The sequence below is a fragment of the Chelmon rostratus genome, chromosome 7, assembly GCF_017976325.1.
Source record: "Chelmon rostratus isolate fCheRos1 chromosome 7, fCheRos1.pri, whole genome shotgun sequence".
NCBI lineage: Eukaryota > Metazoa > Chordata > Actinopteri > Chaetodontiformes > Chaetodontidae > Chelmon > Chelmon rostratus.
In genome coordinates this window covers 22242241-22360256 of record NC_055664.1, presented here as the reverse complement: position 1 = coordinate 22360256, position 118016 = coordinate 22242241, and the positions used below count along the sequence as shown (strand labels likewise).

At 40.6% G+C, this 118016-nt stretch overlaps 13 protein-coding genes and 1 pseudogene across 18 annotated transcripts; 5 read left to right on the top strand and 9 right to left on the bottom strand.

Annotated features, from left to right (window-relative positions):
- Nucleotides 1-9231: 9231 nt before the first annotated feature.
- LOC121609310 lies at nucleotides 9232-12321 on the bottom strand (annotated as a pseudogene).
- A 2391-nt stretch (nucleotides 12322-14712) lies between these two features.
- Nucleotides 14713-15681, bottom strand: LOC121609561 (olfactory receptor 52E8-like). Its single transcript, XM_041941226.1, has one exon. It carries the CDS (start codon nucleotides 15679-15681, stop codon nucleotides 14713-14715), a length of 969 nt encoding a protein of 322 aa, XP_041797160.1.
- A 2912-nt stretch (nucleotides 15682-18593) lies between these two features.
- Nucleotides 18594-19565, bottom strand: LOC121609336 (olfactory receptor 52E8-like). Its single transcript, XM_041940932.1, has one exon. The coding sequence runs from the start codon at nucleotides 19563-19565 to the stop codon at nucleotides 18594-18596; it is 972 nt and encodes a 323-aa protein (XP_041796866.1).
- A 4572-nt stretch (nucleotides 19566-24137) lies between these two features.
- On the bottom strand, nucleotides 24138-25103 carry LOC121609309 (olfactory receptor 52K1-like). The gene has a single exon (XM_041940899.1). It carries the CDS (start codon nucleotides 25101-25103, stop codon nucleotides 24138-24140), a length of 966 nt encoding a protein of 321 aa, XP_041796833.1.
- Nucleotides 25104-29286: 4183 nt separating this feature from the next.
- LOC121609308 (olfactory receptor 52K1-like) lies at nucleotides 29287-30252 on the bottom strand. Its single transcript, XM_041940898.1, has one exon. It carries the CDS (start codon nucleotides 30250-30252, stop codon nucleotides 29287-29289), a length of 966 nt encoding a protein of 321 aa, XP_041796832.1.
- A 4832-nt stretch (nucleotides 30253-35084) lies between these two features.
- LOC121609305 (olfactory receptor 10G4-like) lies at nucleotides 35085-36023 on the top strand. The gene has a single exon (XM_041940894.1). The coding sequence runs from the start codon at nucleotides 35085-35087 to the stop codon at nucleotides 36021-36023; it is 939 nt and encodes a 312-aa protein (XP_041796828.1).
- A 7341-nt stretch (nucleotides 36024-43364) lies between these two features.
- On the bottom strand, nucleotides 43365-44303 carry LOC121609304 (olfactory receptor 52B2-like). The gene has a single exon (XM_041940892.1). The coding sequence runs from the start codon at nucleotides 44301-44303 to the stop codon at nucleotides 43365-43367; it is 939 nt and encodes a 312-aa protein (XP_041796826.1).
- Nucleotides 44304-47219: 2916 nt separating this feature from the next.
- LOC121609303 (putative gustatory receptor clone PTE03) lies at nucleotides 47220-48161 on the bottom strand. The gene has a single exon (XM_041940891.1). It carries the CDS (start codon nucleotides 48159-48161, stop codon nucleotides 47220-47222), a length of 942 nt encoding a protein of 313 aa, XP_041796825.1.
- A 1902-nt stretch (nucleotides 48162-50063) lies between these two features.
- On the bottom strand, nucleotides 50064-51002 carry LOC121609302 (olfactory receptor 52B2-like). The gene has a single exon (XM_041940890.1). It carries the CDS (start codon nucleotides 51000-51002, stop codon nucleotides 50064-50066), a length of 939 nt encoding a protein of 312 aa, XP_041796824.1.
- Nucleotides 51003-54185: 3183 nt separating this feature from the next.
- On the top strand, nucleotides 54186-55121 carry LOC121609106 (olfactory receptor 52N4-like). Its single transcript, XM_041940654.1, has one exon. The coding sequence runs from the start codon at nucleotides 54186-54188 to the stop codon at nucleotides 55119-55121; it is 936 nt and encodes a 311-aa protein (XP_041796588.1).
- A 2528-nt stretch (nucleotides 55122-57649) lies between these two features.
- Nucleotides 57650-60987, bottom strand: chrna10a (cholinergic receptor, nicotinic, alpha 10a). The gene is made up of 5 exons (XM_041941232.1): nucleotides 60927-60987; nucleotides 59799-59944; nucleotides 59495-59649; nucleotides 58520-59052; nucleotides 57650-58426 (listed from the first exon to the last, which is right to left on the bottom strand). The coding sequence occupies exons 1-5, from the start codon at nucleotides 60985-60987 to the stop codon at nucleotides 57738-57740; spliced, it is 1584 nt and encodes a 527-aa protein (XP_041797166.1). The 3' UTR covers nucleotides 57650-57737.
- A 972-nt stretch (nucleotides 60988-61959) lies between these two features.
- LOC121608791 (post-GPI attachment to proteins factor 2-like) lies at nucleotides 61960-63395 on the top strand. The gene is made up of 5 exons (XM_041940159.1): nucleotides 61960-62127; nucleotides 62210-62459; nucleotides 62741-62847; nucleotides 62937-63045; nucleotides 63148-63395. The coding sequence occupies exons 1-5, from the start codon at nucleotides 61960-61962 to the stop codon at nucleotides 63276-63278; spliced, it is 765 nt and encodes a 254-aa protein (XP_041796093.1). The 3' UTR covers nucleotides 63279-63395.
- Nucleotides 63396-65053: 1658 nt separating this feature from the next.
- stim1a (stromal interaction molecule 1a) lies at nucleotides 65054-91408 on the top strand. 3 transcript variants are annotated; one of them, XM_041940156.1, is made up of 14 exons: nucleotides 65054-65199; nucleotides 65988-66120; nucleotides 69777-69907; nucleotides 72457-72571; nucleotides 73947-74058; nucleotides 74530-74645; nucleotides 77820-77997; nucleotides 83920-84097; nucleotides 84262-84297; nucleotides 84846-85013; nucleotides 85280-85380; nucleotides 85821-86050; nucleotides 87697-87760; nucleotides 88570-91408. In XM_041940156.1, the coding sequence occupies exons 2-14, from the start codon at nucleotides 66000-66002 to the stop codon at nucleotides 89081-89083; spliced, it is 2064 nt and encodes a 687-aa protein (XP_041796090.1). In that variant the 5' UTR covers nucleotides 65054-65199; nucleotides 65988-65999; the 3' UTR covers nucleotides 89084-91408. The 3 variants fall into 3 exon arrangements, with proteins under 3 accessions (XP_041796090.1, XP_041796092.1, XP_041796091.1); XM_041940157.1 differs by lacking the exon at nucleotides 65054-65199 and adding an exon at nucleotides 65467-65612; XM_041940158.1 differs by lacking the exon at nucleotides 84262-84297.
- Nucleotides 91409-91671: 263 nt separating this feature from the next.
- LOC121609368 (protein sel-1 homolog 3) lies at nucleotides 91672-100372 on the top strand. Of its 4 annotated transcripts, none has more exons than XR_006006984.1 (24): nucleotides 91672-91813; nucleotides 91904-92378; nucleotides 92648-92774; nucleotides 92865-92986; nucleotides 93083-93198; nucleotides 93291-93352; nucleotides 93443-93575; nucleotides 93657-93795; nucleotides 93882-94019; nucleotides 94474-94679; nucleotides 94772-94951; nucleotides 95540-95659; nucleotides 95851-95991; nucleotides 96070-96132; nucleotides 96230-96403; nucleotides 96495-96622; nucleotides 96711-96794; nucleotides 96887-96977; nucleotides 97078-97165; nucleotides 97250-97359; nucleotides 97452-97579; nucleotides 97677-97779; nucleotides 98246-98477; nucleotides 99811-100372. XR_006006984.1 is itself a non-coding variant. In XM_041940975.1 (24 exons), the coding sequence occupies exons 1-23, from the start codon at nucleotides 91730-91732 to the stop codon at nucleotides 98333-98335; spliced, it is 3102 nt and encodes a 1033-aa protein (XP_041796909.1). In that variant the 5' UTR covers nucleotides 91672-91729; the 3' UTR covers nucleotides 98336-98342; nucleotides 99811-100372. The 4 variants fall into 4 exon arrangements, 3 of the variants coding, with proteins under 3 accessions (XP_041796909.1, XP_041796910.1, XP_041796908.1); XM_041940975.1 differs by having other exon boundaries at nucleotides 98246-98342; XM_041940976.1 differs by lacking the exon at nucleotides 99811-100372 and having other exon boundaries at nucleotides 93657-93792; nucleotides 98246-99137.
- The last annotated feature ends 17644 nt before the right edge of the window (nucleotides 100373-118016 follow it).

The following is a 118016-nucleotide window of genomic DNA, read 5'->3' as shown; positions in this document are numbered from 1 at the left end:
CGTGGATAAAATGAACTTGATTAGATTGAGGATTTTATTTTGTTTCTGTTTTTTTTCCCAACAGGCTCAGTTGTTTGTGCAGTAAGAGCAACAGATGGAGACACTGAGATGAATGCAGAACTACAGTATTCATTATATGGACAAAGCTCAGACCTGTTTTCCATCTATCCACATAGCGGCACTGTGTTCACTTCAAGTGCTCTCCGGAGAACAGAAGATATTATTGTCAATGTACATGTGGAAGATGCTGGAGAAAATCCTAAATTTGACATCACTACCATTAGCATCAGGTTTCAGAACATCTCCGAGTTTCCAGAGATGAATGTGGATGTTCTGAGATATTCCCTCTCTGAGGACGAGCCAGTGGGAACGTTGGTGGCGGTTGCCTCTGCAGCGAGCATCAGAGCTGAACCCGTCTCTTTTTATCTAGCTTCTGGCAACTTTGAAGACATGTTTCATGTGGAGCAATTAAGTGGAGCATTGACAGTGGAGAACCCTCTGGATTATGAGAACAAAAAGGAGTTTACTCTGTTGATGGAAGCCAGAGATTCCGGCTCGCCTCCTTTCTCATCATTTGCAGAAATTCACATAAATATAAGTGATGCAAATGACAATTTGCCTCAGTTCACCCAAGCTGAGTACAGGTGTGAGGTTTTCGAGAACTCCCTGCCATCCTGGGTTTGCGATGTTCTTGCGATTGATGCTGATACAGGCAGTTATGGCACAGTGCAGTACAACATAACAGACGGAAATACTGATGGTTTTTTCACAATTGACCCCAAAAATGGTTTATTGAGCACCACTGCAAGTTTAGACAGAGAAACTGTGCCTGAATTCAATTTAACAGCCGAAGCTTCAGAACTAAACAACCCTCTTCATAAAGACAGAACGACTGTTATAGTTGTTGTTTTAGACAAAAATGATAACGCGCCTCGTTTTTCACATATTTTTCTCACAGAGGTACCTGAGGATTCTCCTGTTGGACACACAATCATACAAGTCACCTCAACTGATGATGATACAGGTGCCAATGCGATAATTAATTACTCCATAATTGACCAAAGTGATGATATGCCATTTAATATTGACTTTGCCACTGGCTACATCACCATCAAAAGGCTTCTGGACAGGGAGATGCAGGATCATTATGTCTTGAGAGTCAATGCAAATGATTCAGCATGGAGCATCAGCACCGATGTCTCTATAGTTATTTCAGATGTGAATGATAATAGACCAGTATTTTCTGATGACTTTTACACTGTTGTCCTCCCTGAAACAAAGATTAAAGAGGTTTTTGTTATGCAGGTTCTTGCTACAGATGCAGACATTGGGCAAAACTGTGAGATTCTGTATGTTATTGAACCTGCAAATGAGGAGTTTTGGGTGAACGCTTCATCTGGTGAAATCTACACGAAGCAGCCGCTTTTGTTACATAGCTCTGCTTTCGAAATCTTCCAATTTACAGTCACTGCATTTGATTGTGGCAGTGCGCCCCTGTACAGTAACGTCACTGTCACTGTGAGACTAGAACCATATAACTACTACCCACCAGTGTTTTTACCTTTTCAGCCTCTGGTTGCGATTCCATATCACATGGCTGTTGGTACTGAGGTGGCCCAGTTTACAGCAATAGATCAGGATGTGAATAACAGTAGTGCTGGTGTTGAATATGTTTTGAATGGAGGTAATGCATCTGATTTCTTCTGGATCCAAGTGGACAATGGGAAAGTGATGTTAAATCAAAGTGTGGTCGAGAGCGTGAATTTGTCTCTCACATTATTAGTTGCAGCAAAAGATCAGGGCTCCCCCCCTTTATCATCACAGGCTGAAATCACTTTCGAAATTACTGGCAAGAATCAATTTTCTCCGAGCTTTGGAGAGCCAGATGTCACTTTCTCTGTCCCTGAGGACTTGTCAGTAGGATCTGTAATTGGGAAAATTCAAGCAGAAGATAGGGATTATGGTCCCAATGGTGCCATCATTTACTGCATTAGCCCAGAAAATGAATATTTACCATTCTCTGTAGGAGAAGTCTCTGGGCTGCTAACACTGATCAGAGAGCTTGACTTTGAAACAGAGGGTATTTATCATCTCCGAATCAAAGCTATGGATGGCGGCTGGGTCGCGAAAACTGGAATGTTAAATGTCACAGTGGTAGTTACGGACGTGAATGACAATCGTCCGGTATTTTCATCCTCAGAGTATACCACCTCAGTGCCTGAAAACTCAGCGATAGGAACAAACGTCCTCGATGTAAAGGCTACTGATGCTGATTCAGGTGCAAATGCACATATGTCCTACTCTCTTATTGCTGGCCATGTGGATAAATTTGCAATTGATTCAAGAAATGGCACAGTCACCACCTTGAATGTCTTTGATTACGAGCGAGAGCAGATCTTTGATGTTACAATCAAAGCTTCAAACATCGGCGGGCACACTTTGTTTAGTCTGGCACATGTTGTCATCCAAATCTCAGATGTCAACGAGTTCAAACCTACATTCAGGAAAAGAGAATTTAACTTTTCGGTGTCTAAAAATGCGCCTGTTGGAACGAGGATTGGAAAAGTAGCAGCTACGGACGATGACCACGGCTCTGAAGGTCAGGTGTTTTACCTGTTGTTTGGTCGAAACAAACATATGGGCTTTGAAATCAACAAAATCTCTGGCGAAATATACACAACTGCCAGCCTGAGGAGACGAGGCAACAGTCAGGTAGTTTTAAAAGCTCTGGCGAAGAACTCGGGCGTTATCACTGGCACGGATGTAGACGAGGCTTCGGTCCACATCAGCGTGATCGACACGAACGACGCGCCCACATTCACCTCTGCTCTTTATTTGGTGAACGTCACAGAAGACACCCCAGTTGGGACATCTGTGGTAACTGTGAGTGCTCTGGATCAGGACTCCATCTTGGACTGGAATCGTTTCTTCTTCAGTATTGAAAGTGGGAACACAAACGTCTCTTTTGCCATTGATCCGTCCAGCGGTGTTATTTCAGTAAGCTCTCCACTTGACAGGGAACTGTTGCCAGTCTATAATCTGACTGTTACGGCCACTGATTACGGATCTCCACCAGCCACTGGGACTACTAATGTTATTGTGACCATTGATGATGTCAACGACAATGCTCCCAAACTCACATTTACTGAGACTGAAGTGAAGGAAAATCAGCCTCAGGGCACCATAGTTGCCAAATTATCTGCAACTGATTCTGATTTGCCGCCAAACCAGGGACCTTTTACTTACTGGTTGATCAATCCTTCAACAGACACTGCTTTTTCTCTGACTCCTGATGGAGTGTTATTCACCACATCGACTATTGATCGGGAACGAATCTCTGCATATAAAGTCCTGGTGGCCGTTCGGGATGCAGGGATCCCTCTGCTGTCATCAACCACTATGATCCACATCAAGATTGTGGACGAAAACGACAGCCCTTCACTGCCTAGAAATATCTTCATCGAGGTGAAATATTTCGGGAGCTCTTTCCAAGGAGGCATGATCGGTAACGTCCATCCCGAGGATCAGGATGAGTCAGACACGTTCAGCTGCACCATCAGAAGTGGATCGCTTAATATGTTTACAATCGCTAACGGCACATGTGAGCTGTGGTCGTCTCCTTTCCAAGGCGAGGCCACATTTAATGTCACCATCGAAGCTTCAGACCATCTTCACTTCCCCGTCAACAACAGCATCTATGTGAACTACAAGGGTTTCACAAATGCTTCTATAGACAGCTGCATATTCTTCTATGTGTCGTCACCCTCAATGGAAGAGTTTTTGTCTAATAAGTATTTGCGATTTGTCAAAGCTCTGGACAGTCTGTTTAACCTTCAGGCCTCTAAGACTCATGTGTTTGGAATCAAACACATTGGCAGTGAAATCCTTTTATTGGCTGCGGTGAAAAATTACAACGGTCAATATCTTAGCAGGGAGGTAGCCAGTGGCATCTCTGCAGGCCATAAGAAACTACTGGAGGCTCAGAGCAATGTGACGATTTCTCACATCACCAGTGATCCGTGCCTCACCGGCCCTTGTCGAAATGGGGCAACGTGCAACAAAAACATTTACATCAGCCAGGACGTCGTTGTTCTGGAAAGCACGGGGGTCATTTTTGTGTCGCCGCAGAAAGAGGTTTTTAATTGCACCTGCCCGGCCGGCTTCACCGGGACGCTGTGTGGAGATGACGTTGACGAATGTGAGGTGAATCCCTGCGAGAATAAAGGCACGTGTGTGAACACTCCAGGAGGTTTCTACTGTCACTGTCAGAGTGGCTTCTCGGGCTCCGTCTGCTCTCCTGATGTAGATGAATGCCTGAAGCTGAAGTGCCAAAACGGAGGAACTTGTCTTCCCACTCAGGATGGATATCACTGTCAGTGTGTGCCTGGATTTGAAGGTAGACTTTGGTATATTAGAAAACAGTCTCTTTAAAAGCTGGGCATTATTTTTATTTTTATTTTTTTTCTAGGAGAAGCGTGTGAGCAGTTCATCGACCACTGTAGATCAACCCCCTGTGTTCAGGGCAGCTGCATCAATTCACAGACAGGGTTTTCTTGTAGCTGCCCCTTTGGTGAGAAAAAAACATAAAAAGGATCAACATTTTTTGGAAATACAGTATGTTTATTTGTTTTCTTGCCTTAAGTTAGATGAGAACATTGATACCACTTTCATATCTTAAAATGATGCTACAGCCAGCTTATCTTAGCACAAAGACTGGAAACAGGGGGAAACAACTAGCCTAATTAACAAAATCAAACAAAGTCATTAAGTTCACCAATTAACCTGCAATGTTTAGTTTGTTTAATTGGCCAGACTATTTTTTGAACTGGAGCCATTTTTTTAAAAGGCAACCGGCAGAGACAGCAGCCACAGGTACGCTCCATTGTTTCCTTGGACAGAGCCAGGCTAGCTGTTTCACCCCGTTTCCAGTCTTTGTGCTAAGCTAAGCTAACCGGCAACTACCTGTAGCTTTATAATTAATTGACAGATAACGAGAGTGGTATCGATCTCATCTTCCAAGCATCTTCTCTATGAAAATGTGTTATTTTAGGAGTCACTGGAGTCCACTGCGAGGAGCACAGCTACGGCTTTGAGGAGCTGTCCTTCATGGAGTTTCCCCTGTTGGACCGCAGGACTAATTTAATCTCTCTAGAGTTCGCAACCGTGCAGAGGAACTCCCTGCTCCTGTTCAACCCTGGAGGATCGTCCAGCCGGGAGTTCTTTGCACTGGAGATACTGGAGGGGGCCATACAGCTCTCTTATGACCTGGGCTCAGGACCTACGAGGGTGCAGACAATCAAACAGGTGGCGGATGGACATTTTCACAGTGTCACTGCAAGGAGGATTGGAAATGTGAGTTTGCAACTTGACAGCACATACACGAGGTTAATTAAACATATGGAACTTATAAGTTGGAAATGAGAGAAGTGATTATGAATAAGCTGATGTGGTGCTGTTTTCATTTCCCAGATGGGTTCTTTGCACGTGGACAACTGCACAGACGTTGAGAGCAATGGATTTTGTTTTTCACACAGTGATGGCAGAGGTTTAGAGAGGTAACCAAGAAGTAATAACTATCCCGAAGTTAATCATTTCTGGTTTTATCCCTTTGTTTAATCAATACTGATTACCTTTCTCTGTCTTTATCTACACCCAGGACACTAGATGTTAGCAGTAATATGACATTTGGAGGACTGAGGACTTTTGAATCTGTTCTGCTGCATCCTGCACAGGTAAAAACCCACGACTTTGTTGGATGTATTCGCAACATTCGTGTGAATGGCATCCTGCTGAGACCTTCAATGGCCCTTGCATCATATAACATCCTTGATAGGTAAGGATTTTACAGTCTTTCACGATATACAGACAATTCATGTTTCCAGTACAATAATAAATAGTGAGGTTCTCTGATTTGAACCGTTTTCAGGGCATGTTGGTGTTGTAGGGAAACAGCATCCCTGAGTTAAGCACCCTCCCTCTCTCCCAACTTATTTGCTGTCATCTCTCTCTTCTCTCATCTGATAAAGACATGGAAAATTCTACTAAAAACGATATTATGAACTTATCTGCTTTTTTATATGTCTGCATTTCAGTAATTTGTCTTTGCAACTCATATGTCTCTTATAAAGGTGTCCTCGAGCAACACCAACACCATGTCACAGCAACCCATGTAAGAATGGTGGCATGTGCCGTGACCGCTGGTCTCACTATTTTTGCGAGTGCAAAAGCTCTTTTGCTGGAATCAACTGTGCCAAAGGTAAAGATACCTTTTAATGTACAGGACTCATTTTTGGTTAATATGCATCTTAACTTTAATTCTCTTTATCCTATGTTCTCTCTTTTTGAACAGAAATGTCAGAGGAGCTTGTATTGCGATTCAGTGGGAATGACTACATTGAGTATGTCATCAAGGAGCGATACAAAAGAGACTACATGCTAAAAGACTGGCTGGATGAGGAAAAAGAGGGAAACACCAGAGACCAAACAGTGATTAACATCAAGTTTAAGACCAAAGACAATGGAGTGTTAATGCTCGTTATCGGACAGACGGGACACGTTATGCTGAAGGTGGGTATGAAATGCTGTTACCCAGAAATGTTCTCTTCTTTACTTTACTCATCTAGTTTTCATGTTTGAAGTGTAAAATTGTTGTTTTTTTCTGTGTAATTTAGATAACAGGCAGAAAGCTTGTGTATGTTTCTAAAGACACACAGTCAGGACGCCTATCAGAGTTCGCTGTGGACTCTCCCGTGGCTGACGGGGTCTGGCATGTCCTCCTCTTGCTCAGCGATGGACAGAACACTTTTCTGCTTCTGGATGGTAAACCAGCCTTGAACATCACTGACCGAAGTATGGATCTCACTCCTGTTAGTGTGGAGAAGATTATTTTTGGTGCGGCTCTGACAGATGATGCAAAGCTCCAACAGTCAGGTAAATTGACAGTAATTTGACAGATTAAATATTTTTTGGAGCGATAATTTGTGAACCATAACTACTGTGTGTAAGACAATTCAAACCAAGAACAGACAACATGTGTGTAATGCTGATTTAGTATATCACTCTAAATACAACCTGGGTGTGTAAACTTACTAAGATATCAGTTTAATTAACGCTGATAAAACTTCTTCTTTTGTGACAGGCCTCACTGGATGTGTGCAGTATTTCAATGTGACCGGTTACACTCTGCCTGTGAGCGGACACGGTGCGATGGTGGACGTCTGGCCGAGCTCGACTCTCGTCCAGTCGAGCTGCAGCTCTGCAGGGGTCTGCCTCTCATCCCCCTGTTCTGAGGAGGACACAGCCAGAAGGGGTTGCCTCTCTGCACACTGTCAAAACCGGTGGAGGTGTGGACCTGCTGTGCAGAGCAGGTCCTGCATCTGTTTAAATAATGTCTCTAACCACGCCTGTGATGTCTGCATCTCTGAAACAGAGAGCCGTGATCGATGCTCTGAGGCAAAGGGCAGCTTGCCTCTGTGGCTCATAGCTGTGATTCTTCCTCTAATATCCATCCTGGTGATTATAGGAATGCTTGTTGCCCTTTGCAGAGTGAGACAGAGGAATGCAAGGTGTCGAAGTAATAGCGCGCCACAGAAAACAGAGCAAGGCACGGACAATGTAGTGTTTTGCTTCGACGACGGCACAACGCTCACAGGTGCTGCATCTGCAGATAAAGAGAAACATGATTCAGTGACTGCTGATCAGCAAAGGTTGAGTGTGGAGTTGTACTGCGATGCCAGTCTGTCAAGCATTCAGCCAATGCCAAAGAGTGAGCTGGAGTATTATGAAATCGGCAGCACCTCCAGTGCATTTCATTCAGATTCGACCTCTCTGCAGCTCAGCTGGCGCAAGCATTTGTACACCACAAAGTGTGTGAAAGCTGAACCTAAACGGTGGGGGGATTTGAGGATGCTGTTCGCTGGATTTAAGACAGAACGCTCCAGTGACGAGAGGGCAAAAAGTCCTACAGACCCTCAAAATGTGCCTTCTCCAAACAAGAAGTTGTTGATAAAGACTGATGCAGAGCAATCCCAACAAACACCGCCTTGCTACAAGAAGAGGTTCCTTCAACCGGAGTTCCTGGAGCCTGTGCAATACCTTACTTTTGAGGAAATTAGCAAACTAAACACTCCTCTGGAGCAGACAATGTCACGTCAAGCATCCCTGAGGTCCGGACCCGCCACCTCGATGATCGATGTCTCATCTGACAGCGAAACAGACAGCACATTCACTGGTGCGGAGTCTGAGCGCGGGCGGTTTTCTATCATCGGTGCCAGGAAATATATACATGAGCAGTCATACCTGTCAGGGGGCAGCTTCAGACAACACGGCATCTTGCCTGTCAGCTCATTCTTCAAACACACCTCTGCATCTACTGAAGGTCAGCGTAAAGCTGAGAGCGCTCCCTCCAGTATGTTTGAGCAATGGGAAAAAAACTTAAATATGCACCTACCTTTTAGCAGCTATGCTCCTGTATTTGAGGATATTGCCTGTCTACCCTCTGAACCCAGTCATAGCTATGATATGCAAAGTGACATAGAGGAAATTATCTAATGGTTGTTATATAGGTTTAGCTTATGGGCCAGGTGAAAAAATATTGCGTTATCTCATGAACAAAGGTTCTGAGCACTAAAATTTCTGATCTTTTCATGTTAAATTAGTAATTTTTTGCTGGTTTTCTCTGAAGAGTTACATGATTTAAGTCTATTTTTACATCTTAAGAGCAACAGGAGAGGATGTATCTGGTAATGATGCTTAAATGTGTAGAAACCATGCATGGACAACGACGCTTAATGTAAACGTCACACCAATGAAGTCTCTCTTCAGTTCCATGTGCATTATTTGGTCCACGAATGTTCAGGATGCTGTTTGCAGATCAGTTTTTTGTACATTAGAAGATGGCACACATGGATCTTAGATGGCACTTTCCCAAAGACACCAACAGAGTGTGTCAGTTCAGATTTGCAGGCATGCAGAACTGTGAAAATTCAAGTTGTGTTTAAGGGTAATGTGTCCTTGTGGAGTGTGACTGGAGAATTGCATGTGTCCTCAAATTAAACCCTGTGTGGCCCTTCAACACATGCTGGCTGTGGACAAAATCGAGTTTACTGTGATGAAACACTATGCTGTAGCCATTGTAAAAAGAAGCTAATATGTCCCTGAGATACACTGTCAAATTCTAAAAAATGGAGATATTAAATATTAAAATCAATAAAAATATAATAGTTATTGGAATCATGGCTACAAGAGAGGTGAACAAAGGACTCAGTAACATTCAAAAACATTTTCCAAGCTCCTGCTGTGACCATCCACATCAGATGTCTTCATCATCTGACGTTAAGTGTAAGATGTGAGTCGACTTGCATCCACGCACTTTATTTTAACATACCCTGATGGTTTGGCTCTATCTAGTGGACAAATTCAAGGCTACATTCTCAGGCGCTCTGTTAAACTGTAAGGCACTCTGGGGATATAGAGTGCACAAAACCTTCGCAAACAGATACGCTGCACAGTGTTTTGCAGATATAAATCTCCCACATGCATATTTTCAAAACAAGGAGAAATTTTGTAATAACGTGTCGACAGTTAGTCTTATTTTGCAGGGTTTTTATTTTGCGTTGAAGTGTGCCAAGCATCATGGTTTTACATTTCAAGAGCTAAAGACAGATACAGGGTGGATTTCTACAAAAATAAAAACAAAAAAAAAAACAGTGAGTTGAGCTTCTGTCATCTATATATTTGTGTGTATTAATAAAATGATCTATTGATCTTGCATTTCACAGATCTGAGGGAATATCAGTTTGAAAATGTCATCAAGTTGCTGGTATAGATACACTGTATGTCTGTGTTTGCTCATTGCCTTCCATGGCACCTTCACCTGAAGCAAAATATTACTGAATACTTTATTATCAACTTTAATTGCAACGCTTGCTTTTCTATTTTTGTATCTCTGTATTAAAGCCTCTTTAATGTCTTTAGTCTTTAAACAGTATATCACTGGATTAACTGCGGCAGGTATGAGGCTGTACATCATGGTAGTAGGGACTTGTAGGAAATTGTTTGCGAGATAAACAAAACACCTCGGCACATAATAAAGGAGTAAAGGCTTTGTGGCGCCTCTTGGTGTGAGACATTTTCAGAACGGCCATGATGACAGAAAAGTAAGAAAAAAATCTGAATGTTAAAGGAACCAAGAGACTGACCAAGCGAAACACTTTTAACAGATCTAACCCTTTCACCACACCCCAGCTTAGTTATTGATATATGATCACAGTAGCACTGTGTGATGACGTTCTGGTCGCAGTAGGGCAAAGTTAAGGCGTGGAGCACAATCCCCAACATGCGTATGAATGTTGCAACCCAGCACAAGGTACAAGCAATGGAAACAGTTTTGTTTGTGATCACAACAGGATATCGAAAGGGAAACCATGTGGCAATAAAGCGATCCAAAGCCATAATCAGCAGAAGTAAAGAATGAATAGCTCCCAGGGCGTGGACAAAATACATTTGTGCAAAGCAGGCTCCAAATGAAGACACCACGTCATTCCACCAGTACACGGCAATGATTTTTGGAAGAGTCACAATGCCGAATGCGATGTCTGTCATTCCAAGGTGAAAAAAGATCAAGTATGTTGGTTTGTGGAGAGCCCTCTCATACATAATAACAGCTAAAATGAAAGCATTCCCAACCACAATAGTGAGGAAAATGAGGAGAAGGAGGACAGACACTGGTCCGTAATACTCAGGCGGAAGTCCACGGAATCCAGTGATAGTGAAGTACTTTACAGTTGTAATATTAGTGTATTTCGTATTGTACATAGAAACAAAAATGACACTGAAATGGAACAAACAGGTCCAGGAGTGAAATTAGAAAAGAGTGACTGAATTAATAACACTGATGTAGTAATGTCAGAGAAAGAAGACAAACTTGGATGCATGTCAGAAGCATGTCTCACCTTGTAAAACCGAACCTGTCAACCTTGGAACAATCTTGATGTCTGTGCTGCTTTATACTATGAAGACCTCTGGTTTAATGATGTACGTGGAGATTAAGACTCAGAGCAGTCTGCACCCATGAGGTCTCAACTCTGTGCTGTGGTTGACCAGACGGTTGAATGTGGCTTTCCTAATACTAGACTCTCCTCATAGAAAACTAAAGTGACACATTATTGACAGTTTAATGAATGTCTGCTCCAATTTCTCCATCAGTTTTATCAGAAGATGTTGCGAGTGGACTGCTTGTGACTTTTAATGTCAGTGTAAATTCATATTCATCTTCCATAATAGAAAATTATCACTAGGTTGCCTCCTGACATTTTCAACTAAGATGATTCACTTGAATAACTTTTACTTATTCTAGCAAACATTTTCTGCAGTCAAGAGGCAGAAACATTGGATGTCTCTGTACTATGGGCCTGCGAGAAGAAAATTGTCCTTGACATTTTGGGAAATACCCTTGAAGTCTTTTGCAGCCTCACGGTGTTCAATGAAACTCCTGCACCACACCACCAAACCACTGCACCAAGCCAAGAAAACAACAACAACAACAACGGATTAAACATATAACGGGATAATTTGTCACCTCTTGTGGTGCTGCTAGGCCTGACAGGTTTGCTGTTTCCCTGTTTCCACAAGTTTTTGGACACAAGATGCTAGAAGAAAATGTGTTTATACTAATAACTTTTTAAAATACATTTTATTTATGCAGTTTTCAAACAATGCTACAAAAGACTTAACAATTAAAAAGCAACATAGAGAGAACCAACATGTAAAAAATGTAAGTAAGTAAACAATAAGATGAAACATTTGCGACAATAGGATGGTAAAGCTGGCCTTCCATGTGAATTTGAAAATGTGGTAAAAGTGAATTCTGATGTGGCTCCTGACTCAGGCCAGGAGATCCAGAGCTAAGAGACCCAGAAAGAAGAGGCTCAGTCAGCCTTACTAACATGGCGTGCAGTCAAAGCAATCAGGCAATTAAGTTTTTCCGCTGATATTAATCTTCCTAATTAACAATTTCTTCTTCAAGTTTTCTTTGATATCCTTGGTTTTGAAGCAGTATATTATTGGGTTGATGGCAGCAGGTAAAAGGCTGTACAGCATCACGACAACGATGCGAACTGGAACGCTGAAGGTGAAGCCCACGTTATTTGCCAGGTACACGAAGCACCTCGGCATGTAATACAGAAATGTGATGAGAAGCTGTGGGGTGCACGTGGACAGAGTCCTGATGCGGCCCTCGGAGCTGGACATCCGCAAAACAGCAACGATGATGAGAAAGTAGGAGAAGACAATAAAACCCAGAGGCACCAGCAAACTGAACATGGCGAGACCAAATGCGATGATCTGGACTCCTCTTACGTTCTCACATCCAAGAGCTGTTATTGCTATATGGTCACAGTAGCACTGTACAATAATGTTTGAATGACAGAAAGGCAACGTAAGAGCATCTAAAACTATACCCACCATCCATGATATCGGCATAAGCCACGATATTCCACAAAGCACAGAAACCGTGGAGTTTGTGAAAAGAGCCGTGTAACGCAGCGGAGTGCAAACTGCAATAAAACGATCAAGAGCCATCACCATCAGAATGAAAGAGTGAGTCGCCCCTATAAAATGAACAAAATACATTTGTGCAAAGCATCCATAGAATGAAATAATGCTGTCGTCAAACCAGTACTTTGATATAATCTTTGGCAGAGTGACAGTACCAAATGTTAAGTCAGTTAATGCCAAGTGGCAAAAGATCAGATATGTAGGCTTTTGAAGAGACCGTTCACATTTAACAAACACTAAAATGAAAATATTCCCCACAGCTATAGCCAAGAAGAGCACAAGAAGCAGGACGGACACAGGTCCATAATATTCCGGCGAAAGTCCAGGAAATCCGAGGATGAAGAAATGTTTAATCCTTGTTACATTTGTGTAGAACATACTCACCTGAACTCACAATAACAACCTATCAAGGAGAAAACACAAAGATTGGAGAGGGTATTTAATGTGCACTTAAATGGAGAAAAATAGCAAACAACATGGATTATTCACAATAGAATAACAAACAGGAGAGAAAGCACAAGCCATGACAGTGTGACTGATGTTTTCTGTGGAGGATCCTATGTGTGAATCTTACCTTGTAAAGCTTACAGCAGATCTGCTTGCATGAGCCAACTGCAATATCTCCACCTAATATGTGCTGAACATCTGACATTATATTTGATGTGAACGGGTAACTTCCAGAGGCTCATGATCCCAAATGAGTTCCACCTGTTCCCAGCCTCCTTCTCTATGCCCACCCACCTTAACCATGAGCCAATCTGTGTCGTCTGTGAACGTTGTTGATGAACATACATTCAGTATCAACATTTTTGCAGCTTGGCGGGTACGTTAATTATGCTAACAAAGTAATTTGCTCAACATTATATTTCCTTCAAAATGTTTTTGCAATCAGTATATAAATGTATTTTCTGTGAGACCGTGCTCCCAGTCGAGATTTTCTTTACAGAGCTGTTGTTTATAATGATGTTGAATAAGAAACTGACAATTCATCTCATGAATTAAATGAAAAAATCTAGTTGAATCATTAATGTCTCTTAACAGTTGGTCTCCCTTCATTCTCAATCACGTTGTTCCAGTGAAAAGTAGAAAGCTAAAATCAAGCAGTAAATGACAAGATCAGGCCAATTATCTGCCATTACACCCACATAATAATCAGAACTCCAAAATCTTATTGAAGATCATCAGTTCGGTTCTCATTGGACCAACCAGCGCAGATCTTGAACCTGGACAGGAAAATTTTCTGCCCATTGAAGTGAGAAGATAGAGAGTATTCTGTCTCAAATTTTACCACAATAATCTGCCCATCAACAATCATCTTGTTTCCCTCAAGCAGTTTCAAACCGTGAATATCTCGGCTTTAGGTAAATTCTCAGATGAAATCATTCACCTGTGTTTTAAATATTCCCATTAAGGCGTTAAAAGTTAATTTCCTCAACATTGGTCCTTCTGTTTTATTGAATTGTTTCTTTAGCTGGTAAACCAGTGAGTAAAAAAAAACAAGTGTGTGTGTGTGTGTGTGTGTGTGTGTGTGTTTAAATCATATTACTGAATAGGTCCAACTGATTCAAGTGTTGAAAGTGAAGTTTGCAAATGGTCCAGTCTGTGTGAAAGTTTTCTGAGAGGTAATATTTAGCTGCTGAGCACAGGGTGGAGCCCCACTGACCCCCACATCTGTGAACAGTAAACCCACACCTGGTGCTGATCAATCCATTACTCATAGATAGGAGAATGGATGATTGCCACCACTCCACGAATGCAGTGTGCTCGGTACTTTTGCTGTTGCACATTTATATGTGGGGTCAGGATGTAATTTGGAGTGAAACAAGTATTATTATTATAAATCTTGATTGCGAACACGCTGCTTTGGCTTTGGACTACAGCTGCAGTGGCTCGTTTAGTGCCCAGAAGATATGAATGAATGAAAATTAATAAAAAAAACAAACGCCCTTTTGAGTGAGTTAAAATAAACTTTAATTGTGAAGTCCTATCATAGTTTAAACACAGTCTTATCTCTTCCTATTAGCTCATCATTTCCATTGTATGACACACAGTCAGTATTTGTTAAGCAATAACACATGGAGTTACCACAGAGTACCACTGACATACCAGCATCATCTGAATTGCTGTAAAATGCATGCTTTTATCATCAGGTCATTATTAGAATGAAAATTTTACCTCTATTCCAATCCTAGATGTCTTCAGCTTCTTTATCAAAGTCTGCTTGATGTCTTGAGTCTTGAAACAATATATGATCGGATTAACAGCAGGAGGGAAAAGACTGTACAGCAATATCAATAAAATGCGAATATCTAAGCTGAATGAAAATCCTACAGTATTTGCTACATAAACAAAACACCTGGGCAGGTAAAAAAGACATGTGATGAATATCTGTGGGCTGCAAGTTGATAAGGTTTTCTTGCGCCCTGCGGCGTTGGACATTTTCAGAATAGACACAATAATGGAAACGTAGGAAAACAAGATGAATGCAAGAGGAAGCAAGAGACAAAACATGGCCATACAGAGAGTAGTGACCTGTACAATCTGAACATCCTCACCACACGCCTGACTTGTTATAGAAATGTGGTCACAGTAGCACTGAGCAATGACATTTGACTTACAGAAAGGTAAAGTGAGGGCTTGGAGAACAATGGTCACCATCAAAGGCAGCGGTATGAACCAGGCAAAGCCACAGAGCACAGATATGATGTTGTTTGTGATCAGTGCTGGATAACGCAGGGGGATACATATGGCAACAAATCGATCAAGAGCCATGACCAACAAGATGAAAGAAGTCACTGATCCCAAATAATGAACAAAGAACATCTGTGCAAAACAGCCATAAAATGAAATAATGCCATCATCCAGCCAGTATTTTGATATGATCTTTGGGAGAGTCACGGTGCCAAATGTTAAGTCATTCAGCGCCAAGTGGCAAAAGACCAGATATGTCGGTTTTTGCAGGGACTTCTCACAGGCAACAAATGCTAAAATGAAAACATTTCCGACTGCGATAGAAAGGTAGATGAAGAAGAACAGAGCTGACACAAGCCCATAATACTGAGGTGAAAGTCCAGGAAATCCAAGGATGGAGAAGCTTTTCATCTTTGTGACATTGGAGTAGATCATTATCACCTGTTTCACAATCAGCACCGAGACAACGACAGCCCTGAAAAATGGCAGTCAGAATTCATTAGATGCAGCATATCAAAAGTAACACTGAACATAATAACAATGTACCTCTGTACCTTATCAGAATGCATGAGAACCAAAATTTCCCAATGATAATAACACTTGTCGTGCAAAACTTACCTCACCTGCACAAAAGCATGCACACTTTGTCTTTTAATAATCTAACAAAAGGGTTTCTGACAAATATATAACAAACAAAAACATACTGTCATGTTTTCCATTCATACTCCAAGGAAGAGTCTTACCTTTCAGACACAGGCCATCAACTAAAAGCTGAGTCGATGTCTGGGTAACAGTTAATATCTGCTCCAGTGAGGTGTTTGACCATGCATATCCTCAAAGGGTCATATTCTCAAATGAATTAAATGAGGGTGCCCAAGCAACATAACGGTATGTTCTTCCTGAATCAACAATTCATTGAAAATGTGCATAAAGGTGAAAACAATTAACAATTTGGAGCAATATATGACTCAAAAAGGCTACCCTTAATCTACATTCAGTCTGGTGAATTGGTGGCTGATTCTTCCAAACAAAATTCATAAAGATATTACTGAGGTTCTCATTAACCATGAACATATACACACTTAACTGCCTTGACATCAGATGCTACGCTGAAATCCATAGGTGCTCCTGAACATAACACTACCATCACTGTACTGTACGATCCTCCACCCATACAATTTCATTTCACACTGGAACTTCATGCATTTACATGTAGAACTGACAATTACCCATATTAATATGTTCACTAACAAAATTGTGGATCAATGCAATAAATTTTTTTGTGCTTGAGTTTGCTGTAAACCAGTGTGAGCAGGCAGAAACACAAGTGCAATTTCATGCCGACATACTGTATTCACCAACACTGCACTGTGCTACCTGTGTGAAACACAACCACAGCTGTGCCACTGCGCAAGTGCCACAAAATGCACCACAACATTTTTGTCATCTACAGTCTGGTTTCTGTGGGTATGAGTGTGTTTAAGAACTAATTTTAAAATTGTTATCTTTGCTTAAATGGACTTGTATGGATGTTAACAGTTTTAACCAATATGTTATGTATTTGCTCAGTGGAAGAAAAACAAGAGGTTTGATTTCAGTACAATTTACGAAAAAAACACTGGGAAATGGTTAATGAGTATTGACGTGATAGCTTCTCATTAAAAAAATACACTACAAGACAGTATATTACCATTAGTGATTACCAAAATATCCCTAAATTAACGTATTGGTGTGTCATTTGACATGCATTAATCGGCGCTCATAGAACAGAGCAGACACACAGCACAGGCAGAGGAAGCAGTCGAGGTTCAGTTCTGATGTACTTCCATGTGCTGATCTGGGAGCAAATGTGGAAAAAAACCTACTTTTCTGGAGAGTTGATGAGCATCGTAGAGGTGGAAATGAGGAATCATGTTGCTGATTTGAACGGTTTGCTTCAGTTTAGCTCACACATTTGTAATCTGTGACTGCATTGATTTGTTTTTTTTCCTCAGATAAGTGATCGTTTGTGTCGGTGATCGTCCTTCATAACTCTGTAACTTCAGTTCAGCCATTACGAGCACCTTTAACCAGGTTAATCACTTCAGCCAAGTAAGGGATAATGTATAGTGAGCAGGTTCCTATGGAGAAATAAACCCCCACAGGGTGACATAAAGCCCAATGTGTCGGGGATGTCTGTTAGTGCTCATGGCATGCGTAACTTGCACATCTGTGAAGGAGTCACCAATGCTGACAGCTACTTTTAGGTTTTGGAACAACATATGCTGCCATCGAGGCGTCTTTTTCAGCAACATCCCTGCTTTCTCCAGCAAGACAAGTCACCTTCTGCACGTGTTACAGCAGCGAGGCTTCGTAGTGAGTGCAGGCACTAGACTCTCGCTGGGCCATGGCAGCGCCCCTGCTCACATTGAGATTAAATAAGTGAAAAAGGAAAGCTTTGTACTTTATTACTGTGAAATATCCAAACCGAGAACAGAGGGGTTGTGTGTATTATGAGTATCACTGGTTTCTTTGTATTCCTACATCAACACATACACAATAATAATGTGTCTCTTTGTTTCACCCCCCCTCACACAAATACCCAAACACATGAAGACACCGTGTTCATCTGTTCAGTGTCAGCACTGTTGTTAGTTCACATCAGTGAGATCATCTGGCATTTTGAAGGGACAGAATAGCTGCACATATTTAAACTGGCAATAATGAACGAAGGTTGCAAGTTACATTAGTTTATATGATATTATTGTCTTCAGGGAAGGAAGAAACCAGAAGTTAGGATGTATTTTAACATTAAATGACAGGGATGATAACGTCCTAATCAAATTTTAATAAGCTTGTTCAATAAGACAAAAATACAACAACATTTTTGTCAAAAGTTTACATTTAATCATTGGCTCAAACATTGTTCACAATTCTCTGGACATTAATTACTAAAGTTGCGTTCATTAAGAACAGGCTAGGCCATGCATACGTTTTTAAATGGAAACAGTGTTTTAATTGATCAGTTAAATTGATTGATTCCACATATAGACTTAAAGGTAGTGTACCAATAACTTCACTAAATGGATAGAGATCATATTTGTAATGACATATTTTGCCCATGAAGTCTTGAGGTGACCATTACACTATGTGGAAGTTGATATCAGATAGCAGTTTTCCGTGAGGAGGTGCAGCAAAGAAATTGGGAGAAACAGCTGATTGAAATTACCAGCAATTAAAGTTGGAGATGAAATATGAAGGCCAAGCTGTGAAGGTGGGGCTCGCCTTTAATGTCACAAACTGTCTGGGACAGAAAAATCCTGCTGTTGGTTGATGGTGTGCATTCTGCCTCATGTGCCAGTTTTCCATCAATATGAAAGTTTTATCTGTATTCCAATTTTAGTTTTCTTCAGCCGCTTCATCAACATCTGCTTGATGTCCTGAGTCTTGAAACAATATATGATCGGATTAACAGCAGGAGGGAAAAGACTGTACAGCAATATCAATAAAATGCGAATATCTAAGCTGAATGAAAATCCTACAGTATTTGCTACATAAACAAAACACCTGGGCAGGTAAAAAAGACATGTGATGAATATCTGTGGGCTGCAAGTTGATAAGGTTTTCTTGCGCCCTGCGGCGTTGGACATTTTCAGAATAGACACAATAATGGAAACGTAGGAAAACAAGATGAATGCAAGAGGAAGCAAGAGACAAAACATGGCCATACAGAGAGAAGTGACTGCAACTATTTTAACATCCTCACCACACGCCTGACTTGTTATAGAAATGTGGTCACAGTAGCACTGAGCAATGACATTTGACTTACAGAAAGGTAAAGTGAGGACATGGAGTACAACAGCTACCATCAAAGGCAGCGGTATGAACCAGGCAAAGCCACAGAGCACAGATATGATGTTGTTTGTGATCAGTGCTGGATAACGCAGGGGGATACATATGGCAACAAATCGATCAAGAGCCATGACCAACAAGATGAAAGAAGTCACTGATCCCAAATAATGAACAAAGAACATCTGTGCAAAACAGCCATAAAATGAAATAATGCCATCATCCAGCCAGTATTTTGATATGATCTTTGGGAGAGTCACGGTGCCAAATGTTAAGTCATTCAGCGCCAAGTGACAAAAGACCAGATATGTCGGTTTTTGCAGGGACTTCTCACAGGCAACAAATGCTAAAATGAAAACATTTCCGACTGCGATAGAAAGGTAGATGAAGAAGAACAGAGCTGACACAAGCCCATAATACTGAGGTGAAAGTCCAGGAAATCCAAGGATGGAGAAGCTTTTCATCTTTGTGACATTGGAGTAGATCATCATTTTGAGATTACAATAACAATATTTCAGAACTAAGACATGAAATAAAGATCTAAAAGGTAAAAAAGACTGATTAGACCTGGAAGATATTAATAGCAGAATGTACTCCCAACATACCAGATAATTTAACAGAGATACCCAAAACTCAACTATTCAAAGTGATGCCCTACAGTACATCTGAAAATCACAATATATCCTATGACTCTGATGCTCACCCATACTCAGTTTGAATATGGCTCTTACTTTCCAGACTGGAGTTCAGTAAACCCAATAAAATGCATGTGTGCAAGGCAATAATCAGCCTTTTATCAGGTCTGACGTGACATATCCTCAAAGGACCATAATGTGAATCAAGGAGTTGTGTGTTTTCTTTATTTTTCCAGTGATGAGTTCAGCTTGTGGAGCAGATCACAAAATCTAAAAATACAGGCACTCACTTCAACTGATTTGCATTACCATATACATTTTATAGCACATGCAAATATGTCTGCATAACATTTTTATATCAACATAATGAGGAAACAATTGTATTCAGCGAATGTTAAAATAACTAAACCGTGGTGAATATTTTCATGATTATGATCATGCATCTGGAGGCGCCTTGTAAAGGTTAGACTGTGACCTTGGTTAAATGTTGGAAAAGCTTACCGGAAGGACAACACAGCATGCAAAGACTTTTTCCATTATTTAATCAGAGCCACTATCTTCCCCTAACTAAGTGGCCTAACAACACCCTGCATGGAGGATGCAAACACTGGCGTCTGGAATCACATTGTTTAACAAAAAGGCCCTGAATTAGTCTGTCTAAAAAGCTGCAGCATTATAACTGGGTGCTCTGTCCTTGTTCTAAATTACAGTAAATTGGCATCACTTTATTGGGTTTAATAGCTGAGGCTCCTATTAAGTTTTAATAGTCTGTGCAGAGTCTCCTGTTTATAGAATATGGTGAAAACTAACTGTATGCAGATCAGGGTGATAGATGGGTGTGTATGTATGGGTTTGTGTCTCCTCCTGTACTTAGAATTATTGGTGTTTTAAAGCATTTGATGACCTTTCCACAAAAATCAAGATAAGCAATAGCTTTGTTTTAATTGCCTGGAAATGGCTGCTTTATTGTGGAGTGCAAAGGAAGGACCGAGGAGCCTCACAGTCTGAGGAAAGAAGCTGCTCTGGTGGTACGAGATGAAACCTCCACACCTGTTCCCCCTTTGCCCCTGAAATAAGATGGAGAATAAAACCTACCAGATAGTAATAGTAAAGATATCATCAAATAAAGATGAAAACAGAATAAAGAGAATGCACAACGTAAAACCACTCAAAATGTAGAAGATGGAGCACATAAAAAGCATGAACTCATGTAAAATACGGTGTTTTAAGAGAAGTGCAGCAGTGCATAAGTGCAAAGTGCAGAGGTTTCAGGCCTGTTTTACAAGTTTTTAGATTTCTTTTAAAAATATTTAGCAACCCGGCTTCCCTGACATCCATCAGCAGTGTGCTTGGAGGTCAAAAGGTGATGTGAGTAATTCTGTTCAGAAGGAGAAAACAAGGATTTCGCATTGTGTAACTACCAGCGTGCTGCTACGCCCAGGCAGCTAAATGTGCAACTAATAGGCTTGAAATATCCATTCATCCTGTGTAATCCAGTTCGAGCCCCCTTTGCCTTCTGACAGTAAAACACATGACACACTCCAGCTCACATGGCAGCTTGACTCTTCACTCTGTACTGTAATTTTTGGGGTCAGACCTATTTTAGGCTGTTGTACCCTGCAAAAATCACTGCACATGGTTGCAGTAATGACATCCATGACGTAATTTGTTTTACATAAACATATTTCAAATACTGTCTATATATACCGTTTCTGCATCGTATAAGAAGCCTTTAACCTTCCTTGCAGAATGGACACACATGAGCACTAAATGTAATGCAAACATTACTGGCTAACATACAAAACATCTGGGTTAATAATAGAGCAGGATTCTAATCAGATGAGTCCTGCAAGCTGACACAGACTTGTGGCAGCCTTGTCGAATTTGCTATCTTGTTGTACTGTTGTTAAAGATTACCAGACCTGCTTTGGCATTACTCTATGCGTATATACTGAGAACGTGGATGGTGGAGTTTTTAAGAAGAAGAGGATGAGGGAGAGGATGGCAGACAGCCAGATGTCTATCTGAAGCCTGAGAATACAAGAATTCACTGTTTTGTAATTAATACTAAGAGGAATTTGTGTCTCTATTCTGGAACATAATATATACTGTGATGTGTGTGTGTGTGTGTGTGTGTGTGTGTGTGTGTGTGTGTGTGTGTGTGTGTGTGTCTAAAACAGTAATTAAAATTGAAATGGTCAGTTGGGAAATAGTGTATATGCTATGCAAGGAACACCTAATGATGGCTAATTGGAAGAACCATTAATTCAATAGCGTCAATGTTTAAAAATCCTGCAGGAGTAAAAGCCCCAGTGAGCGCTGAGACTGCTGGTGGGGCAGGAGTGCTAATATCCCAGGTGTTTAATGGTGGTCTCCCTTCGTTGTCGTTCCTCTACGGTGGCCCTGAGAGCTCAATACACTGCAACTTAACAACACACATTGTGTTGTGTTTCTGTGTTTTGGTTGTATTTTCTAGATTTGCTCGATTGTTTCTGTGTGCTACATGTGTTGTTGGTGATGGTGTTTTCTTAATGTGCTTGTGTTTTGTCTGTTTTCATGTGTTTTCTGAAGTTGCAGCGTGTTGACCAAAGACTTGGTAACTCTCTCTCACTGGATCTGTGGACACCTTTAAAAAGCAGAACAAGACTCACTGTTTAGACCTGCTTTTGTTTAGCTTTTAGCATCTATTTAACATTTACACCTTTCTTGTTTGTGGTGTATTTCTTTATGACTGCATTTCTTGTCTTTTATTGTGAATTTTTATGTATATATATGTAGATTTTTAGATAGTATATTTCAGCTTACACTCGTATACGCATACACTGAATAAATGGGACAACTATTTTGCTAATCAGAGTGCATTTTTAATGTTGAAGACTCAGGCAGGTCAGAACCAAACAGCGCTCGCCTCCATGAACAAATATATGTGGTGGCCAGCGAGGCTTCAGGCCTCATGTAACGCTGCCTGACAGTCTACTGACAGCATTCATATTTTGCCTCTCCAGAATCTGTGGAGCTCAATTAAAACATCAATTCATGTGTAAATAGCAAATTAAAAAGTTAATGTTTCCAAAAATACTTGGAAACAATTGGATCAAATGAAGATATATAGTGTTTGCAAATATGTAAGAAAAATATGCAGTTCTGGGGTAAACAGCATTGCGTAAGAGTGTTTTGAGATGAGAGTACACTAAGGGACAAAGACACACACAGAAAGCCTGTACTCACAGAGGCACACCAATCACTCACTTGAGATCGTTATTGGCATGAGACACTAATTAGCTCGTTTGTGTTGTTGCTCGCTGTAAAACAAACACGTCACTCTCCAAGACAGAACTTTCTGAAGGTAACATCAATAGCCAAGCAGACAATAGACAATCAGTATCCACAGCAGTCAGTACTTTCTTCCTGCGTCCCCAAAAACCCAAAAACCTTCAGTTCCCATTGATGTCGATGTGGCTGTCTGTGTTATCAACTGTGACCTGTCGAGGGTGCGCCCCACCACCAGCAGCAAAGTATTCTGGGAAAGGCTCTAAACAGGGTCAGAAGAAGAGTTAGAGAAGGTAGTTAACTTAGAGAAAGGCATTGTCCTCCTGAACTAAGTGGCCTAACAACACCCTGCATGGAGGATGCAAGCACTGGCGCCTGGAATCACATTGTTTAACAAAGAGGCCCTGAATTAGTCTGTCTAAAAAGCTGCAGCATTATAACCGGGCATTCTGTCCTTGTTCTAAATTACAGTAAATTGGCATCCATGTAATGGATAGTGACGTTTTAGCACTTTTAATAAAGCTCAAAATATTGCTTTATTGGGTTTAGCAGCTGAGGCTCCTGTTAAGTTTTAATAGTCTGTGCAGAGTCTCCTGTTCATAGAATATGGTGAAAACTAACTGTATGCAGATCAGGGTGATAGATGGGTGTGTATGTATGGATTTGTGTCTCCTCCTGTACTTAGAATTATTGGTGTTTTAAAGCATTTGATGACCTTTCCACAAAAATCAAGATGACAAATAAGCGATAGCTTTGTTTTAATTGCCTGGAAATGGCTGCTTTATTGTGGAGTGCAGAGGAAGGACTGAGGAGCCTCACAGTCTGAGGAAAGAAGCTGCTCTGGTGGTACGAGATGAAACCTCCACACCTGTTCCCACTTTCCACATCAGTCTGCAGCACTTAATACCAGATTGTTAAGCGTCTTTGTTTGACATTTGCTTCTCAGGCAGCTGTCAACCATTTTTCTTTAATTTGAATGAACAAGTCAATTTCTGACACTCATTTAGAGAGCAGAAGTCTTTGACAGCCAATGCAAACAGCTGCATTTAGCACAAAATGTGTACATTAAGCAGAAGCTTTCAATCTCAGTTCCTCTAGAATCAATGCGGTTTTTCATTTGATCTACAGAGATAATGAAAACAACTGACACCGTATGCATTACTTTGAAGCTTGCATCATTCCAACTTTAGCATTTTTCAGTCTCTTCATCAAAATATCTTTGATGTCCTTGGTTTTGAAGCAATATATGATCGGATTGACAGCACAAGGAAGAAGACTATACAATAATATCAATAAAATGCGGATGTCCAGGCTGAAAGAAAATCCTATAGCATGAGCTAGATAAACAAAACATCTCGGCAGGTAGTACAGGCAAGAAATGACTAATTGCGGTGTGCAAGTTGATAAGGTTTTGTATCGTCCCTCCGTGCTTCGCATTCTCATAACTACTGCAAAGATGAAAATGTAGGAAAAAATGACAAATGAAAGTGGAAGCAAGAGGCTGAACATTGCGAAACCAACGGCGACAGCCTGAACATACTTCACGTCTTCACCACATGCCAGGTTTGTGATTGAAATGTGGTCACAGTAACACTGTGCAATGATGTTAGAATCACAATAAGGCAAGGTAAGAGCATGATATGCAATCGCCATCATCCTGAGAAATGTCCCAATCCATGACAACCCACAAGCAATAGACATATTGTTGTTTGTAATCAGAACAGGATATTTAAAGGGAAGAAAAACTGCAATAAAACGATCAAGGGCCATAATCAGCAGGAGGAGAGAATGAATTGCTCCTAAGGAATGAACAAAATACATCTGAGTGAAGCAGGCACCAAAAGATATTAACTTGCTATCCCACCAATATCTGGATATCATTTTCGGTAAGGTCACTGTCCCAAATAACAAATCATTCATTGCCAAGTGACAGAAGATCAGATACGTTGGCTTGTAAAGACGCCTCTCAAGCCCAACAAAAACTAAAATAAAAATGTTCCCAACAAGGATGAATAAGTAGGTGAAGAGAAGAAGTGCAGACGCAGGTCCATAATATGCTGGGTCAAGTCCTGGAAATCCAATTATCATGAAGTCTTTGACTGTTGTTGTGTTCGTATAAATCATCATTTATGTGTTAAAATGTGCAAAATATATGCAAAAAATACCCACCATCATCATTCAAACAGTGTCTATAGGTAGTCTTTAAGAATGTAGTCTAGCTGTTTTCTATTACCTATGAAGTGTAATTTTTTAGTTAGAGAGTTTAGAGGCAAATCCCAACCCTGAGAATGAAGGTTACAGTGCACCTCAAACAAAGCTGGATTCTACACATCTTTTAAATGCTGCTTTAAGAATGACGACACGAGAGAGTTGGGTGAGATCATCTGTTTGCACTATGCAGAGCGTGCAGTCCCTCTGTAGTTGTTGGAATCTGAATGAGAATAAGACTTTATTCATCTACCTTCATTAATAATAGTAATAAAAAATGATAATACTGATAATAAACTGTCTTTTTATAGCACCTTTCGTACAAGAAATGCAGCTCAGAGTGCTTAACAACAAAGAAATCACATGCACCAACTGCTTCAAATCAAAAAGAATGAATGAAGATAAAAACAGGAATAGAAAATTAATATGAAATAAGATGGAGAATAAAACCCACCAGATAATAATATTAAAGATAGCATCAAATAAAGATGAAAACAGAATAAAGAGAATGCACAACATAAAACCACTCAAAATGTAAAAGATGGAGCACATAAAAAGCATGAACGCAAGAAAATACAGTGTTTTAAGAGAAGTGCAGCAGTGCATAAGTGCAGAGTGCAAAGGCTTCATGCCTGTTTCAGGAAGTCATAGCTAGTGTTACAAGTTTTTAGCTTTCTTTTAAAAGTATTTAGCGACCTGGCTTCCCTGACATCCATCAGCAGTGTGCTTGGGGTGAAGCTGACAAATTACTTTTGTTGTGGAGAGAACCTAAACTTCTTTGCTGGAGGTCAAAAGGTGATGTGAGTTAATTTAAACACAGTACAGTGTATATAGTACAGAACAGTAATTCTGTTCAGAAGGAGAAAACAAGGAAACAAGGATCATTTTGGATTTTGCATTGTGTAACGACCAGCGTGCTCCCAATACCCAGGCAGCTGCTTTTAACCTGATAACAGCTGTGTGAGTCCTGTGTGACACATAGCCAGAGCTCAGATAAAGTGTAGGTCAGAATTTAGGGGTTGCTTGACGAACAGTTTGGTTCCCAGGAGATTTAAAAGACTCATGCAACTTATTCATTGTTGATATATATTTTGCAATAAATGTACAACTAATAGGCTTGAAATGTCCATTCTTCCTGTGTAATCCAGTTCGAGCCCCCTTTGCCTTCTGACAGTAAAACACATGACACACTCCAGCTCACATGGCAGCTTGACTCTTCACTCTTGTCTGTACTGTAATTTTTGGGGTCTATTTTTGGGGTCAGACCTATTTTAGGCTGTTGTACCCTGCAAAAATCACTGCACATGGTTGCAGTAATGACATCCATGACGTAATTTGTTTCACATAAACATATTTCATATACTGTCTATATATACCGTTTCTGCATCGTATAAGAAGCCTTTATCCTCCCTTGCAGAATGGACACACATGAGCACTAAATGTAATGCAAACATTACTGGCTAACATACAAAAACATCTGGGTTAATAATAGAGCAGGATTCTAATCAGATGAGTCCTGCAAGCTGACACAGACTTGTGGCAGCCTTGTCGAATTTGCCATCTTGTTGTACTGTTGTTAAAGATTACCAGACCTGCTTTGGCATTACTCTATGCGTATATACTGAGAACGTGGATGGTGGAGTTTTTAAGAAGAAGAGGATGAGGGAGAGGATGGCAGACAGCCAGATGTCTATCTGAAGCCTGAGAATACAAGAATTCACTGTTTTGTAATTAATACTAAGAGGAATTTGTGTCTCTATTCTGGAACATAATATATACTGTGATGTGTGTGTGTGTGTGTGTGTGTGTGTGTGTGTGTGTGTGTGTGTGTGTGTGTGTCTAAAACAGTAATTAAAATTGAAATGGTCAGTTGGGAAATAGTGTATATGCTATGCAAGGAACACCTAATGATGGCTAATTGGAAGAACCATTAATTCAATAGCGTCAATGTTTAAAAATCCTGCAGGAGTAAAAGCCCCAGTGAGCGCTGAGACTGCTGGTGGGGCAGGAGTGCTAATATCCCAGGTGTTTAATGGTGGTCTCCCTTCGTTGTCGTTCCTCTACGGTGGCCCTGAGAGCTCAATACACTGCAACTTAACAACACACATTGTGTTGTGTTTCTGTGTTTTGGTTGTATTTTCTAGATTTGCTCGATTGTTTCTGTGTGCTACATGTGTTGTTGGTGATGGTGTTTTCTTAATGTGCTTGTGTTTTGTCTGTTTTCATGTGTTTTCTGAAGTTGCAGCGCGTTGACCAAAGACTTGGTAACTCTCTCTCACTGGATCTGTGGACACCTTTAAAAAGCAGAACAAGACTCACTGTTTAGACCTGCTTTTGTTTAGCTTTTAGCATCTATTTAACATTTACACCTTTCTTGTTTGTGGTGTATTTCTTTATGACTGCATTTCTTGTCTTTTATTGTGAATTTTTATGTATATATATGTAGATTTTTAGATAGTATATTTCAGCTTACACTCGTATACGCATACACTGAATAAATGGGACAACTATTTTGCTAATCAGAGTGCATTTTTAATGTTGAAGACTCAGGCAGGTCAGAACCAAACAGCGCTCGCCTCCATGAACAAATATATGTGGTGGCCAGCGAGGCTTCAGGCCTCATGTAACGCTGCCTGACAGTCTACTGACAGCATTCATATTTTGCCTCTCCAGAATCTGTGGAGCTCAATTAAAACATCAATTCATGTGTAAATAGCAAATTAAAAAGTTAATGTTTCCAAAAATACTTAGAGAAAACAATTGGATCAAATGAAGATATATAGTGTTTGCAAATATGTAAGAAAAATATGCAGTTCTGGGGTAAACAGCATTGCGTAAGAGTGTTTTGAGATGAGAGTACACTAAGGGACAAAGACACACACAGAAAGCCTGTACTCACAGAGGCACACCAATCACTCACTTGAGATCGTTATTGGCATGAGACACTAATTAGCTCGTTTGTGTTGTTGCTCGCTGTAAAACAAACACGTCACTCTCCAAGACAGAACTTTCTGAAGGTAACATCAATAGCCAAGCAGACAATAGACAATCAGTATCCACAGCAGTCAGTACTTTCTTCCTGCGTCCCCAAAAACCCAAAAACCTTCAGTTCCCATTGATGTGGATGTGGCTGTCTGTGTTATCAACTGTGACCTGTCGAGGGTGCGCCCCACCACCAGCAGCAAAGTATTCTGGGAAAGGCTCTAAACAGGGTCAGAAGAAGAGTTAGAGAAGGTAGTTAACTTAGAGAAAGGCATTGTCCTCCTGAACTAAGTGACCTAACAACACCCTGCATGGAGGATGCAAGCACTGGCGCCTGGAATCACATTGTTTAACAAAGAGGCCCTGAATTAGTCTGTCTAAAAAGCTGCAGCATTATAACCGGGCATTCTGTCCTTGTTCTAAATTACAGTAAATTGGCATCCATGTAATGGATAGTGACGTTTTAGCACTTTTAATAAAGCTCAAAATATTGCTTTATTGGGTTTAGCAGCTGAGGCTCCTGTTAAGTTTTAATAGTCTGTGCAGAGTCTCCTGTTCATAGAATATGGTGAAAACTAACTGTATGCAGATCAGGGTGATAGATGGGTGTGTATGTATGGATTTGTGTCTCCTCCTGTACTTAGAATTATTGGTGTTTTAAAGCATTTGATGACCTTTCCACAAAAATCAAGATGACAAATAAGCGATAGCTTTGTTTTAATTGCCTGGAAATGGCTGCTTTATTGTGGAGTGCAGAGGAAGGACCGAGGAGCCTCACAGTCTGAGGAAAGAAGCTGCTCTGGTGGTACGAGATGAAACCTCCACACCTGTTCCCACTTTCCACATCAGTCTGCAGCACTTAATACCAGATTGTTAAGCGTCTTTGTTTGACATTTGCTTCTCAGGCAGCTGTCAACCATTTTTCTTTAATTTGAATGAACAGGTCAATTTCTGACACTCATTTAGAGAGCAGAAGTCTTTGACAGCCAATGCAAACAGCTGCATTTAGCACAAAATGTGTACATTAAGCAGAAGCTTTCAATCTCAATTCCTCTAGAATCAATGCGGTTTTTCATTTGATCTACAGAGATAATGAAAACAACTGACACCGTATGCATTACTTTGAAGCTTGCATCATTCCAACTTTAGCATTTTTCAGTCTCTTCATCAAAATATCTTTGATGTCCTTGGTTTTGAAGCAATATATGATCGGATTGACAGCACAAGGAAGAAGACTATACAATAATATCAATAAAATGCGGATGTCCAGGCTGAAAGAAAATCCTATAGCATGAGCTAGATAAACAAAACATCTCGGCAGGTAGTACAGGCAAGAAATGACTAATTGCGGTGTGCAAGTTGATAAGGTTTTGTATCGTCCCTCCGTGCTTCGCATTCTCATAACTACTGCAAAGATGAAAATGTAGGAAAAAATGACAAATGAAAGTGGAAGCAAGAGGCTGAACATTGCGAAACCAACGGCGACAGCCTGAACATACTTCACGTCTTCACCACATGCCAGGTTTGTGATTGAAATGTGGTCACAGTAACACTGTGCAATGATGTTAGAATCACAATAAGGCAAGGTAAGAGCATGATATGCAATCGCCATCATCCTGAGAAATGTCCCAATCCATGACAACCCACAAGCAATAGACATATTGTTGTTTGTAATCAGAACAGGATATTTAAAGGGAAGAAAAACTGCAATAAAACGATCAAGGGCCATAATCAGCAGGAGGAGAGAATGAATTGCTCCTAAGGAATGAACAAAATACATCTGAGTGAAGCAGGCACCAAAAGATATTAACTTGCTATCCCACCAATATCTGGATATCATTTTCGGTAAGGTCACTGTCCCAAATAACAAATCATTCATTGCCAAGTGACAGAAGATCAGATACGTTGGCTTGTAAAGACGCCTCTCAAGCCCAACAAAAACTAAAATAAAAATGTTCCCAACAAGGATGAATAAGTAGGTGAAGAGAAGAAGTGCAGACGCAGGTCCATAATATGCTGGGTCAAGTCCTGGAAATCCAATTATCATGAAGTCTTTGACTGTTGTTGTGTTCGTATAAATCATCATTTATGTGTTAAAATGTGCAAAATATATGCAAAAAATACCCACCATCATCATTCAAACAGTGTCTATAGGTAGTCTTTAGGAATGTAGTCTAGCTGTTTTCTATTACCTATGAAGTGTAATTTTTTAGTTAGAGAGTTTAGAGGCAAATCCCAACCCTGAGAATGAAGGTTACAGTGCACCTCAAACAAAGCTGGATTCTACACATCTTTTAAATGCTGCTTTAAGAATGACGACACGAGAGAGTTGGGTGAGATCATCTGTTTGCACTATGCAGAGCGTGCAGTCCCTCTGTAGTTGTTGGAATCTGAATGAGAATAAGACTTTATTCATCTACCTTCATTAATAATAGTAATAAAAAATGATAATACTGATAATAAACTGTCTTTTTATAGCACCTTTCGTACAAGAAATGCAGCTCAGAGTGCTTAACAACAAAGAAATCACATGCACCAACTGCTTCAAATCAAAAAGAATGAATGAAGATAAAAACAGGAATAGAAAATTAATATGAAATAAGATGGAGAATAAAACCCACCAGATAATAATATTAAAGATAGCATCAAATAAAGATGAAAACAGAATAAAGAGAATGCACAACATAAAACCACTCAAAATGTAAAAGATGGAGCACATAAAAAGCATGAACGCAAGAAAATACAGTGTTTTAAGAGAAGTGCAGCAGTGCATAAGTGCAGAGTGCAAAGGCTTCATGCCTGTTTCAGGAAGTCATAGCTAGTGTTACAAGTTTTTAGCTTTCTTTTAAAAGTATTTAGCGACCTGGCTTCCCTGACATCCATCAGCAGTGTGCTTGGGGTGAAGCTGACAAATTACTTTTGTTGTGGAGAGAACCTAAACTTCTTTGCTGGAGGTCAAAAGGTGATGTGAGTTAATTTAAACACAGTACAGTGTATATAGTACAGAACAGTAATTCTGTTCAGAAGGAGAAAACAAGGAAACAAGGATCATTTTGGATTTTGCATTGTGTAACGACCAGCGTGCTCCCAATACCCAGGCAGCTGCTTTTAACCTGATAACAGCTGTGTGAGTCCTGTGTGACACATAGCCAGAGCTCAGATAAAGTGTAGGTCAGAATTTAGGGGTTGCTTGACGAACAGTTTGGTTCCCAGGAGATTTAAAAGACTCATGCAACTTATTCATTGTTGATATATATTTTGCAATAAATGTACAACTAATAGGCTTGAAATGTCCATTCTTCCTGTGTAATCCAGTTAGAGCCCCCTTTGCCTTCTGACAGTAAAACACATGACACACTCCAGCTCACATGGCAGCTTGACTCTTCACTCTTGTCTGTACTGTAATTTTTGGGGTCTATTTTTGGGGTCAGACCTATTTTAGGCTGTTGTACCCTGCAAAAATCACTGCACATGGTTGCAGTAATGACATCCATGACGTAATTTGTTTCACATAAACATATTTCATATACTGTCTATATATACCGTTTCTGCATCGTATAAGAAGCCTTTATCCTCCCTTGCAGAATGGACACACATGAGCACTAAATGTAATGCAAACATTACTGGCTAACATACAAAAACATCTGGGTTAATAATAGAGCAGGATTCTAATCAGATGAGTCCTGCAAGCTGACACAGACTTGTGGCAGCCTTGTCGAATTTGCCATCTTGTTGTACTGTTGTTAAAGATTACCAGACCTGCTTTGGCAATACACTATGTGATACACTGAGAAAGTGGTTGGTGGAGTTTTTAAGAAGAAGAGGATGAGGGAGAGGATGGCAGACAGCCAGATGTCTATCTGAAACCTTTAGGAAGAGAATATAAGAATTCACTGTTAATACTAAGAGGAATTTGTGTCTCTATTCTCAGTAGGTGCCATATTCCTACTTTTCTAAAAACAGCTGGAACATAATATATACTGTGATGTGTGTGTATGTGTGTGTGTGTGTGTGTGTGTGTGTGTGTGTGTGTGTGTGTCTAAAACAGTAATTAAAATTGAATTAGTCAGTTGGGAAATAGTGTATATGCTATGCAAGGAACACCTAATGATGGCTAATTGGAAGAACCATTAATTCAATAGCGTCAATGTTTAAAAATCCTGCAGGAGTAAAAGCCCCAGTGAGCGCTGAGACTGCTGGTGGGGCAGGAGTGCTAATATCCCAGGTGTTTAATGGTGGTCTCCCTTCGTTGTCGTTCCTCTACGGTGGCCCTGAGAGCTCAATACACTGCAACTTAACAACACACATTGTGTTGTGTTTCTGTGTTTTGGTTGTATTTTCTAGATTTGCTCGATTGTTTCTGTGTGCTACATGTGTTGTTGGTGATGGTGTTTTCTTAATGTGCTTGTGTTTTGTCTGTTTTCATGTGTTTTCTTAAGTTGCAGCGCGTTGACCAAAGACTTGGTAACTCTCTCTCACTGGATCTGTGGACACCTTTAAAAAGCAGAACAAGACTCACTGTTTAGACCTGCTTTTGTTTAGCTTTTAGCATCTATTTAACATTTACACCTTTCTTGTTTGTGGTGTATTTCTGTATGACTGCATTTCTTGTCTTTTATTGTGAATTTTTATGTATGTATATGTAGATTTTTAGATAGTATATTTCAGCTTACACTCGTATACGCATATGTGGTGGCCAGCATCAGGCCTCATGTAACGCTGCCTGACAGTCTACTGACAGCATTCATATTTTGCCTCTCCAGAATCTGTGGAGCTCAACTAAAACAATTCATGTGTAAATAGCAAATTAAAAAGTTAATGTTTCCAAAAATACTTTTGGATCAAAAACAATTGGATCAAATGAAGATATATAGTGTTTGCAAATATGTAAGAAAAATAGGCAGTTCTGGGGTAAACAGCATTGCGTAAGAGTGTTTTGAGATGAGAATTCACTAATTGACAAAGACACACACAGAGAAGCCTGTACTCACAGAGGCACACCAATCACTCACTTGAGATCGTTATTGGCATGAGACACTAATTAGCTTCCTTGTGTTGTTGCTCGCTGTAAAACAAACACGTCACTCTCCAAGACAGAACTTTCTGAAGGTAACATCAATAGCCAAGCAGACAATAGACCCCGCCACCAGCAGCAAAGTATGCTGGGAAAGGCTCTAAACAGGGTCGGAAGAAGAGTTAGAGAAGGTAGTTAAGTTAGAGAAAGGCGTTGTTTATGCATTCGCTGGTCGAATAACTACAAGCTCAAACTTTCTTGATACAAGATAACAAGACCAAGAGTCTACAGACACACTGGCGGCTCGATGAGGCTGCAGCTGAACTTCACTGTGAACATCTGCATGCTGAGATGCTAACATGCTCGTAATGACAGTGTTCATATTGCTCATGCTTAGCAGGTATAATGTTTACAACAGTCACCGTCTTAGTTCAGCAGTTAGCATTTGCTGATTAGCACTACACACAAAGTACAGGTAAGGATAATGGGACTACTACCTGATGGTAACACTAAATGAAGCCATAGGTCTTCTGAACAAGTGACTGATTAATCTACTGTTCCATCTATTATTTTCTCTGTGCAATATGTTGTTGTTTTGTGATTGTTGCCTGTTTTTTTGTTACTGCTGGCTGTAGAGCAATTTGCCCCACGGGGACAATAAAGACTCCTTGAACCTTAAAGTCAGAGGGCCACCAAAGTTATAATACATCGTGAGGGGGACGTGAACGTCTGCACAAGATTTCACAGCAATCTATCCAACAGACGCTGAGATATTTCCGTCCGGACCAAAGTGTTGCGCAAACAGGCCTCAAGCTAGACAATGACATATTTGAGTCGTACTTGCTCTGTGGTCACATGCATTATAGCTACTACATAATGAACAGTTTGACCAAAGTTAACATTTTCAGAGCTTTAGTACACTCACTGGCTTTTGAGACCATTGAAGTTAGCCTCACAAAATGCCATACATCTCATAACTCAGGCAGATGGTGGTGAAACACTGCTGACTGTCATTATGGAGAACACGCAGACAACGATTTCATGAGAGAACCGAAACAACTGTAACATCAGCACAACTGTGACATGTGACTATGGAAACATAAATTCACACATATCATGCAACTAATTATATTGCTACTCACATCCAAATATGACTTATCTGCAATAAACTCCAGCAGCGATATTAAGGAAAAATGCTCAAACTTCACCCTTCGAGAGAACAAATAACATTGACCATAAAGTAATTTTCTTCCGAGCTGCCATGTTCATGGATTTTGTGTCAGTCTAAAGCATTTGATATTTGTACATACAGTGTGTATATGATAATAAAGAGTTTTCTGGTTCTAGCTTTGTATGTTAAGTATGTGAAATATTTCCAGTTTAGAAGCACAAACTAAATAATAAGAATTAAAAGAATAATATAAAAATATGCACAGCTGAGTTTATGAGGCCTCAGCAAGGCACAGCCATGTTCGACATAATTCCAACACTTTTTAGAAATATATCCACACGTATGCTGTGGCTGCGCTTGCAGATTTGCACATTAAAGGAGAGTGGTGAGTCTTGAGCCTCAGGGATTTAACATCTCCAGTATTATGCCCTTCAAACACGGACTTACGGACTTACAGTCAATCTATGTGAACATGATAATCACGGATGGAGTCACAATACCCAGTGTGATTGGACGATGGGTCTGCCAATGAAATGACACTGTCCTGCTGAGCCTTAAAACCTGGCGAGCTGCAGCGTCGGTTGTTGTGAACGCTGTGTGACTGAGCTCAGTTATCTTTGTAGCTGGTTACTGTTGGTTGTGCTTGACAACATGCTGAATTGTCTTTGGCTTTGAAAGGAGCTTTAATCACTCAGCTTCTTCTTTGTGTTTTTGTGACATTTTGCTGAACATGCCTTTACAGAATGCTTCGATCAGAGTAACTGCATTTATTATTGGTGGTTTCGACGCGACCAAAGGGCCTCTGGTCGTCGGTGCGGTTATATTGATTGTCTATGTTCTTGCCATTCTAGCCAATATTGTAAATATCCTCTTCATTATTTTGGACAAGAGATTACACAAACCAATGTATCTTCTCATTTGCAACCTTGCTCTTGTTGATATTCTGTACACCTCCAGCGCCAGCCCCACAATGATTGGGGTTCTGCTCGCTGGCGTTAAGACGATAGCCTATGTGCCGTGCCTGCTTCAGATGTTTGCCTTCCATTTGGGCGGAGTGATGGAGATGTTTGCGTTGGCAGTTATGGCGTTCGATAGACTGGTTGCGATTAGCTACCCTTTTCAGTACCACAGCTACCTGACAAACGTGCGCACTCTCGGGCTCACGTGTGCCCTGTGGATTGTTGCCTGTGGTTTTGTGGCTGTCTTGCCTGCAACCCTGCTTCCCCTCCCTCACTGCTACTCAAAGCTGAGGTACACTTTCTGTGACTATGCTGCCATCATGAGAACTACCTGTGTTGACCCCAGATACTATTTCAACCTGATTACCATCATATTGTTCTTTCTTTTGTTTTTCACCTTCATCTTTATTTGCCTGTCCTATCTCGGGATCATCCTTTTTGTGAAATTATCCTCGAATAATGACAAAAGAAAAATGGGCAGCACCTGCTTGAGTCACCTGATCGTGGTTGTGTGTTACTACCTTCCGGTATTTATCCGCGTTGTGCTGACCAGGTTAGGTGTGGTATTAACTCTTGAGGCACGCCATGGCTTAATGATCGGCGCCATCCTCGGCCCGTCTCTCGTAAATCCTTTTGTGTACTGTCTCAGGACAAAAGAAATTAAATGTAAGATCTCTAACGGGTTCAAAAAAGTTGAGACGTCTCACTAGATTGTTAGAGATTGAACTGTGAATTTGCTTTAAACACTGCATCCTTTTATGGTCCAAGTATTAAACTAAAACAAAGGAAAATATACATCTGTGCATTTTATAATCTGTTTGCTTGTTACCTATTTTCATGTCAATAAACTATATTATACTACATATAAAAGGATGTATCATTATTGTACAACAGATGCCTGTCTCAGAAACATCTCAATATATCAGAGCTGCAAGTGAAGTAATTAATTGATGAGTCACTAGACAGAAAATTAATAGCAACTGCTTTGATAGTTGTTGTTCAGTATTCTATAATAAAATTATTAAACATTAGCTGATTCCACCCTCTTAGATGTGATGATCTGATCCTTCCATTTGTCATACTGGATAGTGATTTGAATATCTTTGGGTTTTAGACATTTGAGGAAGCCACCTTGGACTGTGGGAAAGTATAACTGACACTTTTCATTATTTTCTGACAGAGACAAAACAAATAATAAAGAAAATGAGTGTCAGATTAATCACTACTGAAAACAATCATTAGTTGCAGCCCTACAACATATGCTAATGACAAACTCAGAAATAATTGTGTGACAGTACAGTTCATTAAAATAAATACTACAGGGACTTTAAGGTTCTTTACGTCTGTCAGAGCTGATTAAAGCACCTTTTGAAAGATCTCTGCTATAAATCCTTGATCCTCTATTACCTTTAACCCATTTTGCTTATTTGGTTTTTATTTTTATCTTTATGGACAAAATATTTCTTCACTATTTTACAGTATATACTGTCTTGTAATCAGCCTTGACTAGCCTTGTATTAGGATTATTATTAGTATAACATTAGCTTTGTTTAGGATTTGGAGGCATGTGTATTTGTAGTATTAGTTTAAAAAATGTTTCTTTCTTGAAAACCGGTTTGTTCCTTTTTGTCTGATAAGAAGTGACAGTTTTGCCTCGCAATGATCTGCATTTCATTACCTCACCATCACAGCTGCACAAATTAGATAAAACACGAGCTCATGAGCTAATTAAGAAAAATAGTCTTGTTTTAAGTGAACAAACTACTTTACACAAACTTTGAATGTATGCAATGGAGATTAAATTATCATTGGCATCACAGATCCTAGTCTGTTTTAGGGCAGCAAATCACAAATGTCCGTCCTGTCAGCTGCCGTGAAAGGAAAAATCTCATTTCATCATTTCTGACCACATTATCATCACAACTTATGTTTGAGCGGAAAGCCGCTTTTATAATAATCATAATAGATCTTAAGATCTTAAGTTACATAGTTAGAAAACATCTATTAAAACACAATATATTGCGGAAGTTTTTACTAATCCAACACATGTCAATAATATCAATTGAAACATAATGTTGGGAAACTACTGCCAGTTAACACACATAGAAACCAAACTGTTTTCTGTGTCTGCTGTGACGGACACATGACTGATGCTTTGTGTGTTACTGTCATTTGTTCTGTGTTCATGTTGAGTGATGAAAGCAAATACTGAGCAAACACTGATGCTCACATGTTTTTATACTGGTGATAATGTTTGGCAAGTAAAAATGACTAAAGCTCAAAATAATTTCACTCTTTATGCTTCATCCATTCCCTAAAACTGAACTTAACTAAAAAAAAAAAAAAAGGTTGCAGAAATGACTGATATATTCTGCACTCAACCTCTAATTGTTGACGAGGAGCAGCTGAAAAGGGAGGCAGCAGAACAGGGTGGATGAAGCGATCAATCACAGGTGTGCAACAGTGAGCACATTGAGGATACCTGGTGGACAAGTGAGGAATGGCAGGCAGAGAAACAAAGCAACAGCATGGGAGGAGCACAAGAGAGGGGGAGGTAGAAGAGGATGGAAGTCTAAATTACAAATATACAGTTAGTATTTCTGTTGGTAAAAACACCTACATACTTAAATGCATATTTAAACAATTTCCTGTCAACCCACTAATCGATTAATCCACTAATCATCTCAGCTGTACTTGTATTCTGTTGGGTTAGTTCAGTTATATGTCTTGTAGGCAACACTTTTAATTAGCAGTTAGTAACTTAAAGCTATAAATAATTGCAGTGGAGTAAAAAAGTAGAATTTCCTTAGAAAATGTCATGAAAAGAAAAGACTCAAGGAGAATGTAAATTCCTCAAATTTCCACTTAAGTACAGTACTTGTACTACCATCTTTGCTGGAGTTAAACATAAATGTTTTTACCTCCATTCAGTCGTTATGTGAGGACTTGGAACATGTCTAACTTTGACACCTCCTTGGCTGGTATCATAAAGACTTGCACATAATCCACTGGTCAAAATCAACCCGCTGCGAATGTCATTATGTCATAAATAATGTTGAAAATAAACACTGAATGCTTGGTGGCAGCACCTCTGGTTACTCAGAGCCTCATGATGGTCAAGTCCACAACACAAAATGAACTAACTGAGCTTCATTTCAGTCAAGTTGATGAAATCTTTGTCACAGTATATCTGTGATTTATATCACAATAGCAATACATCATAATATTTTGAACTATAGAATAAATACTCAGGTTGGTAATAATAAATGATGAGTTATGCCTGTTTTAGCTAATGCAGTACATGATATACACTTCTGGTCAAAAATCTGGAATCACCTGCTGATGTTTTCCTTCTTTCCTTTAAAAACATAGGAAAAAAATAGGATAATTAAATAGTTACAGCAAAAGGAGGTGCAAATAAGAACAATAAGGGTGTACACAAAAGAAGAAAGAAAATAAGGTATCCTATGTAAGGCAAATTTTATCAGTAAGTGATTTATCAATCATATTTTATTAGCTACCCTGGACCAACCTTCTGTTTCGATTTTGAGATTTTAAGAAAAGGCTTTCCTCAGTTCGATGTTGCCATAAACAGCAGCCAAGTACAGCCAGAAATATATAAAAGACTATAGCTACCACAATATTGAAGGTCCAGTGTGTGAGATTTAGGGACATCTAGTGGTGAGGTTGCAGACTGCAGCTGAACACCCCTTGTTTCATCTCTTTCTTTGCAAGCATGTAGGACTTGTGAAAAGCACCAAAGTCCCTCTTTAGAGCCAGTGTTTGGTTTGTCCACTCTGGACCAGATGGAGGAGAAACATGGCGGTGCAACATGGCGGACTCTGTGGGGGAGGACCTGCTCCCTCTGTAGATGTACGTAGGTGATTATACACTAATGAAAACATATTTATGAATATTTTTAAGTCCCTTTAAATTAAGTTTTCCTTCAATTATAAACAAATAACAATGAACTGTAGAAAAACTGCATCATCTCACATCATACTGTCCAGCTGTGATTACAACTGAGATGTTATTAAAATGCATGCAAGGAAAGGCAGTAAAAGTACTGTAGTTACAGTCGTTTAGCTTATTTATTTAACACATTTTTAATATATACACATTTTCTTTTTCCACTTTCTGAAGAGCACTTGTCTGTCACTGTTGGAAATGTCTCAAAAACAAAACAGTGTCTGTTTACTGCATCGTGACAGCAAACCCTTTGAGGTTCATTACCAGAGCCGAGGGCCGAGGAGGAATCATCCGTAGGGCTGAGTGTGACACGTCTTTCCGATCAACACTGCGTAAACAAAGAAGTCATTAACCTAATGAGCAAAGTTAAAGAAAGAAACAGTAACCAAGCGTCGTAACCACGACAAAGTGAATTGCTGCGGCTCGCACAGTGGGGGACGAGATGCTCCGACGGGTGACGACATGCTCGCCGCCAACTAATCACATGCTGGTAAACATTACTGAAGTGACTCTGGATTGGTTTGTGAATTGGAAAACAAGTAAACTTCTTTTTAGATTTATTTCTAAGGAACTGTCTTCAGCTGCTTATCCGGCTGCAAAATAACACAGAGCGCATGAAACAGCAAGAGAATAAGAAACAATACAAACAAGACATAAAAACATAAAAGTGTTATAATGTGCAGAGCTTCTTCAAACAAACGTCTCGATGTAATGATACATTATTAGCCGCCCTGTGCTCAGTCATGTGTTGTGTGGTACACCCTGCACACACTATGCATGGGTGTGTTAACTTTTACAGCCTTGTAGCAATCGTGTCTGCAGTCAAAACCATGCCTGTCTGATCATTTAATTTGTCAGCGTTCATGCTTTAAATCATATTTTCCACCACACAAGCTACAATACTGCTCACATTGGTACACGGGTGTGTATACCCTCTGGTGCATCTTTCAGTAGAGTCAGCATAAGCTGTGGTGGTAAAATTAGTAAAATTCATATCTTAGTGTGGCCAAATCTGACAAAATAGAGCTGAGTTTTAGGAACAAATATTTTGTTTTGCTAAAATTGTGAATTCATGACAAATAGATGGTTGATTGAATGCAGCGCATCAGTGTACAGCCCCGGCAAAGTGTCTTAGCTTGTTGGGCACATTCATTGATAAATTGCCAGATGACATTATTTGCCTCTTCCGCATAAATAAACATCAACATTGTGCCAACAAGAGCATAAAGGAGACGATGAAGTGTTATCGTACTGTAGGTTGGCAGTAACTCTGGTTATAAGAATTCGAGGTGTGCAATATCAAATCTCACCACAGTGTGGAGACAAAGCATATTTTTGTCAGGGTCGCGACATTAGAATGATTTAACAACAAAAGATTAGATGTTGCTCAGGTGTTAAATTGCCGATTTTGAGGATTTCTTTTACTTGACAGTGCTTGATCTTAAATATTTTAATGTGCTATATAAAACATAAAACATATTTAAAATCATTTGCTTCTTTGACAGGGAGCGGCTGGCTGTGCTACTCTCTTTGGACACATAAAAACTCTTTCAAAGATTATGAACACTGAACACAAAATCAACGTATGCAGCACCATTTCAGTTCACTTCTACAATTAATATAAAGCCTATTGTTGACTTTCAGTATCTCCCTTTCTTGCAGTGGCATCGGCACCACCCTGCTCTGTCATGAATCATGTGCTCTTCTGATTACCCTCCATCCAGCCCGGTGCAGAAACCTGCAATACTATACAAACATGTACAAGCAGCAGTGAAGCACATGTTGTCTTCCAAATACTGATACTGATAAATACCACAGATGTGAGTTATCTTGAAGCTAAGGCCTGGTGCAGTGCATCAAATGGTGACATTTCTGTCACTTTTAATTAAGTTAAGGAAACAATGAATAAATAGATACGATGTGGAAGTTTGCAGTGTAGTTGTTGTTTGCTTTAGTAATAGTGGTCACAGTTTAGTTCAGAGCATCGAAGTAAACAAACAAATTCAAAATGAGTCAGTAGATACAGTTTGTGGGTGAAAAGAAATATGACTGAGGGTAATAAAACCAAGTACAAGAAGACTGCCCAACAGTCAAGCTGTAATATAAATTAGATTATTTACACTTATTAGATAACATTAATATTATAATACCTAGTGAAAAAATACAGTACAGTATACTAATATTAGTATACTGAGCATACTAAAGTGGACTTGCATCCAGACTATTAAATATTGTATTTAAAGTGTGCTAAATTGGAACAACAAATTTTCTACTACTTAAATATGAATTTACAACAGTTGTACAAAAGTCTAGTTGAAGCTGCATGAAGTGTACTTGACTGTGATAAAATGTGACTATTTTATATAAACTTAATATACTGCAAATATAGTATTTATGTTATATTCTTCAGTTTAAACTACAACTGAAATACAATTATATATAAGTTATGTGAGTTGTGCTTTGAGTGGACATAAAATCTGACATTAATAGATTGCAAATACATCTACACTGGGACACGAGTGTATTTGTACATAGTTCTTGAGAATTTTCGATACACACTTTAGTGTACTTGAAAATGTATGGGCATGCTTAAGTGTATCTGTATGTGACACACTGAATGGCAAATAGATATATACAGATTAGCAAGTAAGAATATACTTTTGAGTCTGTCATGACAGCATAAAATTAATCTGCTTTTGATCTGTACACATTTATCTTAAGTGCACTATAATGCTAATAGTGTTTTAACACACTTCCTGAAAATACTCTAGAAAAGTATTTGACAGCACTAAAAGTGCACTTTAATATTGAACTTTAATAATACAAAAACATATTTTACTGCAATATATTTATCAAAAGTATGCTTTCAATCTATTTACAGTAAGTACACATTTATACTTCAAGTATGTTTTTGTTTTTGCATACAGCAGCCTGCAAGTGTTAATTTAACAGAAAATAACATTATTGTTGGCCATGCAACATTAATATATAGCACAGTTGTACCTATAGGTCAGTTTAAAACCACGACTATAAACGACTCTGTTTATAATTTTTTTACAATTTTTGTGTATATTTCTTCTGTTTTAACTTTACTCTCAACATCAGTGGAAACACAACACAAGCATACTATTATGCACACTCAGCATATACTAGTCATCAGGCTTCTTTACATGTGTGGATGATGTAGCTGGTCTTTTTAAAAGTGTGCTTTGAAGACATTACTAGCCTCTGGCACCTTACTCTCCTCACGTGGTTCAGGACTGGCCTGTCTGACTACATCAGGAAAAACACACACAAGAGGGCAGCAAATCACACAAACACAAACGTTCATGTGGCGTCTGTATGAATGAGTTTACTGTGTGCCAATGGCGCCCTCTGCTGTACATGTTTGTAATCAGTTTGACTTTGATGATGATGCTTAGCTTTTATATTTTTCATACAAATCAGTATTACTCTCCTTCTTCGGTTGTGCACTGTGTCTGAATGTCTTCTGTTTTGCACAAAGGTTGTTCTCATTCTCAATTCCTCTTCATTTTATTTGCCTCTCTATTTCACCAGCTTTATATATTAATGCCCTGCATGGCAGTCAGAGAGAATATTACATTACAGGTAGTCAGACCATTCATACATTAAGCAAACTTTGATGAGACACCGGGCTCACAGGTTTACCTGTTAAAACCCCACAATTAATGCACATATACTGAAGCAATGGTAGATGACAGAGCTCTAAATACAAGACCCAAAGCACATAGCTGACAAATACTGGTGATTTATTTGGAAAAATGTGAAAACTGCTGCACAGGAAAACAGTATGAACATCTACAAATGATCCTCATGTATAGTAGTATAATTAAGCAAAATTATAAAGCAATCATGAGTCATGTGCTCCAAATTTGGTTGTGATTATTTATTATATCTTGTACAACAATTAATGATTTTCTCTTCGACACATCTAGCACTAAAGTCTCACACGTGTAATAAAGGGAGAGAAGAATGTATTTACATACAAGATAGCAAGACAAATAAAACACGTGATGAAAATCATGCCACAACAAAGCCGGCTGCATAAAGGCACTGACGGCTCATAAAGGTGGAAGGATTTTATTCCTTAAAAAGTGCTGCATTTTCTCTCGAATTTCTTTTGTTTTCAGTCCGTAGATGATTGGGTTAAACGTCGGAGGGAAGATTAACGTGGACATCCCCATGAATCTCCTCAAATGTGGCGAAATGTTCTTAATTCTGTATGATATGATGGTGAAAAGACCCAGACACTCCAACAGGAGAAAAACAGCTAGATGTGTGGCACACGTCTGCAGAGCTTTGGATTTTGTGTCTGATCGTTTGGACCTGAAGCATGTGATGAGGATCTGGAGATATGTGTACAAGATCATCCCGTTAGCTATGACTTGTGTCAGAGCGACTGTGAAAAGCCCGTAAATGTTGTTGACGGTCGTGTCGGCACAGACCAGAGCCAGCAAACTTGGATTGTCGCAGTAGGGGTGTGTCAGCTCAGATCGACAGCGGGGTAAACGCAACAGCAGGATAAAAAGCACACCCGTTAAAACCAGAGTGCCCATCCACACAACTGTGATTATTCTCATAACGTGAGCATTTGTCATAACTGCATTGTATTTCAAAGGACAACATATGGCATTGTACCTATCATACGCCATAGCACTGAGAATGAACACTGTCCCTGCTGCATAGATGTGGATAAAGAAGGCTTGGGCAACGCATGCCGAGTGTGGCATCGTGGTGCTGTTTGTCAGTATTTGTGTCATGACCTGTGGTAAGAGAGCTGAGGAGCCTATGAGGTCGTTGAGGGGAAGGTTCAGCAGTATTAGATACATGGGCTGATGCAGAGATTTGTTCAGTACGATGGTGAGGATCAGAAAAAGGTTGCTGAAAAGTATGATCATGTAGCTCAGAGTTGCAAAAAGAAATGCAGGAAAGGCAGTCTCAGGGGATAGACTGAAACGATGTACCACCAAAACAGACGATATGTTGTACAGAGTGTCCATTTTTTATCCTCTTCCACCCTAAAGAATAAAAAAAAAAACATCATTAATTTCATTGTTAATTAGCATAACTATTTCATGCACAAAATCAATTTAGCCAGACATTAGAGGATATGATAATAAGAGAAAACCAAAGAATATAAAGAGTGAAAAGTCATATCTGAGTTATAATTAACTGTAAATTCTCACTATCAAGGACAGAGCTTACCAAATTAAAGCCTGAGTGCGTCCATCCCACTTCACGTTGAGTCCACGTACATTTCAGTTAAACATGACACATCACTAAACATAAACAGCAAGTTTGAGTCGTCTGGATTTACAGTCGTGCGCCAAAACTCCAGGAAATGTAGAAAATAAGATGAAGAAATATTGCACTTAGATGCATGTCGTGGATCATCGGCACTCGCAATACTGGCGATGACCCACTGGTAAGATGTTTAGATGGATTAGTAGCTTTATAGGAGTGATTTCTGCACAGCACGCAGCTCCCTGGAGTCCTCCAGTTTACCACAAAGTTTATCTTTAGATTGTTGTGGCAGCGACTTAAACACTGGCTCTGGAGGGGCTTTGGAAGAGGATGACAAGTATTATTCACCCTAACACCACCCTCACTTCAGCATAAACAAATGATTGATTTGACACAGAGGCGATTAATTTATATTAGAAATATAAAGTATGATTGTTTTCTAATGAGAGAGGGCTTCACTATGTGGCCAAGCCTGAAGCAGAGAGGCTGCTGCCATGCTGATGGCTCGTGGTCGACACACTTCACACACCAGGCGATTCTTTATTCTTTAATCTTTATCAATATTTAATTTATTAGCTTTAACAGAGTGTTGGCTAGTCTTCCTGGTGTCCTCACTAACACAACAACAACTAAAAAAAACACAAATCAAACTAGTGCTGTATCAATAAGACAGAAGACAAGATAAGATAAGATAAGATAAGATAAGACAATAAGATTTATTAATCCCCAGCTGGGGAAATTTGGCTGTTACAGGCAGCAGGTAAGCAGTAAGGGGAAAAAAAATGTCAACCGAACAGAGACTGAGATAATTTTTTTTACTGTTTTTGTATATTTTATTCTTCTGTGCAATAGTATTAACACTATTTATTACCATTATTAATCTGAAGGCAGAGTACATTTTTTACCACAGTTATTGCGGCATGCAAATAAATTTTTTTCTACATATTTCTCTTTCTTAGTCAAAAAAAATCATTTTGCTTGTATTATATGCACATATGTATGGTCAACTTTTTATTTTGTATTTTGTTTTTTGATTTTTTTCTATCTCTGTTGCTATTTTTCTTTCCAACTGCTATCACAGGCTGCTGTAATGCCCAAATTTCTCCGGCTGGGGATAAATAAAGCTTTATCTTATTTTATCTTCCTCCTCTGGTGAGTTAGTCAGTGTTACGAACACCTTGCAGTTTGTTGTCCACGTTGATTGGACGTGTTATGTTTTCTCAGGACTGTCTGGCAGTGTCAACATTTTTCTTCACCATGTGTTCGTTGACATACACATTAGTTCTCTTCAGCTTTCTCCCCTTCCTGAGGGCAAGAACCGCACATAGTGACAGCCATAGTGATTGGACACAATACTCATGCTTACGGAGCAGCAGTATGGTTCTTCGGGTCGCATGCCCTGCTCGCTGGCTCTCCTTGTGGTAAGCAGGGAGGTCAGACTCCCCCCTCCAGGCTCGAGCCATGAGTTTCCTCAAGGTCAGCTCCTGAGAGCAGGGGCCAGACAGGAGAGGAACAGGACAACATTTGGAAGTTGGTGAGAAAGTTGTGCAGTGAGTGAGTGGGGTCCTGGACGGCGCAGGTGAGGTTGTGTACAGGGTTTACCAAAAGGAAAACAGGTTGCCTTTCGCCTCGTATCAGAGCGCAGCCATTCCCTTGTGGCCTGAGAGCAGGTCACAAAGAGAAAGAGCTTTTAATCAAAGACAAAAAGGTAAAAATCCACCAAACAGCACACACCAGAACTCAAATGTTTTCTGTTTTGTTAGCAGCTGGAACAGGTGGTGAGCTGGCTGAGTGGGACCATTTTTCACACTCTTTTTACAGGAAATGTTTGCACCTGGAAAGGGCTTCACCTATCTGAGAAGCCTGGTGCACAGCTACAGAGAGGCCGAGTGCTGAGAGGTACCTGAGAAGGCCTGCGTTTGTATATGTCCTTTTATTTGGACTAAATTCACATTCCATCCATCCATTGCTTCACCACACAACCACACTTGAAGTATGTGCTGTGGACAAAAAAGCTTTGGTTTGCCAAGACATTAGAGAATTCATTATTTAAATGAGTTTCTCAGTTACTAGAATAATAGACTTTTCTTTTTCTCTGTTCATTCCTCTTATAGTGCACAAATGTCAAATCACATCACATCACACGTTTTCCATATTTGCCATTAAATTTATTCAATTTCTTGGGAAATTACAGGCATTTCACACATTTTATTTATATTGCTGTTATTTCATTGTAAAGGAGAATAAACATATATTTTCTAATTTCCACATCATTTCCGACATAAAGGAAATGCCCACATCAACAGCTCATGTTTTCCAAGTAATAAATATGAAATTTCTGTAGACCCGATCATAAAGTAACTTTCTTTTATTTATAACAACGATTTTGTTCATATCTTTCAATTCTGTCGTTATTGTGACGGTTTCCACACTCTTGCACATTAGTTCCTCTCATCATACTCCTCATCATTTATTAAAAATGACTTACAGTAGAAATCTGCAGAAGTATATGCTCATAAGTATACTTAAACATAAATGCGAGCATTTAAAAACTCACAAAAGATGGAATCGTGCTCAAATGATTAAGTTCTGCTGGATTTGGAAGTTGTCGTTCATTTACTTTCCCTAAGAAATCTGAAATAATTCATGGAAAAGCCCAAACTGAAAACTGGTCACAGCTCTGATGAAGCTACATTTCTTTTTAGGAAAATTTGTATACTTTGCTTGAGTTCTTTGGTTTTCAGTCCGTATATAATCGGGTCCAAAAAAGGGGGGAAAACTAAAATCGACACACCGAGAGCTCTTCTGAGAAAAGGCGACACATCCTCAATACGATGAGCAATAAGTGTAATAAAAGCATTGACTTGCAGGATTAGGAAAACGACTACATGTGACCCACATGTCTGAATGGCTTTTCGCCGGGCATCAGACTCATTAGTCATAATACATGTACGTAAAATCTGCACGTATGTGTATATTATTATTGACAGTGGTCCTCCTTGGAGTATGACTATAGTAAATAATCCATAGTAGTTGTTCAGTCTGGTGTCCTCACACATCAGTTTCAACAGTGACGGATTATTACAGTACAAATCGACTAAATTTGTCCTGCAGATTTTAAATCGTGCAAGCAGCGAAATCAGTGTGACCATGGTTGAGAAATTTATGAACCATATTAAGATAATAATTTTAACTAAGTTATGCGGAGTCATGATGGCATTATACCTCAAAGGACAACATATGGCGACATATCTGTCATAAGCCATGGCACTCAAGATCAGCAAGTTTCCTGCACCATAAACATGAATCAGAAAAGCCTGAATAATACATGCAGGATAGGAGATGAGTCTATTCTGCGTCACAATGCTGTGAACAAGCTGAGGGAAGAAAGCTGTAGCACCCACCATGTCACTAATGGGCAAGTTCAACAGCAGGATAAACATGGGCTTGTGCAGCTTTTTACTCCAAGCAATGGAGGTTAAAACCAACAGGTTGCAAAACATGATAAACAGATACGTTAAAGTCCCGAACAAAAAAGCCGGGTAGACATATGCGTTAGATAATTCCAGTGTTTCCAGTGTTAGTGAGGCTAAAGAAGATGCATTCGTGGACATAATTGTGCAGCACTGTAATATTGATAATGTTACTGTTGCTTCTTCTGTTGAAACAAAGAGAAAAGCATTAAAGAATCACACAAACAATCTCAGATGAATGAAATCGCTGGAATAATGCAGCTGTGCCTCTGATATCTTACCTCTGGCACTACGTGATCCTGGTCTCACCTGCAGCTGAGAGGTGTTACAACTCGAAATGTAAAACCCTCTTACTGGCATTTAACAACGAGGATAACCAGTGATATTCCCCAAGAGTACAACGCATAAGTTTTTTTTTTTTTTTTTGTGACGCACAGTATGGAAAATATTTATGATGTAATGCAGTTTCAGTTTAGGATGTCAGAGAGAGAATATGATGTTTAAACAGCCTACTGCATCTCTGCCAGTCGCTTTACTCTTTTAGCTGCATGACCACTGAGCAAAACACTCAGAAATAAGATATTCTGTGTTTTAGCATTAGCCTTAACCCACTCTGTGTGATCAGGTACATTCAGGCATGTTTTCTGTTCTGGCTAATCTGTCTGGTGATGGAGCTGAGAGGCCACCACCTGAACTACATTTCTGTTTTCAGGAGCAAACCTGGAAAAGAGAAACGTTTCCAGCTGGTGCATTCCCAATTTATCCCAATTTATTGCTAAACAATCTATTATTTTACTAAATGTGGGAAATCAATATAGATTTTTTTCTGGATTGTTATTAAGGAACTAATTGTGAGTTTCCCAGTAAGCGCTCAGTAGCTGCTTGTTATTTTCGCAGGATGAAGCTTTGCTTTATTCGATTGTTCCCATACAAACACGCCAAAAAACTACAAACACAAATAAAACAGAATGTGATAATTTGCTAATCCTGTTTTTGACATATGTTTAATTCGAAACATTACAAAAAGGAGATTTAAAACTTGTGAATAAAATCAATTCTTGAGCTCTTTAGATGCAGAAGGCGGTGGTGTTCACAGGCAGAAATGCACTGCACCTCTTTTTCTATTCATTTCTGTTTCTGTATTTTTCCCTCAGCTTCTTCATATGTATTTTAAATGATGTATCCAGTTTTCATCTGACATGTTGTTGTTGATTGTGCTTTCTTTCCCTTTTATTTCTTTGTTTTCATGAAATGAATGACATGAAATGTGTTTCACAATATATTGTTTTTATTAATGCACCACACAGCAAACATCTGCACCTTCTGTACAAACAATAACTGCAGTGTGATTCATGGGTGTGTAGTTGTTTGCACTGTAGACACCAGGTAGCTACCGTGCATACGGTGAATACTTCAATGTTCACTTTTACACAATATTTAACCATACAACCAAGCGTGAAGAGAACAAGAACAAGTAAAGAACAGCTAAATATCAGAGAGACACATTTACCAAAGACTTTACATGCAATGTACTCATGTGCAGTGCCTAGTGCAGACTGTGTGCAGTATGAGACTAATATTATACATCATTCTACTTAAGCAACACAAAGAAACATGAGAGAAGAAATAAGAATGATGCTTTTTGCACACAGATGCACCCAGTTTCATCTTAACATCACCAACCCTGAGACTCCAACACCCGTAGAAACTTGACTCTGACTCGGCTAAATCTCTTCCCTCCTTTTACAAAATGTGTTCAGTTTACAGCAAGTTGCATTGAGTAAAAACTGTGCTGACAAAAACATCAGTCAATGCACGTCAAATCCTGTAAAATAAAACGTGCCCCACACCAGAAAACAAACAAAAGACAATTTCCATGAACATTCACGGTTTCCACAGTGAGAGTGATTTTAGCTTGTTTTCCTGCACAGCTGATTGTGCTTCCACAATGTTTCTTTCTTATCAGAGTGTTCCTGAGACAGCACAGTGTTGTGGTTCAAAAATGCACAAAATTCAATGCTGTTAACTGCCTTCAGTAAAGATTTAGACAGAAACTCTGCTCTTTTTCAGGACTCTCAGGAGTGTGTTTCGTATTTCACTTGTATACAGTCCATACACAATTGGATTCAGAAGCGGAGGAACAATAAATATCAGCATGCCCATTATCTTTTGCAAGTCAGCCGAGACATTTTTGAACCTATGAGACAGAATTGTGAAAGTTCCCACAATCTCAAATATGATCAATATAACCAACTGCGAAACACACGTGTTGACAGCCTTCGTCTTCGCTTCGGACCTCCTCGAAACCACACACGTGATCAGGATCTTCACGTAGGAGAACGCCTGAACAGACACACTCACGGCTTGCATGACGGCCGTGTTAAACAACCCTATGATATTGTTGACTGCCGTGTTTCCACACGTGAGCTTCAGCAGAGTTGGGTTATCACAGAACACGTTCATAATAACAGACCTGCACCTGGGAAGCCTTGTCTGCAAAGAGAACAATGACACAATCAAGACAAAGTCAAGACCCCAAACCAGAGAGATGATGCAGATAACAACCCTGGGGGTCATAATAGAGCTGTAGCGTAGCGGCATGCAGATGGCAGCGTAACGATCAAAAGACATTGCTGCAAGAATAAACAAGATTCCACCACCGTACATGTGGAGCAAGAATGCCTGAAAGACACACAGAGGATAATAAACCTTGTTTGTCTCTGTAACAATGTCTGAAAGGACTTTTGGTAGCATTGCTGTTATGCCTATCAGGTCATTGAGGGGAAGACTAAACAGGATAAAATACATTGGTTTGTGAAGGTTCCTTCTCAGAATGATCAAAGTCAACAGGGTCAGGTTGCAAAAAATACCAAAAAAATAAATCGTAAGACCAAGAAAAAATATGGGATACTTTCCTCCAGGAGGAACGACAAATGTGTCCAAGGTTAACTCGTAGCTGAACCCAAACGATTCGTTTTCCATCGTCACTTATGTTAGTCAGAAGACAAACAGTGATGAAGTGTCATCGTTGGAAGTTGAGTGAATGTCTAAAGCGGTCGCAAGTTAGACAGCTAATGAAGCGTCGAGACCACCTTGCTTTATTTATCGTTCCTTAACCATAACTCGGCTACGTCACCTGTTGCCTCTGGGATTGTCAAAGACGCAATTATGTCTGTGTCTTGAAGTATAAAGTTCTGAAAAGAAAGAACAAACTGATAGAGCCCAGCAGGTATTAAAGTGATTTTATTATCAATAAATGTCAAATAAATGACTAGAAGTGTGCCGTCAAATTACTCAAACCCAGTGAAGTCAGGGTCCTGCAGCAGCATGAACTGAAGTTATGGATTGTTGCAGCAAGGCAGTAGTGGTGTTAAAGGCTTTACTGCAGAGTTGCCCTTAAATTACTGCATTGATCCCCATCACATTGATTCAATAAGACGAGATGATTGCCATTGACTGCAGCATGAAGAACAGACTAAAGGGTTAGGGTTAGGTAGTCGTAGCTGATTGATCAGCTGCACTCAACCTGTTAGAAAGACTAGATAAATGGTTGCATTTATTCAGGAAACAATGTCTTTAACCTAGATGAAAAAGAGTAACAACTTTCTGTAGCGATATGCAGTTTATAACACATTTTGATGATGTTTGTGGGAAAGAAAGAATTGTTGGGCTTAATCTTAGACTCTAAAGACACTATGGTACCAAACGCGTGGCCTATTAGAGGCCCTCATAATATTTGTCCTTTATTTGACATCACGACTGGCTGTTTTCAATCACATGACCTTAGATTTAAACATTATTGATTTCGTGAATGTATCGTGGCCTCTTCGCTGTGGCCAAATCAATAAAAACGGGTTTATATATTTGCACAATTCTGCGCTAGCTTTAACCTGTCAGATCTACAGTGTGTCTGCTTCAGAGTGTGATTTTTATAAATCTCACACCAGAGTCAGCTACTGTTTTACTAGTGGATGATAGTAGTGGATCAATATTAATATCAAAGCCACATTCAGGCCTGCAGAGCTGCTGCAAAGGCCTGGAGCTCCTGTCTTGCTCCATTTGAAGTCTTGTTTAGTTTCCATTACTTTGAAAAGAGTTTCGATATCACACAACAGCAGCAATACTCAACATGATCTTATCATCATTCAAGGGCTCCTCATCAATAATATTATGTTACAGGACACACTTCAGATTGACAGAGTTACATCAGCTAGTTGCAACGTCAAAACACATTTATTAATGAGCCCCTTTGAGATGTAATTACGTGATGTGTTATTAACTGTCTCACATTGTAATTAATCCCTGGACAATTAGTAAACCTCCAGCTCATAATGAGATTCCTTGTTTTTTGCTAATGAAGAACGCTGTTTAATAGCACCCAAGGGAGACCGTATCATGTGACATTACACCTCGTAAACATTTGATCCCTTATCTTTAATGATTAATAGTGTTATTATGTAAAATATTCTCACACATTAAGTTCACAGTTGATAAAATGCCACAACATACAGCAGGGCTTTTTGTCTCGTATTCATCTGCAATGTCTTATAAAATACAAAGATTTAAAGATTTGTCAAATGGCTTAATTAATCAACAACGTATAACAGATTAGAATCCATTGTCCTTTTTTCATGCGTCCCAGAAGAAAAATACTGATTGAAACAGAGCACTGAAGTGGTCACATCAGGCCTTCGGGAACAAGGACAAAAGGCCTGCAAGGACATTAGGACAGGCTGATTATCTCACCCCAGAGAAATGGACGTGATGGACCCTGGAGTAGCTCTGATAATTGATTTGACCCTCTGACTACTTTCTGTGGTCTTTCACCTCAAGTATAATAATAAGTGTATGGTGTAAATCTGCTATCCGGGGCCTTTCTTTGGAGGGTTTACAGGCTCCTTTGGTGTCTGGTTCTTTGCAACCCAAACACATTCAGTTCAGGTGAATCTTAAATGATAGCTTGTCCCGTATGTTTGTTTTTACATCTTAATCCAGTTAGAGAGTGGTGACCGGTCAGCTGGATACTCTGCAGGTTTCAGTGTATGGGGTTTAGGGTTTATGATTGTTATTTAGTTGTTGTGCAGTTTACATTGTTAGGCATTTGTTATCCGAGAGAGGGCCTTCGGGGCGCAGTGTGTGACTGGAGCACTTTGTGGTCATAAAGTCGCACCATGCAGTATTTACACACCCAGACAGTAGTTTTTATTCACTCAAAAATATACATTTCTGTATCTTCTGTAGACTATATTGACATCTGTAATATCTATCATGACTCACAATGCAACTGTTCCAGCTCCTGCAGGGTCATTTCATACTTGCAGCTTTGTGCTGCCTGTATTTATTTTTATTATTACCTGTATGTATTTTGAAAATGCCTGATGGGACCCTTCGATCATCAAGAATTACAGCAACTGTGCTGCACACTGGCTTGAATTAAGACTGACAAACTTGGCTTTTAACTAGCTGACATTATTAATTGATATACAGATATTTGACTGGTGAGAGGCATCAAAAGCAAAACAGGAAGAGAGGCTGACTTTAGTCACAGAAGTGGGGCATCTGACCTCTGACCTCTCCAGCTTTTTGAACCTTCACTTGTGTCTCACTAAGCTAAACCAAATATCAAACTAGAGATTTTCATGCCAATACGTGTGGGGATCAACCCTTGTTAAATAAAACACTGGACCTCTAATGGGGAGGGCAGTGAATCAGTGTCAAATGTCCCTCATGCTGAAGATAAAAGAGATCGAGATCTGGCTGCAGAGTCGGGATTCCCACTTCAGAGCAAGTACTCTGCACCTTTATGTTTATGATGAACACGCTTGTGCTCAATGAGTAAAGTGCAGGGAAACTGAAATGAACAGCCCAAACAGTAAGTATTGTCTTGACATGCAAGGCAGTTCTGATTTCTAACTGACCTGTTAACTGTTTTTCTTTTGTTCTCATTATTTATTGTGACTTTTTAATTATTCACATTTTAGATCATTTTCACTTCATGTCTTTTTGGATAAAAAGTGAATGAAATGTCCATAAAAATTACAAAATGAGCTACCCCACATGTTTCCTATATACATTTTTTGTTACTGTACTTACAGTATTTTTTCCAATTCAATTAAAGCCTCTCAAACTTTTTTCTCTTCCAGGTTTTTCGCCAAATTAAACAGAATGGAGCGCAACATGACAGTTTCGAGTAATATCCTACACATCCAAGGCTTTGACATACCTCCTGAGTTCATGTATCCTCTGTTTTTCCTACTGCTGCTCGTTTACTCTGCCCTGCTCTTTTCCAACATCGGAGTTCTTGTTCTTATCATCACTGAGAAGAGTTTGCACCAGCCGATGTACATTCTGTTTTGCAACCTGTCCGTGAATGATCTAATAGGTAACACCGTCTTGGTGCCACAGCTGATGGCTCACATCATTTCCACGGAGCGCTTTATCACCTACAGCCAGTGTGCCATCCAGGCCTTCTGCAGCCACACGTTTGGGTCAGCTTCACACATGATTCTCATCATTATGGCGATTGATAGATACGTGGCGATATGTCACCCCTTAAGGTACAGCTCGATAATGACCACCAAAACTGTGATTGGGCTGTCAGCGTCTGCATGGGGGTTGTCATTCCTGCTCGTGTCTGTCCTGATAGGTCTCACACTGAGGTTGTCCCGTTGTAGATCAGTGATACAAAATGCTTATTGTGACAACGCATCACTGTTCAAGCTCTCCTGCGACGACGTGTCCATCAACAACATCTATGGGCTGTTTTTCACTGTGCTACTGTTCAGCTGCTCAATCGGAGGCATCGCTGTCACGTATTTCCGGATAGCTCTCATCTGCTGGCTCAAGAAAAACAAAGAGTTGAATAACAGAGCTATGCAGACGTGTACGAGCCACCTCGTTCTTTATCTCATCATGCTCTGGTCCGGGTTTTTAACAATCATACTGCACCGTTTCCCAGATTACCCCGATTTAAGGAAGATCGCTTATATTTTATTTCATGTGGTCCCTGCTAATTTAAATCCAGTCATTTATGGCATGCAAACAAGGTCATTACGGGCTAAAATTATCCAAATACTGCAAAGAAAAGTGACTCCAACCTAATGCTTTCTATCTTCTCTTCATACTTTGCTTAAGGCCAGAACATAAAGACACAAACTGTAGGTGACTGTCCCTTGTTGACAATAACGAGTGTCCCTGACCGCTGTGTGTTAGACCCCAATACAAGCTCTCTACCAACACCTTGTGTCTTAATGCTAGAATAACATGAAGGACCTTTTTTGTGCTTTGTTACTAATTCTGATTATTGCAAAGTTCATGAAAATCCATGATTATAATCACAAGGTTGTAATAGTTTGCATACAAATGGAGTATATTTATGTATTTGTTTTCACTGAGTTGTATTATGGTAATATTTCATGTATTGATTGTTAACAGCTTATTACTGACATTCACTTTTTTTTAACTTAATTTTACTCTTTTCATTGCTAGCTATTAGCTCTTCAAATACAAAATAGTGTGTTCTAGAATTTTACAATATTAGACTTAATATATTTCTTAATAAGGAGAAAGTTACTCAATATTCCCAGAAATACTGCCCTTTCTGTACAAAGGATGTAATCGGTCTGTAGGCTGTAGGAACTTGGATGATCGCTTGATGCAGGCTCAACCAGTGGTCTCAACAGGTCTTGTGGTCTGATTAAGCTGCATCATACTTTAATTATGTCTGATGAAGCATTCCTTTTCCCTTTGGCTTCAGATTAAAGAGTCATGGCCCGTTTTGCAAAATAAATACCAGGGATAATACACATCAAGAGCCGAGCAAATGGTGGGGATCCGGGGGATTTAACAGATAATCCGTGCAAGTTGCACTGAGATGTTGTTTTCTCCTGCATGGTTGTCTTTCTTAACACACTGACTCATCTGTAAAGTTAGGAGTCTCCCTCTAGATTGATGTCATGATGGTACAAATATATTTAAATAAAGCCACATTTTCAGTTTTTCTGCTGGAACGACAGTATCTAAACCCCTCAGTGTTCCTCAGGGCACCATCAGAGCAGAAATAATCTTTCTTGTGTCTTGTTTATTTCATCGCTGTCCTTTAGTTCTGTACATCTAAATAATGACGTGGTTTCAGGGCTGTGTACTTTTACTCTGCTTCTGAGCAGAATATCTGTAACAGATAAATAAATAATGTTTGACATCATATTTATTTGTCCCTTCTTTATACTGTTTTTGTGAACCCCTGACTGATTATTTAAGAAACAATGAAATAAACATTGCAGAAACTGATCAACATTCCATTTATTTAAAAAGCAGAAATTGTGGAAATACCATTAGTAGAAAAATGTATTGATTTGCCAACAGAGTAGCTATTTCTTGGCTGAGCAGTGCTTTCACACAGCATTGGGATGAACATTGGGGAATGCAAGTTGTCAACAACAAAACCTATAAACAAGAAGTTTGTCAAAGATCTAATTCTACGCATACAGGACTGCAGTAAGGTGGGTGATGACATGGCTTCCAGAATAAACCATTTGCAACAGGTTTGGAAAAAACGCAATCTAAATGTCCTTTAAGATGTGTAGATCGTAATACTTAAAGGTGCGATAAGTAAGAATTTAGTTTAAAACTTAAAAAAAAAAGATCATGAGAACTTGAAGATAAAACAGTTGTAACATCATGTCAAAGACATCTATGTATTGCGTTGCAGAGATATTTACAGAAGTTGCATGCTAAGCAGCTAGCCCTGGCCCACCTACCTAAACAGGTGATCGATTGATGACCTGCGATGGTGAGCTGCTGTCATTAAACTGGCTTCCTGTGTTCGGCGCTGGCCCAGCTGTGTTCACTGAGAGGCTACTCATCAAAGTTCTGGTGCTCATTTCTATCAACCAGCATTCCTCGCTGGGTGGAAACCTCCTCCTCCTGGTGGTTCTGGTGGTTCCTGTCCTCATCCGGTGCTCTGAGTTCCCAGGCTGGCCAGAGTCAGCTGTTGCTGCTACATGAATCTGATGCAGCCCATCAACTATTTACTAATCATCATCGCTCTGCTGCACAGCTAACTAACTAACAGCCGCTTTGGGAACAAAGACCATGACTCGACTACATCCCATTACACATAAAAGTATTTACGCTCATCTCATTCATTCGCTTTGACTCAGTCTTCGCATCCCTCCCCTAAACCAACTTTTTCTTTTCTCTCTCTTGTCTCTTGTTTGAGTATGGGAACCACTGGGGGCTTGAAACAAAAATCCATCTGGAGAGAGGGCTCCCCCCACCCTGAGTTTCAACCCTCCCGTCTGCATGCCAGCAGCTGTCACCGGTCCATCATCGCACTCCATCCATGACCTGGATTTCTCCCTTTAACCATTCATCCCTCAGCCTTCTTCCCCAACCCCTCAACCCTCATCCCTTCATCCCACTTCCATCCCCCCACATCCTAATACATGCTCCTTCATCATCTTTGCTCTCCTCCATCCATAATACACATTAAACCCTTATAAATCTGTATCTTATCACTGTGGTCTTTGTTAGTGAAGCAGCAGTTAGCGGTTTCTCTCGTGACATGCTGCCCCCTATTTGATTGGAGTATAAATTCGACAGGTGGTCAGTTCATACTTATTGCACCTTTAATGAATCCCGTACTAACCTGTGTTAATCTCTCTGTTATATACACCAATTATCAGTGTCACTAAAAGCAGCTTCTCAGTTCTGCAGTTAGATGACTTTGCCCATGATGAGAAGGCTCATAAAGAACACCATGATGAAAAACATCCACATGAAGAAGCGGTCTAGCACTTTGGCTACTTTCTTCCACTCTCCAGTCCTTTTCTGTGTGGCCCTCTGATCTCTGTAACAGTTGGCGATGTACTCAATGTTGCGCAGCAGCTGCCGCTCGTTGCTTGGGGTGCTGCAGGAAACCTCTCTGTCTTTTCTCTCGCCGTCGCTCACGCCTCCCTTTCTGCATCTCCTCTGACCCGCCGAGTCTCCACAGTCCATGCTCATGAACATGCCGTTCTTCCAAGCACTGTAGTAGTTGGTAGGGTTCTTCCCCATCGAGCCTAACGGACTCATCATCTGATCCACGTCTTCCCTCTCCTCTGTGGCCACTGTCTCCTGTCCTCTCTCTCTGAAGACGCAGTCCTCTCTGCACGGTTCTGCCTGACCATTCATAGTGCAGTTAGTGTTCTTTACAGGTGGAGGCTCCTGTTTCTCCGGCTGCGGTGACATGCAGTTCTCCCCGACTTCATAAACAAAACACATTCGGGCCAAGTACTGCAGAATGACTTTCTTGGCCCACTTGGGAACAGGCTTGGCATCCGGGCCACAGTGGTGTATGTTCATGATGAAGATGGTCAGGGCGGTGGAGGCAGTTATCATGGTCATTGTCGCAATGTAATACTTTCCTGTGGAAGAATCAAAGAAAGGAAAGTCAACATAGAGTTGGACCACACAGTCGTGACACATATTGGGATCTGACCCCATTTTATTGCCCCTACCAATAAGTGGCACATTCTCAGAGGGTGGCATGATCTCTGCAACCAACAGCTGAAAGACCGTGAGCGCCAGCATCACGGTGACACCCAAAGACACCTTCTCTCCAGAGTCAGCAGGCAGGTAGAAGCCCAGCGGGGCCAGGAAAGAGATCATCACACATGGTATGAGCAAGTTGAAGACATAAAAGGATGCTCTTCTCTTCAGCTTCAGTGTGTAGGTCACGTCAGGGTAAGGGTCAGCGCAGCAGCCGTACAGAATAATGTTCTTCTTAGCTGGCATCCCCAGCACCTCCCACTCCACATTTTCCACCAAGTCAGCCAGGTCAGCACTCTCCATGGCGTTCAGGATGTCCAGCTGGTTGCCGTTGTAGGTCCAGGAGCCGTACGTGAACCTGCACTGCTGAGCGTCGAAGGGGAAGAAAGACACATCCACCTTGCAGGAGCTCTTGGTGATAGCTGGGGAATCCCACATTATCTGTCCGTCATGTCGGATCACCACATTGGTGTCCATGGGGCCAGTGAAATGGTCATCAGCACTGAAAGGCAAAGAAAACTGGTCTGGAGAAAGAAATTAGAGCAGAGCTGTGTTTGCAAATGGATGTTTTGGATACCTTGAAGAGCAGAGAGTGGATGCAGAATGATTTGAGAAAGAAATTTGATCAGGATGCAAAGGCACAAGTGCACCAACTGAGGGAAGAGTCAACCCAGTTTGGAGAGTTGTGCTCATTTCTCAGTGTTGTGTCTGCATTTTATATCTTTCCAGGAATGCATTTGTTTGCATTTACATGTGCTAGCTGGTTAGTACATATGAGCTGTCATCAGGTTATCAATAGTTATACTGCTGGTGTATAAAAAGCAGACAAAGGCCTGGACACTCCTGTAAATAATGACTTCAAGGAATATTCAGCTTGTGCCTTTTATACTGACCAGAAGGAGCCATAATAATTGAATGATTAACCCAATACCATTCCGACCTACTTGTTATATAGGACTATATCAGGTCTCCATACATAACTACTAGGTATGCGGATGGTATCGAGTCCATCGTAATCATCTTTATTCCATTTGAGGTATGCATCAACCCACACTTGCCGTATCCATAAATATGCAGTCAAAATTTGGTTTCGCTCATCCTGTGAAAAAATTATAGAAAGTAATTGGCAACAGCAGGAGACGTATAGCAGGTGAAAGAGAAATATGATCGAATATGAAGATGTCATCACTGATCCGATGCAGGTGTGTGGGGATCTGCACACGTTCTTTTCATTCTGTGTCGTTTTACCATGTCAATAATTTGTGAGAGGGTAACCTGCAGGGTCACATTCAGTATGTTGTCTGTGTCCTCCACGGGCCTCAGCGCACTAGTGTAGTTGGTGAATAAGTCATTCAGGAGCTTCTGGGCGTAATTCCCATGAGCACACCAACAAGCTAAGACAGGGACAGAAACAATGCACAGTCATATATGTTATTTTTCAGTGTGTTATACCACATTACAGCCTTTTTCTTGTCATTTTTTTCTTGAATTTTTAGTCAGGACAAATTGAGTATTTCAATTTTCTGGCCAGTCAGAGTAAATACAGTGCTGTGGATGCTGAGGTGGGAAGAAAAGGATTAGAGGCATGACAGATGACAGATGGTGAAAGAGCAGAGAGGGGATGTCGGGATAGATTTATCTTCTATGAGGCTCTGGAAAGAGATCAGGCAAATCTGCCATAATGTACCAGTATAATGTACAGCTGAGACTTTTCCCTGTTCAGCCTGTGTATGTGCAGTTTCAGCACGTGTTCCCTGAATGCTTAATCCACGGACAAACAGTATTAAAATGAGCCGGGAACAGAGGGATCGAACATCCCTGTAATGAATTATTCAACAGAAGAGCATTTATGATGTAATTTGTCGTGTTTTATACGGAAATTATTCCTACCATCTCTATTTTCATAACTCAAAGTTACCAGGAGACATGAGAGGACAGGTATGAATGGCTTTAAAAATGGAAACACTGCAATTTATATTATAACTGGGGCTTGTTTCCAGTGTCAACAATGGATCTGGGTTAGCCAGATGTTAACCCTGAAACACTGGTTCAATAAAGCCGGTGATACAAAGAAGGCCTGGGGGATTATGATGCTAGCAAATCCCTCAACAACTGGCTCCAAGTTTGCAGATTCTGGTTGACAGCTTGCCTGGAAGAGGAATGGGAATCTGAGAAGAAATGGGTATTAAAACAATAATAAAATGAAATACAGCCCATGGGCAATATCTTATGCAAAGTTTCTTCATCAGCATCATCTTTGCTGGCAAAGTGTTAAAGGTGTTTAAACTGCAGTTGACTGAAGGCAAGACAAAATAGCTCATATTAAATCAACATTTGAAATCACATGAGGTGAATTAAAAATAAATGGAAACTTACTTGGTAGAATACTGACACACAAAAGCAAGAGAGAGAAAGTTTGGATTCTCCATCGTTGCATCTTGATGACACGAATTATCTCGACCCAAAGACCATCTGAGCTGCTCTGTGCGCAACGAGTTTCATCCCCCCCCACAAAAAAAAAAAAAAAAACAGACAGGAAAAGAAAAGAAAACCAGTCTGATGGCGGATGCAGCGGTTCTGCGTTTGTGCGCTGCACCATCAAGTGCAGAGAGGGAGGAGAGGCGGGGCAGCAGCCACGTTAACCCCGCACACACAGGCCATCCCTGCAGAGACGCGCAGCAGCACTGGGTTAATCATGAAAAAATAAGAATAAAAATAAAAGTGGATCCTTTGTTCTGCTCCAGCACCACGTAGAGCTCCCACCTCCACCCTCAATCAAGCAATAAACCCTTATTTGCGCTTTCTGGTTTTACATTGTGGCTCTTTCTTATAATGAAGAGACACATTTTTGGCATGAATTACCATGAGTGCTGTGATCTGGACATTATTTTTGATGGGCGGCTCCGCCCAGACGTGGCCACCTCAGCGCTCTCCTCCGCTCACTTTCTCTTCCGGGTGCTGATGACAGTCATGTTCTGTTTTCCTCCCGGCGCAGGGAGGGTGCTGCAGCCGCGGTCCTCTTGTCATCTTCTGGGTGCATTCGGCTGAAAACTGTCGCAGGAATAAAACGTGGCTGGATGATCCCCAGCTCTTTGGTATCTGGGATATTGCAGTCCATCCTGCAGCCTGATGATGAACGCTATTGTAATAGCATGTGTATTGACAGGCCAAGTACGTGTAGTTTGTGGCAGCAAATGGTAAACAATACCCACACCTAGTGGAGGTAGGTTGATCTCGTTTCTCAGACTTCAGGTGTCCAGTTAATGCATGCATATTTATCAGACTGTCCCCAAATCACTAACATTCTCCATATTTCATTCATTTATTATGTTGGCTTAGAGAAACTCCTGTGGGCATTACATTACAGTAAATGTTCTTCAATCAGGCGTTTTCACTGTTTCAGTCCAAGATGCTACAAGGCTCAAATATCTTGGGGCACGAGAGGCCCCTGGTCATCAGGGTGTCATTCACCACCTGTGTTCTGGGTACTGTGTGCCTCCCGCTGTTTGGACTCATCACTTGTGTCTTCATATCCTCTGTTTTTCATTTTGAGGACTCTACTGGTACACATTGCCAGGTAATGTCCTTATTTCTGTTTTTGTCTTGGGATGCCGCATGCATTTTTGAAGCTATGCTAAGTAATTACTGCATGTTTTCAGGTTCCTAATTACCTGCCATCTATCAGTGCCTCAATAAGCCTGAGTCCTGAGTGCCACATATGGCGGTTCTGCATTGGGCTGCACTCAGCACCGAGGTTCCTGGTGGCGTTTACCTACTTCAGATTTTACAAGATGCGTTTCGCCTCGAGGTTCCCTGAGAGTCCACTCAGCTGCTTGAACTTGGCCTTTTCTATTTCTGAGAACCTCGGCCTCTTGCTCCTCACATATGTATCATCCAGTGAAACATACTGTGAGTAATTCATGCTTTTATTGGAGATTTGATTGTGCTTTTAAGTGGAGATGAGGGCATGCGTTTGGTTTATGAAAATAGAAACTAAAGCCTTATTTCTACTCTGAAAGGAACAGCAAAGTTTTATATTCTGATTTGTTTGAAGCATGATGCAGAGTTACATCACTGCAACAGGCAGGTTGATGCATTGATTCAAAGTTTAGCTTTCATTTGACAGTTAAACATTATTGTCCTTTACTGACCAAAATTCCCTCGCTCTTTGTATGTTTTTTGCTCTCCAGTTGTACATAAGGAAGGTTTTGTCCTCTTCATTATCAGCTCCCTTATCTACATGCTGATCACCTGCCGTTTATGGAAGACTATTAAGAAGTATTCATTAAGTCCTGACGTGAGACACCACACACTGCAGACTGAAATACCTTGTGTCATTTGCAGAATTTTAGTCTCATTCAGTTTTACTATTTTTTCCTCCTTTAGGATGCCAAGTCTCACCATTGGAAAGTGCGTTTCTTACTTCTCAATGTTTCCTTCTGTGCTTTTGCTGGGTTCTTTTATTGGAAACACAACATGTACTGTGAATCAGGGAGTAAGTATTAAATCAGTTTGTACTTTCGGGTTTAATCTGAAAGTGCCGTTAACTGTGCTTAACATATGCTTATGTTATCCCCCCTGTTCCTTCTTTTTGCAGGTTATACACTTTTTGCCCTGTTTGAGTATCTAGTGGTCTTCTCCAACATGGCCTTCCATCTCACAGCAGTGTGGGACTTCAAGAGCCGGGAGGTCATGGTCATTTCATCGTCTGAAGATAAAGACTTCTGACTAGAAACTCCAGGACTAAGTGCTAAATGCACAACCACTCAACCACCTGATCAGAACGGCCTTGGTCCTGCTCAAGAGGAAGAGTGGGATGAAGGCCTTTTCCATATATTTCCATAATGACGAGTGCTATAGAGAGTTTAGATGTCAGACAGGTCTGAACAAAAACTATGCACATGTGCTACTGTGTAGTCTATTCGGTGAGCTGTAAGTGCATTCTTTGCCTCATTCATGCATGCCTTCGCCTACATACTGGATTTTATGAAATGTGAAATTTCAACTTTTGTACAATGCAGAGAAAAATGTGTGGTCGGACTGTATGTGTGCCAAAGTAAAGTGACAGCTGTTCTAGTGTGCTCAGCTTTCATTTTGAAAGACAAAAGGGGGGACGTGTCTAGAAATGACTAATTGGTCTAGTGGTAGAGGTCTTAGAGTGTTTTGAGTCTCAGCTACTATTCACACACAGGAACAATAGTTTCTGTCACTGCTTTTTGGAGCTAGTTTGCACCATTCAGATTCCCCCTGAAACATTTGCCACTTTAAGGTACTCCAGCTGACTGTGTGAATATATGTTGTCATGCTTAGATTTAAATTTGCATTTATATTTCAACAATACCTAAACTTCAAATAAGTTTTCTTCAAAGTCACATGTTTTAAATATCGATTCTTTGTACTGTGCGTGGCCATAATGTCCTGTTGTTAATCTGCTGCAGGTACACAAACACAACACAAATCACTGCCTTGTGATAGTTTAACAGCACTTACAGCATGTGTACTACATCTTATTGAATGTATATGATACAGTGTCTTGTTATACTTATGCTGTTATTTTACGCAAAACTGTACCGAATAAGATGCTTAGATATGGGTATATGCTATATACACCATAACACAATTGCAACACTCTTTCATCTTCATTCCTAAATCCAACCCCTGATAATGCAAGTATTTGAATCAGACTCATTTACAACAAAACCCAGAAAACAATACTTTTACTTTTCAAGATCACAGCAACGTTACAGAGAGGGTTGGTCAACATAGCTGCATAACAAAAGTTTCTTGATATGAATATATATTGCCAATATGTCAAATGTAAGTCACATGTTAAACAAAATTGAACAAAGTTCATTGCTTTAACAATAATTTGACATTTCACATCAGACGAAACTCTTCAAAAATGTCAAACAGGACCTTCAGTAATTAATTTGTTGATAGCAGAATTACATTAAACAATATCTAAATATAACCGTATTATCACATGTCATATCAATGATTCCACAAAATGTCAATAATCACCATTATTAGGCCTTTTCCACAGTAGAGATTGTGAATATGTGGGAAAAGCACAGGTGTTACTGATAGCATTAACAATGGCTGTTCAAGTGTCCCAGAAAGCCATGATAGTGTGAGCCAGCATGCACAATACCAGGACCCTGAAACTGGAGTTGCTTAATATACTTTAGCCACCATTATTCACAGCCATGCTTTTCCTACTTTCTCATGTTAAAAGCTCTTCCGTGAAAAAGTCCAGGCCTAATGACAGATGCACGCTATAAAGGTATGGTTTAATTGGTGTAGTAGTGCTTTAACATTTTTACACGCCCTTGTTCCCTGTGTGTAGTCTCAAACAATCCGCTAGATGGCACACTTCACTAAATTCGACGTAATCTCCAGTATACACTCCAGACTGTAGGGGGCGACAATTGCCAGTGATAGCCAGGGACTCAGCGGCGTAGAGGAAGACAAGACCACAGTCTGTCCACATTCTGCGGCTTTTTCGGTTCAGTCTCGGTCGGGGGAAAGACCGAGACCTTTTTTAACAGGAGGTGGAGTTCGCTGTGCTTCAACTCCAGGTGACCAGGGATCTGCTGCAATGTTAACACAGAGCTGAAACTACAAATCTGCTGGCTCTGATACATGACAGGTAACTTTATCTTTTGTTATTTATCATTACTGTCCTCCAGTAGTAACATCACCATCTAGCCTAGCTAAAACTACACTTGCTCTCTAATAACGCCCCTTATGTGACTTGCGGCGTCTTGTAGTTAGCCAAACGTCAACGGTAGCTAATGTACGTCTGTACGAAATGCTGTAAACCGACACCGACTTCAGGTGAAAAAAACACGGAAGCGTTTGTGTGAGGGCTTCGTAATGTTACACCCTCTTTGCTAGATATTTCACTTAATTTCCTAGTTAGCCGAGGTGTCTAGCTAGCTAGTCGGTGTTTGTCAGACATCCAGCGACTAGACCCCGACGGACCACGCTGCTGTACACGTTACTTTTCTTAATCGTATTGTTTTTTTCTCCTTTAAGTGACATGTGTTTGCAAACACCCCGGTAAGAACAACGAAGCACGGCTAAACTGTTAAAAAAGAGGCTTAAAGGCTTCCTTAGCGAAACCCAGGGATTAGCAAGCTAGCGACTGTGTACGTTCATTCATTCAGGAAGAGGAGACACACTTGAGGAGTGATAGCATGTGTCTGCAGTTACTGCAGGGCATCTTTATGTAACTAACTGTGTTTCTTGGTATGCTTAAAGCCGATTATTGCTGTCTCCTCTCATTGTTTAGATGTCATATGCTCTACAAGACAAAGTACCTACATTGTTTTAGTTATGAGCGATGTTTAATTGGTTAACCCAGACAGAAATAGAGTAAATTAATTATGCTTGGATTGTCAGATCTTTGAAGGAAATCTCCTGTCTTCTTTCCAGTATACACCAGTCATGGAGTTTAACAAATTGGTGACCTTGTGGATATTTTGCTTGTGTCTCGTGGGAGAAAGTTGGACAGAAAAACCAAGTTCACCTACAGCAGACAGCCAGGGCGTGGAAAATGGGATATCAGGTGAGTAATTAATCATTGAATTAATTTGTTGTAGCATGTTAAAGCTCTTTTTTTTTTTACCATCTATTAAAGCTAAATTGACACACACACACACACACTATAGATTGGCAGTTAGAGTATTACTGTTCGTGCCACATCTTTGTGATTGTGCAGGCACTATATGTAGCCATGCTGAGAATAGTCCTGCTGGCATTCTCCATTAAGCCCTGTCCTCCAACTCAGATCAAGCCGGCTAGTCAAACATGGGGTAATTGATCTAATACTCAGTGGAGCAAATGAGCAGGGTCTAAGTAGTTTCTGAATCAGTTGGCAATAATCAAGATGTTAAACCATTTACAATAAATCCTAAATTAGGATAAATATATTGCTTAATTTGACACTAATTTGTCATATGTCTTCATTGCGCTTAAATTGTGCAAATTTCTGTAAAAAAATCATTGGCCTAGCACAAGTTTATACAATTATTAGATTATTGAATGCACAGTACTGTAGAGGGCTAAATAATGATATTATGTAGACACTCACATCTTGGATTTCGCCTCTTATCAGGTGTGTCACCAAAATTCTTAACTGCGTAACCTAATGTGTAGACTCACATGTTAAAGGCAGCATGGGCCTCTCATAATGGCACACTCCTGCAGTGACTTGCTGCAGTGCATTACACACTACAGTTTAGAGGTGAAGTTTTAGGCACAACATGTTGAGTGAGTTTAACAAACTTCTCTTGTAAAGATAGAAATCCTGTTAGACGAGGTCCTCAATCACTGTGGTATTCTCTCGCCTCAATCCATGGAGTGATTTCACATGAATTATGACAGTGGCTGTAACAGTTACGCATATCCTGAGACTCCAAAATAGACTAAACTATGATACCTAAGTCTGCTTGGGAAAAATATGAGCCAGTTATGATATACTTTGCTTTTTTCCAAGTGTACTAGTGTAAGAATTTCGGTTTACAAAAGGCATAACTGTTTGATATGCATTTTGCAATCTTTTGCTTGACTTTCTTCACTATACTTTTAGCAACACCCAACTCTACATACGTGCTTGGTTGTGATCTTTTGTCAGCACAGATGAACAGTGTGGCAAAACCGGAACTGTTGCGACATTGTCCAAATTGCTCATGTGCATTTTGCATTTGAAGCACATTTTTTTACTAATGTGTGCCACATGTCTCAACAGTCCCAAGAGGCCAAAGTGTGGGAAAGAATTTGTTCTTAACAGTGATTTTCAAAGCTTGGCAGGTATTCTGAATAGCGATAGGACAGAGTAGCTGCTGCAGTTATGAGGTGACAAAGTTTTGGAGTGTGTTCTTCATCTGCTTGTAGGCACACAGAATGACTTGCGTAACATGAGCTTTTAAAAAAAGTCAGGCTGGTATGTAAATATCTTATCTTGTGTCTTCGGAGGTTTGCAAGCCAAATGAGAAAGAGGGCCAGGTTGGGTGTATGTGAGTGTTGCAGGTGGTTGGCTTTCACTAAGATAACTGTCATTCTTTGTTTAATGCTGAGTGTGAATGAGTGAGAGTCTGACAGAGTAATGTGGATTTGCAGGTTCCCTGAAGCTGAATGCTTGAACACTGTGGCTCAAAAATTAACTTTTCGCAACGCGGATGTACACGATTGTGCATCCAGACTTCCTAGTTCTGATTTGGTGGTTTAATGCAGAGGAATGTAAGGCACAATCTGACAACTAAAATATCGACTCAGATTCGTGAACACAGTGACAGGTGCAGAAAACTAATTTGTGACATGGTTTACTTTCTGTTTTCTCTCTCTCTCTAACTGCTAAGCCCACCTGTCATAGCATGCAGTTCTGGGAATAAAGAAAATGTGGATTGGTATGATAAATTGATCAGTAGGAGGGGGCATTACGCTGTAAATGCCAGCACAACGCCAACCAAATGCTTTACACTATTACACTGTTGTGTAGGTGACAGTAATTAATGATGAAGCAGTATTAACTGAGATATATGGACTTGTACTCAGCCCTTTATGAAAGGGGAAGTGAGTTTGATTTTTTGCACTCCCACACCATATTGTTGTGAGGATGATGTAGGCAGTCTGGGAATTCATTTCACCCAAGTGTTAAACCAAAAAATAACCATCTTTTAGCAAACCGGAGTAGACTAGAATCAAGCATTTTATTGAATAAAACTAAATTGTTTTGATTTGAAAAATTCAATCCAAATTCTTATGTTGCAGCAGATTCTTGTTTGTAAAAGCAAGCTTTGGAAGTGCAAGCGTCTTTTCCATGTGGGTGAGCAAGGCCAACCTCCCCCTCACTGTCACCTTCCTCTTTTGTGATTATGTTGCAATGAAATAAAGCATACTGTGTTTGACATGCTTCTTATGTAACTTCATATAACCAGGAAAAGGCCTCACTGAGATTGAAAATCACATATTAACAAGCGTGTCTGGCCTAAGATAGCAGCACATTGAATATATAGGTTATGTAAGACTGACTTAAAATGAACTGAATAAAATATGCACTTTTGAAGCTTTCAGGGCCAGTTTTCTTGTGACTTCACTTCAACCAGGCTGCTTTAAATTAAAACATACTGGTTTCGCAGGTAGTCTCACATGTTCTTTTCACACAACTGTTTGCAGTGCAGGCCAAACAAGATTTCCTCTTAGTGGGAGTGGCGACGTTATCTCTGATCTGTGGCAGAGGATTTCTAATCCCTCAGGAAGGAGTGAGAACACAGAGAGCGGACAGGCTTCACCAGATAATTTAGAGGCAGCTGAATTATATGATTATTTGTCACAGAAACATTTTTCTGATTTGTCTACAATTAATTGTGGAGCCCTACACACTGCGTTACAGAGGCCTGACTGTCAAAATGCTGAATATAGTTGAACATTAACAGCATTTAAACTAACCCAAGTTTTCTGACATTAAACAGACATGAGAAATTCCAATTGATGAGAGATTGAACAACAATGAAAGCCCATTATTAGTAAAAGCTGATTCAGCTCGTGTCGCGGCCTGTTTTTGGTCAGCGCAGTAGGTCTGACAGTCATGGTATCTGGCTTCTTGGGAACATCCCCACATTGAGTGAAAGGCCTCGCATAAACAAGGCTTTGTCTTCGGCTGAGGAATTTTGCAGTTCACTTATCTTAACAAGAGCAAGAGGGTGAGTTCAGGCAATCCAACCAGAGACTTTGCATTCTGACATTTCTGTAAAAAGCACAAAAGGTCAAAAATGTTTTGGAACATCACAGGATTAGTTGACGTTAAGAGAGCTATTGTAGTATTGAGCTAAAATAAGTACTTGAGTCACCTGATTGCTTCAATGCATGAATTAAATTGTGTATATACACTCAAAATGTATTTGACATTTGTTTACAGGGCTGGCTGTTTCTATTTTTAATTGAAAAATATTGTGTTTACTTTTGGTGCCTAAATCGAAAAATGTGATCTTCAACGTACAACAGATTTTTGTCTTATCACATAGCAACATGAAAGACCATTACTAGGATTGCCTTCTTGTGAACAGCAGTTCAAGTTTTTAGTGTTTTCAAGAGTAGCAGTAGTAGTAGTAGTAGTAGCAGAAGTAGCGGAAATATAAATATAATTTGACAAATCTGCGGTGACCCGTGAGTTTCAAAGTTCCCTCTTTACACTATCTTGATGTGACTCTTTATCTCCTCCAGATTTTTGTCGCATCGATGAGCCACTATGCAAGGACGAGAACGCCATTCTCAGCTTCGAGGCAATCCGTAGTATCCACAAGCAGATGGATGATGACGCTAATGGCAATGTAGACGTGGCAGAGACAGACGGAGTAAGTACCAGCCTTACCAACCTAAGAAGTCATCATCAACAGGGGCTGATGCTCTGTTGAAAGGGGGTATTCGGTTGGTGGTTTGTGGTCATTAGTCTGAAGAGGCTTATAGGTATCATTGTGGTAATCCCTGTCATTTGACTGGTCATAGGATTTCCTGCTAAGATGGTCAGTTAATCATAGCCTTGTAATGACCTTAACTTGCTCTGAGTAAAAGGAGGATTTGTTCTGTTCATGCTCCAGTGCCTTTTCAATTTGTTTTGGTCAAATAATTAACCATATTCACATTAAGTCTGGTTGTTCCAGACATGCATGTTGTAGGCGCTGACATTGATGTTACCATATTTGTACAAACACATGGTAAAAATGTCCAAAATTGTAAGTGTATTAGTGCACTTTTCAGAGTGTGTGTTTTGTATTTTTAAAAGTCACGAAGAATCGTGTTAACTGCTTGTCTTTTCAATACAGTGAATTACAGTGAAAGAACAACATAAACAGTTACGGCTCATGTCTGTTCACATCTGTTTTATGCACATCAGAAATTGAGTCTGTTGCTTCTCAGACATCGCTGGTGATTTAAAGACGCTGCTTGTCGTCCATTTAGTTTACATCCAGAGCTCCAGTCTAAACTACGTATTGTAGCCTTGAGAAGGCCTCCTCTGGAGCCTCCGTTTGGTTTGCTTCAGTCTGTGGCATGTGGTCGAGGCCAGACCACGGCAGAGGCAGCGTCACCACTGCAGCCATCTTTGCCTTTTGATGAGGCACTTGGCATGCAAATACCCCCAAGGCAAAGAATCAAGTGCAGTACAGTGAGCACTCACACTTAGTGCATTTGAGCTGAGGAATAGAAAGCTCAAAACGATTAAGAGCACTTCAAGACAGTAGTCCTGCTTCCTGTTATCATACAGTCATTAAATAAAGAGGATAGTTGATTTCTTTATAACCAAGATCAAAGTCTGCATCTGGCTTTTAAGAATAAGCTTCAGGCCTTGGCCACATCATTCTGTACAGGTCCTACTAATTTTCCAGTGAATGCATTTTCAGGAGCGTGATATTTCACCTGCAGTACAGATCATCTCTCTACCCTGTAGTGAAATCCTCCCACACAAATCTATCAAGAAAGAAAGGCATCATGACTTATTACTGTCTTCCACCCTTACTGCATGAGTTGTCTTGGGAGTGAGGTGGGAGTGGAGGTTGTTTTTTAAAAACCTGGTGACTGAGTTAGCCTACAATATAGTGGGCAACCAGTGGTGTGGTTCCATTGGCCAGCAGTGTTCTGAGATACAACAAAGACATCCAGAGACAGTTAAAAAAAAAAAATCTTTTTTTATTATTTATTGTCAGACAATTCATATCTTTGTTTACACTGAGATATTTAAAGGTAAAGTTCAACATTTTGGGAAACATGCTGATTTTCTGTCTTGCTGAAAGTCATTTGACATCGTCCAGTGACTTTGAGGCTACAGCCATCAGTGAGTTAGCATAAAGACTAGAAACAGGAAACAGCTACTGTGGATCTGTCCAAAGTTAACAAAATTTTCACCAACACCTCTAACACTCACTGATTAATGTCATATCTAATTTGTTTAATTCGTACAAACACTAATGTGTGATAATGACAAGTTGCACCTGACAGTGACTTCGGGAAGAAAAAAACTTGACATTTTTACATGAAAAATGGCAGCAAGAACTTCAAGAATGTTAAAGTTTGGTCTATTATTGGTTGGTCTAAAAATTGCAAAGGCAGTGCACTTTGAATGGGTTCCTTTTGATGGGGTCCAATTCTGCAGTGATGAAATCAAAGCATTTGTTAATGATTTTGCAGAGTGCTGCCTTTGTGACAGTATTTGTATTTGGCAGTTGGGGTTTTTTGTCATAATGTGTCAGAACAAAATGTGGTGTCCAGTTTGTAGACACATTGTAGACGATTTTCTAATCAAACATTTCTGCAGTGTCTAGTGTCCCATTTGATTTTCTCACCTCTGTTGGTTTTTATTAACACCACAATCTGGCTTTTAGTTATTGTTGATCAACACACACGTGTCATCATGTAGAATAACTACGAGGACGGAGTAAAAAATTGCAGCAATTTTTCGGGTCATGTGTGGTGGAGGTATTTGTAGTTTTATGTTCCTTTCATAGCGAGTGTTACAAATACACACACAAGCCACAAGAATTGCATTTTCTTCTTTTACGGGGGTCATAAAGACCACAGAAGTGCAACAGGTCACAGAGCTCACGATAAATCAGAACCCTAACAGCAAATTTCGAACACTAAATGTGGCCTTTGTTTTCTTCATTTAGTGAATCCCCACTCAGACATACAGTCTGTGTTGTTAAGTATGTGGGCTTATGCAATGATCTGATGATAATTCATTCTTGAAAAAGGAAATCTTCTATACTGCAGCATTGGTAAAACTAAGCTAAGAGACTGAGTCAGTAATGGAGCTAGAAATGCAGTTTTCTAACAAAAGGCAATTTGTAAGGTTTCCCAGTTAACACTTGCTCACTTTGTGACCACTACAAAAATCCTTGTCACCCTGCAGTTCCTGAGAGAAGATCTGAACTACCATGACCCAAAGGCCAAGCATAACAGCTTCCACGGGGATGACCAGTTCATCAGTGTGGAGGACTTGTGGAATGCATGGAAGGGCTCTGAAGGTATTGCTTTGAGGTTTTGTTTTCCCCCGGAAGGCACAAACAGGCTTTTTTTCCTCAGATCTTTTTTTTTTTTTAAATGTATGAGAATTTTAGACCGTTGATCTTGTTTTGCACATGTTCTGCATTGATATGCTCTGCCAACACTGACTGTTTGATATTTGGGCTGAGAATTGCCATTGTTTTTTAACAAGCCACTTCTTATGACTTGTGCAGTGCTTAAATAGCCGGGAAGTGAGTGTTTATGTATTTGCATATGAGTGAAGGTGTGGGCCCCACATTACCCCTGCTTGACCTTCTCACTTGCCAAACAAAGGAGCAAGGCAGTTGATCAGATGGCTTGTCAAGCAAAGTGCAGCCTGGTTATCAACTCCAGCCAGTGGCAGAGGGGACATCATTGAGTCTGTCAGCACAAAATGCACATCCTCTCTCTCACCCCCTTCTGCCTATCTCTTTGGCTGTGCTGTCACATACTCTACGAGAGCACTCATGTGCTGTGCTGTATCTGGCACTCATGCCTTTTCACACCCTTTCCTCTGGCTGCCTTCCTCCCCTTTTTCACTTGTAGTACTGACTTACCCTGCATTGCAGTTTCTTGACAGTGCTCTGGAGGGTTTGAGCCAGGAAACTGGGTTTTTGTTCAAGAGAGAAATGCATTGACACAGAAAGCCCACAATGTTGACTCTGCCAGGAGCTGGGGAGCAGATTTTCCTTCCTCAGTTATTACTGTGTCCAAGCCCATGTATGTTATGCTATGGGATAGCTCATAGTTCATTCAAGATAGGGATGCATGTATCAAGCTGTATATACAGTGCAGTTAACAGTGTTATGACAGTGGGACATAATAGTTGTGTTGGCTCATATGTTGGGTTTAGAATCAAACACACGACTATTTATGAGGTTACCGCTGACTGTTCTTCAATTTCAGATGAACAGTGTAAGTAGAAAGGGGCGATTAGAGGATAGACAGTATTTGAAGTTATCACAACCTTTGCTACAGTCATATTTCATAATTGGTTGCAGATTTTTTTTAAAAGACTGACTACTTTAAATCTACGACCCATAGACGACAGTTGTTATCTTACCTGGTGGCGCTCTGCTTGGCCTGTACTGCAGCCATCTACAATTCTTGCTGGTTTCAGGGGCTTTTTGCTTGCAGTCTATACTTAAGCAACTGAAAAACATCATCAGTAGGACTGAGGTCAGCTGACTGATTGCTTGGCTTGGAGAATATTACTAATATTTTCTGACTGCACTGTGTGTGAAAGAGATGTATCAAAGCCATGTAGCCTTATAAGTCTTGAATTCTGCAGGTATTAGATGAATGAGAAGCAATGAGTGATGAAACCACTTGTTTTATTTTTTCCTTTCCCTGCAGTGTATAATTGGACAGTGGATGAGGTGGTGGAATGGCTCATCACCTATGTGGAACTGCCACAATATGTGGATGCATTTCGCAAGATGAGTTTTAATGGAAGTGCCATGCCAAGGTAAGGGATACTGTGACTGTGTCAGCTTCTCCAAATTGCAAACTGTACTGAATCTCTATAAAATGCACCTCTATAAACACTCTGTGGTTTATATAAGGCTGGAAGGTCTCTCTCAGACATAAAAATTGAACACTTCAATGAAAGTTATAAGACTTAAGCTACAGACTTTACTTATGACAGCAGTGACACACAATGTGGGAGTGATACCAACAAATATTTGGCTTGATGCAACTTTTAGTGGCAGGAATTAAAAAATCCATTTACATCACCCTCCATTCAAGCCATTCCTCTGTTCTGATTAGTCAAAAAAGCACAATTAGTGCATCTTTTTACCATTATTCTTTCAAATCTTGATTATTTGAACTTAGATTTGTTATGTGGTCATGATACTCCTGGCTCAAAATGGATGACACCCTTTGCTCCTCCTTCCTTGTTCTTGCAAAATGACTGTGAGTTTCTGTTCTCTCTCAGGTTGGCCATAAAGAACACCACTCTGACTCTCTCTATTCTGAAGATTCTGGATCGCAGCCATGTCCAAAAGTTGCAGCTGAAATCTTTGGATACCGTACTGTTTGGAGCACCGCTGAGTACGTCACTTTCTTCTTTCTTTCCCATCCCTGTGCTCTCATTCATAAAACGTCAGTCATTTGTTTCATAGACTTCCAAATCTTGAGTAGAGAAGGGAAGGAGGGTTTGGGTGATGGCCCAAAGATGTTTTTAAAAGGATTTCTTAATATTAATGGAAATATGTAGTGAGACAGCGCTGGATGCTAAAAATTTAACTAGTTTCCTGTTTTTACTATTTTCATTGACACTGAACTAGATGCAAAGTTTACCAAAATGCATTTGGAGTCGTGCAGTAGATTAGATTAGATAAAACTTTATTGATCTCACAATGAAGAAATTCACTCTTACAGAAGCTCTTAAGAACACACAAGTAGTTGCTATTCCAAACGAAAGGCATTGCTTGATCTGTACGTGTGGTGGAGGTTTATCGCTCACTTGGTATGTATAAAACAGATCATCAGAGAGGCATAAAACATCTTCCATGATTAAGTCTACACTTCATGTAACTCCCTCGCAGAAAAACCAACCTTGATCCTCTTGAATTGGAAGAATTTAACTGTGAAACATCTGTAGGACGCTTTGAGTTCGTATGAACAGCCTACCACAATTACCAACATCCTGTCCGCTGTTGTTGTCTACTTTCATTTTTCATCAGCACTTTGTTCCTGTGATGTGTTGAGGTCGGATTTTGTTTGCTTTATATTTTTTAGTCACTTCATCTACTGACTGACTACACTGTCCTTTACTCACTTTAGTCAATCCATCTTTGGTATGTAGGGGAAATCCTGTTACCACCTGTATCTGTGTCAGGTATTGAGGATGTGAGCTGAGGGGTAGACCACGCTGCTCTGTATTCCAGACACACCTCTCTGCGTACTGAGACAAATAAACACACCACTCATCCTCTCCTCCTCCCTCTCAAGTATCCCTGCTCCAGTTCTGTAACCACAAATTGTAATCCTTCAAGTTCTTCTCTCTTTTTTCCCCTATAGAGATTCTTAGCATCACAATAGATGGGGTGTGTCTCTGCTGTCATACCTCTTGGGAGTGCTTTGAATTTTTTTGCGTAATCTGAGTGGCTATGTTCCCAGCATGGAAAACATGTTTGTCATTAAAAGCTTAGTTAGAGTGACAGGAACATTTTGACTTAGCTTAGAAAGGCAGGAGGATTCTGGACTTGGTGTCCAAATATGAATCGTATTACACCAAATATTAATCGTGGCCAGAATTAGTGTTTGATGTAGAAGGGTGTATACTTGGAAGGGAATGCTGATCAGAGCAGATGTAGTGAGGCAAAAAAAGAAAATTTAATGCACCTTCGTAGAAAGCAGGCATTTGCATTGGAGAGGAGCGTGTAGTGGTCTGTGTCTGGCATGTGTCATTGTGGATGTGTTTTGTTGGAGTCACAGCCGAAGGAACACATTAGTGAGCGCTGTCTGGCTTTGACAGCCTCTCAAAGCCAGGGGGTTCCACTAATAGTCAGACTGATGCATAGCAGCAGCATTTTAAGACACATCTCACAATGGGCTGATCCTAATCTGGTGGACAGTTGTGTAATAATTAACCCAAGCACATTTGGGTCCATTTATTTCTGCTTTTGTGGTTAATTAAATGTCACTGCGTGCTGTCTTGGTGGTATTTCTGAAAGGCAGTGAATGTGGTGTTTACCACAGTCTATGTAAATTGCTACTTAAATACATAATGACAGAAGGCAAACTGTGTTTCCTGTTGAAGACAGATAGTGTTGCCGTAAATAGAACCTGGAGCACAGTGTAGCATTAGGAAATTATTTTATATTATCTCAGAGATAATGCACAGCATTTCATTTTCAGCATCTGTGCTCAATCACAATGCGGTCCCAAGACAAATTTACCTCACATGCATTACAGTTAAATGTTGTGACCTGAATTTGGGGAGCTGTGCTCTCAGTGGTTAGGAGTTAATGCTCTGCATATACCAGCTTATCAGATGTAGCTGAAGCCTTCTAATTCAGTAGAATTGAGGCTGGAGCAGTGCTGTCCCCTAGATTTTCTGTTTGTCAGTTCTGGTACATACTTTGACACAATAGCAGGCACAGCTGGTCCCAGTCCCTTGACTCTGATGAACCTGTGTTTGTTCTGGACTTTATAAGCAAGTCTACAGGAATATACACAGCCCTGCTGAAAGGTCATTTAACACAAGCTAGAGACTTGGTGATGTGCCTTTTACCATACAGAGGGTTCATGTGAAGAGATTGTGCTGTGGGGAGAAATCCTTTGAATTTGTGGTGTTATTCGATTCAGCTCTTTGTCAGTAGCAGCCCGTGGTACAGGAACACATTTGTACAGAACAATACTTTCAGGTGTCATATGCTCCTGATCTTATCTGAATAGAAATGAGCCTGTATTATCTTTTTCTCCTAATTTTACTTCCTTTTTTGTCTCACTCCAGGAAGTAGAAGTGATGTTTTTGTCACCACTTTCCCGCACACCCCTTTGCAGGTTTTGCAAGAAAAACTTGCCTCATCGTGTAGCTTGCAAGGCTGAAATTCAGACTGTGTGTCAATTGCTGCATGACAATGCTCCTCTGACTCGTCAAATGACAAATGTACTTAATTGACCCAAGCTGATTCAGAATTTTATTTTAAGATGACCTTTTGTGAAAGTTCTCAAATTAAATTGAATCTAATCTAAGGCTTCTTATCAATGGGAAAGCTGCTTTCGGGCTGCTGAGAATTTTAATAGCCATGAATGACAATGACAACATGACAGCATACTTACACATAGTCATTCAGAGGAATAGCAGCTTGGATTTGATAAATGGTCTGTCATATGGACCAGAATGTTACAGTTGCCGTTGTTTGGTTTTCTGTGCATGTTTCTCAGCATTGGTTAGCAGACTGAAATAGGCTGTGTTAAGCTGGCTTTATGGTGGTCTTTTGCACCAGGCCCCTCTCACCGCAACCTGAACTTGGGCTACTGACTGTATTTGTGTCACTCCACAACACTTGCAGTATGACTAGGCAACCAAGCTCAAGCTTTACACCATATCCTTGTGAAGCTTGCTCATATTTGCTCAGACAGCTTTATCTCATAATCTTGATATATGTTGCCTGGCTGTATATATTGCCATTTCCTCTTCTACTGGTTTATCTTTTGATGTTTTTTACATTACTAAAGTATAACCTGTCTTCTTTATTTTTCTCTTTCTATCAGTGAATAGACATAACCACTTGAAGGACTTCATGCTGGTAGTGTCTATAGTCATTGGCATTGGTGGCTGCTGGTTCGCCTTCATCCAGAACCGCTACTCTAAGGACCACATGAAGAAGATGATGAAAGACCTGGAGGGCCTGCAGCGAGCTGAACAGAGTCTGCATGACCTACAACAGAAGTGAGGGTTTTTCCCACAGCCCACACAACAAACTGTGTTCTACTCTACAGTTGCTATATTGTGCACACATACCATTAGTTTTCTATTTTCACATAAAACATGCATCATATTAAAACGCTTGAACGTCAAGCTAATAAATGTATACTCAGTGTATAGCCTTCAACCACGACTTCAAACTAACTTTAACTCGAGAGTATTTTTATAAATAGTAATAAACCCCCTTAAAACTAATCTTAGTATTTTTTTCTGGTGTTACCTGAGGCATCCATTCAAAGGAGGCAGCCTGCTGGAAATCCTGTCAGTCCCACAGCGTTATTTTGCCGATAAGACATGCTTGATTTTTAAGAGTTTGCATATAGTGGTTCTCAGTCCCGTATATATTTCCACAGTCACAACTCAGTCATACGTCATAACTTTCACAGGATTGCATGGACAGAGCCACATTGTTCTGAACTGGGAAGTGGATGTCTGTTGTTACCTTTGGACAAATGACTGCAGAGTCATTGGATTAAACAAGTCACTTTTGAATTAAATGTAACCATTAAATTGCAAGAGAAGACAAGGTTTGTATACTATAGACACACAAATGATTGAGGGAAACGTGAGATCAAGTCTGCTGTTTGAACAGCTGGAATGGTATTTAAGCCAGTTTGACAACCTTGCCAATGACAAGGTGTCATTTTTAGCTCACAGGGCCACGTTTGAGTTGGACGCTTCAGCATCTGACTAAAGAGTCAGCTGGAACACAGTATTGCATTCATGAGCCAACTGCCAAGTGCAGTGTTTATCACATTTTTCAGTCAGTATGCTCTTTAAAATATGTCCATGCAAACTTCTGGAAGGGAGAAAAACAAACACTTCAGTACAAAGCCATTTTGGGTTGGTGGATAATCTATTCCAAAATGTATTCTAAACTGTTGGGTTAAAAGCAGCAAGCCTTGCTTTGAGCATTGCTGATCAAAGTCATTGATATGGATATGGCCTGAGTGCTTTTTCTTTCATTAGACCAAACAATAGCAGTAAGCCATTAATCTCTGTAACAAATGCTGCTGTATATCACAGGTCAGTGGAGTTGGTGTTGAGCCTTTCGAAAACAGCATCATCACTGCGTCTATTAGCAATAGTGCTAAATGAGCGTTTATCATTTAATCGTTATGTTATGCCTTTATTGGATCAGCCTGCTGCCTACATTTTTTATGTATTATAGTTATATTCATTTAAAGTAATTTGATTTTAATAACAAAAAAGAATAACTCATTTAGATTCACTTCCTTTCGATTTATATTGAGGATGGTTGAGGATAGGTTAGGGAGATCCATCCATTATCTATACACCGCTGAATCCTCTGCAGGGTCACGGGGGGGCTGGAGCCTATCCCAGCCGTCTCTCGGGCGAAGGCAGGGGACACCCTGGGCAGGTCGCCAGCCTACCACAGGGCTACATATACAGACAAACAACCACACGCTCATTCACACCTATGGACAATTTAGAGTTATCAATTAACCTAAGCATGTTTTTGGACTGTGGGAGGAAGCCGGAGAACCCGGTGAGAACCCACACTGCACAGGGAGAACATGCAAACTCCACACAGAAAGACCCCAGGCAGGATCGAACCGGGGATCTTCTAGCTGTGAGGCGACGCTGCTAACCACCGAGCCACCGTGCAGCCCAGGTTAGGGAGATGACATCATAAAATATGACAGCAGACATTTGAAGCTTCACTCGAAAACTCATTGCTTCTGCATGTGAAATGTAAAGAAAATGTCACAACAAATGACATTCGGTGCCCCCCCAGTCAAGATACAATGATGCAGCTCAGTGTTATTTGTGAAATGCTGCTGTTCCTTTACAGTGCGAGGATTGGTCTGTTACCTGCTACCCTTCCCCCACAGCATCTTGCTTTGCTTTCACTGTAGGAAATGAATCCATGCTGGCCTTTTGAATATTTGGTTTTAAATAGATTTGTCCCAGAAATGAATGAATGGATGGATGACCTCTGAACCTTGCAGTTTAGTCACTATTAAACAAATGTTGTAAATGTTATGTGTCTGCAGTATCGCACACGCTGTGATCTGACACAGGACACTTCATGCTGACACCTGGTGTAATCAGGCCTAAGAGGTGTATGGAATAGAGCCAGATGCATATGAGCAGTTGGCAGTATCACGAGGAATAATAGAAAGTTAAAAGACATATCTAACTATTTTGGTGCTGTTAATACTTCAAGGAATGCTCAGAATGTGCTTTTAGGCCTGCACTGTCTCATCTTATTCCTTTAAAGGATACTCAAATCCAGCTTCATCTCAGTCTTGCAGTCTTGCAACTGTAAATCTGATTAAAACTTGTTACAGGGGCTGGGGCATTGCTTGATAGTATATACTATGCGGGAATTGTCGGTTACTCTTCTTAAACAACATTCAAACATGGCCCCTCCTGCAGGATTTATTGTAGGAATGATACATTTGTCATGGAAAAGCCAGTATTTTAGCAAGCTACCTAAGTTAGCCACCTGCACCTACCTGTCCAACAGAGAACAGGCCAACTCTGCATCCACCGTCATCACCATCCTCTCCTTCAGTGGTCACCAGAAGGTTAAAGCCAACCGGAGATATACTCGTATTTTGAAACAAGCTTTTCTCCGCTTGGAATTTTGCCTCGCTACGTTTGCCATTTTTGGTACTGTGTCCGCCATTTTTGTAAGCTTCCTCTGGATTTGGGCTGCTTAGTCTGGCAAGTACCTTTTCATAAAGTCTGACCCCACCTTTGTGCTGTTATTAGCAGGGGTCCTGACCACAGCAAAATGATAACGTAAGAAAATACAGACAGAAGGCTGAGTCGGTCAGATAAATACACTGCCACACGCTTTTAGCGGGTCGTAAGTGATGATCGAGATGGATTACTTTTGATTGAGTCTATACAGCTTTTGAAGAAATGAAAATGAAAATCTTTCTGAGCAAACATTTAACATGAAAAGTGACTGTTCAGAAGTCGGCTCTCTTCACTATAGTTGCATTGTTCCAGGCCTCAAATGCAGCAGTGCGTACACATGCTGGGCTGTTGTGAAGTTACAACGAAATGCACTCTGACCTCTGAAAGATTAGGCAAAATTAAAAATGTGTAAATGTGACAGTTTGCGGTCATTGTCAGCATGTTGTGACATCATGTTATGTCATTAAAAAACACAAGGAATCATTTTCTTGCATCAGTGAATTTTCTGCAACGCGTAGGAGATGTTTTATTAATGTTTTATTAAATGGAAAAACCAAACGATCGGCCCAGTGCCGTTCAATGGCCAGAGTACAGAGCAGTGAGCGGTCCTGTCTTGAAGCGAGTGGCATCAAAACTTTCAGTCAGTTTTGCAACCCTTATTACCCACATGGGTTGCTCTTTGTGTCAGCTGGCTGTGTAGGAGACACAGCTTTTTGAAACATGAGACAATATGCTCTGATGAGCATCAAATAGTCCGGAAAGACAAGCGTTAGGTTGGTTACTTGGTGTTTGTGTCAGCCTAGGATTCCTTAACTTCTGTACAGTAACACCTCTTCCTATTGTACAGTAGTAGCTGTGTTGTGGCCTCTTATTGGAGCACTATAGTGAGAGAGTGGAAAGTATTTTTGTGGGATTTGCCTGCTGAATACCAACCAAAAGAGCGTTTGACTGCTCCACTGGGGACAAACCATTGAGGTCAAACTCTGTTCCTCTGATAGACTGCCAGGTCAGTGTGTGTTTTCTATGGCTGTGTACTTTGATCAGTTGTGAAAACACACCTGCCACTGCCAACTTTGAAGTGGGCTCCGACATTTCTCTCTTATTAAACTAATTGTTAGTACTTAAATCTCCTCCGCAGATTAAACCACAGAGCTTTTAATACATCCTGAAGGCCCACAGGTGCAGACACGATTCTGCAGGTGCCTTAGCTGACTGTAATACCTTGTTTTTGGTATGCTGTTTTGAACAGTGCTGTGCTGCTTCTCCACGACTAGTGCAGACATTGCATTATATCTCATATCCCAAAATTCTGGCTATTCATTCAATATTCCAGTATAATTTATGTGCTGCAATCCAGTAGTGTTGTGTAACCACTTTTAAATCTAATCTGTGGCTCAGGGAAAGGACGAGCAAACTAATTGTCTTGTGCCTGTTTCTCATAAAGTCGAATGTGTCCCATAAAGCGTAATAATTTCAAAAAGATATTCATTATACAAAAGATTTGCAGTAGCTTGTGTTTTAATCTGTTTTTATAATCAAAAGACAATGTTAAGCAGAAATTATCGTCATGCTTGTTTATGTATCTCCTGCCAAAAGCAGATGACTATGATTCTAAGACATTTCAGAGTTAAACTGCTCTAAATCATATCTCTCTAAATGTGTTGCAGCCTGGACGGCCAAGAAGTGGGGCCATGGGAGTGGATATTGTATTATATTGTAGGTCAGTGTGACCAGCAAGAGGAGAGACTTTCATTTCATACAGAGCATGTTTTTGAAGCTGAGAGAGGGAGACAGAGAGAGAGAGAGAGAGAGAGAGAGACAGAGAGAGAGAGGTATGTCCTCTCTCTGTAGCCGTGTCTTTTCTTCCTGATCCCTGCTGCCAGCTGCTCTCTTTCCATACCTTCAAGCAGATCCTGTGGTGGTATCAAGTAGCCTGGCCCAGTCATGACTTCCCTGTCAAGAGACAGTGGGAGGAGGCTTTGACTGGTGCTGGATTTCCTTCGTGCCTTTTTACAACGCCGTCTGACCCAGCCTCTACCTTACTGCTAGGAGAAGGTGATAAGCACGACTGCTTAACATGTCAGCTCTAGTGCTAATTCACCCACATTTGGACTGGGGTGTGGTGTGCAGACAGATATCCTGTAAAGAGACTGGCGACAAGGACAACAACATTGTGACAACATCATGTGATGGGCATTAATGTGTCTTTCCACGCAAAATAATTGTTTAGGAAAGTAAGATGAATACAATTGTAATAGCATTAGTGTGTAAAATCATGTGTGGTGTTATTTACTAACTCCAAAGTCTGCAGAGACCTTGTGTCTGTGTCCTGTGAGCTCTGCAATGCAGGTCAGTTGAAACAGCGTTTGGCGTCTTCTCTCTGGGCCCTGTAGCTCTGCCAGTGCTTTCGAATCTTAGCTAGAGAATGGTAGAGGTCAGGGTCGAAAGCATTAGCAGGACCGCTCACCACCCACATTTTCCATAGCTAGCTCTATGGATCACCTTTCATTTCTCTGCTCCGTCTGCTGTTGTGTTGAGCCTGACAAGAGGACAGTGCTTCTCCCTAGTGACTGAAATATAGTACTGCTCCCTGCCCTTCAGTGCCTGGAGACAGATGAGAAACAGGATTTGTTTTGCTGTAGTTTTGTTGTGTCATAGGCCTCAGTAGTATGCATTGGGATTTGGGAGTTCTAAGATTAGAACAGATCACAGTATCTTAAAATGTTGCGTGTTTAAGCAGAAATAATTATGTCAGGGTGACAAGCCGCTCTTTCAAAAGTAAACTTTGTTTAAGAGGCTGCTCTAAAAATATGCCACTACAAAAATATGCCACACAGACTAACACATATGTTTGGCATACTACAGGAGCACTGAGCACCACACTGTACTGTTCTAAAGTTACACACTGGCACCTGTTCCCATTCTTGGTTCTGCTCCCTCTGATGTCAGTTTATTGTGAGCTGCCTAGCAGCTGACCATGGCTCCTTGCTTTCTACATGATAGCCATTGTTTCCGGTCATGCTTGGCTGATGCAAGTCCTACATTCCTCACATACATGACACTCACATGCTTACACGTCACGCCTGGCCACAGGAAATGACCCTGGTACCTAACACGCTATGTTTCTTTGTTTTACTTTATTAAGCAGCTGCTGATGTCTTTCTTCTAAGACAAGCTAAAATCTATAAATAACTGTTTGGTCCCTGTTCTCAGGCTGCAGATCGCCCAGGAGGAGCACCGTACAGTGGAGGTGGAGAAGGTGAACCTGGAGCAGAAGCTGAGGGATGAGATCAACACAGCCAAGCAGGAAGCCCAGCGGCTGAGGGAGCTGCGTGAGGGCACAGAGAATGAACTGAGCCGCCAAAAGTACGCTGAAGAAGAGCTGGAACAGGTACCTGCTAAGTGACACTTGTGATGTAAACATGGAGTTTGCAGTGAAGCTGAATAAATAGTGTTTTATGAACTTCCAAGGTGGCAACTGCGCAGTATGTTTAGGTCTATCAGATTCACACCAGCTATAGTATAAATACACCCACTGATGTCTTTGTCCATTAGGAATTTGGCAGGAACCGCACAGCACAGCCCACACAAGTAAGCAAAACACATGAGTATCTGTTTGAAGGACTATCACAGTGATCTAATTCAGACACTTTGGTCACAATCTTTTTTTCTCCCATTCAGAAACACAGTAATAAATTGGAAACAGGCAAGGCTTTCAGACTGAGTGCAGCAATACGCTTTGAGTTTCATGTTCATTTGGCTGTTGTGAGGCCGTATACGTTGAGACGTATGAGTCTTTTTGTGTGTATGTGTCAGTAAACTTTGAGACAGTTTGCAGCATTTGAGAAAATAATTTTCTACAAATTGTGTGTTCATTGAAGAGGATTAAATGAGTTTTTTTTTTTTGAGGTAGCACATTTGTGACGTCATTATGCTGCTCTTATATTTTGGTTGCAAAGTTATACAGAGCTTTTGCAATTCTCCTGTTTTAAAAAAAAATAATTAAAAATAAAAAAAAAATAAAAAATGCACAAAGTAAAACAATCATTGCCAAGAATGTGTTACAAGGTAATTTAAAGTTTATGGTTCTGCTGTGAGTATATGTTCATTTGTCTTCTAATGTTTGACATTCGTTGCAGGTGCGCATGGCACTGAAGAAAGCAGAGAAGGAGTTGGAGTCACGGAGTAGCTGGTCCCCTCCAGAGTCTCTCCAGAAGTGGCTGCAGCTCACCCATGAGGTGGAAGTGCAGTACTACAACATCAAGAAGCAAAATGCTGAGCGGCAGCTCCTGGTGGCCAAAGAAGGGGTGAGCATGTAAAAATCTAGAGGGCGATGCCATCCGTGCTGTTTTGGGGTTCATGTTATTGCCTTGATCACAGGACAACCTATTTAAAATTCTGTTCCAAAGTAATTTAAGTCACAAGAGCCTTTTTTAGGACTAGCCAGTCTATAATTTGAGAGTCAGTTTCAGTTATTAATCCAATAAAAATTACAATTTTAGTCAATGAAAGCAGCCTCGTTCAGTAATCTCGTTCACTGTGAAAATAAATGTTCGGTCCTTTGTTTTCGCAGGCGGAGAAGATAAAGAAAAAGAGGAACACTCTCTTCGGGACTTTCCATGTGGCTCACAGCTCCTCCCTGGATGATGTGGACCACAAAATCTTGGCAGCAAAGTAAGTCAGAGAGAGAGTAATGGGAGAATATTTTCCAGAGAATGACCAGAAAAACTGGTCAAAGCAGAATTTTCAACCAGTGATTTAGTGGTCCGATTCAGACTGGATTAATCTCACAGGCGGAGGATGGGAATGAAATATTCACTGTGCTCCTCAGTAATTTGAATGAAATTACACGCGGACCAGAGAGTTCACTGAAAAACAGTAGGTAATTGCTGTTGTAATTACTCCTGGGGTGGATGCTCTGGACGGGATTAAAAACATTGACCAGCACAACGTTAAAAATCACCCAGCTGCCCTGTGTGACGTAAATCCAGCTCAAATCGGGCTTTTTAAACTTGCCAACTTACGTCGGATTTGGATCATTGAATCATGTCTCTTCACATGACTCTTCCTCTTGACTGATTTCGCCTGCTGCTGCTCTTTTTCATCTTTCGTAGACAAGCTCTGGGTGAGGTGACGGCTGCCCTGCGAGAGAGGCTCCATCGCTGGCAGCAGATAGAGATCCTCACAGGTTTCACCATCGTCAACAACCCAGGCCTCCCTTCGCTGGCCTCATCGCTCAACCTCGATCCCACCTTCATGGGCGGCAGAGCTACACCTCAGCACTTCATCATGTCTGACGACATGGACGACATGGACGAGGGTATCGTGCCTGGAACTCTGCAATGTAAGAGTTCATCTGAATCTGTCGGCCAGTCTGTGGGGATTAGCAAACGAACCACTAAACACACCAAGACCCTGCTGGGGAAATCCAAAAATCCTCCCTCATGAGAATTTGGACCTTTTATGCTACATTAACCTGAATTTGTCCTTGTGGCCACCCTGGTGATGTAGGAAGCGAGGGTCACAGTGTCTGTGATTGAACGAGTGTTGTTTTACATTTGTATAATGTGTATCATGTAAGTTCACATAATTGTCTTGTTCTTTTACACACAATTCCAGCTGAATGCCTTCTTGATGATTGTTCTCATTTTGGATAAAAGTGTTGACTTCAATCTCGATTATGCAGACTGAGGCCTCCTGTGAATTTCCTCTGGAAACTGAACTGTCAAGAAAAATATACTTCTTAATGAGAAAGTTTTTGTGTAGTGGTTGTGTCCTGATGTGTGCTACAGATCTGCCTTTGGTCAAACAGCTGCAGCAAAAGGAAACGTGTTATATGGAGTCAGTGCCCAATTCAAATTCTTTTTTAGGTTGAATATGAGACACAAAAAATACACAAAAGCTGCCCATCATTTTTATGCAATCTTTATGTACAAAAACTCTCATTTTCATTGCAGAATTCTGGGTTAAACTCATGTCAAAGCTTTATCTAATCATGAAAACCAACAAAACTCTGATGACCATTTGTAGCAATGTTGTTATAGGCTCGATATTTGACTTGACTATCATGGCAAACCTCGACACACGTCAGGTCCGAGTTTGACTAACTGCAGGACAAAGTTGTACTGCAGAATCCTTTTCGACAGCAATAGTGAGTAAGTCTTTTAATCAACATTAATTGCACTCCCTATCTCACTCCCCTCTCTCCCTCCACCACCTTTCTGCCATTTGGCTTCCACTGCTGTCTCGTTGGCCTAACTACAGATGGCACCCGACTGTTGGAACGGCGAGCCAGTGACCTGTGGTCCGTCGGTTCAGACTGTCAGCCGCTGTGGAAATATCCTGGTTGGCCATTTATTCATGCCCCAGTTCAGTCCTCGGTTTGACATCCCTGTCTCTCCCCTTGACTCAAAGCCACACAGAGCTATAATACTTTTTAATTGGACAGCTGGCTGCAGATGGACACAGCTGAAAAGGGAAAAAACACTCCATGCTGCGTTCATCTAAAAACACTTCAGCTTAGTTGCTTGCTTGCCACATTTACTCCCTTCTCTAAATCTTGTCACCACCCAGTGCACCCCTGCTTTCTTCCCATAGTGAGTTGTCACTTACTTTTATTGTAAATGGGCTGGTTATTGTTTAATATATATTTTGTATTCATTTTAAACAAGATATCTTTGTTGGTAACACAATCATTGTTTCTCCTTTTGTTTTATTTAATATTTTTCCTTGAAAGAAGGAGAGATAAAACAGGAGCGTTGGGATTTATCTCATAATGTAATAATGGTGTGCAGTATAAAGGCTGAATTAGTAAATGGGATATGTCTTTGAGACTTTAATCATATTCCAAGTTTTAAGTCGGTTAGAGTCGAGAGAAATGCATCCCAGCACCTGAGTATCTTTCCACTAATCTCCCAGTCGGTGTCCCCTTGTCCGTCACGCTTTGTTTCATGAGTGGTTGTTGATAATGCTGTTGTTTTGTGCCCACAGCTCCCAGTATGATGTCCCTGCGCCAACGCCACATTGACCCACAGCTTGCCATGGGATCCCAGAGGTTGGTAGAGAGCTGCCTGTTGGCGGGGCAGCAGGGAGAGGGATCCCCATACCCATCCAGGTCTAGGGCCACCCTCAGACAGTCACGCAGCCAATCGTTTGGGCAGCTCGAGTGTCTCCCTCTGCCTCCCCTTTCCTCGGCTGTGTCTCACCCCTCCATCATCTGTGCCTCCAACCCAAACCCTCAGTCCCTGTCCTCCTTTTCCTCCTCTTCCTCGTGCTTACCCAGCTCTATGGGTGGTGTTGTAGCCCCCCATTCCTCCCACTTATATCATGCTTCTTTCCAGCCCATGGACCCCATTCCTGATTTCTCCTTCTCAGATGTGTCCAAAGCACACTCCTCATGCAGCGACAGCTTTGGGTACCTGTCTTTTTTCTGATCCTCCACACACATTGCATGTGCGTGGGTGTTTTTTTTTTTAATACCACCTCCTCTCATTACATTTATGTAACATGTGTCATAGCGTTGGGACCTTCTGTACAGCAGTTTTTTCCCTCTTTACTCCATTTTACTCTGTCTTGCTCTCTATAGTTTTCATTTTTCTTTTACTCATTTTCACGCCATTGCACCTGATGATGCACCTGATCATAGAATCTATGCATTTACTGTTTCTCAGCCTTTCTCAGTGTTCCTGGTGTTCTTGCCTGCTCAACTAACAAGTGTGGAGCTCCAGTGTCCAGGTTGTGCCCAGCGTGTCCATGGCTTTGCAGGCATAGTGTAGATAAACCCCAGCATGCAGAGCATCAACTTCAAACTGTTTGGATTTGGAGTTTTTTGCCCTCTAATTGGGTCTTTTTTCTTCTCCACAGGGACCTAAATCGCTCTGACTCCGACTCCTCCCTGTCCCTCTCCCAAGTTGGTGATCGGCTGTCTGCCTACAGCTCCAAAGGCCACCTAATCAAGCCCACCTCTCTTATGCACGGCCTGTCCAGTCGTGCAGATGATTCCGTCTCGCTGCACGCTCACACCCCCAACGGAGGGAACCGCATTCATGAGGTCAGTCCCGCAGAGCCGGTCCCTGACAGCCCCATACTCATGAAGAAAGTGTACGCCATGGAGAAGTCACCCAGCCTGGGAGAAATCAACAGCCTGTCGGAGTCCTCCCGCTCCCTCAGCCCCAATTCCACTGAACCCGACACACCGTCACCCACAGGAGGAGGGCAGCCAGGGGCCGTGGGGGCAAAGGGCAGCACCCGCATCCCGCAGCTGTCCTCCAAGAAGAGCCCGCTGGAGGAGGACAGTGGCTCTACGGGAGAAGACACAGATTCCACTGCCAGCCGCAAGAAACACACCTTCAAGATCTTCAAGAAACAGAGGAAATAAGGGCTACATGAACTACAGGCTGTCAAAGCTGCTTGACTGTATTCCTCTGGTCTGTTTTTGAAAAAGGTTTTCGGGGTTCATTAATGGCTAAATGATGGCACAAGTTGCTGCCATGGCCGTTTTTGTAGGGACAACACCTACTCAGAGAAACTGGACTGTGGGAGCAACCAGCTGTTCAGTTTTATCTGCTTGTTTGGTCAATGTTGAATATGTGGGGAATGGGTAGGTTTGTATATTGGAATGTAAAGTATTATTTATTCTGCAGGAAATTGTGCCAGTCTCAAAGGGAAATGTGTCTCCCGGTTGGTTTTTCTTTCTTGTTCTACAATCTATAACATTTTGCATGTCTTCACTTTTGTTTGACTGATACCTGAATGCTCTTAGTGTTTGCTTGGTTCTTGTCGTTAACCTGCTTAGACAACACTTGATGTTTTTTTTATGACTACCTAACCACCTAGCCTACAAATCCAAAGTGAATGCACACTTTTTTTCCCCACTGAGTACCAAGTTTTTTTGTCTTTTGTCGTCTTCTTTTTGGCAGAGCAAATGACACATTGAGAGGATCCTCAAGCAGAAGAATTGTACTAGAGGGGTTGGACTGCTAAATTAGTGACACAGATTTCACTTTTAGCTGCCAAAAAAATGTGTTGTTTGAAGACAGCACAGCAATAGTAGCTATTTGGTGTGATTTAGACTCTCTAGAAGTGAAAATATGGGTGAAAAAGGCTGCTAACTATTTGCAACCCAAATGGCATCACCTTGTACGGACAAATGGTTAATTTCCCCACTAAATTACACAATGCATTTAGACCTTTTGCTTTATTTTTAGTGTTAAGGGTTGAGTGCATGTGAGCATGAGAGAGTGAGAGAGAAGTGCTTTGCTGAAATGTCCAGCTTTTAAACGATGCCAACAAGTGTTTGAAGATCCTGGCTGAAGTAGGTATCCTGTTACTATTAGGCAGACGTGTCACCAAACACATCATTACCAAAATGTTAAAAATTATAAAGAAACAGTCTGGAAATACCTGCAACTGCGTGACAGTGAACATTTTGTATTAGATTAAAAAAATGAGCATATATGAGTGTATATACCATGAAAAACATGTCCTTCACACACTCGAAGCACATTTCTTTTCCCCACAGCTATTACAAAAAAGGTGAACAGCTATATTTTGTCTTTGAAGATTATACTCCTAATTAATGGGATGCTGGATAAATGAGATCCAACATTTTCCACTGAGAATAAATTTGAAGAACGAGGTGTGAGTTTAAGTTGAATCTTAGCTCCTGCTGTTTTCATGATTATTCCGGAGGCCAGGGGAAACTTCATGGCAATTAGTGAGGAGTGGGTGCTGGTAAGGGCTATAGTTACAAGGCAAAATCACTTGCTCTGTATAAGGTAGAAATTTTCAAGTCGTAACCACTTTGTAATCCACCTTTTTTATGAAAGACTTAGCTCAACAAGTTATGTCAGCAGAAGACCAGTTTTCAAAGTGCCAACATCTATTTCTGTCAGAGGCCTTTGTATTTGTTGTGTGTTTGGCCCCTTGAGCCCGTTTTACACAGAACATAAAACCACATGATATATACATATACAGTCCGTAATGTATATCCTGAGTTTAAATACTGAATGTTCAAGGGTATCATTGCTGTAACAGTATCCGCAGTAAGGTATGTTTACATTTGGGACAGATAATTACTGTCCTCTGATTACCACAACAAAGAACATTGTGCCCATTTTAATACTGACAGCTTCATGTGAGCACTGAACTATGCATCAGTAGTTGTAGGTTATTACTAAAGTAGTGGGGACACTTAGGGCGTTCCTGACCAATGAACAACCAAAAAGTGCTGCAAAAGACACAGTCGGCTTTCCCCAGCCCCATAATGTAACACGTGGTTTGGATGTATACGACATGTTTAAATATTTTACTTTAGAGACCAGTGAAAAAAAAATATCAATTTCCTACTGGTACTTTTTTAAAGTGTCATTTGTACCTCTTTTGCACGACAAAGCTGTAAATGAATTATGCCATCAGAATGTGTGCGAGTGTGTGTGTGTGTGTCCGTCGGCTCCCAGTATAATGCACTGCAATGTTGATGCATGTCAACTACTGTAACAAAACCTATATTGGGTTTGAAGTGTGGGTCAGCTTACGCTCTTTACTCCCCACCCTGTGTTTTTTTTTCTCTTTATTTTGGGCTTCTATTTATGAATACACACAGTATATTTGTACAGAGAAAATGATAATTTTGCATCTTCTGTGATAGTCTAAGACTTTTATGGCACTCCTGCATGATAGCAATAAACTATTTTGAATGAAAGATGAGCTGATTTGTTGTAGTCATTGCACCACACTAACTAAGGTGTCTTCTCTCAAATCTGACTTCAGTGTTCTTAATAAATCTGCTGTAAAACAATTTAATTAAAATGTAGATATACAATCATTACAGGCAAATTATATTAGTGTGCCTTTGGTATGTAACCCAGTTCACAAAGCTCCACCTTAACTGCACTGTGTGTGCAGTTATTGGGTGTGGCTATGTGCTGTTAAATATTTACCTATGTGTCAACGTAAGTGAGGTGGAGCAGGATGAGGTCCGGATCTTGAGGCTTCTTGTTTCTTTGCAACTTGAGAATCTTTAATGGAGAGATTAATGAAAACACAGTGTGAACCATGGCTTTTCACACACTACAGATACCTGTGTGTGTGTTGTCTCTGTATGCAGGTAGGAACTTAATGATCTATGATACTCTGGTCACTTCTGCATTTAGAAGATGTTATTAGCAACTGTGTGCATGTCCTCTGCCTCACACAGATCGTCTGGGGTTTAAACCAGGTGACACTGCTGAATCCTCCACAGGAGCCCCTCTCAGGCCACCTTTTGGAAGTACTTTACTCTTGTGATGAACCCGCTACAGTGCAGCTGGACTGTATTGTGTCTTTTGACACCGGCATCACTTCCACACTCCTGCTAAGACAGTGGAAATGCGTCCCCGGTGACCCTAAAATAAGGACTCTGGAGCTGAACCTGCCGGATTGGTTGGTGTATCAAGCTGATGGGATTGTTCCAGACTCCCAGTGGGTGCTGAGTTGTATCCTGCTGGCGTCAGTCAGATACGGTGGCCTTGATGACAGCGAGAGGTCTGTCGCGGCTCAGGATGTGGCAACTCTGCAGCCTAGGCCTTTTTTTAATCGACCAGTAAAATGGCATCCACTGTGCATTGCCTGGAGCACGCAAATGCTGCAGCTAACTCAACGGTTTTCAAAGAAACAGTGCCCTTTGGAGCAAGGTAAGGTCAGAAGAAGTGAACTTTAAACTGCACATAAAATCAAAACTAATTCAAGGGAAACTTTTAAACATTCATTTCTTCTATCAGCATTTTCGAACCAGAGAACAGAGATCATCAGGAACTCAGGAACTGATTTTAGGATGTGTCAGACATTTAATTGTCATACTGTTCAGGTCTTTAAAGTACGATTGTGTTATTAGATGATGGGTGTAGAATAAAAATATTGCAGTCTTCCAAATCTCAACCAACAAGCTGTTTATGTCGTTCAGAAACAGTGCACTTGCTGTCTTCAATATATGCTTCAACTGGAGAAAGCTTTGGTATCACAAAGACACTGGAGCCCTATAGCAATGAGTTACTGGAGTATTTGCGTGTTAAAGCCATCTCTTTTCCATGGTAAGACAGCCAAAGTCACACCACACATAAGCCAGCTTCTGTTAATGTCATTTAGGGCTAGTTCACTATTTGTGCTTTTATTTTTCCCAGGTGTATGTTCTCCATCTGGATATTTGTGACCAGACACTGCCAGAAAAACATGTGCGGTGTGTTTCATCACATAGACTCCCATAATAACTATGTCACACCATCACTGTTCCTCATAAAGTCAGGTACAGTGAAGACTTTCCTCTCACACATTGTCACGATGTGACCACACAGTGCTCATTATCTGGACCTCGTCTCTCGCCATTGCCTCATATGTGCAGGCCAGCTACACATCCAGATGAATGGAGAGTCTCAGGAATCCTCTGCATTCCTCTCTCCATTCAAGGTGCCTTTAAGCGAGTGGTGCCAAATCAGTGTGACGCTGCATGGTAGAACAGTGAGTAGTCTCCTGTTGACAGAAGATATCCTTACAGTGTGTAAATGATGGTAAAGCTGAAAAATAAGGATGTTATTGTCACTGCACCCCAGGTGACTGTCTCCATGGTGTGCATGGATAATGAGCAGAGAACAGTTCATTCTGTGGAACACATGTAAGTCTGCTTTTGGCATGACAAAGAGATCAAACTATACTAACACCAGGAATTTAAAAAATGCACTTCAACCGTTCTGCATTTTTACAGGGCGAGGCATATTGTCATGCTGGATGACACAGAGGGATATTTTGTGATTGGTGGAGGGAGATACATAAGCGGTGTGGAAGGTTATTTTGGACCATTGGTGTACTACCGCAACAGAATATCACCTCACAGCATGGTAATGTACTGCACCAGCCCACAATTATTGTCTATGTCGCCTTTTCACCACATTGAGTCTGATCAGTTTCCTCTTCTCCAGTCTGAAGTTGTTATTCCAGATGTTATTAGGATTGTAAATCTGACCGGATGGCTGCAGACCTGTCAAGCATTTCGCCTCGAGATGACGATGAAACTCATTGGCTATTCTCTCCAGGCCACACAGGAGACAGAGTCTGGTAGTAAGCTTATACATGCACTAGATGGTGCTAAAATTACAGTGCTTTAAATGTTTCATAGTACAAGGAAGCTGTCTCTGTTGTTTCAGAGTCTTGTTTTGATGCTTTCCATGAGTGGACAGTAAAGGACAGGCTGCCATCAGAGTGTCAGTGTGAGCTGTGGGAGGCGACTGCCCCTCATAGAACACAAGCAGCAAAACTGGCCAGGTTTTTGGCTTTCCGACATGGTAAGAGATAAACTGCACATAATGGATCTGTGTAGCACGACCACAAAATACCCAGAGGTGGAAAGTGACAATAAATCCAAATGCAAGACTTACATTTCTACACTGCTGTATTCATCTGGTAGTTGCTTTGCAGATGAAGCTTCTTATGTTCAAAGCATGTTCTCTATCAGCTTGTTCCAGATCTAAATTGAAGCTGATGTTTTACTGGATTAAACAGCCAAACTCATTCCATTAAATGGAAATATTCCAGATGTTATCCCCAAAGTCACATCTTTGGAACCTTTGCCAACTATTGGATCACCACTAAAGTTTTAAAAGCTTGCCTTTGTGAGTTTGTAATGACTGATGCACTTGTTTGTTGAGTAAACAGTTTGATTGCTGACGCTGTGATTCAGTGATTTTCATGTGTTATTTAGCATAAAGCACTGAAATCAGTCCTCTTCCTGACTTGTAGGAGAAGGAAGAGTTAGCCTGGCAGCTGTGGGCCGAGCGCTATACTCCTTATCTCTTCATAAGCTGGGCAGAGCAAGCAGCACTGCAGTGGTCAGCAGAATATCACCACTGCTGCTCCAAGCCGGCTGCTTAGCTGATAACCGAGCTCTGCACATGACATCGGTCCTCTACAGCACTGGCCTGGGAGTCAAGAAGCAGGCCAACAAGGTGTGCGCTACTGGGTCAGCTCTAGTAAAACTATGCCTGTGGTGAACACGTCTAATTTTTTGTCATCTCTCATGCCCTTGTGCGTGGCACAGGCTTGGCTCCTGGCCCTGCTGGCCGCCCAGAAGGATGATCGATTAGCACTTCTGCATCTTGGGCACCTGCACCACCAGGGTCTCCATGGCCTCCCCCAAGACACAGACCTGGCCTATGCATATTACGCAAACATTGCTAAACAGACAACTATAGACCGTCAGAATCCCACGCCACAACAGGTAGTGTACGCATTTGGTGTGTGAATTATGCTAATCTGTTTTAATGCAAAACTAAAACATTTCTGCTGTTTGTTGAACCCAAAGCTCATCGCTGGAGATTGAGTTCCATTATTACATCCTATCTATCAGTAAATATATGAGTTAATGACAACCTTTTTTGCTTAATATGCACTACATTGCATTACATCATCATAGACATATTTGAAAAAAATACAACACAATAATCAGAGAACAGTTCACGTAGAATATATTCTCTGCATGTCATACATACATACAGTAACTGTAATGCAGAGGCTGGGAGGAAGCTCTCACATGCAGCTGTGGCCTTATTACAACATATGAGCTGATATGTGATATGATATTTTATTATTTGCTCCCTTATTGTGAATATAGTTTTTTTTAGATTACCATCGTCAATAAGTTCACCTTTGTCACTGCTTTCCATACGAGGAAAAACAACAGCATAATAAATCTGGTAATATTACAGTGCTCAGAAATGGTTCATGTTTTATTAAAAGCGCAGCGCTGCATTTCTGGGAAGGAAGGGCACTAATGAAAATATCTACTCTCTTTACTTTGGTGTTTTAGATGTTTGTTGAGGCTGTATACCTGAACAATGATGACGTGTTGAAGCTCCAGACCAGTGAGGACCATCACATCTTCCAGTGGCTGAAACTGCAGGCACGCAGGGGAGCAGCTGAAGCTGAGGTATCCTGTTCTGGCATCTCTGCTGGTTGTGAGTGCATCCACTAGCTGAAGTGTGAACAAATTTCAAGAATCTGACCTCAAATTTCCGGATTGAGTCTCAAAGTACACATTTCAGGAGAGAAGAATGGCCATACACACTTAAAAAATTATTGTGTAATTTGTTAGTAAAAATTCAGCAACTGTCTCTGCAGCAAGCGATTGCCCGCATGCTGTTCTGGGGTCAGCAGGGAGTGTCTCCAAACATCCAGGAGGCTGTGAGACATTATGAAAGGGGAGCCGTCCAGTGGGAAGACCCTGTGTCAATGTATGACTATGGCATAGTCCTACTGCAGGTCAGAATCACTCAAGCACCGCTTAGCAATCATTCAGTGTTATCTCCTATTATTGGATGCTGATTTGTTTCTCTGTAGGGACATGGGGTTGAAAAAGACGTTCCAAAAGCTGTCACTTTCCTGAAGAAAGCAATGGACCAGGTTATGGTTAAATCCTTCATTACTCATTTCTCACCTACACTGTAACGTTCAATGTTTGCACTCTGTATATTGCTTCTCACAACATTCTGTCCCACAGGGTTTTGTTCCTGCAATCAATGCCCTGGCCTGGTACTATGAGCAGTTTGAGCAAGACTACAAGCAGGCGGTGCAGCTGTGGGAGCGGGCCGATCTCCTCGAGTGCCCGGACGCTGCTTTGAACCTTGGTGTCGTACACTCACAGGGTCTGTATCCAGGAAAAGCTGCTGACCAGGTTAGCTCAAGTGTGATCATCTACTTGCATGCTAACAGAGTGGTCCCGAGTCCTTGGAGGTGACTCTTTTGTCTTTTTTTTTGTCTGACAGTTTATGGCCTATCAGTACTATCTGAGGTCTGCAGAGAGAGGGCACGTCAGGGGAGCGGTTCACCTCGCCGACATCTGGACCACTGGGATACCCGGCCGCGTCAACAGACGTCCTTCAGATGCTGTTTTGTTAGTCACTTCCCTTTTTTATTAATTTCACTTGACATTTGTGATTTTTCTTCTCGTCATGACTTGAATGCCTCTTGACTGACTGCAGGTGGGTAAAGTGGGCCGCTGAGCACAATGGATACCTGGGCAGCATCTTACGGAAAGCCTTGGATTCATATCTCAAGAGTGACATGTAATCTTATTTCTCTAGTCACACTTGCCATGATGCTGATCAGGCCACCTGATTATTGCAGTTGCAGCGCCCTAACACTAGCTTTCCAACAGGGTCAGCTCACTGTTATATTACATGATGGCTGCTGAGTCCGGCTATGCAGCTGCCCAGTTCAACGTGGCATATCTATGTGAACAAAATACGGTAAGTTATCTCTATCTTAGCTGCAGTGCCGTGACGTTGTTGCTGCTTTCTTCACTCTTGTCATTTTTCAGATCCATGTCTTCACTCTGTATGTCCATAGTTTGCTTTTCTGGATACTGCTTTTGCATCAGACTGTATGTGGAGATACTACAACCTTACAATCCAAAGTCAGAATCCTGACACATACGGTAACTTTCCTTTGGGACTTCAATATCTGACGATTCATGTGCAGGCATTCACAATAGAATTTTTTAATTCTATTATGTCTCCAGCTTTGATTAGGATGGGTGACCTGCTGTACGAGGGGCAGGGCTACGGGCAGAAAGACTTGTTCTCTGCAGCAGAGATGTACACACTGGCAGCACTGAGGAACGAGCCACAGGTATGCTTCTTTGTAACTGATTTTTAAGCTTGTGTTTATGCATTAATTTTACTTGTGTGTGCGTGTGTGTAAGCCATGCTGTCCTTATACAGGGGTGGTACAACCTTGGTCTCCTTGCTGAAGAGGGTTTCAGGCTGCCGCTGTCGATACTGACTGAACTCGGCCTTTCAGAGCTGTACTTGGCAGACAGCACTTTGCTCCTAAGTGCTTTGTACAAAAGGTGTGTTTGAATTGTATATATACAGTACATCAGTTGTGTGGGTGCAGAATACTGTTTTTTCAACATAAGTCTTTAAAAACAAATCTACATTTTCTAGATGCAGAGACTCAGAAGATACAGATTCAGACTTGCCTTGCAGCCTTGCCATCTTCAATGTGTATCTCCAGTCTTTCCAAAAAGACTACAGTGCTGCTATTAAGGTGAGAGTGATATACTCAAGCCACATTTGTAGGAAGCATTTTATATTATTGTGTTATTATTGTTCTTTCTTTACTATTTAAATTGATTTTTAATGCTGGTATTTGGGTGGTTTGGTGTTTGCACATGCATTTTTATATAACGAATGTAGAGTTGACTAGTCATAAAATGCTCCATACACATAAAAGTACTTAAATTATTATTATCATCTATTCCCAAATATTAACTCAGTAATCTGATATATGTACCTGCTTAACTTTTGGTTGATACACATGCAGTAACTGTTAATTTTTCGACTATATTAATATATTTCCTTTTTTTATCTATTCTTGCACACTTTAATTCATGAAATTAAATATGCTACTTGAAAAACTATACATAGCAGCATGTCAGCAGGCATATCAGACTCGCTGCACTTTACTGCGATGTAACATCTTGCTGACGATTTGTTCGCATTATTTCCCACAGCTCTTCACTGCTGTTACTGTGGTTGCAGCTCCGACGATATTCTTAATCGCCCTCGGTGTGCTCAGGAGACCCGTCCGGTCCCTCAGCTAGAACCAAGGTTCTTATCAGGATCATCTGTGCACTAAACTGAAGGATGAAAGTGAACGTGCATACAAACAGCACAGCAATATTTTGTGTTTGTTTACATTCGTTTACTATGGGATCACTGAAAAGAACAAATGTGATAGCTATAGTAAGGATTATTTTTTTACTACATGTATGGAATGTTTCTGGTTTGTGTGTTTCATACTGTTAAAAGAATGTTTTTACTTTTCATGAAAAGAATAGCTTGATTGATACTGTTGATAGATCAAAGATGTTGTTTTTGGATCTCCTTTTGTCTTCCAATGTAATGATTCCTTCACCCCGTTGTGGTCTGTGAGTGGATGACAGGTGATGAGTGCCCAGGTGTAACCTCGGGTCCCCCACCACCTCATTATACTTCAGCACGATCATTAAACAAGCATCTAACGGGTCACCTGGGCTCAGGCCTCTTCTCTAGCTTGTGACACTTGAGTCAAACACAACTAAACATTTGGTGATATAGTTTCAGTCACTTTTGTATGAACAGATCTTAAACAGGTCAGAATTCAATGTTATAGGGAAATGAAGAGTGTTATGGATAATAACGTCATAATTCGAACAAGTCTGCAAGCCTGACAGGCATTAAGAAAGTTAGAGGTCATTCAAAAACACTGTTCCCCGGCTCCAATACACTGCAGCATTGATTGAGCTCCGGCCTGCTCGGATAGAGGAGTCCAGGTCCGGGAGGGGGATTTCAACCCTATTTATCTGATAAAGGAGTGATGCTTATATTGGAACAAATTCTACAGAAATATGGTCTCTCCACAAATCTAAGACTTCACAGACTGAATGTTTGCTCCTTGGCTGACTTTGCATGTAACTTGAGTTTAGAATATCTACACCATGTATGGAATAATGACTTCAAGCTTTCAATAGAGGAGAAAACATGGGTAGAAATATAGCAATCCGTGTGGAGGATTTCCACTTGTAATAGAGCCACATTGTTTACAGATTACCCCCTTACATCCTGATGGATATATCTGGGAGTCAGAGGTTTAGTTTTTGTGGCAACTGTGTATTGTTGGTACCGTCGTAGCTGTCTGTTTGTGTTTATGTGTCAAGAAGAATAATGAAAATACTGTTTTAAAAAAAAGCATCACATTTTAAGCATTACTCCCACATATCACACTGCTGCTCAGAAAGCATGGAAAACAAGTATGCAGGAGAATTTCTTGCAACTCATATTCCACGTACCAAAATCAAGCAAGCAATTACACCTCTCGTGAGACCGAATCCATTCAGCACTCAGCATCTCATTAACAGTGGCATACATGTTTAATTGCTTTGCTTCTGTTCGTAGGAATGATTCAGAGTTTGCTGAGGGTTGTGATTGTAGGGATGGGATGAAACACAAAAGCTTGAAATATGTACTTTCAATCACGATACATGGCTGCCATTGAACTGAACATAGACTGATATTTTGACTCCTGTCTCCTGCCCAGGTGCTCACCCTCGTGCTCCTGCCTATGCCCTATCAGTAACTTGGTACTGGACCCTCACCTGTCCTGTTCACTTCAGCTGACACTCCTGACTCCTTGTGTTACAGCAATTGGCTTCATTTACTTATGCACAAGACTGCTAACAGTCCCATATCTAGCTGGTATATGATTCATTAGAGATTTACCAAGAGGTCAACACACTGCACAGCAGTTTTTTCCCCTTAAAACAAGGTCTACTGTACGTCGACTGGTGATTTAGAAGGGTTCACTTGTCCTCACAAGCTATTTTGCTGAGATTGTAGTGGGTGTGAAAAAGAAAAGTGACCAAATAACTTGACAGCTTGTAGGTGTCAGCCTCTGTCTCAAATGGGTTTATCGCACCAGCCCTCTACTGCTGATCAGAATGCCAAACTGCTTTTTCTAAGTCCACCAGCCAAACAGCAGGTGCTCCTCCTGTCATTCCTGAGCCTGGCAAAGGCCTGAAATGTTGACTTCTGTGGTCTGACCGCTTCATATCATACCTTTAGTACAGCACTGTTTGTATTACTGAACAGGTTTTGAGAATTTTCCCTTTTTCTATACATACATATATAATATGAAAAAAATGCAAACTCATTAAAGTAAACCGAACTAAACAATTTCTGATAAGTAGATGCTTAAAAGGTTAAAGAAAACTTGGGATTAATACACTGAAAATGTTAAGAATTGATTAAAAAAAAGTAAAAAGGTAACCCTGACATGTGCATGCCTGTTTCTATAAATGTAGCTATATGAAATTGATATACTGTATGTCTGTGTCATCGCTCTTCATTCATAAAAGCCAAGGAAACTGTGAGGCAGAAAAAGCAGGATGAGAGTGAGTGTGTGTGATGGATGTAGAAATTTCAGAAGGGCTTGCAGCTCCAATGAGGATCTTGACAGGCCAGAACAGGTGATCTTCAAAGGGTTCACTGAATGATGATTTTATATCAGAACATTAACAAGGAAATATTGTATGTAATATATCTGAAATCATGAATATAAATACAGATATTTATGTAGATAAATATCCAATAAAAGACGTTAAAATATGCCATTTGAACACTGAATGATAATGATAAATGTACTTTGGGTATGCCTTGGATGGGCGAGTTTCTTCTGGATTGGTACGGCGTTGTGCTCATGACGTCGGTATTTATACGTTTGCGGCTGTACGTCGTGCGCGTGACGCGCCAAGTGCGCGAGGAAGCGTTTCTTGCGATGTTCAATTTGTTTTGAAAAGAAACTCAGTCAAGTCCAAACATATTTCTGCCCGCAGGAAGCAAAGTGCAACAGTAAGTGAACATATCGTAATTTACGTATCTAAAGCAAATGTAAGCATTAGCTAACTTAACAGCTAATGTAGCTAAGTTATTACAGTGGAAACTAGCTTTAGTCGACAGCTAAGTTAGCTGAAATCACTGCAGTGGAAAGCTGTGGTCTCCATTTGAGCCAACGGTTTAAGCTAACATTTGGCCTTAACGGTCGGGTCGTATTGAGGTTTATGGACCTCGCTTTATTTTTATTTTTAACCTGTTTTGCGTAACAATAACGTTACGCAGTGTAAATATTTTACCGAATAAAAGCACAGGTGTGGCTAATATCGTTAATGATAAGATTGAAAGCAGGTGTTGCTGCTGCTATCAGGTGTTTTTATGCGATCTATTTACTGTACGTATATGAGATTAAATATCGCGGATATACTATGTTTTGTGCGTGTGCGTTACAGATTGTTCTAGAATGTCTTGGTATTTGAGCTTCTGTGGCTGAGGCAATTCCAGTGTTGACCTGGTTCCACTTCAGGAATATAAACTGCTGCCCAATCTGGACTTTCTGGTGCTTTGAAACTGGTTCTCATAAATGAGATACCTGTTGTTGGCTTTGGTCATTGTTTCATATCTCCTCCATAGTTTTTGAGGCAGAGAATGTACCCGCTGGGTTACACTTAATGGAAAGTATGAATGGTGTTTCCTGGATAATGAACTGTACTTGGTTTCCAGCAGTGTCTCAGATTGCAGTCGAAGAATCCCAGTTTTCACATCAGTCAGTCATCTGTTCTCATCTGCTCACCTGTTGTTTTCTGCAAACTTGAAACCCTTAAGAAGAGAAGCGTTATGTGTCTTATCTAAAGATATAAAATATTAGTATGTAAGCAACCCAATTTCATGTTCACACCCACCTGGACCAGGTGATGCAGAAAACAATGCAGACAGCCAATCTCCCTGCCAGGTACAGTTGTTTGCAAGCAAAATGCAAAACTCGCTGGTGTTGCTGGAGTTGTTTTAAGATTTTTCCTATTCCATTCATACTATCATTATTGCACATGATTATTTGGACAGTACACTACACTATGTACAGCAACTATTTATTTAAACACAAAACCATCCAGGCAGTAATGAGAGAGGTCACATTATGGGCAGCCTAATGTCACTCAGCATGAATATTTTCATGTTGTTAATTCAGGCTTTAATGTGCAATGCATATACTTAGAACTGGAGTTTTAAAGTGCTACATGGTGTTTTCTATTTTAAGGAAAGGATCAGGGAATTCAAAGGTGATGCTGCCATATGACTAATGTACCTTTTGGACAGCAGGGTGTGCAGTCAGCAGGGAGAGTGTCCTTCAGCTGTAGACTCGGGTTCAAGTCCCTGTGCCAGCAGTGTTTTTGTGGAAGTTGCTAAATTCTCACAGTCTCGAGGGTATCGAGCTGAACTCTGCTGTGACCTTCCCGTCTTCAAGGACAGTGACAGGGTTTCAGACGGTTGCGAAAATGACGTCAACACCTCACTGATATGGATTTGAACTCTGAAGTGATTCAGTCCGGAAATCAGCATGTCCCTCCACCCTCGATAAACCAATATGAGGCAATTGCTAGAGCTCAGATAAGCCAAATCTCTGCCTAAATTGCAAAAGCATATGTTTAAAAGTCATGAGAACCTACAGTAAAGCGTATACACCCGAGAGCTACTCAGTCTAACCACAGTCCACCTTTTTCTATTGTGTAGCCCCATTAGAGCAGCTGATAATAAATATCTTGCACAAGGGCACTTTGACTCATTGTTCAGGGTAGGAAGCGCTTTACTCATCAGCATTACATTACATGTTTTTTAGTTCTAGGATAGAAATTATGTAATGGAGACACTGTTTTGAAATGCAATATCTTGTTGCTTATTGGCCAGCCCATATGCCAATGCAGTTATCAGCCTAGCTTGGTCTAACTGCTACCACTATTTCACTGTCTTGGTTTTTTATTGATTTAAGGCTGCAGCATATGACATGGCAAGAGCCACATTTTTTTCTCCCATACTTTTGTTTTCCTGCATCTTATTGTGGATTTCAGATGTCTGCTATTACTTTGTGCATTGAAAGGCTATAGGGCACGCTGCCCGGTCCTTCAATAAGATCCTACATAGATTGTGATTTAAGTGCACAGCAGCCAGGCTTGTGATTTGAAGCTCAAAAGCTGAAATGCGAACAAATGAATAGAAAAGAAAACAGCAGCACTGAGGGAATGTGAAATCAAATTAGTTTAACTCTGCGATTTTACTCCGTGCACATTGGCTTAGCAAGAATGCAGCTCCTGACAATCTGCATTATCAAAGCAATCTGTCTCTCTTTTCCTTTTCTCCTCATTCCCATCCATTGGTTTTACTCTCCTTTTCTCTTTTTTTCATTTTCCACTTTTTTTCCCCCCTCCCTCTGTTTTTGCAGATGGGCTGTTTGGCCGGAGAAAGGAAAGAGAGCTGTGCCAGTTGTACAGCGGAGGCAAAGAGAAGAAACTCACTGAGGCAGCGGTGGGAGCTGGACTCAGTTGTGGGATATACAGCAGAAACCCAACACGGAGGTGCAGATACAGTACAGGTACTGTGTATGGTGTGTGTGTGTATGTGTGTGTGTATGTGTGTGTGTGTGTGTGTGTGTGTGTTCAGGGGATTGGGACTGTAAAGCAGTCATCAGTAGCACTAGATTTTGAGCTCTTCATGATTATTATTAGAAGAATGAGAGCTTCTCACTGCAGCACTGAAGACTGTCCTCTTCTGAGACTTTTTTTACAACACATTTAAAAAGTTAGTTGCAAACTTCAAAGGAATGCATGTGTACGGAGTGCTTGTTAGCTGTTTTCATTGTTTGAAGTTAAATCTTTGTGTTCCTGTGTTAAGTTTAATCAGCTCATGTTACATGAAGAACATGTTTATACTTAAGGACGTTTTGTTACCAGTGTTTTTTCCGCTGAATATTCATTTTGTTACTTAAATGGCTGGCTGAAGGGTTTTCAGCTCTGGTTAATACTCTGCTGTGACTGCATAACTCATAAATAATGCCTGCAGAAGGAGGAATCTCTGGAGTAAAACCGGAGCATTTATTTTATTAGGAATTATATACAGTATACAATGAGTTCTTGATGCAAAGTAAAGTGCGTGCTCTCAGTACTCAGTATTGTGTCAGTTATCTCCTGTGAGATTTGAACTTGTTTTTGTTGAAACTGTTTTAAGAGTTGTTATTCTTGTAATTTTTCTTACAACAATCTGTACAACTCTGCTGATCTCAGAAAGGTGACGTCTCCATTCTCTTTCCTGCCTGTAAATCTCTGATTGACGCTTTAGTTTTCAAACTAGGGAAACAATCCCCAATCATTAATTCTCTCTCACTCACAGGTCTGGATCCAGGCTACTTTGAGCTTGTCCCCCTGGGCCTCTCTCAAACTTAAAACAAACTTATTCCAACACCCAGCCATCACTGGCTTTGATGTTCAGGATGCAGTTTCTTATAACTGTAGTTATTGATTTAAGGTTTTAACACCATTACTTTTTCAATCTCATTTATTTACCATTGTTGAATGGTGACAAAACAGTTTGCTGCTAGAGAGTCAGAGTTTGTGGATGAGATGTAATGGTTGGTGATCAAACAATACCTATTGTGGTGGTGGGGGTTTTTTTGTTTTGATTTTTTGTATTTGGGGGCAAAGCAAATCGGTTTTATTTACGTGCCCAGCGATGCAATGGTGCTAGATAATTAATCTCTTTCTCTTTCATCTTGTCAAGATGTGAATATTAATTGGCAAGTAAAAAGTGTTGGCCTATTGATTTCATTCTTCCTTTGGAGGCTTGTTGTGAAATGTCAGGGTGAGTGATAGCACTTAGAAAACTTTGCCACGCAGTTCTCATCAGTTATTAGAGTGACAGGATGGAGCTTTGCCCACATTTTCTGTCAGCTGTTTTCTCTGTGAACACAGCAGTGTTTGTGCTGTGACGAGACCTAAAGGTGACCTTATTATATCAAATACATTTATATTATATATATTATAGACCTGTGTAAAGTCTAATCGTTACTTAAAGCTGTATTCATATTAAGTCATGCAGTGTTTCTAGTTGCTGTTTATTTGCTTGAATAACACTTTGTTAAATTATATGAAATACAATACATTTTCTTCTTGAAGGCATGTTTCCCGATTGTGTTATTAGGAGCTGATAAATTGTTGGTCGGTGGGTGCTTTCTTGTATTAATAGCTTTGCTACTTGGCCAGAGAATAATATTTAGTACTGAACATTTGCTAAATTAAATATCTGCCAGATGATTTATCTCTCTTGCTGGGCCCCATGAGGCCAGTAGTCTCATATTTTCAGATTTATTTTATGCAATGTGTTTAATGGGCCTTTTCCACAAGTATATCAAGAAATGTGAAAATAAATGGAAATGCTTGTCAATATCTTAATAGCTTGTTTCTCACTATATTCGTCTACTTTCCTCAGTATCCAGTGGTGCCATGGCCACAAGGAGCCAGAGCGGTATGGCGGTCCGACCGGGTGTCCTTTCTTCCACTTTCCAGCTCCTTCTGATTCTCTGTGGTCAGCTGTTGGATACCCAGGGTCAAGGTAAAAATCGAACGTTTTCTGCTATGTTTCTTCTTGGTATGGTTGCAAGACCGAGAGCATTGCTGTCATTTTTCCCACAGCGGCTACACATAGCACGTCCCTTTGAGTTATATTTGTGTTTTCCCTTGTGCGATGTGGTGCTAGAGCAGTGATTTTAATAGATAGCATTTTGTGAAATGCTGGTCTAGGATAGAGCTGAAACAATGAGAATTTATCACCAATTTTGCTTATTAATTGTTTAGGTTATTTATTAAACACAAATGCCAGTTATTCTTTGGTTTGAGCCAAAATGTGAGGATTTTAGGTTGTTTTTAGACGTTTTTCTTATTGTAGTAAATTTACTATTGTTGAGTTTTGGATCATTGCTTTGACAAAAAATGCAATTAAAGCCATTTCCTTTGGCTGGAAATTAGTTAAGTTAATGGAAAGAAGAATGGACGGATTCATTGACAATGCAAAGGCTTTTTGCCGACCTAGTCTTAGGACTGATTGAGGGTCTGTTTAAATTGTATGGTAGGTTGCTACTAGTTTGATGGAAAGACACAGACTGATAAAAAGGCAGGTACCATTTGTTCTTTGTTACTCTCACACCATCCACATTATGAAAACAGTATTTAAAATGGATGCAGTAAATTAAATAAAAAGTAAATCACAGCCTGTGCATAATGTGTGAAACAGGAATACAAAGCAAAAGTGCGATACAGAATGAAAGTATATAACAACTCCGGACAGATTAAAGTAGTTTATAAATATTTGTATCCTGGTGTAATTCAGTTCAAAAGGTACGTAGGAAGCTATCAGTTTGTAGACGAGGATTAATCCTCGTATCCTAGGGAGACAAGGCCACGATGCCCTCTGCTGTCAAAGCCCTCCACTGGCTTCCATCCCTCCCTGTGACTGGTTTTATTTGTAGCATGGCAGGAATTGCTACACTAACAAGTGACAAGGGCTCAAAATAGACACACATGCTCACACACACACACACACATATACAGCACACTTGTGCCAACTTTCAGGGGTGGTAAGGGGCAGCAACAAGGTTAATGCACGAGAATTGGGAGTAGTGTATTCAGCCCTTATAAAATGAGCTCTGATTAATGGGCCTCCGCTGTGGCATATGCCAGGGCGATTCGTGTGGGAGGACAGGAGAGGACAAGTGCCAGACAAGGAGAAGATGAGAGCCATCCTTAGAAACAAATATCAAACATTTACCTGGCATTTGGAATAATGAAAACAGCTGTGTTTCCTGATTCGTAAATATTCTCTCAGCTGTTCTTTCTGTTTGGTAAGTATTGAGAACTACTCCCTCTTGTGCTATATAACGTAAGATTACGTTTATTTAACAGATAAAGAAAGGAGAAACACTTGAACTTCAACCCTGAAACTTGATAATTGTTTAATTGTCTTGCAATGAGAGCTGCAAATCACCACCTTAACACAAGCTGAGGGTAAATCTTTTAATGTATTTGCCAGTAATGCTGTAATTGATGTACAGTAGAGTAAAGAAGTGGGTGGATTCAACAGAAAAAGTCTCTTTTTATTATAGTCATCGACAGGGGTGGCAGCAGGTCAGTCATTTCCAACTCCAACAATGAGCACAAACTGTGCACTCCCGCGGCGCACCAACAGTTAGTCATAAACTGTAATGTAGTGTTACTCATTTGCATAGGCTGTGTAGCTGTTTGTTCTTCCAGTTGATTAATTTGTTGTTCATCAATATGTTCATAGTAGTTTGTTTTTTGCTGATTAATTCATCTTTCCATTTGTTTACCGACCCATTTATCCATCAGTTCGCACATTGCACAAGCAGTTATTCATCATTAGGTGAACTGCTGAGCCTTTAACTACTCAGTGTGTGTCTTGTTGCGGTCAGTTAAAATTCAGATTGTCATGCGTCTTAAATCCTTGTGAAGTGTCTCTGTTTATGGAAACTGATTTTAGTGCACACAGATACACTTAAAGAGGAGGCAGGCCCATAGCATAGTACAACCTTTAAAGACTGAACAATTGTCAGAATATACATATGCAGTGGGCAAATGCCATCTAGGTTTGCTGGCAGATGTACAGGTAATACGTGCAGTATTACAAGAAGAGTGATGTGCTTACACTCTAAATACCACTTGTTGCATTTAATGTCAAATTTAAGTGTATCTGTATGCTTAGAAGGTTTTACTTTTTTTATACCACACTGTTGTTTGTAGAAAACATAAGAGTTTCTTTGTGGCCAACATCTGGTTATTAGCTTTTGAGCTACCCATGTTTCATGCCTTCTGCTGAGGATATGGTATTCCTGTCAAGGTGAACTATCTGCTGCAGAGACGCAGGCAGGAGAGGAGGCTCATCCCGTATGCTTACAGTTTGCTATGCCAGATGTGAACAATGACAAGTCACACTGGTGGCAGAGATGAATGCCTCTATATGCAGTAGTTGCCTTATCAAAGTGAGCTTCAAAAAAAATTCAAGAGTAACATTACACCACTGGTATGTTTTCAGAATATGTGACATTTTAATTTTGGTTGTTTACATCCTGTGGACTGTGAAATAGTTCATTCTTGGTGTATGTCTAAAACAGTTGTTAACATATTTATGCGTAACAGTAGTAACGTCAGAGACCTGATTGGATAAGATTCACGTGTTTTTTCTGAGGAAAGCTGCTGCTGCTCCACTGGCACTGCAACTATAGGTTTCTCACCATAATTGTACAATGATACCACTTTAACGTGAATTCTGCATGGAGTCGTTTTGTTTACCTCATTCAGTTTCTCTCCATTCTATTAAGACTTTTCTCGTCTGGTCACTGATTTTAAGTATTTCTCTCTCACACTGTACTAGGCACTAAATGTGTGTTCTTTCTTGATGAAGTCATTATGCAGTGCAAAAACTGTAGTTTTATAGCTCCTTGCTTTGCCTTTCATACTTTTGGTCGATGCAAATCTTTGAAATCTAGCAATATGAGCTCAGCATTCTGCCACACTCATTCTTAACTGTTCTGGTCAAGATCATCATCACGTAAATGCCTGAAATTAAAAAGTGTGCTGTTGATGCTGTTCTTGTGGCATCACATTAAACTGTCACACACACATCTATTTGCAGTAAGTCTGCCAAGTCACGATCTTTGAGTAAACAATCAATGTGAATGATATGCAAGTAATTTCTCAAATACACTGCACAAGCCCGGGTACAGCACTGGAGGCACTTCAGCGGCATGTAATGTGCCAAAAGACAACTCTGCTTTATCAGCAGCTGTGGAAGCCCGCCAACCACCTTGCAGATTGATTTTTTTATTACCAAGAATAAATGGATATTGAATCTCTGAGTAACAGAGTGACCTGGCAATGAAGACACTAATGTATTTAAGTCCAGTGTGGGAAAGTACAGTTTGACAGCTAAGCTGATTCTATTAGGTGTAGTGTTTTACATTTACACAATGAAAAGTGCCCAAACCTGCGAGCAGGAACATCCAGAGACTCATTATGCTGGCAGTCGTCATATTTTTCAACCGCTTCTGTAAGTGCTGATTTGTTTGTCATGCTGTGTTTCTGTTTTAAACTAACAGCACATACAACAGTAAACTATGGCACTTTTTATAAAGGCCATATCTATAATCCACAAACTCTGTTTTTATAAAGCATCATGAGAGCTGCTACAAATCTTCTAATGTTATGTAACAACTGTCACAAGCACAGTTCTTGTTCACAATCACTATACTGTCTAACTAACTATTTTGCATTAAAAGTGTCTATCATGTTGCTTTCTGTAACTGTAATGCTTGGAGAGTGTGGTGATGGTTTGCTAGAACGAATTCCTGACAGCTCACTGTCTGCTTCAAGTAAAGTAAACATGTGCTGATATCAAGCAAACATACCGGAGGGCTCAGACAGAGGCAGGACGACTATGACTATCATGCTGTTTGTCACTGCAGGCATTCAGTTGATCCTGACACCTGAGCCAACATTCAAAACCTTGAGAGAGCATGGCAGACATTCAAAGTAGAAGTGTGGTGGAACAGAGGAAACAGTACTGCAGCCTTGCTGAAAGAACGTCTGTAGTAAATGTGTGGGAGTCCTTGCTCATTTGGCACGGCCTGAAGGCACCACATTCTGGGACGGATCATAAATGACAAAATACAAAATGCATGAATATTAAAAAGTTACAGAAGCATGCATACCTGACTCCCTGGATATCTCAATGTCTCATGTAAAACTTTTTATGAAGATGCTCATGTGTTTTGACCTTTGTCATTATTAGGATTGCACCAACCCATGGATTCCAACCAACACCTAAACTCCTGATATCTGCCAATACAGAGTACAGATCTGATACCTGGTGTATGCATAAATAAGGCAATATCATGTATCAGGAAATGAATAAATGTAATTGATAGAGAATTTTCTAATGGTGAAATATTGTTTAATGTGGATCAGTCACATCTTGCTGATACACAGTCTGTTTACTGAGGTCATTATTAGCCCTGATACCAATGCGGTGGATTGGCTTGGTGCTTCCCTATTTATTATGTACATAGTAAGTATTACAAACGGAAAAATTGTGTGTTTTTCTTCACTTAAGACAGAAATATAAACTATGACACTATAACCTTGTTTCAAACTTCATATGAATGTTTTTAATATACTTTTATTTTCTATTGCAGTGGAGAAGGAGCTGTTTTTAAGAAAATTTAGGCAGATCTGAAAAAAATCAGGTGGCAGGAACATTACGTAGTAAAGTTTAATTCACATGGAGCTCATGTGTGCAACATCATTTTCCCTTCTTTCCTCTTCTGTCTGCAATACAACATGCTGGTAGAAATGTTGTGATTAAACAAAAGCAAGATCTACAGGCGATGCTATCACTGAGATCATATTTATTATGAGACCTAATATGAATGAAGGAAGACTTGCAAACAGCCCTCTATATAGTCTTGGCACTGTTGTACAACACATATTGGACAACATGCTTTTCTTGATTTGAGATTTTATGTTTTTTTTTTTGTTTTTTTTAAGATTGCATCTTTTAGGAATATGGTAAACCAGGGAGGACATGTCCAAATTTCTTATCACACTAGATGGCAGTATTGCTTTGTTTGAAAGCAGTAGTTCACCATACTTTTTTATGTGGGTCAGTGTCAAAGAGACATAGGCTTAAATTAATGAATAATTACTGTGAAGTGATTACAAGTCTTTCATTGCTTAAATCTGATCCTGGTGTTGCTTTTGCATTCACATTAGCTCAGATTTTCTTATGGGTGGGCTTTGTGGATTTTACTTTTTCAAATACTTCTTATAAGTTAAAATATGTTAGGATTTTATAACAAAACATTTCTATGAAGTAGAGACAGGGCAGGGTGGTTTTTGTGCTCTCCACAACTGTGGGACTGCAGTGTCTCCTTTTTTAATGAAAGTGTGGAAGTCATCTAAGATTCATTAGCTCAAACATGTTTGTCGTAGTCAATTGAAAAAAAAAGCCCCCAACACAGCAGGGTACAGCCCCATTACAACACAAATGACTTCAGAAAGCCATCTTTGAAAACCACCATTTAGGGAGTCATTTAGGATGCCTGGTTGCACTTGCTTATTTTGATGACCTTAATGACACTGAGCCAAAAGACATCACGCTGGAAGAGCGTTTGTGGCAGTGTTTATTTTAGAAGACTATGGCAGTTGCTGCTGTGCTTTTCATCTACTTTGCTCTGATTTACCAATGTATAGGGTCATGAAATATTACAGCGGGCCATAAAAGACATGGCACATCTACTGCCCAGTACAGAATAAGGGAAGTGAAGTCCCAGTGGACAGTGTCACAGTCACAGCCTCTGACTCCCTACATACAGAAAGGCCCATTAAGTCTAACTACTGTATGTGGCTTTACACTTCCCACTAGCAGCACCTCTTTTGCAACTATAATCACTGTGATGATAACGTTTATTGAATTTTACAGGAGAGAAATGTGTGTGTGTGTGACACACACTAGGCTTTGTATTATGAGGTCGTGTCCCTTTAAATTGTCTCCTGGAAAACTGGAGAGCAACAAAGAAATTGCATTTGAATTCACGTTTGTCATTTAGCTGACACTCTTACCCAGAGCAACTTGCAGGGAGTGCAACAGACAAAAAGCCTCAGTTACTCGATCATGAGCTTCACAAGTTGAACAGTGGAGAGACTAACAATATTTTGCTGTGACTGGATATGCAGCAGTGTGAGTCAGAGTTTGAATTATCATAGCTCCTACTGCTGAAATGATAAGTTAGTTGACAAAACAATCTCACCACAACGTCCGTTTAGTAGCTGTTGTGGAGCTTTTGATAGTATCACACAATCTCAAGATGGAGTTTTCCCGGTTGTCATGAAGCTGTTATGTTCAAATGTTTTCTGAGTGCTACTCACCCTGTGAAATGAGTTGGATCATTTCGTCTTTGGCTCTGGAAGGAGTTTTGTGAAGTCTGAGAAAATAACCCTGACTACATTATCAGCCTGGGCTTGGAGACTACAAATTTTTAACAGAGAGCCTGTGTTACAAACTGTGGCATGGAGTTTGAAAGATGTGGCATTTACCAGGCAGGGAAAGTCTAACAAAAGATGCCATTGAGTTGCATTATGAGAAATGTAGGCTCCAGCCTTTTCAGAGCTTGAGTAATACAAGGGAATAATAGTTGGTATAGCTTCCTACTCTCGGCTGCTTTATATTTTTCCCTTTTTTCCAGTTAATGTGCATGTTGCACATCTCCCAACTTTGTAGAAGTCCATTTAGTAGCTTTTCATCACTCCATTTCTTTTCCTTCTTTTTGTAGATACATTTTCCATTGAAGAAGTGCAATCTGTCCGCACTGTCATCCTCTATTATGTCATTGGAATAAAGGTCAGTCACTCTGGTAAAGAAAGGTAGATGAATAGTTCGCAGCAGAGATTTCATGAGATTAACAGAAATAAACACTTACAGCCATGATTGAACATGTTACTGTGGGTTGACCTGCCTTGAGGGAAGAAGTTAAAGCTGCGGAGGAACAGTCATCCTACACAATGACCCCTAGTGTACGCTTGTGTAATGCCCTTTTCTCCCTTGAGAAGGGTCCACATGGTATTCTCTCATTGCAATCCAGTGGCTATAATGGCTATAGATTCAGGATTTAGGCATATCGCTGCACGCCCTTGGAGAGACAGTCATTAAGGAGATCTGTTTGATATTTGAAATGAGACCAGGCACCAGGTGATGCTGACTATGCATGGGAGGTTTTTTGTGAGCTCACCATTGTGATTGCAAATTTAGCTGTGCTGCTGGAGTGGGAAGAATCCAGATGTCCTTGGAGTGTTTGTCCTCTGAGCATGATGGTGTTGTGGTAAGGGGTGTGGCTGCGTGACTGGGCTCCTGCTTTGGCAGTTGCACTGACACTGTTCTTCAAAATGACATCTGAGGGAGGGACCTTTCACCAAATGCATCACAGTCTCATCAAGTGTTGGAGTCTGCCCAGATTAATGGGGCTGAGAGCTGATTATGCAGGGCTGTACATCATGTCTGTCTAACTGCCTGCTGCTCTCCCTGCCTGTCAATGATCCACCCTCCTATATCCTATCCTTCCATGGAAAAAAGCAGAAAGTGGCAGACGCCTTCAGCAAGAAGGACCCCCATGGTTTACCCCCAGACTTAAGCAATATGATGTGGTTGAGCAGTTTGTCATTTATCTCTGGATAAAATACAGGTTTGGTGAAACATCCCCACTATCCTGAGTACTATACTCACTTGTAAAGCCATCGATCTTTCTATTGGCCTTTGTTCAAACACAAACGAACACATACCTCATGTTAATGAACTATGCTGAGACACAGAGTACACAAGGAGCATGTATGAGGAGTCATCTTTGGAATGTCCAAGAACAAACAATAATTTCTTAAAAATGTGCAAAAAAAGTCATAATGCATGGTCTGTGTGGCAGCCTTGTAGTTTTAATTCATGACAGTGTCAGACTGTAAAGTTTGAAGTGTAATTAAATGGATTGGAGCTGCTATTATACAGGTATTTTACAACTCCTAAGGCCTAACTGCTGAGTTGGGCTACCTGCATGTGTAAATTACCACTGTCGCTGCACCCTGTGAGCCCAACCCTGTGTGGGGGATGGATTAATCTTCCCAGCACATTATTGAATGTGTTCCCTTGCTTGGGAGCAGCCGATAAATTGCGCTTGTCACAATGGCCCTGCACCTGCTCTCCATAGCCTTGGAATTTCTAACAAAGCATCACATTTCTGAACACAGCACTCGGGGCTATAAAAAAATAGAGTCACAACATGGATAGAAAATGCGTAAGGAAGCTGTGGTGTGGTGGGGGTGGACAAGGGAGGAGGAGGGATAAAAACGCAGTAAAGAGAGGTATATTGACCTAGTTATTGCTTTAAATTGTATACCACACCTAATGCAAAAACCCACGCTCCAAAGCTGAACTCCAAAAAGGATTTGCAACTTTGAAATTACCACTGATCAAAAACATGATGCGCATAAAGGAAAAAACTGTAAGGTCTTATAATGACCTGCAGCAGATTATACTGGCGTACCCAGTAAAGTGGCTACTGAGTATAGTAAGATCATGCAGATATAACAATTTCCCATCTTAGCTAAGAAGACTATTATACAATTCAATCTTGAAATAGCTCTGATAATATTACACATGCACTTTTGTATTTGCCAACAAAACTGCTGTGCTTCTGAAGTGTGGGAAAGAAATGGTACCCTGATAACCAATATTTGACTGTGTTGCAAAGTCCTCATTAAGTTTTGAGTGAAAAACATTGCATATTCAGTGAAACATTCTTAGCAGTGATGTTTTGTTTTAGCAGCTATTCCAATATTTAATTTTTAAATCTAAAATTAGCCTTTTGTGTCTTTTTAGAAACATTGTTAAATTAATACCTCTGAGATTCAGTCACAAAGCTCTAGATAATGATTTTATTTCAAATGCTGTATTTAACTGACTGTCTCATCCAGACTGTCTTACAATGAGTAGGAGGATTGTCTTTTAGTGTCTCCCACAAGATACTTCAGTTTGACTCGGCTCTTGAAGGGACTGAATATTACAGATGCCACATTGCCTCCTACAGTATATACACTGGGCATTGCAAGTGTAATGGTTTCACATGATTCTCATAGAAGTGAAAGCCTTGGCTATTAACAGCTATGAACAGTCCACTGAGCAGAATTAGGCAGCCAGCTCAATCCGATATGCTTAACTACACATCCACTATGAATATTTCACATTTGGAAACAAACACAACTGAATCAATGGACTCACTTTACATCCTTTGCACTGTTCAATGATTGAAATAACTCCCACAGTCTTATTTTTTCAACCAATCTTCCCACACCATTTCAGTGCAATTATTGTCACCCAAATCAATATTTTGAACACTCCACTGAACTCACTAAAGACTATTGAGTTCATGAAAATGTTGGAAATTTCATTTTCCCCCGATTTTCTGATCTTTGTTTAGTTGCTGTTTGACCCACAAACATCCTCATATGCAAATTATAACTTATAGTTTATGCTGAATGGATTGCTACTATATGTCCATCTGTGACTTGAACAGAGGTATGTGGTGTAAAAGTGCTTATTCACTTTCACCAATAGGGGGAGCTTGCACACTTGTCATCACCTGCTCTTTTTCGTCTTCATCATGCATCTTTATTCATGCCCCACCATATAGCCTCTTTTACAGCCTTTGTTTTACTCTCCACCTTAAAAGGTCATGTGCTGTACATTGTCATTGCTTTTGTGTGTTTTGTCACATTAGTTGTCAGTGGTTTGCAGTGTTCACACAGCGATGATTAGTTTGCTTCATTGTTGAGTCACTGAAAATATGGGTTTTCTTGAACAAGACCATTGGTGCCAGTTAAATGAATTTCACTACATCTCCTACTCCATCTTCACCCTCGTCATTTCTGTCTCTTTGTTTTCACTCACTCACTTCTCACTCTGTCTTTGCTTCCTCCGCCAACCACCACCCGCCCCAACTCCCCACCCTGGCTGCGCTCATGCAGTTTCATCCCCAGAGGTGAAGAGCAGACTCCTATAATTACCCAAGTGTCTGTGAAATGAATCATTGGGCGGCTGATTGAGCTGCATGATGGGAAACATCCATCCTGAGTAGTACGACTGAGTGTTCTCAGCCCTCTACCCCATCTCTCTGCTGAAGCCCAGGGCTGGCATGTGTGCATACTCAATGCCACTGCTGAGAGAGACAGGGTGTGGTCTGCAACCACGGTGTGCTGTAGCAGAAACCGTGAGAGCTGACAGGGAAATGTAGTAATCATGAAAGCTGTTACATAAACCCCACTAACAACACTTGGATTGCTGCTCTTGTACAGTAGTAGCACACAGAAGTGCCCCGCCCTACTTTGAGAATGGCATACTTTTGTCGCTGTTGCAGCGCATTCGTGCATTACATTGTTCCGGCACATAAGACACCCTGCGATTATTTTGACTAACAGCGTGTCGCTGTGATTGTGTGAGTTCCTGTATTTGACGATGCTTTTGCATTTCTTGGATTGGTGTGCGGTTTCTCCAGACTGTGTTGACTGCCGAGTTCAAAGCTCTGTCGAAATCAGGGTAGCCGCTTTAAATGTTCTAAATGGAAACGATGTTTGGCATCCTGATATCTGATGCAAAAGTTAGGGAAATATTAAACGAAAGCTCTGGCCGATCGCTTGAGGAATTTAACCAGAGCTTACACCGTCTGTGCGGAGACGCATTGCCAATATGGCACCGGATCCTACATGACCGGTATCTACCGGACTGAATCGCAACGCTAATTTTGGTGTCTCCTTTTGAAGCCACTTAAATGCATGAGCTGTTGATTGAAATATTTGTCCTCTGATGCTCTGAAATGGACGTTAGAATCAACAGAAGCATCACTGCGATTGCTTGCCTGACCCCATGCCAAGCACATCAGCCAACAGTGTGGGCATCCCGGCGATGGAGAGACAATTATTGATCCCAACACTGGCAATGTGCAGACCACTGATGATGACACGAGCAGCCTTTCCTCAGGTCAGTGATGTAAAGTTGATTGCAAATCTTGCATTCATTAAGTACTTGCAAATTATTTGTAAAATGTTTAACATTGTGTTCATATTTTGGCTTTCCAGCTACAGTTGTGACTCTGTCCACCTTGGCAAAGAAAGCTAAAAGAGAAAGGTGTGGGAATTTTCAGATGACTGCCAAATTTGTGGTAAAAGAACTGCATTCCTTGTCCATTGTGGAATCTCCATGGTAATAAAACAAAATGATTTGAAAGCAATTTGTTTACTTGATGTGTACAAAATCTGTGCCATTAAGACAATATGTCAAAAGTAGTCAAAAAGATCCTCAAATTGATTTAATACAGAGAGATGACCACTGCCCTTAATCCTTGCTGCCGACCCCCATCCAGGCATGATCTGCGTACACTTGTATTCCTGCATGGAACTGTGTTGAGAAGCGAAATGTTAGCACAAGTGAATAAGGCTGCTATTACATGTGATGAGTGCACCAATCTGGCACAGGACAACTACTTAACAGTTACTGTGCACTACACCAGTCATGGCTGTGGAAGCAGAACAGGTGCTAAACACCAAAGCTGTGTGTGAGTCACAGACATGCCTGGTGGAGGCAGACAAGATAAATGGCATTCTGGAGGAATTCCAGATAAACACTGAAGTTGTTGCTGCCACAGTAGACAATGCCAGCAATGTAGATGTTGCACAGAAGAATTTGAAGATTTTAAAGGAATCCCACGTTTGCTCATACACTAAACTTAATGCTGTAGGTTTATAGCATCAATGCCATAACAAGGTGTGCCAGACTTTGAGATGTGGCCAAAGAGGTCTATTATGGCCAAAACTGTCAAAAGTTGTGGAATGCTCCAAAAACACCTGTAAACAGGTTCATTGGTAACAGGTGATAGTTTCATGATTGGGTATGAAACGTGCATACTTGAAAGGCTCAGTTGTTCTAAAACAAGGATGGAGCGAGGTTCACTACTTTGTGAAAAGCTTCATGGACAAATAGTCCAGCAATTTATGAACAACGTTTCTCAACACGCAATTGCAAGGAATTTGGGGATTTCACCACCTAGAATCCATAATATCATGAATACACGTAAGGCACGAGGCTGAAAAGAAACACTGAATGTTTGTGACCTTTGATCCCTCAGCTGCATTAAAAAAATAACATGGTTCTATAATTTTATAAAGGATATTACTACATGGGCTTGGCAACACTTCACAACACTTGTAAACACAGTTTGTACAAATACAAGTTAAGACTCTACCATGCAAGCAAAAGCCATAAATTATA

Coding starts and splice junctions, on each gene's coding strand:
- LOC121609561 (XM_041941226.1), bottom strand. CDS start 15,681: ATGATCTACTCCAATGTCACAAAGATGAAAAGCTTCTCCATCCTTGGA.
- LOC121609336 (XM_041940932.1), bottom strand. CDS start 19,565: ATGATGATCTACTCCAATGTCACAAAGATGAAAAGCTTCTCCATCCTT.
- LOC121609309 (XM_041940899.1), bottom strand. CDS start 25,103: ATGATTTATACGAACACAACAACAGTCAAAGACTTCATGATAATTGGA.
- LOC121609308 (XM_041940898.1), bottom strand. CDS start 30,252: ATGATTTATACGAACACAACAACAGTCAAAGACTTCATGATAATTGGA.
- LOC121609305 (XM_041940894.1), top strand. CDS start 35,085: ATGCCTTTACAGAATGCTTCGATCAGAGTAACTGCATTTATTATTGGT.
- LOC121609304 (XM_041940892.1), bottom strand. CDS start 44,303: ATGGACACTCTGTACAACATATCGTCTGTTTTGGTGGTACATCGTTTC.
- LOC121609303 (XM_041940891.1), bottom strand. CDS start 48,161: ATGTCCACGAATGCATCTTCTTTAGCCTCACTAACACTGGAAACACTG.
- LOC121609302 (XM_041940890.1), bottom strand. CDS start 51,002: ATGGAAAACGAATCGTTTGGGTTCAGCTACGAGTTAACCTTGGACACA.
- LOC121609106 (XM_041940654.1), top strand. CDS start 54,186: ATGGAGCGCAACATGACAGTTTCGAGTAATATCCTACACATCCAAGGC.
- chrna10a (XM_041941232.1), bottom strand. CDS start 60,987: ATGCAACGATGGAGAATCCAAACTTTCTCTCTCTTGCTTTTGTGTGTC. Junction 59,650..59,798: donor TCTCACAAATTATTGACATG/GTAAAACGACAC, acceptor ATTTTTTCACAG/GATGAGCGAAACCAAATTTT. Junction 58,427..58,519: donor TGAGAATGTGCCACTTATTG/GTAGGGGCAATA, acceptor ATTCTTCCACAG/GAAAGTATTACATTGCGACA.
- LOC121608791 (XM_041940159.1), top strand. CDS start 61,960: ATGCTACAAGGCTCAAATATCTTGGGGCACGAGAGGCCCCTGGTCATC. Junction 62,128..62,209: donor CTACTGGTACACATTGCCAG/GTAATGTCCTTA, acceptor GCATGTTTTCAG/GTTCCTAATTACCTGCCATC. Junction 62,848..62,936: donor AGTATTCATTAAGTCCTGAC/GTGAGACACCAC, acceptor TTCCTCCTTTAG/GATGCCAAGTCTCACCATTG.
- stim1a (XM_041940156.1), top strand. CDS start 66,000: ATGGAGTTTAACAAATTGGTGACCTTGTGGATATTTTGCTTGTGTCTC. Junction 66,121..69,776: donor CGTGGAAAATGGGATATCAG/GTGAGTAATTAA, acceptor TATCTCCTCCAG/ATTTTTGTCGCATCGATGAG. Junction 69,908..72,456: donor ACGTGGCAGAGACAGACGGA/GTAAGTACCAGC, acceptor GTCACCCTGCAG/TTCCTGAGAGAAGATCTGAA.
- LOC121609368 (XM_041940975.1), top strand. CDS start 91,730: ATGGAGAGATTAATGAAAACACAGTGTGAACCATGGCTTTTCACACAC. Junction 92,775..92,864: donor AAAGCCATCTCTTTTCCATG/GTAAGACAGCCA, acceptor TATTTTTCCCAG/GTGTATGTTCTCCATCTGGA. Junction 94,952..95,539: donor AGAATCCCACGCCACAACAG/GTAGTGTACGCA, acceptor TTGGTGTTTTAG/ATGTTTGTTGAGGCTGTATA.